The sequence below is a fragment of the Lissotriton helveticus genome, chromosome 7 (assembly GCF_964261635.1).
Source record: "Lissotriton helveticus chromosome 7, aLisHel1.1, whole genome shotgun sequence".
NCBI lineage: Eukaryota > Metazoa > Chordata > Amphibia > Caudata > Salamandridae > Lissotriton > Lissotriton helveticus.
In genome coordinates, this window is record NC_136068.1 from 1,090,515,879 (window position 1) to 1,090,660,057 (window position 144,179).

General features: G+C 44.9%; 2 protein-coding genes and 1 long non-coding RNA gene across 5 annotated transcripts; 2 read left to right on the top strand and 1 right to left on the bottom strand.

The window, feature by feature from the left end:
• Positions 1-6,553: 6,553 nt before the first annotated feature.
• Positions 6,554-42,382, bottom strand: LOC144769990 (uncharacterized). The gene is made up of 2 exons (XM_078654186.1): positions 42,236-42,382; positions 6,554-9,823 (listed from the first exon to the last, which is right to left on the bottom strand). Exon 2 carries the CDS (start codon positions 9,747-9,749, stop codon positions 7,848-7,850), a length of 1,902 nt encoding a protein of 633 aa, XP_078510312.1. The 5' UTR covers positions 9,750-9,823; positions 42,236-42,382; the 3' UTR covers positions 6,554-7,847.
• NDUFAF8 (NADH:ubiquinone oxidoreductase complex assembly factor 8) lies at positions 38,060-109,866 on the top strand. 3 transcript variants are annotated; one of them, XM_078654188.1, is made up of 4 exons: positions 38,060-38,932; positions 39,513-39,697; positions 98,156-98,266; positions 109,477-109,866. In XM_078654188.1, exons 1-4 carry the CDS (start codon positions 38,899-38,901, stop codon positions 109,495-109,497), a joined length of 351 nt encoding a protein of 116 aa, XP_078510314.1. In that variant the 5' UTR covers positions 38,060-38,898; the 3' UTR covers positions 109,498-109,866. The 3 variants fall into 3 exon arrangements, 2 of the variants coding, with proteins under 2 accessions (XP_078510314.1, XP_078510313.1); XM_078654187.1 differs by having other exon boundaries at positions 38,485-38,932; positions 39,510-39,697; XR_013598768.1 differs by lacking the exons at positions 38,060-38,932; positions 39,513-39,697; positions 98,156-98,266 and adding an exon at positions 42,723-43,078.
• Positions 42,998-93,939, top strand: LOC144769993 (uncharacterized). Its single transcript, XR_013598769.1, has 3 exons — positions 42,998-43,055; positions 93,648-93,797; positions 93,901-93,939. It is a non-coding gene; the product is annotated as an uncharacterized LOC144769993 (long non-coding RNA).
• Positions 109,867-144,179: the final 34,313 nt, after the last annotated feature.

The following is a 144,179-nucleotide window of genomic DNA, read 5'->3' on the forward strand; positions in this document are numbered from 1 at the left end:
GGCAGGTTCCATATTAAGAGTTAATGAACTCGAATAATATGCTTTACTGCAATGCAGGCTGCTCTCTTATGTTTTACTCTTTAGAACAATCTGACATTGAATGTGGCAATGGATAATGTGATATAACATACATGTAATTGTTCCGAGGGGCAGTTGCAAGAACAGAGACATAAAAGTGCAGAGAGCAAGTTCAGGGCATTTCAAATATGTGTAATGCTCTCACGCGCAGCACATGGCGCCTCAGAGCAGGGAAACAGAACTGTTCCAGAGGGTGAATGCAATTTCTAATTAGCAAACTTCATATAATAGCAATTGACCTTCAGAAAGGAAAAATGCTTTTCCAATATGGAATCAAAAACAAGGCCACTAAGCTAACTCGACTAATAGGGCACCTTTTGCTATTAAGTGAGCAAAGTATGGTCTCTGATGACCCAATATACAGAATGAGAGCCAACGAAACACATGAATGACTTCCTGGTGTGTCCCTATTGATTCATTCCTGCACTCTGCAAATTAGGGCAACAAACAGCCTGATCTGGAAGGTCAATCAATCCCCTCCACAGGGCTTGGTCGCCCCACTCACTGCTGCCGCTCCTGCCTGCCTTTGCCGCCTCCTGCCTGCAGATTCCTTCGCTCGCTGCCTGCTGCTCCTGGGAATTTCCCGCTGCTCCTGGGAATTTCCCGCTGCCCGCTGCTTCTTGGAATTTCCCGCCGCTGCCTCCCTGCGGCCCCGGACCCCCCTGTGATTCCATTCGCCGCCCCGCTTCGCCACCCAGCTGCTCCTCCCTCCCGGCTCCTTACTTATGACGCCCCCAGAGCGACCGCGCAGCGGACGCTCGCAGCGGGAGCGCCAAAGGTAAGCCCGTCCGCACCTGGCCCGTGCCCAGCGCCAGGACCCCTGGCCCTCCCCGCCGAGGCAAGACGACCCGACTGACCTACGACGCCGCCACTCTCAATGCACTCAATGCCGGCCGGACCCACGCCTGCTGTCGAGCCACCCCGAGACGCACCCACGGACCCTTCACCTGCAAGTTCACCTGCCTCCGAACCTGCCCCGCACCCGCCAAGACAAACACCAGCAGCAACTACCTCAAGTGCATCCTGATCAACACCCGCTCCGTCCACAGACACGCCGTGGAACTCTGGAACCTCCTCGACGCTACATCACCGGACGTCGCCTTCCTCACGGAAACCTGGATGAACGCCTCCTCTGCACCCGACATCGCCATCGCCATCCCGGACGGGTTCAAGATCATCAGGAGGGACCGCATCAACCAGACCGGAGGTGGCATCGCCATCGTCCACAGGAACACCATCCGCATCACGACCGACGCCAACGACGCCTTCGCCGCAGCCGAACATCTCCACTTCCAGATTCACACCGACCCTAAGACGACCCTCAGAGGCACCCTCGTCTACAGATCCCCGGGACCACGCACACAATTCAGCGAAGACATCACAGACTTCATCAGCCCGCACGCCCTCCCCTCCACTGACTACATCCTCCTCGGGGACCTCAACTTCCACCTGGAGAACAACAAGGACCCCAACACCACCGCCCTGCTGGAAAACCTCGCCAACCTCAGACTCAAGCAACTGGTCAACACCCCCACTCACTACGCCGGCCACACGCTTGATCCAGTCTTCTCTTCCAGCAAGTACATCACCTTCAGCCACGCCACCGGATTCCACTGGACCGACCACAGCTGCGTCCACTTCAGCTTCAAAAGATCCACGATCCACGACCCACCACCACCCGCAACAGGTACCTCACAGGAATTGGAGCAAGATCACCGCAGACCAGCTCACCACCTCCCTCAGCCAGAGCCCACCCGCCAACACAACGGACCCCAACGAAGCAGCCCGCAACTTCACACAGTGGCTGACCGCCTGCGCCGACGACCTCGCGCCACTAAAGAACCTTCCCAGCAGACCCAGAAGCAAGAAGGCATCCTGGTTCACCGACGACCTCAAGGACTCCAAGAAGACCTGCCGCACCCTCGAGAAAGCCTGGCTCCTCGACCGGACCACCGACAACATGACCGCCCTCAAACACGCTACCCGCAAGCACCACCAGCTCATCCGCACCACCAAGAAGAAATCCCTGAAGGAACGACTGGACAACAACGCCCACGACAGCAAAGAGCTCTTCACTATTGCAAGGAGTTCTCCAACCCCAGCACCGGCACCAACGACATCACTCCGTCACAAGACCTCTGCGACTCCCTCGCCTCGTTCTTCCACCGCAAGATCGCCGACATCCACAACAGCTTCGGCGCCCCACCCACGCACCCAACCGTCGAACCAACGCCCCCCACCCCCACCCTTCGCACCTGGACCACGGTGACCACCGTAGACACAGCCCGCACGATGAACACCATCCACTCCGGATCACCGACCGACCCCTGCCCACACCACGTCTTCAACAAGGCCGACTCCACCATCGCACCCCAACTCCGGAACATCATCAACGCCTCCTTCAACACCGCCACCTTCCCGGAGAGCTGGAAGCACGCCGAGATCAGCGCCCTCCTGAAGAAACCTACAGCGGACCCCACCGATCTCAAAAACTTCCGCCCCATCTCGCTCCTCCCTTTTCCTGCTAAAGTCATCGAGAAGATCGTCAACAGACAGCTGACCGCCTTCCTCGAGACGAACGGATCCCTCGACCCCTCGCAGTCCGGCTTCAGAGCCAACCACAGCACCGAGACCGCCCTCATCGCAGCCACCGACGACATCCGGACCCTGCTCGACAAGGGGGAAACAGTGGCCCTCATCCTCCTGGACCTCTCCGTTGCGTTCGACACGGTCTGCCACCGCGCCCTAGTCCAGCGCCTCAGCAACATCGGTATCCAAGAGAAGGCACTGGAGTGGATCATCTCGTTCCTCGCCGGAAGAACACAGAGTCCGCCTCCCCCCGTTTCGCTCCGAGGCCACCGAAGTCATCTGCGGCGCCCCGCAAGGATCTTCACTCAGCCCCACCCTCTTCAACATCTACATGAAACCTCTCGCAGCCATCGCACGCCAGCACAACCTCAACATCATCTCTTACGCCGACGACACCCAGCTGATCCTCTCCCTCACCAGAGACCCCGACACCGCCAGAACCTGCCTACACGAAGGGATGAAAGACGTCGCCGAGTGGATGAAGGACAGCCGCCTGAAACTGAACTCGGACAAGACGGAAGTCCTCATCCTGGGATCTTCGCCCTCCGCCTGGGACGACTCCTGGTGGCCCCCAGCCCTGGGCACCGCACCCAAGCCAACCGACCACGCACGCAACCTGGGCTTCATCCTGGACCCCTCCCTCTCGATGACCAGACAAGTCAACGCCGTCTCCTCATCGTGCTTCAACACCCTGCGTATGCTTTGCAAGATCTTCCGCTGGATCCCGACCGAGACCAGGAAGACTGTCACCCAGGCACTCGTCACCAGCCGACTGGACTACGGAAACGCCCTCTACGCCGGAACCACAGCCAAGCTACAGAAAAGACTCCAGCGCATCCAGAACGCCTCCGCCCGACTCATCCTGGATGTCCCCCGACGCAGCCACATCTCCAGCCACCTGAGGAACCTGCACGGGCTCCCCGTCGACAAGAGGATCACGTTCCGGCTCCTCACCCACGCACACAAGTCTCTCCACGACCTGGGCCCCAAGTACCTCAACGACCGCCTGACCTTCTACACGCCCACCCGCCAGCTACGGTCCACCAGCCTCGCCCTCGCAGCCGTACCACGCATCCGAAGAGCCACCGCCGGAGGAAGATCCTTCTCTTACCTGGCTGCCAAGACTTGGAACTCCCTCCCCATCCACCTTCGGCTGACCCAGGACCATCTCGCCTTCAGGAAACAACTACAGACCTGGCTGTTCGAGCAGTAGCATACCCCTCCCCCCAAGCGCCTTGAGACCCTCCCAGGTGAGTAGTGCGCTATACAAATGGCATGATTGATTGATTGATTGAATTAAAATCTACCAGCTGTACATGTCAGAACTCTGAATACAATTCACACACCTTTGCAAAACAAAGATTCACATACCTTATGTACCAGCAAAAATTCACACACAATGTCTGCTAAATTACGGTTAACGTAATACGTTTTGGATTATTAGACACATGAAATATGTGCCACGCTACGATTCACCTGTTTGCTTTATTACGATTCAAATACATGTACCAAATTTAGATTCACTCCTAATGTGTTCTAGAGTCACATACACCACCACATGCTGTGCTGCCATTGAAATGCAACCAGTGTCGAGCTCTAATTGCCACCCAATGTACTCTGGGCTACTATTTCAAAGCACTCAGAATTAACATAGCACCGATCACTCAATATTAGGGGTGACTGAGAACTGAATCTGTAGTAGAGGGACGCCAAGAAAACAACGAGCATTGGCCTAGCCAATAGGTCTTGCCTTTGGGACCTTATAAGTGCTTAACAGTTGATGTTGTTGCACCAAGGATATTGTGCTGCATAACTAAATACTTATAAGGTCCCAAAAGCGAGACCTATTGGCTATGCCAATGCTTGTTAGGTCGGTTTGTGGTAAGTAGAAATTGTACCGGCGCCTGGATACTCCAGTTTTTGCGCCCTACAAACCGAATTGGCATAGGTCCTGCCTCATTAAAGGAGGAAGTAATCATTGCCTTACTTAAAACAAGGCTGCATATGAAACTCTTATTTGGGTCAACTCTATTCCGACCAATTATAGACTTTTCTCACAACTTTACAAAGCAGAAGTAAATCAGCATTTGATACTGATTGGAGCTAATCAGTGTCGTATCCTCGGTTACTGATGAAGACTGAGCTAATACATTTACCAGACAATCAAAGAAAGCAGGCTGATCGTGGCAGTGTTGCTGCTTTGGTCCTATTGGAGAGAGTTCCACACTGTTAACCATCAGCTGCTGCTCAGAAGATTTAATGTAACTGCTTTGAATGATACGGCATTATCCAGTTTTACTCCTTTTCTGTCTAAATGAGATCAGCAAGCAGCACTCTTTCCCTTGAAAGCATCATTATTGCTGCTGTGTGGGTTTACTCAGGGTTGTGCTCTAACTCCCCTGTTTTGACAATATGCCACATCCTTGACACACTTGGTAACGTTTTTCCAAGGTAAAGTTTCTACATGTACACCGATGACACAGAATGTACTAAATGAGGGACGAGAACCACAAACAACGACATTCAGCATTCTTATGCGCAATTGACAAATACATGAATTATAACTGACCCAGTTTAAATATTAACTAAACAAAAAGCATGCTGTTCTATTTCATATAGGTACCCTATATCCTTCCCTACATTACATACATAACGGTTCATAGGGACTGACCTTTTACCTAGATACAACTCTGCATTCAGAACGCGGGGTTTTCCCTAGTTCGAAACTCATACATTATGCATGAGGCTTCTTAGAAGCACAGCAGGACTGACAGCAGGATAAACAAGTTCAAGCCCGACGTCATCCTTTAGGCCGACACAGTAACACAGCGAGGTAGGAGCCCTGGGGAGACCTGTGGGTATATATACACATCATAGCTTGCTTAGACAGAGGAGGCTGTGACTTCCCGGCTAACACTGACCAGAGACGCTGAGATTCCTGCCTGCAGACACTCCAGCTCGCAGTGGTCTATCATCCCTCACTGGGTGTCCAACTCGAGACCAGGACGGGGTCCCATATTCTCTCCTTTCTCAGGTAATGGGGTTGACTAGACCTTAGAGCGATTCCTGGCATAACACCTACACAGATGATAGGTACATCTAGTAAGGGAGGCATTGTAGGAGTAAGTACTTTTATCATGTGTTATATATATGTGTGTAAGTAATCATGATTATTGCAAAATGGTAGACCTGTACCATCCCTTTACTTTAGTAGTACTGCTAATCATATATCTCTGCATACTGTCTAATGGTGGTTACAGCACATCCATTTTACACTAGAATAGCAACTGTTCAATAAATACTTATTTAAACGCCCAGACTGTTAATTCTGTGTATCTCTGAGACAAACTAAGTGAGCACTAGTGACTGAGCGAAAGGTAGTATATGGTTTCCACGATCAGGGTTGTCATGTTCTGAGGTTGCCAGAAAACTATTCTCCCCCGATACGAGGAGATTCTAGAGGCACTGTGAGCTAGCTGATATAGACAGGCTCACATATCCGGTGGGGGTGCACGGAGCCAGTCTGCCACCAATCCCACAGTTTATGTTATCCAAACGCGCAGGTCCTGTATAGGGAATATAGGAACTACACAACAATGCCCCGTCATTTGGTCGACATTATGGCCATAATATTCACGTCAGCTGGTTTTCCCTAATCCTGCATCCACTCCCTGTGCCACTTGAGTTGGTAAAGAATCTGAGTCTCAAAATACACTCTGAACAGACCCATGGACCTTCAGACAGGCAGTTTCCCACCTTTGCCCTCAGAAAAATAATCTACTTATCCCCATTTAGGGATAACCAAATGGATTATTACAATTACTACCTAACCAGAAATTTCCAAGCAGCAGCCCATTCAAAATTGAAACTTGACTGTTGAGAAGTCCCATAAAAAACTAGCATTTTATTCAATATCTGGCACAACTACAATGGGTTCTGGTAAAAGTACAGTTGATCCCTAAATCTTTATGCAAAGCGCACCAACACACGAGTGCATGGAAGGTGTGAAATAAAAGTTACATTAGGAGGCTGTGCTCAAAGATACGACTAGTCCTACTACCCTTATCCTCTCAGAGTAATTCTTCCTGCAGCACTACTACTTGTCTTTTTCTCCTGTGCTGCTCCTGCTCCCCTATTACCCACAGCTCCCTCAAATGCTAGACCAGAAGATCTGCACCAGTCAAGCGGCCCATGGCTAGCCATGCTGCTCTCAGTACTAGCCCTAACCCCTCGAACTAACTCGATTCACCTTAGTTAGTATCCCGGTTTCTTTCCATTGCTTTCCCTGCATACCTACTACTAGCCCTCACACTGGAAGCACCGAAGCATCTATGCCTAGTCCTGCTGTTGCCAGTGGGCATAATAAAACTGGAGGCTCCCCACTGGAAAGTACATAGAGACCCCCTGCGGTGGCTATTGTTAGTCCTCTGGGTGTCCCACTAGAAGTCATGCGACAACCATCTTAGCCCTCCTGGTAGCCACCGTTAAGCCTGCCACCTTCACTACGTGCTATTTCCGTCTCGTTGCTAAGACTGCTCTCCTCTAATATTGTGCAATACTAACCCCATTGCTAGCCATGCTCTGCCACTATTAGAGTAGTGGAGCACTGCCCTCTTGCACCTATGGCACTATTGCGCCACAGCTATTCTTGCATTCCCATTACGGCCACACTCCCCTCAACTGCTACTATCACCTGAGCTTCACTTGTCAAACAGCTAATTTACATTCCTCTACATTCTTCTAGTAACCTTAATCCCCATTCCCTCTTTGCCTTGCAGCTCCAAGCTTCCTCCCCCCTCCCCCCGCACCCCTCCAAGCCCATTCTCTATTTGTGGAGCATAAAGGGATCATCAATTACCAACACTAGGGAGGTGCTCCTCTTTGACACTGAAGGTACAGACACACCGGTCTGTTAATCAAACCAAATGTAGGGAGGTGGCCAGTAGGCTAGATGCCACCACTTTATAAAAAAACACAAATACATTTAGGGCTATTGGAGAAAAACAATTTGATATTATAAATATAGGAAACTCATCAGACTCACTGGCAGAATGTCAACTGAAAGAAAATACATAAATTCATCCCATGTTTTATCATAACTGGTAGGGCAGTATTCTGAATATAGTCCAACATTACCAGCTGTATAAACCATCTCATTCACATTGGAAACGTCCCAGTAGTTAGCTGTTAGCCACATTGCTTTGAAGCCTTTCAATCAGTGCATCATCAGGTACAAAAGAGGACAAAGTAAGGCCATTTCTTTGGAGTCCAAATCTTATGTGCAGTAAATTCAACAGGCGCTTTAGTCCCATCCTGTTTAGACTGTCTTTTTTCAGGAACAGCAGGTGGGAGAACACATCCTCAAGATGTGGGTATGGGACTGGAAGAGTCAGCAACATCTTGAATGCACCTAAGGCTATTTCCTGAAAACTGTGGTTTCCATCAGAGTCTGTGTAGTCATAGACTTCAACCCAAAAGCTCTCCATGCTCTCCTCTTCTGTGAAATGGCACGAAGACAGATTTGTCCACTGCAATTCCAAAACTTCAGCAGGGCATGTGAAAAAAATACCCGGGAGCTCAATAACAGTTTTTTTATCTGCTAAAGCCTTCTTTGGGCTTAGAAATTCAAGTTTCTCTACAGCACTCACTAATTCCAAAAGACGCATTTGGTACTGCATGAGCAGCAGCCTTATGAAGTCAAAGCACCTTTGGGCAATTTCTCCTTTGGAATCAGCAGGGAGTTCACTAGTGTCCATCTTCTGCTGGAATTCAACTCCAAGATCCCTCCTCTCTTGAATGCGGTAGATCGTGAGATTCTGAAAGTCCAAGCTCTGAAGTTCTTGTCCATTTTCTAAAACGCTTGGCTCTACAATTCTTTCCAAAGTGGAAAAGAACAGCCTTTGCAAATGATGGAATTTTTCTACTACGTCACCAGATTTATTCAGAAAAACCTGGTTGGCTATTTTAATATCCTGCAAAAAAGGCTTCAAAAAAGTGAGGTACAGAAAGTTGGCCTCATCATTGTACATTACGTGCAGTAACCGTGCAATGTAGCGCTGATCCACACACACTTCTTGGCAAAAGTGCAATTTTAAAGTGGCATAATGCTCTAAAATCTTTTCCACAAGATCAACCATAAATAGCCAATGGGTTCCAGATTGTGAAACCAGAGTCAATGGAGAGTCTCCTATTAGTCTCTGATACAACTTATTGCCATCAGCTTTACACTTTGCCAAATATTGCAAGCAGTTGTAGGTTTCCATGATCATAAATTCGAGGTTGCTGGGAAGACTCTGAACTCCTTTCTTGGCAATGTTCTCAAGTGAGTGGCAGCCACAACTCACAAGTTGTAAAGAGGGCAGCTTTTCCTTTAAACTAACGAACACAGAGTGATTCTGACTGCATATCACACTTGCCCCATCTGCAGCCAGTCCAACAAGGTTTTTGGTTTGAAGGTGGTTTTCATCCAGTAAGTCTAAAATAACTTGTGCCACATTTTCAGCAGGTGGTAATTCAATGATACCAAGGAAACTAATCACAAACTTCCTATGTAGTTGACTAAAATACCTAACATGAATGTACATAAGTGGTTTCACAAAAACATCAGTTGATTGTTCGACAAGTAAAGAGTATGGGGACTGCCCAACATCGTTCAGTAGCTGCTCCTTGAAATAGGGCCCCAAAAGGGAATTGACGATTTCCGTACAATGTGTGTCATGCATTCTAATAGCTCCAAATTCATCACCAAGAATGTCTGCTAAGTCTTTTAAAGCATTAATTTGTACATTGCATGCTGCATATGCTGCAATCCGTATTTCTCTCCTTTTCTGGACGTCAGATATTGGCTCAGCAGCCACTACATTGGGTGTCACAGACTCATCAGCAAGCATACTACGGGAAATGTGTTTACTGGTTTCACCATGAACCTTCAGATTATTGTAATGTGCACGAATTTCTATATGGCAGAATTTACATAACACTTTTGTTTTATCTGTTTGCACGGGAGCGATCCATCTTTGTAATTTGGGGTCAGACTCCCATTCTTTTCTGTAACACTGTTTATACTGTGACAATTTGCCCATTTTAAAATCAACTGATCTATCGAATGTGTCCAATGCAGGTTCAATGAGTTGGGTCCAATTGATTCAGAGCACACCTGTCAAATATTAATAAAGAAACAAGAGTTATATTACGGTCCACAATAATCACAGCTACCAAATAACAAGCATTGCCATACATTGATACCATCAGCATAGGTTTAGGGTAAAATCTTAACTATAAAGTCAGACGGCAGTACACATATTCCAATGCCATAACCATGTATTGCCTATCGAGGACACAATCAGTGTGCACAAATACTACTCACCAGCGGCGAATAAAAATACCTGGTGACTTGTCAAAAATAAACAAGCATTTGCAATGCAACAGGTCACGCATTTACGCGAGTTTGAGCTATTGGCATTGTTAAAGAACAATGCCTTTTATTTATGTTTTTTAACATAAATAAAAAGCAGTGTCATTTACAATGACAACAGTTTAAACTCGCATAATTGAGAGACCTATTGCATTGCAAATGCTTGTTTTAAACTGCAACGTTATTTAAAACTGTGGTTCTTGTTTTTTTCTCTCATTTCACTGCACAGTATTTGAATGAAACTCCCAGTCACAATCCAAGAAAGCTGGCAGCAGACACCTGCGGGCTGGCTGTAGGATCGCGGTGTCCAGCTGTGGAAGGCCAGAGCCGCTCCCTTGCGCCCCCCCCCCACCCACACACACACACACACACACACACACCAAAGACTTGTTCATTTTAATGCTAATAGACTATCTCCCTCCTAGGCTCGCTGCACCCGCCTGGGGTCCGGGGCGGGAGGGAGCACGATGTGTATCCTCAGGCCCCCAATTGTCGTTCTGCAGATAATTAATGGGGCTAATACATGGCTTGCTCAGGCGGCCCCCTCTCACATGCAGCTGGCGCAGTCTATTGGGTAGAAGAACCAGCCCAGGTATGTGGGGGCTTGATACACAGAGGGGAAAAAGGGCCCATACCTCTCCTCTGCCACCGGCCCCTCGGGCACCGACCCCACCCTCAGGATTCACAGGTAATTAAACGTGGAGGTGCGTGGGGGCGACTGGGCTGAAATGGCGATGGGAACCCCCATTCCAGGAAGTCAACCATTCACAAGCACATCCTGGAATTGAGATGAGGAAATAAAACAGAGACACGTCCTTCACCGCCTTCCAGCGGTGCCAGCTGCTCACTTCCGGTGGAGGGGGTGGGTGAGCCATGGGTCACCATGTGCCGCTGGAGAACTTTGTTGTGGAAAATGAACATTAGTCTTGGAGGCCGCACCCACCGTGTGCGCTGAAGCGATGCTCTTTCCATGCCCCCAGCGACCCCACCAAACAACTCATGTTAAGGCATAACCTTGGAATTATGCGGGAGTCGAGGCTCAAGCTATGCAGTAGTGTTCAGTAAATTACGCGACAAGAAAAGTCAAACCATGCAGCATAATGAACCATGCAGCATAATGCTGCACAATTTGTAATAGTATTACTTCATTATTTCATCATTTTCAAACTTGGTAACTACGTGATTAAACAGTGTCTTGCCAAGTATAGCATAGGTCACCTATTGCAGTGCGAAGCAGCACGCCAACGGTGAGCTGACCTATGGGAGCGGTGTGGCGCAGCGGCCAGGGCGGCCGACCCTGGAGCGCAGGACTCACGGCGGCAGCCCTGTTCTGCTGATCTTTTCAAGCAGCTTTTTTCAAAACAATGCAACAGTGCCAGATAAGACGGGCCCAGCAATTAAGTATCCGGCATTTCAAGTTTGCTTCTGCAGTGAACCCCTTCCCTGCTCTTATCCTGCAAGTGTCTAAAATGCATCAGAATGCATGGATACATGGTAGTTTTTTTTTTAAACTATACTACTATTATAAAGAGAGAACTTGCACCTTTTGGCCAGGTAAACTCGGGAACCACAGCGCCAATCCACACACCCAATACATTGTTGGAATCCTCAGGGTGTGTAGATGGACATAGGCGACATTAAATTAAAAAAAAACGTAAATCAAAAAATTAAATTTTGTAAACAAAGTAGTCCCCTAAAAACAAGCGCCGGCCGCGACGTAGCGCTCACCGCGACCTAGACGTAATGACGATATGCGGGGAGGAGCGGTGACGTGCGGCGAGGAGTGGCAGTGGAGCCCGGAGTGGGCGGCGGCTCAGGTAAGCGGCGGCGAGGAGTGGCGGTGAAGTCCGTTGCGGGCGGCTCAGGTAAGGCAAAGGCAGGCTGGAGGCGAGCGGGAGGATCGAGGCGGGAGGCGGGCTGGGCAATGTCGGGGCTGGAGGCGGGAGGTGGGCTGGGCTATGTCGGGGCGGGCGGCGGCGAGGCGGGAGGGATGCGGTCTGGGCGATGTCGGTGCGGGCGTGCACAGAGCCTTAAAATGCTGCCCCCAGCCCCCTTTTCCCCCAGGCAACGCCGGGGCGGGCTGCTAGTAATTATACACAATGAAATTATTTTTAGGAATGAATAAAATTAGCAGTGTAGACATTTTAGTTGGTACGGGAACATTTGCAATAGAACACATAGGGGGCGGCGGTGGAAGTGCTCCAACACCTAGGTGAGAACCATGTGCCCCAGGCGGGTATTAATCTGTCACGTCCGTTGTGCTGTCTGGGGGCGAGAGGAGAAAGACGGGAGGGAGGTTTTCGGCAGTGGCTGGAGGGGGGCTTGAAGCGCTCCAACACTCGGGGGGGGGGGGGGGTGGAATCTGGCTTTTCATTGCATTGCCTGGGGCGAAAGCCGATAGGAGAGAGCCGGACGTATCCATGTGGGGGGCAGTCCCGCTAAATAGTGTTCCAAGATGTGGCATGCTCCTGGGAGTGGAGTCCTCTATTCGCCAGCCTGCGCAAGTTCGCCCCTTCGCACTTCGTCCACCCGAGAACCTCTGCTCGTCAGTGTGCGATGTTCGGACCCATGGGGGCCGTCCTGGAGAGACGTGGAGCCGCCTCAAGGAGCTTGACCTAGTCTCCATCTGTACGTAGGGTAGTGACGTGCCCCAACCCCCAGAGAGTTTGGTGGTTCTGTAAGTGTATCTTAGCTTGTTGTACCAGCACATTATTGAGGGGTTCGTTGTCTGAGGGGCTCCGGTCCGCATTTACAGCGCTGCTGCAAGCGCGGACGTAGACTTATCTTTTGCTGCCGTCAGCCTGCTTTCCTTCTGCTGAAAAGGTTTATTATCTTTATGCGGCCATGTGTTTGGCTCCATAACGATAAGAAACCTTTTGCAGCAGAAGGAGAGCAGGCCAGGCCGTCCAAGTGGGACGGCCAAAAATAGGGAAAAGTATGTCACACAAACCGGTTTTCCAATGGCTGGCCACCGTTTAGCATAAACGGTGACGCCGGCCAATGGAAAAGAGGGGCGGGCTTAAAGCCTGTAACAGAAGCTCCTCTAAAACATAAAATGTTGCCAGCGAGACTTCGCGTGCGCAGCCTATGCAGGCGAGACCTAAAAAAGGCATGAGGGCCAGATTAGAGCCCTGCGCTTTTTGTTCTCTCTCCCCAGTAAAGATGCCCATTGGATTGAGTTGAAAATAGGGTCAGGTTATTAGTTTCTTTCGAACCTACACTCAGCAGAAAGGTTTTTATAAGGCAAGAACAGGCAAACATAATTTTGTACCTCAAACATGTGACTACCTTTCATGAAAAGAGCATTTCCCGCGTTTTCATTCACTTCTCTGTCCATCTTCTCTCTACTCATATGCTCAGTCTCTTCAATCTTCTCATTCCTGTGGCAGACCCGTTTTGCTGTTTCCCCCTTTCTCTTTCCCATTCATTTCCTTTTTCTCCAATTCCTTGTGCATATTCCTGCCTCCCTTTTCATCTTCCTGCACTGTCCTCATCCCTTTAACCACCATCTTCCCCCTTCTATCCCTTATTGTTAAATACTTCCACACTTTCCACTCCAATTTTATTCCTTCCTCATCAAGAGATAACTCCAAGCTATCTCCTCATTTTCTGTCACACTCTATAGAGATAAATGTCCTTTCCTAATTCAGGAATCTGTATCACCAAGCCGCAGTTACACTTTTTGTGGCCTGCGACTGCCTACCAGTAAACTAAACAATATGCGAGTCCTTTGGAAGTGCCCAGTGTTTTCACAATGTTCATAAGCAAAAACACAAGACTCTTCTAGTAAGGGGGGTGCACTCAAAGTAGTCTCCCACTCCTAGTTGAGTGTGAATACTGTATACTCATGCCAGACCCCATGGGAGCCTGGCAGTGGCATATGATTCTAGTGCATAAGTACAGACATTTTTTACGTGTACTTTGGATTGGGTCATCGCCTACCGGAATTCTGCACAAATTCTGGGCAGTCACCCAAACTCTGAGGGTCTACAATTCCTCCACCAGTGTACTGTGTATAGCATGTTACACGTAAGATAAGTGACTAGAAGACTATGTGCATGGTGACTGGCGTCTTAAAGAGGACACAGCAAGTGCCTGCACCAAACTGCTTTGCTTCCAGATTATTTTTGTCCATTTTGCATACACGACAACCAGCCCATGGAACTTTTAACCAGGGATCCCAAAGATAACTGGTGAGATGGATGAATATACTCCCACATCATGCTAGCCAGAACAGAACATCTGCATTGCAACAGTACCCGAGTTAGTCTTCTTTGTTTTTGTTGTGCTGGACGTTAAGCAGCTTCTTTTCTTCCTTTGTGTTTTTGTGGCATCACCTAGCATTGAGGAGATCTCTGCTATTAAAGTTTGGTTTCAATCCAGCTTATAAGCATAGCTTTACCAGCTGATAACACCTCCTCCTCTGCCTGTTTGAAAAGAAGGGAGAAACTTTGAGAAAATGCTCACTACAGCGATTTGGGGAGGTTTTCTGAGTAATCTGCCCGTCTCCTTCAAAGCAGTCTAAATACTGGGCTCATCCAGCCAAAAACTATTCTGAGTCTGAACTTCAAGAAGCACCTCTTGGCTAACAGCCTGTAACGCAGTCCTATTCATGGTTTAGTACTTTGGACATAGTTATGCTGCTGTGAACTGGAAGAAGTGGAAGTTTTACGGCCTGGTGTTGAAAGGCACAGTCATGCTGAACAAGATCCAGAAGGAAGGCTTAGTTGACTGAAACCTGCATGGACATGGTCTTGGGGAATTGCACTACACAGACGTGCAGGCCACTTGGAGGACAGCTTTTGTGAGGACATGGTAAAGTATCTGCTGAGAACATTTAAGGACTGTGAGTCTTGTTTAAGTGCATCATCCCCAAACTACCTCATTTGAACAACGATTTTGGAAAGTCTAGGTTTGCGGGTTTTTATCTTGAGAGAGACACAGATTTTCCTCTTCATCAAAGGCTGTAAGAAGCGGCCTGCAAGCTGCAATAGTTGGCTCCTGTTCCAGTTATCTTGGTTTCGGTCGTATGACCATTTACAATCATGATTGGATTCTAACTGTAAATCCCAGTCTCACAGCCCCAAATGAAAAGCTAGCAAGACCAGACAATACATTGCCAGCAGAAAAAACTCAATCATGAATGTTTAAGCACTGCAAATGGTGTACTCCGAGTTCTAGGCCAAGACCAACAGATCTTCCTGCATTAGCTTTGAGTCTGGACCTATTTGACAGCTGCCATCTTGAAACTCTGTACTGTTCATGGATACAGCAGACCATTGTACCCTGCGAATTTCTGTTAACTGGACACCAATATTCTATGTCAATGGTTAGTAGCCACTGACACCGTTATTTCACCTTTAGCTTCAATGGGATCTTTGTCAAAGCGGGTGACTTTATTTTTTAATCGTTTTTGCAGACTATCGCCTGCCAAGGCACAAACTCACTGGATATTTTGGTCTTAGCCCAAGAGCTGCTGATAAACTAATGCAAAGATATATAGCGTCATAGCCAACATGATATATTACAACACTTGGCCTATCACCACTGCCTCATTGACTAAATGTTGTAAAAAGTGCGCTCTGTAAAAGATTTGTGATCAAAACGTTCACCCATGTAACTTGAATTGTAGCACTAACTGCATACGCTCTAGAACGGTGTACAGGGGTCTTTATCTCTTGCCCAAGATGGTGCTGAACTTTATGGCTGTTCGTGTTCTGAATTTTGAACGTACCCATTTCTCTTTAAATCAAAGCAGTCTAATTATTGTTTTCCTACATAGTGGTCTGGAGTGTAAATACTTTGAAATATAGTATCTGAATATCAATCCACTTCCAAATTAAGCCTGGGCTGGTTGGCCTTACTGCCCACGTACAAAGGGAGTTACCTGGTCATCCAACTGAAATGTAATACTACCAGAGACCCTAGGAAACTCAGGGTAAGTTTTAGTACCCACCACAGATACCTTTCAGAACACGCCAATGGCCCCAAACCCAAGCAAAACCCCTTTCACAATACTCTGACATCCCTTTACCCTTGTGCCTGCTCTATAATCCTGATAGAAAGGGTATGGTCCTATTGGGAATGATAGGGTCTAAAAGGGGTATGGACTTTGGATGCCAAGTGTATGGATAAAATAATGTCTCCAGGGATTTTGCGAAAAGGGGTCTTGATCGTACAATGTAGCAAAGTGGGGGTGGGAGATCGGTGAGGAGGAGAGATAGAGAGAAATAAAACAGACAAGTTACAAGTTAGACAGGTCTCCTAGAAGAAAATTTGTAAGGGATCACAACACCAGGCCCTTATACTTATCATGGCAATTAACGTGAGTAACCTAACTCGGCTATACACTAATGCAACAATAGTCAAATGTAAACAACAACTGATTTCAATGCAAAGGAAAGACAAGATTTGGAGGTGCATTTGCACTATAAAGGCCCTTCTTAGATAGGAAGCATTCTTCAGTGTTAAATGTTCTGGTAGACTGTCCAAAGTGTGGCCTACAGAGGGCACTCCGAAAAGTTATATATACTGAGACATAGTAGCAGGGTTGGTGATTGTTTAAGGTGAAATACTCACCACTGACTACTGAAGACTGCTCCCCCAAAACAGAAGTGCGCCACAAAGCGGGTCTGATACCAGACGGCAAGGTCAGCAGGGCCACTCTGATGCAGGAGTAAGCTGTGTCTCTAAGCAACCATTACACTCTGAGTGAAGGGGGTGGTGAAGCAGCCTGGCTGATGGCAACTAGAGCTTTAAAATATGGTAAAAGTAGGAAGCCATGCCTATGGCAGTTTTGTGTGTATGGAAAACAAGCAGAAATGGTCCAAATGGAAAAGAGAACAGTAACTGGAATCCCAAAGTGCAGGTGACCTGTCACATTGGTGAAGTGTTTTAGTATACGTCTTCTCCCTCCCCACTGGCCTCCTAAAATGGTGGGAAAAACAACTAGTCCTCTCTGTGGAGCATACTGTTGAGAAGTGGTGGAGTAAGGAAAGCAGATGCAGATTGGACAGAGAAGCAGATGCTCTCTGGCTTCCCAATTGAATGGGAAAGTGATGGAGTGCAGTGGTGCATACTCCTCAGGAAGCGAGGCAGGACCCCAAGAACCTCTAAGGTTACTAGAAGGGTATTTAACCCCTTCTACGCTCATGACGAGCTCAGCTCGTCATGAGGTACACCTCTCGTACTTATGACGAGCTAAGCTCGTCATGTAACGCGGGTTTAAAAAAAAACCTCAGCGCACCGCGGTAAATCCCACCGCGGCTAAGGTGTTAAAAGTGGACATAACCCTCTCCTGGGAGAAGAGAAGACCCTAGCCTGCCAACAGTGCCTGGTCGCCAAGAGGACCCTCATGGGCACAGAAAATGACCCCATACCCACTGGTTTGCTCAACATCAGAAATGTCGAGTTCTGGGTTGGCAGGCTTTGCCATGGAAGGTGGGAACACAAAAAAAAAAAGTCACCTCGGTGACAATGATGCTCTAAAAATAAAATATTTAATTCATTCTTACATTAAATGCCTGCCCAGCTTCAGATGGAGATCCGGAGAGGTTGCACATTGAGCCCCCACTCATGCAAAAGGTGACGAGGGTCATTTAGGGTGGCGTGGTGTGGCTGAGGGTAAAGGAATATAGGTGCTGGAGGGCAGATTATGACAAGACAACCACTCACTAACAGCCTCAGCCATGACCACCTCCAGCTTTCCCTTGCTTGGTGAAAACCAGTGCAAACTAAGCCATCCACAGTCTGGAGCTCAATACTCACAGGCATGCTGAAGAGGAGTGAGAGACCCATGTCAATAGTTACACATAAAATTAAGTAGCGCGATAGTGCGACTGCTTTTTGCCCTATTTACATGATTTTATTACAAATATATTAGAAACTGATGTGGACATACAAAGCGATGCCTTTTGCAACAATCCATGCGTTATGTACAATTTACTGAAAGATTATTTGCTGTTTGGAGTATTCATTTTGAGCGGATACATATTTTACCACATCTCTGTAAACAAGTAACTATGTTGCAATTGTCTCCTTCAGGACACTTTGTATTGCTCAAGTAGTGACACGTGAGGCACACTGGCAGGGTAATATGGTGCTCCTCTCTGCTTGTAAGAAATAGCACACTGTTGGTGAATATAAGGGAGCAGCCTCCTATGCCTTGTACTACGTAAAGCCTTTTTTACCTGAGAAAAATGTCAAACCATCAGTTAACCTGACCACTATCACACATATTTTAGGCAATGCATCCTAGAATTAACAGAATATTTGAGACACTATTTAAGACAGTGGGCCAGCTACTCTAATCTCGGGCATCATTTCCTGCTTGCCTTGATCAGACGAGAGGTGACTACCTCCATTTAAGCAAGAGATACATTAAGCACACATGTAAGAGCACAGTTCTGGAAGTGTGACTTACTTTTGCTAATATTGGCTCTGGTTCTTTGGCCTCTATGAATAGGGAAATAGAGGCTCCCATCAAAGGACAGAGCTCATGCACCTACAGAGCAATAACAAATACTTAGTGAATCAGATTGCGAGAGGCTTGCAGTCTCAGATCGATCAACTAATGCAATTTAACCAGTTTCCATAGTAAGTCAAAATAGAATTCCTGATTTAGGGTGCATATGTATCAGAAATAAATGTCAAATGTCATTAATTTAATTCCACTGGCCCTGCATATTATCAGTTTCTGGTATCTATCTACACTCTGTGTCTTGCCTCACAAAGCTGCATTCGGGCTTGCTACTGAGAGTCTGGGATGGGGAACTTGATAAGTCAAATTCACAGGATGAACCTTCTTTTGGTGTGGTGATTCGATAACACCAAGGAGCAGTCAATTTGTGAATACTATACACAAGAATGATTATGTAGCGCAGTGCTTCCCAAACTTTGTAGAACCCCGACCCAATTTTAAGAACAACAAACTTTCGCGACCAACCTTGCTTTAATGGACAGTGTGCACTGTGGACCAGCTTGGTGGGTTTTGCAGCAACACAGTTAAGTGTTTTGGTCCCTTCTGCAGTCACAAATCATTTCTTCTTTTCCCCAAAGACTAACATTCTTAACTCTTCTGTAATGAAGGTTAGGCCAGGACCAGAGAAAGGGATTTGCTGCTCTTTGACCATTACATTTATGGATGCTCTGGTGTCTACTCATGCATTACTCATTAATACATTGATTCTGCTTTACATCTCTAGACCTTTAAGTGACAAGTGTCAGGGGCTGGTGGTCAATAATCAGCACATTCGGCATGTCCGTTTTGTATGGTTTACAGAGCTGACAAAGTACTCTTTTAAAGGGAGGAGGCCTGACATTGCAACCTATAGATCAGTAACCGAGCACTGTATGTTACGGCTTCATGTCCAACATAAGGCTATATGTCACACTAACAGCCAGAAAAGGCATCATTGCGGCTACCAAACAGTTTTACACACAGCCTGCAACATTGCAAGTTATGCAACTGGAAATTGGTGCACAGAGGATTTGGGTCTGCAGGAGAGGCAAGGTAGCCGACAGTATGTATTAAAAAAAATTTGAATGCTGGTGTGTGTCTGTGTGTCTGTGTGTCTCTCTCTGTCTCTCTCTGTCTCTCTCTCTCTGTCTCTCTCTCTGTCTCTCTCTGTCTCTCTCTCTGTCTGTCTCTCTGTCTGTCTGTCTCTCTGTCTGTCTGTCTCTCTGTCTGTCTGTCTCTCTGTCTGTCTGTCTCTCTGTGTCTCTCTCTCTGTCTCTGTGTCTCTCTCTCTGTCTCTCTGTGTGTCTCTCTCTGTCTCTCTGTGTGTCTCTCTCTGTCTCTCTGTCTCTCTGTGTCTCTCTCTCTGTCTCTCTCTGTCTCTCTCTCTGTCTCTCTCTGTCTCTCTCTGTCTCTCTCTCTGTCTCTCTCTGTCTCTCTCTCTGTCTCTCTCTGTCTCTCTCTCTGTCTCTCTGTGTCTCTCTCTCTGTGTCTCTCTCTGTCTCTCTGTCTCTGTCTGGTGTAGCCAACCTTGGACTAATACTGGCTCCGATATAATGGTTGTAACCTGGGCCTATTGTCAGCATCAAGAGAATTATAGGGCAAAGCTACGATAAAAGGCTGGCCCTGGCATGATGGTGGTAATGTTTGGCAAATTCGGGACATGCATGGCATGATGGTGCACACACCAGCTAAAATACAGGTCCTGACATAATGGCCGCAATTCTTAGCATATTGGGGCCATCCAGAAGCTGATGATCTTACTGCTTATCCTTGTAAAAGTGCTGACCTTGGCAGAAACGTGACAATGTTCGACATGTTGAGAGTATCAGCAAAATGATGGCGCCCAACCTAAATTTCATTACAAGACCGGAGGCTACATTATGCATTATCCTTTAATGCAACTCACAAGCAGCCGCACTACATCACAAAGGCTAAAAGTTCTAGAATAGAGATAACACAGGATAAAGGGTATAACCAGGAAACAGTCTGACTCTTTTAAAAGCGGCTCACAAGCAGATAAGTCACTACTTTTAGCTCTCTCTAATTGTTTATTATTATACTTGTTTGGTATTTCTAAGCTTGTACAGTTTTATTAACTTAAGCTTATGTGACCGCTTATACAATCTTTTAATCTCCCTGTGCATTCCTTACGGTCTTCCGTGGTGTCGCTGGTTTCCCCCTCCCACCCCTTCTCTTCCACGACTTCCCCCTCCGCCGAATCCCCTTCGACGGCTTTAATGACTCTCGAGCTCTCATACCTCTCAAGCTCTCATACCCCTCTTGCGCGCGTCTCTCAGCGAGGTATATTCATGTAATTTCAGTTAACTCGCTCAACTCTTGTGCATTTTATTTCTATCGTTTAACTTACTTTTAGCCGCTCCGGACGCTCCTCACACCCCCGATGTACCTTATCTTTACACGCATCGTACGATGAGAGGAAGGGACCCTAGCAACGCCTTCGTTACGTGCCCCTTCCCTTGCATGCATTCCTCTAACTCCGGTGGCGGATGGCTCGAGCGTTTTTCTTGTCAGTTACAACGCTCTCTCTCACCCGCTGCCGGAGGCTCTTCTTAACGCGCACTTCTTATTATATATCCTTCTTGTTTGATTATAAAAGAAGATTAGAGGTTGCTACCCCGCTTTTAATTATTTCTAATTATATTTAAAAAAAGGGGTGGATTTACCTACCTAGCACTGTCATTACTTGCTTATACTTGCTTGCTCGACATTGCCTTTACTTAATACTTGTCTTTGTCACTTTGGCTTTGTCATTATTTATTTATACTCATTGACACTGCCTTTACTTTAATATTTGACACGGTCTTTACTCTAATACAAAAAACACCATGTCCGACATTGAGTCAGACGATGCTGCTGCTAGCTCTCCTGCACCTGTTAATCAATCCCTTAAAAAATTCTACAACAGGAGATCAAATCCTGTATGCTTGTAACCCTTAAAGAGGTTATGTCCTCCAAGAGACCGCTTGATACCCAGGAACCCCCCCTCTAACTGCATCAACGGTAAGAGGACAAAAAAAGTCAAGACACTGTGACGTATCTTATCAAAGCACTACAGGTGGCCCTAGCGCCTCTTCTGGATCGGGAGGTCCTACCACCTCACACTGGATGGGAAGCCCTCGCGCCTCACTTGACCCGGATGTCCCTCGCGACACTTTTTTGAGCGGTGCCCATGGCGGCACAGATTTGAACGGTGTCCCTAGCGGCACAATTTGGAGTAGTGCTACTAATGATCTTGACTCAACATCCTCGGAGGAGGGTGTCTCAAGGGATCCTGACGACGAGTTAGTCTTGGACCTAGATGAGGTCGACCCTGACTTTAATACCCAACCTGACCAAGAGCCAACCTCCAAAAATATGATTTTCAACCCGCTCGGGGAAGAGATGTTCTCCCCCCTTAACATCTCTCGACTTAATAGTTCTAAATGGTTTCCCCAAGAGCATGTCTCCTGCTTCGTTACTCGTTGGCTAAGAAACCTGCTTGATAGAGACACTCGCAACACTATGAGATCAAAGTCTCCAAGACCTACTATTGAAGAGAAGGTGTGTCAAACTCCTAACCTCGATCCCGACCTGATCAAATTCCTGTTCAAGCTAGGGAGAGATCCTAGAAAAGGTCTGGAGAGAGTCCTTAAGGGCTGCCAGGATCGTCTTCTAGATGTGCTTGGCCCACTCACTAGAATTCTGGACCTGGCCGAGGAATCTCACATCTCAATCAATCAATCAACCAACCAGGGGTTTGTTAAAGCGCGACTACTCACCCGTAAGGGTCTCAAGGCGCTAGGGGTGGGGGGGTGCAGGTTCCATTCCATCAAGGAGGGGGTCTGTCGAAGAGCCAGGTTTTGAGGTTTCTTGCGAAGATGGGGAGCGATGTCTGTCTGAGGTGGAGCGGAATGGCGTTCCATGCTTTGGCAGCGAGGAAGGAGAAGGAGCGGTCTCCCGATCTGGTCTTTCTGGTGCGGGGGACCACGGCGTAGGAGGGCTGGGCTGATCGTAGGGTCCTTTGGGGTGCGTGGAATTTGAGTCGGCTGTTCAGGTATGCTGGTCCAGTGCCGTGGAGGGCCTTGTGTGCGTGGGTGAGCATCTTAAAGGTGATTCTCGCCTCGACGGGGAGCCAGTGGAGTGTGCGCAGGTGCTGGGAGATGTGGCAGTGTTTTGGCAGGTTGAGGACCAGTCTTGCGGCGGCGTTCTGGATGTTCTGTAGCTTGCGGATGAGGTTTTTGTTTATTCCGGCGTAGAGTGCGTTGCCGTAGTCGAGTCTGCTGGTGACCAGGGCGTGAGTGACTGTCTTTCGGTGTTCGAGGGGGATCCATTTGAAGGTCTTACGAAGGAGGCGGAGGGTGTGGAAGCAGGAAGATGAGACAGAGTTGATCTGGCGGTTCATTTTGAGCTCGGAGTCCAGGATGATTCCCAGGTTGGTGCGTGGTCTGTGGGGGTTGGCGGGTTTCAGAGGGCGGTGGGCCACCAGGTGTCGCTCCAGGCGTCGGGGTTCGGGCCCATGATGAGTACTTATGTTTTGTTGGTGTTTAGTTGTAGGCAGCTGTTTTTCATCCATTTGGCGACGGCTTCCATGCCTTCTCGAAAGTTGCGTCTGGCGGTGTTGGGCTCGTTGGATAGGGAGAGGATGAGCTGGGTTGCGTATGAAACGATGTTGAGTCCGTAGGTTCCGACGATGGGGGCAAGTGGAGCCATGTAGACGTTGAAGAGCGTCGGGCTGAGGGAGGAGCCCTGGGGGACTCCGCAGGTGGTAGGTGTGGGGTCCGAGAGGAAAGGGGGGAGTCTGACCCGCTGGGTCCTGCCGGAGTGGAAGGAGCAGATCCAGTCGAGGGCCTTGTCCTGGATTCATGCGTCATAGAGTCTGCATATTAGGGTGTGGTGGGAGACTGTGTTGAACGCCGCTGATAGGTCGAGGAGGATGAGGGCTACTGTTTCTCCTTTGTCCAGTAGGGTGCGGATGTCGTCTGTTGCGGCAAGGAGGGCGATTTCCGTACTGTGGTTTTTTCTGAGGCCGGATTGGGAGGAGTCGAAGATGTTGTGTTCTTCAATGAATGTGGCGAGTTGGCTGTTGATGGCTTTCTCGATGACTTCTCGCTGGGAAAGGGAGCAGGGAGATGGGTCTGTAGTTTTTGAGGTCGGTGGGGTCCGCTGAGGGTTTCTTTAGGAGGGGGTTCACCTCGGCGTGTTTCCAGTCGTCGGGGAACGAGGCAGTCTCCAGGGGGCGGTTGATGGTGTGGCGGAGCATGGGTGCGATGGTGTCGGCTGGTCTGTTGAAGATGTGGTGAGGCCAGGGGTCCGTGGGGGCCCCTGAGTGGATTGACTTCATTGTCTTCAGTGTGTCTTCGGTGGTGAGGGCTGTCGAGTCATCAATCGCTGGTTTCCGGGTGTCGGGGGTGGTTGGTGAGGGTTCAGTGTGTTGGTTGTCTTCGTCGAAGTGGTCGTAGATGCTCTTGATTTTGTGATGGAAAAAGGTGCTGAGTTTGTCGCAGAGGTCTTGTGAGGGAGGGATGTCGGTAGACTCGCTGGTGGGTTGGGCGAACTCCTTGATGATGCTGAAGAGTTCCTTACTGTTGTGTGCGTGGGTGGAGATTCTGTCTTCAATCGCTTTTTTCCTCGTTTCTCTGATGAGTTGATGGTGGGCGTTGGTGCCGGCTCTGAAGTGGTTGTGGGCTTCTGTGGATTTTGTGTTTCTCCAGGCCTTTTCGAGGCGGCGGCATGTGCGCCTGGATTCTCGAAGTTCGGTGGTAAACCATCTGGCTTTCTTGGCATGGGTATTGTTGTTTTTCTTGAGGGGGGCTATGGTGTTGGTGCTGTCCGAGATCCATCTATGCAGGGTTCAGGCTGCAGTGTTGGGGTCGTCGTTTTCCACGATGGTTGGGGTGGAGTTGTTGAGTGAGGAGGTGAGCTGGTCGTCGGTGATTTTGGTCCAGTTTCTTTGTGGAAGCAGGTGCTGGTGTCTGTGGATGGTGGGGGTTCTGAAGGTGAAGTGGACGCAACGATGGTCGGTCCATGGGAGTTCGGTGGTGTGGCTGAAGGTGATGGAGTTTCCTGTAGTGAAGAGGGGTCGAGGGTGTGTCCTGCGGAGTGCGTGGGCTCGGTCACGATCTGGCGGAGTCCAATGTTGTGGAGGTTGTCCAGGAGGCATGTGGTTTTGGGGTCCAGTTGATTGTCGAGGTGGAAGTTGAGGTCTCCCAGCAGGGTGTAGTTGGTGGATGCGATGGCCTGCGGGGAGATAATGTCCGTGATGGAGTTGGCGAAGGGTCCGCGGGGTCCAGGGGGTCGGTAGATGAGGGTTCTGTGGTATTCGTGTACGTATTGTATGTGTGGCGCGTGTGTGTGTGTGGCGCGAGTATGGTATGCTAGTGTAGAGCGTGCATGGAGTGTGAGTGTGGAGTGCGTGGAAGAGCATTTGTAGAATGCAGGTGGGAGGCAGTTGCTGGAGGGAGAGGCGGAGGAGGTCCGGTGTTCATGTTGCTGTATTACCTGATACTATCTAATAAAGAAGAAGACTGACAAGCAACCCTGTCTGCGTGTATCTACTTACAATATATGGCGACGAGCGGGATTCAGCGACAGCAACATTGAGCACAAAATTTTTTTACTATTTTAACTTTATTGTTCATTCAACTGTTGCTCAACTACCTTCTAAACGATACGATTCAACTAAACCAAGCAGCGATCTCCTCGACGAATTGGTATGCTTTTCTTTTAAAAAAAAAAAAAAGGGAATTGTTTTTACCTTCAAATACACTATTTCTTATAGTGCATCTTTCAAGTTGTTCTCTGAACCGGCAGCAGCTCGCGCGGGTTGTTTCCAGGCAAGTAATGCTACAACGTCAGTACTACGTCGAGTGTCACCACGTAGTATCGTCAACACGCTCACGCTGATTGCTACGTACAGCGGCCATCTCTGTTGCTTTCGTTGCATAGCAACGCGTTTACGGAGCAACACACCAAGTACGAGATGCGCTAAGGAAATAACGCGCTTTGGGAAAGAAGCAAATTAACAGTATTGTGAGTGTAAATTTTAACGCCGGTTGTTTTTTTTCTCTGCAAATTACCAGTTTTAACACCGTGTAACCGGCGAACTGTTAAGCAACACAACCAGAGGTTAAGTACCATTCTAATTTTGAACTTTGGCGAACTATTTGCGCAAGCATTAGCAGTTGAGTGAGCAACATAATTAGAAGAAGTCAAATATTATTATTCCATTCTGAACTTTGGTGAACTTTTTGCGCAAGTACTTACAAAAGAAGTTTTTTTTGTATGGTTATAACGTATACTTCATTGAAATGTCTTCAATTCATCCACCACCATTTTTTCTAGCAGAATCTGGTGAACCTCCCATTGCATGGGACTTATGGTTAGACATGTTTGAAGCTTATGTAGAAGTTTTAGCTGAAGAGGAGTCTTCACAAGAAAGGAAAGTGTCATTACTTAAACATAGATTAGGTGCTGTAGGATTAAGAGAATTTAAAAATCTTCCTAAAATTGAGAACGCTGGTGATATGGGGGTTTACCAATGTGCTGTCAAACAAATGCAAGAGAGATTTGGGAGGAAAATTAACGTAGTGATGGAAAGGTTCAAGTTTTATTCAAGGGCTCAGAAAAGTGATGAATCCATTGACCAATATGTATCAGCTCTAAGAGGGTTGGCTGTCACATGTGAATTTGAGAGCATGACATATGACCAAGTGTTACGTGATCAGATTCTCATGAAGACAAAATCAAAGAAAATCCAAGAGAAACTATGGTCATCTGGAAGCACTTCTTTAAAGAATGCTATTGAGGTCGCTAGGGGTGTAGAAATTTCTGATCAGTGCATTCGTGAGGTCAGGAATGAAAAGAATGACTCTGAGTCTAATTCCATTAATGCTGTAAATAAGGGTGACATGTCTAAATTCAAGAGTGATAATAAAGTAACAAATGTTTCTTCCTATCCCAGTAAGAAAGGAAATGAAAAAAGTTTTGAAAGAAATAATGACCCGAAAAAATTTGCATGCTTTAGGTGTGGGTCTTCTACTCATTTAGCCAATTACAAATGGTGTCCTGCTCTTGACAAAATTTGTACCAACTGTAAAAAGAAAGGACATTTTACCAGAGTATGTCGGAATTTCAAGGCTAAAGTTAACTACTTACAAGATATTGAACAGGATAACATTAATTGCGTCCAAGATGAGAATCAAGATGATGTTTTCCATGTTGTGGGTGACATATGCAGCATTCACGATGAAATTGTTAAAGGGGCATGCAGAGTTAAAAAGTTACCATCTTGTTTTGTTAATATTGATGGGCTAGAAGTAAAGGTCATGGTGGATTCTTGTGCCTGGTATACTATTATGGGTATGGATTCATTTAAATCCTTATGGCCCAGCAGGCCATTATTAGGCCCTGATATACACCCTGGAGGTTACACTGGACACAGAATACCGTTAGAAGGGTTTATAGTAGCCAAAATAAGTTTTGGAGGTAATTCTTGTCAGGGAAAAATTTACGTGGCCAATAAGGGTGCAACAATTTTGGGATGGCCACACATTTACGATTTAGGTATGAAAATTGACCCTAGACGAGAATTCCCAGTTTATTCTATTCAAGATGAGTATATTGAAAAAGATGATTACTCAAGCCTTCCGGAAAAATTTTCTGATGTATTCTCAAGTGGAATTGGTAAAATGGTAGGATTTAAGCACAGAATAATTCTAAGGGATGGCGCATGTCCTGTTCGGCAAAAACTTAGAAACGTTCCGATCAGTTACAGAGAAAAATTGGGCGAGATACTTAAAAAACTGTGTAGTGATGGTATTATTGAACCGGTTGAAAGCTCTGATTGGGTTTCACCAGTAGTTATTTCGCTTAAATCCAATGGCGAATTGCGCCTGTGTGTAGACCTAAGATGTTTAAACGAGGCTATTTGGGTTGACACATTTCCTCTTCCAAACTTGCAAGAATTGACATCATCTGTGGGTGGTTCTTCTTGGTTTTCCAAGATAGACCTAACTAGTGCGTACCACCAAATCGTGTTAGAGGATGATTCCAAACATTGCACTGCCTTTATTACCACAGAAGGGATGTTTAGGTATAAGCGCATGCCTTTTGGGCTCGCTAGTGCATCTGCAGTATTTCAAAGGGAAATGTGTAGAGTTTTACAGGGGATCGATAATGCAAAAGTGTTTCAGGATGATATCTTAATATTTGGGAAAAACAAAGAATGTCATGACAAAGGCTTGTTTGCAGTTTTGGAAGCATTAAGAAGGAGTGGACTGACTATCAAGAATGAGAAATGTGTGTTTGGGAAACCTGAGGTGGAATACTTAGGTCATGTCATATCTAAGGATGGCATTCGACCCAAGATTAGCCATGTTGATGCCATTTTAGCCGTCCCAGAACCTACAAGCAAAGAACAATTAATGTCATTCCTGGGACTGACAGAATTTTATTCACGATTTATTGAGAACTATGCTTCAAAAGTTGAATCGCTAAGATCCTTACTAAAGAGAGGTGTTACATTTTCATGGGGTGATCAACAGAGAATGTGTTTTGAGGGAGTGAAGAAGGAAATAGTTTCCACACCTTGTTTGAAACCTTTTTTACCAATGGCAGAATGTGTTCTATCTGTGGATGCGTCTGGGTATGGCATTGGTGCTGTGTTTTCCCAACGGTATAAGTCTGAAAAATGGGTAGTAGCGTATGCTTCACGTACCCTAACCAAAGCAGAACGGAACTACTCCGTTATAGAAAAGGAATTGTTAGCTGCTTCATGGGCAGCTGAAAGGTTTCGAATGTATATATGGGGAAGGAAGTTCAAAATCTGTACTGACCACAAACCATTAGTGAACATTTTGAGGCCTGAGGGCGGGAAGAATTTAACACCAAGATTGGCTCGGTTGGCTTCAAAGCTGCAAATGTTTAGTTTCGACATTGAATATATTCCTGGCAAGGACAATGTTGTGGCTGATGGTTTGTCTAGACTACCCAATGCAGGTATGTCGGATTTGAAGACCAACACTGATTGCGAAGTGGCGTTTACCGCTAAGGACGTATTCCTTATTGACGCAGAGAATACTGTTAGTGGTGTTTCTGAAGCATCTTGGGTGAGTGAGATGGAGAAGGATGTGGTCCTGAAAGAAGTTAAACAGTTCATAGTTAAAGGATGGCCTAGAGAGTCACAATTACGCGGTGAATCTATTGCCTTTTCCAAGATTAAGGATGAGTTGTGTATCGTTAATGATCTCATCTTAAGGGGTGACAGGATTGTGCCTCCAGTTGGGTTAAGGAAGGACATTGCTGAGAGAAGCCATTTGGGACATGGGGGCATGTCTAGTTCAAAGAGAAGGGTTAAGGAGTGGTTTTGGTGGCCAGGTGTGGACTCTATGGTGGACAAACTAGTTAGGGATTGCAAAATTTGTAATAACAGTGATAAAGTAACTAAACCTCTGAGTGTACCATTGACCATGGTGGAGCTTCCTGAGTATCCATGGCAGAAGGTAGCGATCGACTTTATGGGACCATTTTCAGCCTTGTCCTCTGCAGACTGTTATGCCATCGTATTGGTGGATTACTATTCGAAATGGCCCGAGGTAAGAATGGTGAGCGGGATGACAACGGATGTTGTCATTGAGTTTTTAGAGGATGTATTTTCGAGAGAGGGTGTACCTGAAATGTTGGTCTCCGACAATGGGCCCCAATTTGTTTCACAGAAAATGGATGAGTTCTTATTGGCAATGGGCATTAAGCATATTAGGTCATCCCTGTACCACCCAGAGGGTAATGGCCAAGTTGAGCGCTTCAACAGGGTGGTCAAGGAAGTGATTGAATTGGCATTGAGTGCAGGGTTACCCTGGAGGAAAGCCTTGCAAGAGAGGTTGACTGCCTATCGTGTAACTCCTCACTCAGCTACAGGGAAGACCCCTTTTGAAATTCTAAGAGGCAGAAAGCCATTTGCGGGATTAGTTCCCTGGTGGCTGAGAAAGAGGAATAATAAGATGCAATGTGACTCTAAGAATGTTGATGAAGAAGTCAGATCTGAAGTTGAAAAGTATCAAAACCGCAATCAGCTGTATCATGGGAACAGATGTAACTGGCCTCTAGTTAAGGTAGGTCAGATGGTTAGGGTAAAGAACCCTAGGAAGGTATTGAAGGGTGAAAGTGTCTGGTCCAAACCTTTAAAGGTAGTTAAGGTTTTTAGTGGTGCTGTTGAGTTGGAGGATGGCAAAAGGTGGAACTTTCGTCAATTGAGTTTTTGTAATGAGAGGAGGGATGTGGTTGGTATACGTTCCGATGATGGGTCTTGTAGTGGTTATTTGTTAGGTGATGATTTTGGTTTGGCTAAGGACTTGAGGCTGACCGGTAATGCAGGTTTGTGTGAACCTAGGGATGTTGTTGACGCTCGTGATGTTGGTCCTTCTAGTGCTAGGAATGTTATAGATGCTGAGGGTGTTGTACCATTTCGCTCTGATGTCGACATTACTGGTGAATGTCTCCGCCGGGGCGATAGGGTAAGGAAGATGCCAGCTAGGTTTTTGGATTTCAAGTTAGGGTGAACTTAAAGGCGGTTCCTTAGCTTTTCAAGGAGGAGGGTGTGTGGTATTCGTGTACGTATTGTATGTGTGGCGCGTGTGTGTGTGTGGCGCGAGTATGGTATGCTAGTGTAGAGCGTGCATGGAGTGTGAGTGTGGAGTGCGTGGAAGAGCATTTGTAGAATGCAGGTGGGAGGCAGTTGCTGGAGGGAGAGGCGGAGGAGGTCCGGTGTTCATGTTGCTGTATTACCTGATACTATCTAATAAAGAAGAAGACTGACAAGCAACCCTGTCTGCGTGTATCTACTTACAATAGGTTCCTCGGAGGGCGGCGGTGGGGCTGGCCAGTATCTTGAAGTGAAGGTGTTCCATCAGTTCTGTGGACTCGTCAGGGAGTGTGCTCAGGCGGAGGCTGGATTTGTTGACGATGGCGATTCCTCCTCCTGGGTGGGTGGGGCGGTCCTTCCTGGAGATCTTGTATCCTTGGGGGATGGCGATGTCCGGTCCCGAGGTGGTGTTGGTCCAGATTTCGGTGAAGAATGCTACGTCCGGGGTGGTGCTGTCAAGTAGGTCCCAGATTTCTATGGCGTGTTTGTGGAGGGATTGGACGTTGAGGAGGATGCATTGCAGGGTCTTCGGTTCGGTTGTGTTCTTGTGGGTGGGTTGTGCTGGATCCGTGTTCTTGGCAGTGCTGCAGGTGTGCCGGCAGCGGTGACAGCTGAAATGTCCATGGGTGTCTGTTGGTGATGCTAGCTTGCAGTTGTTGTTGCAGCCTGGGTTGAGTGCGTGGAGTGCTACTGGGTCATAGCGTTGGCGGGGCGGAGGTCCAGGGTTCCTGGTGCTGGTTGCGGACAAGTCGCAGACGTGCTTGCCTTTGACGCGCCTTCGGTGCACCAGCGGCGCGCCCGCAGCCCGCGGCCGCGCAGTGGCCACCATTAAGTAGGGGTTGGGGAGGGCTGGACAGCTGGGAGGCGGGAGCGGGTAGGGGAGCTGGATTGGGCCGGTCGCGCTGGGGGGGGGGGGGGGGGGGGGGGGAGGGGCCGCAGGGGCAGCAGCGGCGGGGAAAGGTAAAGGGAGGAAAGAAGGGATAAAGAAAAGGGGAAAATAAGCAGAAATAAGGCACAAAAGAGCAGAGATGTAGAAAAGAGCAGAAAGGTGAAAGATAGAAAGGGTAGAAAAACGAGTGAAGGAGCAGAGGGAGAGAAAGGGAAAATGGGCAGAAATAAGGCACAAAAGAGCAGAGATGTAGAAAGGTGCAGAAAGGTGAAAAATAGAAAGAGTAGAAATCCGAATGAAGGAGCAGAGTGAGAGAAAGGAGACAGAGGTCCACTGGACCACCAGGAATGAGGTGCAGGGAAACCTGCGGGTGGAGGAGGGCCTCGATCACCAACACTCAAGAGTGCAGGGGCAGGGGCACCTCACTTAATGGTGGAGCTGCGAGGGTGGGAGAGCAATTTCACTGACAATGAGTCAGTGGTCTTGCTCCTCTACTCCCTTGGATGTCAACCTCATTCGTGGCTGGAGCCAAAGGGCATTAGTGCTCCTCGGCAACGCAAATTCCAGCCTCAATATTGAGAGGAGAAGGTCTATCCTAACCAAAATCAACCCTAAGTTGGGGGGACTTGGCAGAGAAGGAACCCTCCGAGAATCCTAAAGGCCTCCTTTTCGGGGAGGATAAGATTAAAACAATTGGTAAATACGTCTCAACCTTTACTGCCCTTCACAGGGCCCAAAATAACCTTAAATGTGTCTTCAATTCAAACCTTTTTGGTCAGGCCGGGAGAAGGGGTCGTTCTTCCGGCCGAGGCTACCAACGACCCTTCTCAATTTTCAGGGGAACAGGTAGAGGCTTCTACCCACCAAGACAACCTTTCTACCCTCAGAGAGGAAGAGGTCCCAGAAACAGAGGTTCAAGAGGACGTGGCACTCCCAACACCACCAACCCTTCAAGTAAGTCTCCCTCTTCCTTCTTCCCCTCCCAAGTTGGGGGGCAGGCTAAAATATTTTTTATCATGTTTGGGAATCCCTAACCCAGGACCCCTGGGTTTTGGAGACTGTTCTGGGTTTCAGAATAGATTTTGTAGAGATCCCCTTGCAGTCACAGTTACCCCAACCCTTTATCCTTTCAGAAGAACAACAGAAAATCGTGGAAGAAGAAATCCTTTCTATGCTCCAAAAGGGAGCCATTGTAGAAGTTCCCTGGTCTCTAGCGAGATTCATAAGCACACTCTTTCTGGTCCAAAAGAAAGACAAGGGGTGGAGACCCGTTATAAACCTTCGAGAAGTCAACAAATTTCTGGTTTATCGTCACTTCAAAATGGAGGGTATCCACTTCCTCAGGGACCTCCTTATAAAAGAAGACTGGCTGGTCAAACTGGACTTAAAGGATGCCTACTTTACAATCTCCATGGCCAAAGATCATCAAGGTTTCTTTCAATTCTCTTGGAAGGACCGACTATTCCAATTTCAAGCTCTGCCCTTCGGCCTCTCTTCTGCCCCCTGGTGTTTCACCAAGATTATGAAAACCATTGACTCTCTCCTGAGAGAAAGGGGCATTCGTCTTATCATCTACCTAGACGATATCCTTATGTCTCAAGTCCACTCAGACCTCGTCAGAGATCTGAATACTTCAATAAATCTGATAGAAAGTCTTGGTTTCATTGTAAACAGAGAAAAGTCCATTCTCTCTCCCTGCAAGTCCCTAGAGTTCCTTGGCTTCACGGTAGACACCTCGAGCGGTCTTCTCCTCCTTCCTGCAAAAAAAATTGCCAAGATCCGAAAGGAGATCAGGTCTGTGCTAAAACAAGAATCTCTGACCCTTCGAGAACTGTCCAGACTTCTTGGCCTTCTCTCTTCCTCCATCCAGGCCATCTTTCCGGGACCTCTGAACTACCGCGCTCTTCAGAGAATAGAGAGGAAAGTCCTCAATTCAGGTCTTTGGTATGGAGACCTTGTGACCCTGGACCCGGATGCCAGGGAGGAGCTGTTTTGGTGGCTGGAGAACTTAGATGCCTGGAATGGCAAAGCCATCTTCGAATCAGCCCCGGAATTCATCCTGGAATCGGATGCCAGCCTCCAAGGCTGGGGTGCTCGTTTGCTCAACCAAAACACCTGCGGGGTTTGGACCCTAGCGGAATCCTCACATCATATAAACTTTCTGGAGCTCACTGCCGGTTTATATGCACTTATGAGCTTCAAACACTCCCTTCAGGGGAGGTCCTTTGTTCTGAAGATGGACAACATTTCTGCTGTGGCTTATATCAATCGCCTTGGCGGCACGAGATCTACAGACCTCTCCAATCTAGCCATAAAACTTTGGATTTGAATTTGAATTTTGAATTTAAAAAACATTTGTACAGCGCTCGCATACCCAACGGTTTCATGGCGCTAGTGGTGATCAGTGGATGGCAGCAGCGACGGATTTAGGGGTAGGCTTGGGTGAACAGAAAAGTTTTAAGATTTTTACGGAAAAGGGGATACGAGAGGGAGGTGCGTAGAGCGATTGGGAGGGAGTTCCAAAACGTTGGGGCCAGGACAGCGAATCTCACTCCGCCCGCCCTCTGCTTTTTAAAGCGGGGGATGGTAAGAAGGGCCAAGTGGGCCGAGCGGAGTTCTCTGCCTGGGCAGTATGGTTTGATAAGAGAGCAGATGAATTTAGGAGCAGTGCCCGCTCTGGCTTGGTAAGTAAGACAGCCGAGCTTAAACAGGGCACGCTCTCTTATCGGGAGCCAATGCAGGGTCTTGAGTAAAGGGGTGACCCGATGATATCTGGGAAGGCCATGGATCAGACGGGCCGCCTGGTTCTGCACCAGTTGCAGACGGTGGATCATATATGCAGGGGCTCCATTATAGACTATGTTGCCATAGTCTATCCGAGATAACACCATGGCCATCATGATGATTTTTAGAGCAGGGGGGGAAAAGAAGCGGGAAACCTTCCTAATCACTCTGAGGGAAAAGAAAGATGAAGAGACCACAGAGTTAACTTGTGGGAGAACCGAAAGCTGGGGATTAAGAAAGATACCCAAAGTCTTCACTTTAGGAACCGGGAGTGGAGGGACACCAAGGGAGGGGGGCCAAAAGGAGGGAGACCAGGGACTGCAGCCACCTCCGGTCAAGACCAGTTCGGTCTTGTCCGGATTGAGTTTGAGGTGGCTGCAGTTCATCCAATCTTGAATAAGGGTCATGGTGGTTTGAACATTCAGAGCGGATGAAGGTGAATGGGATAAATTGAAGATTAACTGGAGATCATACGCATAATTAAATACGGTGACCTCCAGTTGCTGTAACATAAAAATGAGGGGGAAAATATAAAGGTTAAACAAAAGAGGGGAAAGTGATGAGCCTTGGGGGACCCCGCACTCTACCTTGCGGGTGGCTGCTGCAAAATCAGCCAGATGGACACTCTGTGTTCTCTCAGCCAGAAAGGACTGTAGCCAACGAAAGGCTAGGCCCTCAACCCCCGCCGCCCTGACACGGTTAAGAAGAATGGTGTGGTTCACCGTGTCAAAAGCGGCGGATAGGTCAAGGAGAATCAGAGCTTGCGGACGGTTGATGTCGATTCCGTCACGCAGCTTGTCCATAACTGAAATGACCACCTTTTCGGTAGAGTGCAGGGGGCGGAAGCCAGCTTGACAGGGGGAGAGGCAATGATTTGTCTCAATATGAGTACTCAGCGTGGAAGTGATGTGGGTTTCGAGTACCTTAGCAAGGTAGGGGAGGAGTGAAATAGGGCGGTAATTGGAAGCAGAGAGGGGATCAGCGTCCAACTTTTTCAAGATAGGGATGACAACCGCCGATTTATGTGAGATGGGAACGTGACCATAAATAAGGGAGTCATTGAGGAGGGTCAGGGGAGAGCCTAGAACACAAAATCTCCCTGAAAGCAGAATACCTCCCCGGAAAATCCAATTTGTCTGCAGATTGGAACTCAAGATTCCTCCTAGACTTCACCGACTGGAAGCTCAATGTGAACGTATTCAACACCCTCTTCCATTTTTGGGGTCCTCTAGACGTGTACTTATTTGCCAGCAGACTGACCTTCCAATTACCGAATTACTTCAGCTGGATGCCAGACCCCGGCGCTCTTGCTCTGAACGCCTTTCTCCAACCCTGGTCTCACCTCCTCGGTTATGCCTTCCCCCCCTTTGCCATGATTCAGAGGGTCCTTCAGAAGGTCAGGACAAAGGATTGAGTAAGTTCTGCCCTAAATGTCAACGAGAAACTAGAGATAAACAGATGAAATAATGGAGACAGAATATGTTAGTGGAAGGATTATATCCTGTACTAACTTTAGAAGAGCCCATTGGAAGTAAAAGGACTGAGAAAACAAAACATTTAATGACTAGTGGTGATTCGGACGATGAGTATATGGAGAATTTATTAATGAAAAATCCACCACCTTATAATGAGGGACCAAGTACAGTGAATCCAAATGCCCCGTTCTTAAAACCACCTTTGATTCCGCAAGTGGTACATGAAACCTCAATCGAAAGGGTATTACAAGAGAGAGAAAGAGAAGCATTAAATAAACAGAGAAGTGAATTAATTCAGAAAATTTCTCAATTAAACACAAATCCCGAAGCTCTGACAATTCCAGTAACTAAGGGGATCTGAAAGAACAATAAACAAGCATTTACAACGCAATGGTCTCGGCATTATTAAAGGTATATTGGCATTGCTCATGACATTTTTCTTCATTTTTAAAAAACCCCATAAATAAATGGTTTTGTCATCTACAATGGCAATAGGTGAGCATTAGAGAGTAGTAGAGAGTATTCACAGAGCCACCCACACACAGAGAGCCACCCACCCAAACACACACAGAGAGCCACCCACCCAAACACACACACACAGGGAGCCACCCACACACACACACACACACAGAGCCACCCCCCCCCCCACACACAGAGCCACCCACCCACACACACACACACAGAGCCACCCACCCACACACAGCCACCCACACACAGAGAGCCACCCACACACACACAGAGCCACCCACCCACACACAGAGCCACCCACCCACACACAGAGCCACCCACCCACACACAGAGCCACACACCCACACACAGAGCCACACACCCACACACAGAGCCACACACCCACACACAGAGCCACACACCCACACACAGAGCCACACACCCACACACAGAGCCACACACCCACCCACACACAGAGCCACCCACCCACACACAGAGCCACCCACCCACACACAGAGCCACCCACACACACACAGAGCCACCCACCAACACACAGAGCCACCCACCAACACACAGAGCCACCCACCAACACACAGAGTCACACACACACACACACACACACTTAAACACCTCTAGCTAACACAAAGCCTTTCCACTTAACATACATTAGCACGGACAGTGCACAGCCACAAACTGTCTCATCCTGCAGTAGATCAATGATACATACCGCATCTGGAGCACCTTTCCATTCAACATGCAGGCACGCAGAATGCAACTGGGGAATTTCAAGTGCAGCAAAGCATTGTACTGTACAGTACTAACGTATCTTGCATGTTGAGTACTAAAACATACCCATTCCAGACATCATCTGGCTACTGTATGCACCACCAGTGCCCCCTGCTGTAGAATTCAGGAACACTGTCACCAATGAATAACGTGCACTGCACTAGAGACGACCCCATAGTCACAAGTGTGCACTATTCCGCACAAGCTTTCTCATGTCAGGTGAGCCCTGCCCCCCCCTTCACCACATACACACATACCCGTCGTGCAGGCACCAACAGCAGCATGTCAGTGATGTGCGTGCAGAGCGCCAGAAGCAGTAAGAAAACCCAAGTGACAGGAGTGCACTGCATAAGAGACAACCTCCGTTACCAGTTCACAGCACCAGCACATCAGTGACAGGAGAGCACTGCAATATAAGCAGCACCCAGCTTACAGGCGTGCACGGGACACTGCACTAAAAATAATCCCCCCTCCCCCAGTGTCAGTCGTGATCTTCACTAGAGGCAAGCCTCGAGCACGGGCATACACTGCACGATAAAAGATCATTGACAGTCGAGCACTATATCCGAGATAATCCACCCCGCCCCCAATGGTTGTCCTGCACAGCACCAGAGACAGCACCTCACTGTACCACAGCCAAATCAACTCTTGTCCCCAAGTGACTGAAGTACACTGCACTATAGATACCCCCACAGTCATAGGATTGCACTCTACCATACAAGCCTACCCGTGTCAGGCGAGCCCTGCATCAGCGACAACAGAAGCAAAAGGGCAGTGACAGACGTTCAGAGCCCCCTGTGGTGGTCGTGCACTTACCAGACACCGAACCTCAGTGACTGCACTGCACAGCGCCAAGAAGCCCTTTTACATTACAATTGCCCTTTTTTTTATTATTAAAGACCCTTCACCCGTATCTCCACTAATTTTGGGGTATTCTGACCCCACCCTGGAAAGGAATGTATCCCTGAAATTACTTGACAAATAAAGTGTGAGTGGCGGTATGAAAGCTGGTGTTTGTGTTCCGTGGTTGTCTTGTCTTGCAGAGGGCCTGCGCGCTTCCGCTTGACATAGCAGGGGCGAGGGCAGTGTGGCTTTGTGGCTAGGAGGACACGGGGCAGTGCAGTCCATTTGAAACTCGTTTACTGTGCGACTGAGCGCCCCCTGCAGTTGTATGGAGCATAACGGCGAGGGGAGGGTAGAATATGGTGAGACACGGGACTGATGCAGGTGTGATATTCATACCGGTTACAAGCAATCGCAATGAGCTATAAATTCGAGTGGTCTGTGGTCTAGGGGGGACCTTCCTGGAGATGGGGCACAAGGCATGAAGTACCCTGAGTCTCTGTTTAAGACGTGGGGCGCTACATCCGTCAGGGAACAATCTGGCTGAAACCAGACATTTTCAAGCACACTGTTCTGCAAACAGTTCGCAACTCTGCTCTGTTCTTTTTTTGTACTCTTTTCACGTCTGTGTGGATTTGGTGTGTTTGAGGTGGGGTGCGGTACTCTGGGGAATAAAAAGGTACATTTTGCAATCCGGCAATAGCATTGCAACGGGCAAGTGAAAACATCGCAGGAAGCGAATCAAAATTGCGAGCCACAGCGCCCGAGACTCACCCGATCACAGGAAGGAGTAGGAGAGTACTTGGAGTGCCTAAAAAACATCCGGACAGCGCCGCTGACTGGGGGAAACACTGGGAACCCCTCCCACCACCACTTCTAGACAACACAGCACGGTTGGAGTCCGGTGTAAAATGTCGTCCAGGAACACAATGCAGGGCCACAACTTCCCCACCAGAACAAGGGACAGGAGTGGCCGCAACCAAACACGAGCCAGCTCATTTTAGCAGGAAGATAATCCAGAAGACAGATCAGGTGAGGAGGACCCCCTCCGGGACAATTGAACAGAGTCTCCACTACCTATGTTTTTGGAGTGCTGATTGTGTGTTGTATTCTTGGCATAGTTAATATTACATAGTGGGGCAGGTGTTGGTGCAGGGTAAGTAGAGGGGGACATAAACCTTTAGTTGAGGTTAAGGGAGAATGATATATTGGCTGGTGTGATAGATATCCTTGAATCTCACAAGGTGTACTCCGGGTCCGACCAGGGAACACTCCAGGTGTGGAATTAATTTACCATTGTAAATAGGATACCGGAGTAATCCCATCTAGTTATAGGAGCATGGTAGTTAAGATTTAGACATCTCAAAATTGTGTAGATCTGTTGTATCATCTCGGATTTGAACCATTTTTGATTTTTCACCTTGACAGATTAACCAGAAGAAGAATTCAACCACTGTGCCCAAGAAACCCCTAGAGAAAGGCAGCAAAGCTGGGTCCATGAAGAAGGAGAAAGCAGTGAAGAAAGAGGATGGTACGGCGTTTCTGCTCTCTGACACTTCTTACTACCTGAACCCTTTCTTCTTAGGCATCTGGCTCTGCTTGTTTTCCAGCAAATAGTCATTATAAGGATGCCTATATAGCAGTCAGGCCATGCATTATCAATGAGAAGTAAATTTGTACTGAAGTCTTGCAGGAGACCTGGAGGTAGTAGACATAGGATTGCTCTCAAAATGTTCTGCTCTTATTCTGGGATAGTCTACGATTGGGCTTTTTTTGTGGGCAGTGGGTGGAGGGCACCTGAGCCAGTCTCCATGGAAAGACACATGACACTATGTCCTGGAGCTAGCAAAGATGTCTGTTTGATTTTTAAATACCGCAATATCACATACATCTCTAAAAGTAGCCCCGTTATTAGTCCTTCAGATCAGATGTATCTTGCCCTTGAGTGCTGTTTGAGAAGTTGTATCGTTCGTAGACAAGGTTCTGCTGCTGAGGTTTGTAGTCTTTGGGTGGTATGATGGACTGTATCAAGAACAGAGATTGGTTTGAAACCAGCTTTAATTGGAAAGGATAAATATTTCTTCTTTTTTTTCTATTTGTTTTATCAGCAGGCCAGCTGATGCAGCTGGAGGAGAAAGGAAAAGGCTCCGTGCCATGGTCCGTCTATGATGTCTACATCCAGGCTGCTGGTGGCCCCTTTGCTTTCCTGGTCATTATGGCGCTCTTTATACTCAATGTGGGGAGTACGGCCTTCAGCAACTGGTGGCGGAGTTACTGGATCAACGAGGGCAGTGGGGTATGTCTTCTCTTCTGTGGTTTCAATATTAATAGAATAAACCCTGCTTGCAGGTGGGGTGCTAGAAAGTGCTGCAGCCATGAGCCCTTTAGAGAGGGAGACATTATTGGCAGGCCGTAAGTAGTAGCACCATTTACGGCGTCTTAGTGACAGACTACGAGAAGCATGCTTGCATATAAGAGCATATAGCTAAATACTTTGATAATGGATGCTCCTGCCTGGGTGCTGGCCTGAAAAACTGGTGTATTTGTGGTTTGAGTGATAACATTCTGGTGATCAGATGTTTGCCTCTCTTGAACTAAACAGTTCAGATTGATGCTCTATTATCGTGTTAGCGGTGGATTGTCATGTGTGCATTGAACGTGTCAACTGCACCTCAGGTGGCATTAAAGTCGTTTTTTTCTTATATTGAAGGTGCCCAAGAATTGCAAATTAGAACCTGATGAGGGGAAACCGTCTATAGTACATGGAATTAAGTGCCTCCTGTCTACCTTTATGGGATATTGCAAATCAGAAAGGGGTCCTGTGATCATATAGAGCCATATGGTCACAGACCAAGTGCCTTGTTAAATACAATAGGTGTCTTGCCATAATTTATAATGTATGACTGGTGGTTCTTCCTTCCTTGCATTTTATGGCACTCTACTTTCCTGTCTGCAATGTTTTCTCTAGTGTGTTGGTGTGCTCTCCTCTCTCTCCCTTCTTTAATACGTTATGTCCCTCTTTGTTATAAATGCTTTATCTTGCGATTTCCTAATTATTTTTATAATCCACCACTCTCAGTTCCTCACCCACTCTGTTCCCACTTTCCCAAATCAGTTTTTTCAAATAGTTGACAAGTGGCATTGTGTCCTAGTCCTAGCTTTTTGGCCAATGTCACTTTATGTATTCTTATTTTTGCGTCAATAAAAAAAAACTTTCTGTCCCAAAATGCAGCTGCAGTTAGCATAAAAAAGCCAGGCCAAAAAAGTAATCCATGGCATCAGGCCACTTGGCAGCCATGATCCTTGTTTCATAGTTAAATACACCACTCTATCTCACTCATCTTCCTTCCTGGATACCATATCTCCCTATCACACCTCTTGCCCCCAACTTTATACCTAGCTCTAGTTTATCTCTGCATTAGGCCAGCAAAGACACATTTCAGGAATTGCTTCATTTTTCCTTTGGTATTTGTGAGGGAAGATGCTTTTCAGGCAGCAGAATATATTCTTCTTGTTCTTGAAAAAGACGTCTGTGTTTTCTTTTCCACCCTCTATTGTTTTAGTTTTTCGTCACACCTTCTGAGTTGAGAATGCTGTTCATCCTCTCCCAGCGTGGAGGACAAGAGCATTCTAATGCCAGGAGTAGCTTGTAACAAATGATTGCAGGACAGTGGTGACATTTCTTTTGTGTATTCGTGGTGCATTTTGACATCACAATGCCCTTGTTAATAAGAACATTAAGACACTTCATAAGGAGATATTGATTTGCTGTGTACATATATTTGCTTATTTTTTTATGTAGTTTTGTAATTTTCTAAGAGCTCAAAAATTTCAATAGTACTACCAGCTATTTAATGGTACTCCGTTCATCTTTGGCTGCCTTGAAAACCGTGCCAAAATATAAATTCCAGACATGCAGGTTGCTTGACGTGTCAACAAGTGTTTAACTAGGCGAGTCATCTTGCCACCTGAATAACCAAAGTGTAGTGTTAATACTACCAGAACAAGCCTAGGAAACGCCTGGAATTGGGTGTATTTGTGAAGTTTGTTGATGCCTAAAGTATTATTGTAGAGGTTATTCAAAACAATAAAGGCTTTATCAGGGGCAATAGAGGAAACCATTGTCGTGGACAATCTAATGAGAGCTCTCCTTTTGCTAGCTAATCGAACAAGTAACGAAAGTAGAGGTAAGGACTTTGGTGCTGCAAGTCCTGTCTCAGGAAACCAGTGTGTTGTCTCTTGACCTGGAGATAATGAAAGAAGCTGTGAAAGATGCAACATTAAGTTGACCACCATTCTGGAAAGTGCAGAGGGCCCCAGTATGGAGTTGTACATGGAAAAATGGATTAAGAAAACATTGAAGGCTAGTGAGCTGTGTTTCTTTCATGATCACATGGGGTAGTAGCACATAGCATCCCCATCCCTACATTTTACCTAGGGATGGCCAGCAATATAGTTCTGTTATAGGGCTGCGAGGAAGAGGGAATCGCCACATCGCATTCTGTGTCCAAAACCGTGTTGTTCCTGGACAGTGCTCAACCCCTCGGGCCTTCGTCCTGCTGGCAATGGTGGATAGTCATTTCCTAAAGTTTAATTGTCTTGGACCGTTTTCATCTATTAGTTTAGCACACAGCTGGTTGTCGACCGTGTCGGAGAAAAAATAGACTCTAAAAGAACGAATCCGTGTTGCCAGCAATGCCCTGTAAATATGTTAAAAAGGTTAGGACCCATTGGTGAGCCCCGAGTTGAAAAGAGTCTCCACTGGGTGAGAGCCTGATATGGGAGAAACTGGTGGCAGCTCCAGGGTGCGACCGTGCGGGGGACAGCCACTTACCGGCTCCGTATGCTGCCGATCTGCTCCAGGCGCCTCTGGTCCCCGCACCGCGTTCAGTGCGGCTGGCTGGCTCCTGAGCTGCGGACTCCTCTTTCTCCTTCCGGGTCCCAGGCTGCGCAGCCTCACCTCGGGGAAGCTCCCCCTGGCTTGAGGTGCCGGCTGCCTGGGCGACCAGTCCCTGCGCGGCCCTTCAGACGAGCCTCCAGGCTCCGGTGCCTTAAAACCAATCACAGCACGCCCCGGGTGCGCGCTGGCCAATGGCGGCGCATCAGTGGTGATCGATCTCAAGCGAAGAACCGAATGACTTCCAACGCTGCTTTTAAATATTGTGCGACGCGACTACACTAAAGAGGAAAGCTTGATACCAACCATGCTTCCTCAACCGAGGCTTGATAAGCACGGAAGCAAAACGAAAATTGAGGCGCAAAGGCTGTTTCAAAGAGAGGCGTGACCAGCACAAAATGTGTATCAAACTGAGGCTAGAAACGCTGGCACTCAGCTTCCGGTCGGGGGAAAGCGATTCATTCTCTCATCTGTGACTTTGGTCTTTATAAATGCAATTTATGGTATAGAGATTTGGCTTTAATTAAGTTCCGTCTGAGACGTGCACTTGTTTACTCTAAGTGCCGCGCTTTTTTAGAAGAAGGTCCAGACGCAATAGCCTTGTCTCAGACTGCTGCTACACAGTGCCAGTTTGGCCCGTAGTTTGGTTCCAAGAGAGTGGCTGTTTGACTGAGCCATGTCTGCTGAGGTGGCGAATTCAGGAGCTCGTGGACAGCTTGCAAGGATCATGAGACTGATGGCCGAGTGTGGGCCGGAGGTGGGACTTCATGATATTTCACGGTAGGGGTGCGAAGTGGCTGGTACGAACGGAGGGGTTGCACTGGGAAAGCGCCCCCAGTGCCACCTGAGAAGTGTAAGGGAAAACACGCAGTCTTCTGATGTTGCGTAACGATGATGTGTAGTTGCTAGGGCTGCGTCTTCCTCCCATCTTGAGGCGCAAAAGGGTTGCAGTGCCTGTAAAAAAAAAAAAAATGCTCTCCGGCCCCCAGTTTATAAGGGATGGGGGAGAGACATCCAACGGTTTGACCGGAAGGTACAAACCAGTATATAACACGCACCGATTACTTCTGGCAAACATAACTACGGAGACAAAAGACCTGGTCAGTGAAAGACTACTGAATTGATAAAGTCCCCCGCCAGTGATTTCCTATCTTTCATTGATTTGGTAATGTTTTATTTCTTACGCGCTGTCAACACGTATGGTAAACTTTACTTGACTCTTAAAGTTATACTTTAGGCAGCACCTGCATGAAGCTGTAAAGTAATAACGCGTATCATAAGTATTACTTTCGTCAATATTTATTCCTCAACAGCACCATCCATAAGTCCTCTGTTGTGAATTCGAAATGAAGAAACTCCAGAAGAAAGGAATGAATTTATGAACTTTATTTGTAAGGTAAAAGAGCTTGTGCGAGGAGTGGTGACTACACAGAGTCAGGGTGAAATCCCACGGTAACGTCTCTGACGTCATTCTTATACCTGCTTAACATTCTAGATGTGCGCGTGCCTAGCAACCAATAGGACATTAGTGAAACTTTAAACAACTAGAACCACAACATCTACCTTTTTTATGGAAGAGCATTTTACATACATTCATATTATTTAAATGCACAGGATGGCTAGGATATATGATGAATTATGTAAGATCCTTCCAACCTTTAAAGCACAGCCGGGAAACATAGTGAAAACGGAGTAAATACATGTGATGACATTACGAAACCCACAACAAACTCTATTCCTATGGCTTAATAAACGTTGTCATTCCTACAAGTGAATAATAAAACGTTGTCATCCACAATAGCTGCATGGCAGATGCAGAGCGACCCAACATTTCTCTCCTTTTTTTATTTTTATTTTTTATTTTCCTAGAGGAACCCTCTATCAAAACCACCATCCCTCACATAAAAAATGAGGATTATTATTTCATGAACAATGTCTTTTAAACGGTAAATAGTAAATAGTTAAATAAGATGCGAACGCCAGTAGAATTCCGTCCATGAGAAAACTTTTACTTCTTCCAATGAGTCCGAGGATTTTGGAGAAAATAATGGAGAGTTCTCTAGAATTTCGGGGTACCCTCGGTGGGAAACATGAGCATAGGAAGTCCATAACTACAGCAGAGTCACTGTGCTGACAAACTTGCATAAAAATGAAAAGTGGTGCAGGCCCGTCTAAGGCACCTTTGAAAAGAGCTGAGTTGGGAAGGAAACAAATAGTATTTCTGTGCCTTGCGTACCATGCTTGTCACAAGTGGTACGCATAACAATTTTCAACACGTGTATTAATAAATGTGACTTCATAACAAATAGTACAAAGGAAATAATAAATGAGTGTAACTATATTGGGAGATAAGATACAAGCAATTCTTTCCTTCTTTTAACATTCCCATCATAGGCCACATGCAGAATGTTCTAACAACAGGAAGCAGATTACGATTCGGAGACATTATTTACATGGTTTACTTCCAATATTACCGTGTTTACATGCATAGAATCGTAAAAAAAATATATATATATACCATACATACGGTATCGCTTTATATTTGGTTTACTGAATGCTGTACTATTTCTCTGCACTGTATGCCCTATAGAAAAGGCCTTAAAACTTGGCTGTTTACTCAGTAGCCTGTTTATTGTGAGTTTTTGTCTGGCATCTTTGTTTTCTTTCTTTTTATCTGGTGTTATGTTATTATGTTGCAGCGTTTCCTTTCTCCAATAAAGCGCCGGGACACTCTTTTTGAGTAGCCGAGCGCTATATAAATAAATAAATAACATAACATAACATAACAATGAAGTGCACTATGTGGGTATTATTTCCTATTTTCTGTAAGAAAATTCATCTAATAATAATAATAATAATTCTTCTAAAAGCACTTCAAACTATATATATACTTACTTACACAGAGATAATTCACTACCGGCTCCTGATGGGAAAGAAACAAATGGAATGACACCAAAACTAACACATGGGATCGTGAGATCCATGAATAGGATTACTTAACTGTGACCTTATCTCTCCACCTTACTAAGTTTCTATCCCTTTCTGCCGCATAAACTTAGGTATTGATACTTCTACTTTTTATGCTAAGAATACGTTCGAAATAATCTAAGATTTCCTGAATGCTGTCGGATCAATAGGAAAGGCAAGAATCCACATTAGACCAATGCTAAAGAACAATACTGGAACAGAAGAGGAGGATGAGCAGGAGCATTGAAAATACTTTCACTGGACATGACTTGTATTTCTTCCTCTGTCTCCCTTTTAATTAAGAAATCAATAGTGATGCTGGATTATGTCTATTAATTCGAATTATATTGAATGCGAACACACTAAATACATATACTGTACCTGTTATTTGAATGAATCACTACACTTGAAATGTTCTCAATTTGAACATATGAATAAGAAAACACTTTGAATGAGAGGTTACGGAGACACAGAAGCGTATAATCTACTCACTAAATAAGCAGTTCTGTCCTTTTACTTCTCCTTTAATGCCAATTATATCCGTTTACCTTCCGTTATGATAAGCGATGGAAATGCGACACTTTGTTCACTTTGTTTTGGTATTTACTTAGCTGAGAAAATATACGCGATGATATGTGCTGCTGACAGAAAATAATTTGCTAAACAAAATGGCTTCACGTACTTACATCACCAGCGCGATGACGTACTTACGCAGCGTGGATTGCCGATGAAGCTGAATCCAGAGCTGTCAACCTGACGAATGCCGTCAGCTGAGAATTGACAGTTGACAGCTTTTACCGTTAACGAACTTAACGGTACTTGATTTCTCCAAAGCAATGTTTTTTTCTTTTCAGCCTACTGTAATCCTCACAGCGCTGAAAAACATACGTGAAAATATCACGGAAGAGACAACGTTTTCACTTCACAACGTGACTATTCTCACTTGCCTGAAAAATAACTTCATGAGACTTCACTGACGGAACGTCCCTCCTCGATGTATTCTCTGAAACTGGACTCCTGGTAACATCCGTTACTGTTCCACTCAATGAAATGGTACACTCACCTCATGCAATGAAAATAACGTTTTTACTCGTAATATGAAACGTACTAAATTCGTACTATCATACGTCAATACTTTGTCCACTTACTCGAGAGCCAACATGTGAATTTTTTTTTTTATAAATGTTATTTCCGCTTGTGCAATTGCTTTAATTTGCAAGACAAATTCACCAAAGTGTAACACCACAAGCTATGTGAGATTGCGGCAGCTTCAATGATTGAGAAACAAATCCAAGATGGCGTCGTGTACTTACGTCGGAGGTGTGATGACGTACTAACGCTTTCCTGCACTCTTCAACTGAAGCATTGAAATGAGATCGACTAACGTAACAGCGTCAGCTGAGCGTTGACAGTTGACAGTTGGGATTGTCAACGAATTTACAATGCCCACAAACTTCCTTCAGATACGCTGACAAACTACCTTGCAGTAACACTGCAATAAATATGTAAACTTCTTAAAAATGTTGAAAGCGTTTCAAAACAAAACGCAAATATTCACACTTGCCTGAAAAATATCTTTAATCAGCATCACAACTTCGACGATCTTCCTCATGTACCACCTCTAAGTAGACTTTCTTGACGAACCGTAACTTGTAAATACGCCCGGAACAAAGAAAAGAATCGAATTATAAAGAAGAAATGCTCCTTGAAATTGAATGAAAAGCAAACACTTGCCTCGAAATAAAGTGTTGCACTCCCGAAGAAATCTCCGCCACAAGCTCTGAATACCTTCGTCCCGTCCTCGTCGCCAATTTGTTGTGAATTCGAAATGAAGAAACTCCAGAAGAAAGGAATGAATTTATGAACTTTATTTGTAAGGTAAAAGAGCTTGTGCGAGGAGTGGTGACTACACAGAGTCAGGGTGAAATCCCACGGTAACGTCTTTGACGTCATTCTTATACCTGCTTGACATTCTAGATGTGCGGGTGCCTAGCAACCAATAGGACATTAGTGAAACTTTAAACAACTAGAACCACAACATCCTCCTTCTCCTGTCTCTTTGCAGCAACTGCCTGGTGACAACACTTTCATTCCAACCTGAATGTAGAATGCACAGCATGGCAGCACGGCTCGAACGCATATAAACATAACCCATCCGCCACATTTACACAAAAACAATAAAATATACACTAGTAATAAAGAATAACACACAGTACAACCATAATATAAAATGCGAAAGAAGTACATGTGTTGATTACAAAAGAAGAACAGGTGTTGAACAAGAGATCCCCTCCCCCGCCCCCCAATTTTATTTTGCTAAAGGTATGTCAACACAATCCAGAACTAAGCAGCATAATTAGACATCCACGCAGGTTTCTTTCTAACCCTCGTTCCTCCTGCAGTTACCTCTTCACTATTCCCCTGTGCAGAGCCTTCATCACCCCTAATGGGATTTTCCAACAACTCCTTTTGCTAATTTTGGACATCAAGTGCCTTCTCTCCACCATCCTAACATTGAGAACCCATGTCACTTTTGAAATCATTAGCAACATGGGAGGAACTTTGAAATAAACATGTTTTTCTCCTTCAAGAACAGCAATGCGTTTAATATTCCATACCTTTCCATCATTCAGCCTCACAGCAATTTTTAAAACATCCACAACTTCATATGGTCCTAAAAATTGACTCTCTCCTTTCTTTAATCTCCAACGCTTCTTAACTGACATTTTTACCCTGATGTTAGCACCACCAGAAGAACTGCTTCTACGGTCGTAAGTAGGCTGATATATGTTTTGAGTGCCCTCTGTTCTCTGCATCACAACATCAAAATCCAGCTTGACTGCAGGAGGCTCTATTAACCACAAGGATTCCATTTAGTACTGGTCTAGTCTATCCTCTCCCTCATAATTTCAGAAAGGGTGCACCTAGTCATCTCATTAATAGTAATATAACACAATCTTGTGAATTTGCAATTCCCATTCATCATTATCAATCATTGCAATTTAAATGGCGCCTTTGATAACCCTGTTGAAGTGCTCAATGATGCCATTCCCACTTGGGTTATACAGAGATGTGATGCAATCTTTTATGCCCATTCTATTAAAATAACCTTTAGCTTTTCCTAATAGAAACTGTACACCATTATCTGCAATAACAGCATCAGTGTACACTTTTTCTACAATCTCAATAGCAGGCCACTGAGAAAAGACATCCATGGCAGAAATTAAATAGTTGGACTTCACACCTGTGGGCTCATAATGTCCACTGCAATAGTCTCCCACAGATTCTTTGGAATACAAGGCTCTCTTATGTTGGACCTCAAAGTATTCAGAGATTTGTCATCATTAGCACAAGTCACACAATTCCTGACCAAACGTTCCACAAATAAGTCTAAGCCTCGCCACCAAAATCCTTTTTTGACCAACTGCTTGGTTTTCACAATTCCTCCATGTCCTTCATGGCAGTGCATGGTTATGAACTTTCTTAACTATACAGTAGGAACCGCCCCATTCTCCCTTTATATTATGTCATTCATTTCTGACCTCCCAGAAACATCCTAAATCCGATCTTAAAGATCCTTTGGTAGGCCACCTATTTTTAATATACCTCATAACCTCCTGTTCCACTTCATCCATAATGTACTCGTCCTCCCAGGTTTTCTTCTCAATGAAAGGTATGCCTGCATCATGCACCAGAGCAATGTGATAATCTTTCCATTCACCACACACATTTTCCCTCATCTGCAACAGCATTCTTGATTTAAAAAAAATAAAAATCAGCTGACACATTTTCTTTCACAGGTAAATAAAATATTTTGTATAAGAAATCCTGACGTCTCATATACATGCTTGAAGTACATGCAGACGCTTTAATCTTGCCATGCATTGTGAAAAATCTGACCAAAGGTTTATGATCACTCCTGCTTACCCCAAACAAAAGCTCTAAAATGCTCTAGAGCCCACATGCAAGCTAAAGCCTCTCTTTCGATGACCGAGTACTTTTCCTCAGCTGCAGTTATGCATCTAGAGCTCTATGCAATGATAGTTTCACCTCATTTCTCACATTTCTGTGGTAAAATGGCTCCCAATCCCTTAGAACTAGCTTCAGTAGTAATGACATTTGTTAGGTTTGTATCAAACCCTGATTAAAAAAAGAGGCTTTGGCAATAGCAGTCTTAACATTCTCAAATTCACTTTCACACTCTTTGCACCAGTTACATTTCTCTTGTTCTTGAGTACCTGCCGTATTTGAAAAATTCTACAAGAGAAGTTTTTTTATGTATTTGGAATAAAATTGAGACCTAAAAAGAACTTTACGTCATCTTTAATATTTGGCGCAGGTGCCATTTGTATCACTTACACCAACTCCGGTTTAGGTTTCACACCATCCACACTCAGTACTACACCTAAATATGTCACAGACTGTACTGCAAATTTACATTTGGCAAATATCACAGTCAAACCCCTCATGTCCAAAATTCTTAGCACACACTCCAACAGATGATCATTTTCTGTTTTGTCTTTCCCATTAATAAGGATGTCGTCCTGAAAACACTGGAAGTTAGGCAGTTTTCCAAATAATGAATGTATTCATATTTGGAAAACTGTGGCAGCCTATGTTAATCCAAAAGGCATTCTCTTATATTGGTAGCATCCCATAGGAGTGATAAATGTAGTATAATTTTTACAACCCTCTTGCAAAACCATTTGATGATATGTGCAGAGAGGTCTATTGTGAAAACAAATGTATCCCCATTATCCCCTTGCGTTCTTCAGACGGCCCCCGGCCGTCCGACGTCACGGTGGGCGTGTGGAGAGGACAGCCAGGGGCCGTCCAAACCCTTCCCACTCATTAAAACGCCGGCACAGCGCGAAAATTCGCGCAGCACGGAAGGGGTTAACTACAGCCAACATCTCAGAAATAGGAGGTAAAGAAATTGATTTATTAAGATATTATTATTATTTAAATAGTGCAGATCAGTGCAACATCGGATACTCCAGCTGACACGTCTGGCCACTAAAACCGGGGAAACCCTCTCAAAGAATTTCATTTTTTCAATTATGTCCTCTGCCATTAACTTGTCCATCTCATTCTCCATGTCTTTCCTAACAGTCATTGGAATATTTCTTGCCTTAAATATTTTGGGGCAGCATCTTTTTTTAACCCAATAGAATGCTTAAAATCAGTCAATCTACCTATCTTATTGCTTAAAACCCTGGGAAACATTTCAAGTATGTATTGCCAGTGCACTCACCATCACCAAGCACCATAACCGGTTCAGCGCTGTTAGGGTTTAGCATCATACCCAGTTTTCCTTGATCGTACCAACCAAGAACAGAGGGTCCCTTTCAAGCTACAGATACATTTTTTTTAATTTCGGAGTTTCATATAGCGCGAACTTGACTCTTAGGCATCGGGTATCAGAGTGCTTTACACGAGCACCAGTTGCGTTACATGAGGACACATTCATGTTTGTTAGCCACGGGGGAGATTAAATGATTTACTCAGAAACACAGCGTATTGAGTGTCCTTGCAGAGACTCGAACCCGGTTCCCCAGATTTGAGGTCGACCGTCCTAGCCGTTTGGCCACATCCTCTCCCCTAATATAGCTTACCAATGCTATCATGTTTTTTAAACCTAAACACTAAAGTGCAAAAACCCAACGTTTCAATTCTTTCACCTGATTGTCCCTCAGGAGTAATGTCAGATTCTTCTAGTGCACTTCCCAGTTTATCTGCAAATTTAGATTTTCAAACATATTCTTTAATAATGGAATAGGGAGACCCTGAATCACCATATGTTTGTATATCCGCCCCACCGATATTCATGGGCGGTTTGATTTGCTCATTATATGGTCCTGGATGATCTGAATATTCATTTGTATCAGGCAGACAGTAAGGTTGTGCGAGACCTGCTGGATGTGCTTTAACTGGCTCAGCTCAACCAGCAGGTTAGCCTTCCTACTCATCAAGCCGGACATGTACTTGACACTATTTGTACCAACTTCCCAATTCAACTAAGGGTCCCTTGTCCGGTCATCTGGTCTGACCATTTTTTTAACACACTTCTCTTGAGAAGTGCCCAATACTGAGCCTTTAGCACATTCAGGCTACAAACAGCCTTTGGCAAAATTGATCCTCTTGAGCTAAATATGGTCTTGGCAGCCTCCAAGCCTAGACTGGCAGTAGAGCTTGAGGAACGTGTTGCAGGGTTTTCTAGCTTGGTCTCTAATGCAGTTGCTACGGTGGCCCCTCTACATTCTACCAGGTTGGATAGAGAATCTCCGTCCAAACCTTGGTTTAATCCATCTCTTAAAGTTTTGAAGCACGCTTGTAAAACCCTTGAGCGGGCCTGGTGGAGGGGTGTTTATTGCCCAGCCGAAAAAGGGAAGCTTGGAGATAAGCAGAAGACCTATTATGCTCCCATCAAGCTGGCTAAAGGGCAATTCTACTCAGCCCATATTGAATCAGCCAACAATAACTCTAAGGACATTTTTACGATTGTCCAGAGTTTCATGTCTCCTGTGGCTCAAAACAGTGTGTCGTCATCTTCACCATCTTGTTGTAACATCCTCTCTTGCTATTTTAGGGATAAGATCCTGGCTATTTAAGCTGCATTTACCTCTGGCAGCATCAGTACGGAGGCATCTCTGGAGTGTCCACCTGTTGTTACAGGCCCCTCACTGTCAGTGTTTAGGCCAGTCGACCCTCTGGAATGTCTCAAAATTCTTAAAGGTCTAAAGTCTGGCTCGCCTTCGGACCGCTGTCCTGCTGGGATGCTGACAGCGGTTGCTGAGGCCGCTAACGTCGAAGTGAACTCTATTATCAATTTGTCTCACCAGAAAGCGGTGGTTCCTGTGGCTTGGAAGGAGGCCAAGATTTTATTTATTTTATTTATTTATTTAAAATTTTATATAGCGCGCAGTTACCCTTGGGCATCCCAGCGCTTTTCCAGACAACATCCGATGGTACCGAGGGACAGATTAGCACACTACGCGGGAAACAAAAAGGTTTTAAGACCTTTGCGAAAACGCAGTGTGCACGACTCGGCGCGTAATTTTAGAGGAAGCGAGTTCCACAGCTTTGCCGTGTTAAATGAGAATCTTCTCCCACCCGTACGGGCCTTTTTGACTCTAGGGACTAGCAAGAGATGTTTCCGATCAGATCGCAGCGTTCTACTTGCTTTGTATGGAATAACTAAGTTTTTTAAGATGAGGGGGCCTTTCCCTGAGAGGATTTTATGGGCAGTGCAGAGTGCCTTAAAAGTCACTCTCTCCCGCACTGGGAGCCAATGCAGCGCCTTCAATGCCGGTTTCGCTGATTGCGTCCTCGGGACATCCATAAGCAGCCTTGCCGCTGCATTTTGGACCTGCTGAAGGGTCTTGAAGGTGGATTCAGGGGCGCCCAAAAAAATGGCGTTGCTATAATCAAGTCTAGATGTTATAAGACCCTGAATCAACAGCTTCCTCGATGTTACCGGTAGGAGAGGGAAGATCCTGCCACTTCTGAAAAAGCAGACATTGGACCCCCTCTGTCTGGGGAATTACCGGCCTATCTCCCTCCTTCCTGCATTGGCAAAGGTGTGTGAGAAGGTGGTAAATAAGCAGCTCACAGATTTTGTGGAAAAGGAGGCGTTCCTACATCCAGCTCAATCTGGGTTCCGAGCGTCCCACAGCACAGAAACGGTGCTTGTTGAGGTGACGGCGGCCATTCAGGAGTGTCTGGAGGCCGGCGGGAGTGCTGCATTGATTTTGCTAGTGCTCTCGGCGGTGTTGGACACAGTCCCACGCTCACTTCTTTTGTCACGCCTGGCCAAGATTGGTCTGTCGGGCTCTGTGTGGGGCTGGTTTCGATCTTTCCTCGAAGGGCGGTCTGAGCAGATGTGGATTCCACCGTCCTCTTCTTCCCCTCAGCCAGTAACAACGGGTGTCCCGCAGGGATCCTCCCTTAGTCCCCTCCTTTTTAATATCTATGTTACTCCTATGATATACTTGGCAGAGAAGTTGGGGGCTAAGGTGTTGGCATATGCTGATGACACCCAGCTGTTTTTTACCTGGGACAAAGACACAGACTCGGTACTATTGGCCCAACATTGCCTTTCAACTAGCTTCAAATGGCTGGCGGAGGCACAGCTCAAGTGCAATGAAGAAAATTCAGAGATTCTGTTATTCAGTAAATTCCCCCTCAATGCCAGAGAGCAGCTATGGCCTCCAGAGTACCCACTACCGACCTCAACAGGAAATCCAGCATAAAACGTGGGGGGTCTGGTTTGATGAAGGTCTTTCCTTCTCAGTACATACCAAGAAGCTGGCTGGTGGCTGCCTCGGGTTGCTTAAATCTTTCAGAGGAGTTTTCCCCCTCCTGCCGCAAGCGGCGAGGGAAACAGTCAATTGTGCATTGATCTTGTTGTGCCTGGATTACGCCAATGCCCTTTTCTCTCGCATCCCGGGTTACCTGCTGCAGAAGTTACAGGTGGTTCAAAATACCGCAGCCAGACTCTTATTGGGTCTGTGGCCAGGGACAGTGTGCATCAACAGCTGCGCTCTCTCCACTGGCTGCCCATGGTGGCTACAGTGAAATTTAAACTTCTGACTTTGGCCCACCGTGCGCTTCACGGGTGTGGCCCTCTCTATTTGCAGAAGTGCTTATCCTTCTATGTCCCTGCACTCTCCCTGCGTTCTTTGTCCTTATGTTTTGCTCAGGTCCCACGTTTCAAGCGTCAGAGGATAGGGGGCAGCTCTTTTTCAGTGAAAGCGGTGGTTGCATGGAATGCTCTTCCTCTGTTCCTGCGCGCCATCCAGGATCCAGCGGTATTTAAGAAGAAATTGATAACTAATTTATTCACCTGAAGCCCATTGCTATACTCTGTCTGGTCTCGCGCCGGGACACTCACAAGTATCCGCGCACGTAATAAAAGTATATAACATAACAGAACATGTCACGTAAAGTTTTCTTCTTAATCATTACATTCCCCACATTCAAAACTTGTTTTCACCATTCATAATGTTTATAATAATAATAATAATAATAAAGGAATTTATAAAGCGCATGGTTACGCCAACGGCGTGTCCCCACGCTAGGGTGAGAGGAGGAGGCAACGCCGAGAACCCACGTCCAGAACGACCAACATGATCAGCATAAAAGCAGATTGGTTTTTAGAGCCTTCCTAAACTTCAGCTCGGAAGTTTCCATCCGGGGGCTCAGAGGAAGTTTATTCCAACTCTGAGCCGCCAGAAGCCGAAAGGACCTGCCTCCCATCCTGGCCTTCTTAACCTTAGGTACTAGCAGCAAGCCAGTCCCACTCGATCTAAGGGACCTTGCGGGCATGTAACAGGTAAGAAGAATCCTCAAAAGGGCCCGTGCCCTGGATGATGCGATGGCATATGCAAAGCGTCTTAAACATCACTCTTTTCCTTACTGGGAGCCAGTGCAAAGTAGCCAAAGCTCTTTTGGAGGCAGCCCTCCTTGGTTGCATAAGCACCAGCCTTGCGGCTGCATTCTGCAACACCTGGAGTCTGCTGAAGTATTTAGCTGTGGCGCCCAGATAAAGTATATTACCATTGTCTAGGCGAGATGTAATGAGGGTGTGCACCAGCGTCTTCCTAGCCTCTATAGGGAGGAGATCCATAGTTTTCCACAAGCTTTTAAGGACTCCAAAACACTTCCCCACTACACATCTAGTATGAATTTCATACGAGAGTTTGGAATCCAACCATACACCCAGGTTCTTCACCTGGGTGCATGGTGTAGGAGTGGGACCCAGGCTCTGAGGCCACCAAGCCGACGTCCAGACCGACAGAGCACCCTCTACCAGAAAGCACCTTGGTTTTGTTAAGTTTCAGGCAGTTCTTAGCCATCCAGGAGGCAAGCTCCTGCATGCATGCCCTGAAATTAGAAGCTGCCAAATCCGGTGCCTGTAATGTTTAAAACAAATCTTTCATACTCCTGTGTCAAAAGCAATTATCTCCTTGTCACGTATGTCACCTTCATTCACACCCTTGACTTTTTGCTTCTTTTTCCTCCTACATACTTTAGAGAAATGTCCAATCATTCCACAATTGGAACACTTTTACTTTAGAGCTGGACAGATTTTGCTATTCACTAAATGCAGTTTGCTGTCGCACCGAAAACACTTCAAAACCCCCTTAAACCCTTTTTTAGGATTTCCTCTATTCTTTTCTTGTTGCTAGATATCCGTTCTCAGAAACCATCCTTTTTTGTTGGGATTTGATATTTACCTTACTAATGCACTCCTCACGTTTGGTTCACGAATCAGACTGTACGACCTTAGCACTTCTACTAGACACATCTGCTTTCCTGACAACCAAAATATGCTGTAAATTAGTCTTTCTTGTATAGAGGAATCTTTAACATGCATCACCACTTGATCCCTAATTAAATCTTCTTGTAGAGACCCAAACTCTCAATTCAGGGATAACGTTCTAAGTGCTGCTACGTAGTTATCAATACTTTCAGCAGTTTCCTGTGGAAAAATGTGTACCTCACAATACCAATACAAACCTTAGGTGAGAAATAACTGTAAACATCTGCAATGGCACAACCAAAATCATTCCTCCCCACTAATCTACTTAGTCATTTGATCAAAAGCCTTCTATCCTTCTGGACCAACGCAATGCAAAAAGCGTTTTTTTGTTCTGCATACATTTTACTCTGTTTTTCCACTGTTTCTATGTAATTCATGTTAAAAAACTTTCCATTCAGCCCATTTTGTACATCACGCCTCCTGCAGGCCAGAAAGATTGTGGAGGAGCCAAGGAAAAATTCTGTGTACACATATTGGTAAGAGGGACTAGTTCACTGCAGGCACCAGTGTCCACTCTTCACCCTCAGGAACACAAGAGAAGAAAAATGCTGTTGCAGTGAATGCCCTATATATGCACAACGGACTAGTTCACTATGGGCACCAGTGTCCTCTCTTCACCCTCTGTAACACACAAGATGAAAATGATGCTCAAAATCTCAAGGACTGAAGCAAAAGTAAAATAAAATGAACGCACTACAAAATATAAAAACACCATAAGAGCAGACTACTCCTCACCCACAGGAACACCAGATTTGTGAAAGCTGCTCCCAATAGCCACAATATGGGTAGAATTATAAGAAGACTTATCGCGCTGCCCAATGCTATTAATATATCTTAATGTCAATCTGTGAAAGTTGCAAGAAAAAACGATGAGGAGAAACCAGTGCAGCGGTGCTGTCCTAGAAAACAGGGTAGGGAGGGACTATCTTGCTCAGATTCCCATGGTCATATGAAGTTTCTCTAACTGTAGGGACACTGTTGCTGCCACCATGGGACTCTAGTCCCAATTTCTTCCTAGCCCTCTGAACTTCTTGGGACTCTTTGTCAAGGGCCAACTGCTCTTGCCTAGCCCAAGCCTAGCTATCTCAAGTTCAAGAAGTTGGTATTCCCTATCCAAAGAGTTCTCTCTCTTACTAGATATGGAGGTCCCTACTGACTGTCCTGAGGCATTGGATTCTACAAAGGAGGATCTAGACCTCCTGGGTCTACTCGGCGCTCTCCTCGGAGGAACAAACATGGTCTCTTCAGGGCCACCTTAAGTAGCCTCTGGGGGATCTGTGTTTTCCTGGTGGGAGTCATTAGTCTACTCCTGGTCAGGGTCATAGAGGGGTCCCCCTCCTGTCCCGTCTTCTAGCCCCTGCCCACCCGCTCTGTCTTGTTCAGTTGACACACTAGCTTTTCGTAGGTTATCTAACAGTAACACCTCTAGGAGGTGTTAAGTGTTGGAATTTTTCCATGCCTTCAGCTTTCTAGAGGCACACAGGGTTTTCAGTTCTTGGAACGAAAGCTCACTGTATCTGGTAGGCAGAGAGCCACTGGCATCTCCTTCAGAAGACATACTAAGTGAGTTGTGGTGTTGCACCTACCTAACCTGGTGGGAACTAAACTCTCTGAGGTTGGAGAAAGGGTGTGCTAAACCCTTGGCTACCCAACCCAAAGTTCAGTAAAACGTACTATTCTAAGCTTGTATTATATTTGCCTAGTATTAGTGATTGTTTTTCAATTAATCAACACAAAGATGTATCTGGTGAATGAATGAATGAATGGAGTCTTATAATGCGCAACTTAGCCCAGGGGCATCAAGGCGCCAGAAAGATCGGACAGCTTGTAAATTTTCTAGAGCAGGATTACGGGTACGTCTCTACAAAGAGCCAGGTTTTAAGTGCTTTGCGAAAGAGCATAATAGAAGGTTGTCCGGCCGAATCAAGGGGTAAAACAACTCAGGCTTGAATCCCAACCGCTGCACACCAATGTGAGAAGCTGGCCTGGTATATGATGTACACTTATGTAAGTGTTGGTTTGTAGCAGTCATATGCCATATACAACTGTCCCCCTAGGCACTGGGTATGTTGCTGAGAAAAATCCAGCTTTCCTTGTAAATGATGCTTTACTCTCGATTAGTTTCTTGCATTTTATTTTATTTCATTAACCTTAAATCTTTGTGTTCAATTCACACCATATATTCATTTGTAAGCATATAAATTTCATCCAAAGAATAGATTTCGTCCAATGCATTTCGGTGGTAAAACCACCTTCATCAGGGAAACCATCTGAAAATAACAAACAATAAATTCTCTGAGCATACTGTATTATAACATCCTCAATCATCACAATCTTCGTTTTATACCTCCGATGATATCTGTTATAAATCTTACCGAATGTGGGTCTACATTCACTATACTGTTATTCCATTAATAAAGTTAACCTTGAATTGCTATTCTGACAGTCGCAAACTGGGGAAACAACTTACTCTGTGTTACATGGTATACTCTTAAGAGAAACGCTATTCGTACCTGTACAGTGTCTGTAATTTAGAATATGCTAACTCTCATTAAAAACACTGCGCGAGTCATTCTCACCTTTGTAGCTATAACCCATGGGTTTCCTTCCCTTCATATTCAATGGCGCTGTGCCTTCAATACGTTCATAAACGCTTATGTTCTCTTTATCCCCTGTTCTATGTGCACGCTAGTGCTCTCACCTTCGTGTACTCGTTTGGCGGCTCCGTAATGCGATTGAGCTTACGCGCTGTGATTGCTTCCGGGTTTCAAACGTTACGTGGTATCCTGCGCATGCGCATCAGAGCGTATAACGCTGATGTTGTACGCGTAAAGGTTTTTTTTATTTGCGTTAAAAGATAACTTTATTAACCATCCTACACGATGTTATGTGTGTCATTATAGGTGATGTGACCTCCGTTCGCTACACTACATTCCCATGTTCATTGAGGCGGTGAAGACATCTGCCTATAAGTTACCCACAGCCATGATTCACATGTTAAGTTGAAATATACAACTCCCTTATTTTTAATACGCATATGATTAATTATAAATAACAAGTACATTCAGTCCTATCATTTAACCCGTGAGGTTTCAGGCAGTTCAAATGAAAAATCCAATAATTTTCACGCTTCAACAAATTTTTCTTATTCGTTGGACCTTCTTTCCTGTCGATCTGCTCCAAGACGCATGCCCTTAATTGACTAATATGATGTTTCTTTTCCAAAAAAGGTGTCGCCACTTCTGATTTTAAGGAGCTTGTTCGAATGTTGCTTTTATGTTCAGTCAGTCTTGTTTTTAGTTTTCTTTCAGTGTGGCCTACATATACAGAGCCACAAGGGCACTTCAACATGTATATTATGTTGGACGTGTCGCACGTTGCATTAACTTTAAGGTAGATTTTATTTCCTTTCATGGGATGGGTAATGAAATTGCCCTTCATCACGTTATGGCAGTTGCTGCAATTCAGGCATAGTGTAGTGCCTCGAATTTTTTTTTCCTGACTGGGTTCATTAGATGTTTTTAAAAAATCTGACAAGTTTTTCGCTCTAGTGTAGACGAACATGGGTTCATTCGAGAATATTCCTTTGAAGTCTGGTTCAAATGTCAACATTGGCCAATGTCTTTTAATTATTGCCTTTAATTGGTGGCTTACGTTAGAGTATTTGCTGACACATGTAAGTCGTTGCTCATTCGATCGTGTTTTGCCTGATAGGAGTTCTTCTCGGAATTCTGAAAGGGTCCTTTGTTGCGCTTGTTGTATTGTTTGTTCCGGGTATCCTCTGTCTGGTGCCCTTGCAAACCACGAATATATCTTCTATAAACCGAACATACATGTTGGTATGTTCCTTCCAGATGTCATTGTTATACACATGCTCTTCTTCAAATGATGCCATGTAGAGATTAGCATATGCCGGGGCGGCACGATTTCCCATTGACGTACCACTTTTCTGAATAAACCATCTATTCTCATAGAGGAAGTAGCTATGCATTAGGGTAAATTCCATAAGCTCCATTAAGAACACCTGTAATTCTTGTGTGTAATCACTTAGTACTAAGGCTCTTTCTACTGCCTCCAGGCCTTGACGGTGAGGTATGGACGTGTAGGCTTTCACGTCAATGGTCGCCATAGTTAACTGTCCTTCACATTTCATCGCTTTTAATTTCACCAAAAAGTCCCCCAGCACTTATGAGGCATTTACCCTACGCTCATCCGCCAAATGTTCCATGACTGCTTCTTGGTAATATGTTTTGTTGAGAATTACCAATGCTCCCCCTTTATCCGCCTTTTGGCAGATGATGTTCTTGTTACTTGATATGGATTTTAATGTACCAAACTCCTTTTTAGTCATGTTCATCCTTTTGCTTTTCTTCTTGGTATTCAGTTGACCAATGTCCTTTTTACATAATTGTTCAAAGAGGTCAATCGTCTTGTGACTGATCGGAGCCATATATGTGCTATGTGTTTTTAAACATCTTAATTCATCTGGTTCTTGAGGTCTGGTGTCCCTGATAACATTCTCAAAAAAATGTCGTAATCTTATTTTCCTAGTTAACTTAAACAAGTTAACTTCCAATTCAAGCAAGTTAGTGTGTGCCGTGGGTACAAACGACAATCCCTTTTGTAATGTGTTTATTTGCTGTGGGTTCAGTCTATAATCAGAAATGTTTAATACCAAGTTGTTATCCTCCATCATTATTTCTTCGTTCTGTCCTTCTTTGTGACATTCCTGGTTTGGGGTTGGCCCTTTTCCTTTTCTTTTGCCATGTCCCCTCCAGGGTCTCCGTTGTCTCCGGTACCTCTCTCTAAAAAAGGCATGGTTGTTGATGTACTTGCTGTATCTTGTCGGCTTGCGTCCTTCTGTAAATTGATTCTTTCTGACGCTGTTCTTTCGCTGTCAGTAGAAGAAGTATCTGTATGGGACGTGTAAACTTTTGTTTGTCTTTTCCGGGCATACACTTCCGCCCATGTGTATACTTCTTGTAGTTTATAATCCAGCGTGTCTCGCTTGTATTTCCTGAGTTTGCGTTCATTGACCTCTTGTGTGTGTTTAGTCAACTGATTGTTAATAGCCTCTATTATTTTGGTCATTTCTTCCGATGAGTTCATCTTGCTCAGTTCTTCTGTTGTTTTTATCAATATCTGTTTTTAACTCCTCTAGGATTTTGGATGTATGTTCGGTTTATAGATGATATATTCGTGGTTTGGAAGTGCACCAACCAGAGCTTACAGGAACAAATAGAAGCCTTGGATACCAAGGATGAAAGAATAAAATTTACATAGAAAATTAGTGAGACCTGTATCCAATACCTGGATGTCGAAATAAGTAAAGTGAGGTGTAACTTCACCACAAACCTCTACCGGAAGGAGACGGACAGAAACAATTTACTCAAATTTGACAGTCATCATCCCCCAGCACTTATGAGGCATTTACCCTACTCTCAATTTCTCAGGGTTAAGAGAGTGGTCTCCGAAGATGATCAATTAAAACAACAACTCACTATCATGACTAAAAGATTTCAAGACAGAGGATACCCGGAACAAACAATACAACAAGCGCAACAAAGGACCCTTTCAAAAACCCGAGAAGAACTCCTATCAGGCAAAACACGATCGAATGAGCAACGACTTACATGTGTCAGAAAATACTCTAACGTAAGCCACCAATTTAAGGCAATAATTAAAAGACATTGGCCAATGTTAACATTTGAACCAGACTTCAAAGGAATATTCTCGAATGAACCCATGTTAGTCTACACTAGAGCGAAAAACTTGTCAGATTTTTTAAAAACATCTAATGAACCCAGTCAGGAAAAAAAAATTCGAGGCACTACACCGTGCCTGAATTGCAGCAACTGCCATAACGTGATGAAGGGCAATTTCATTACCCATCCCATGAAAGGAAATAAAATCTACCTTAAAGTTAATGCAACGTGCGACACGTCCAACATAATATACATGTTGAAGTGCCCTTGTGCCTCTGTATATGTAGGCCACACTGAAAGAAAACTAAAAACAAGACTGACTGAACATAAAAGCAACATTCGAACAAGCTCCTTAAAATCAGCAGTGGCGACACATTTTTTTGAAAAGAAACATCATATTAGTCAATTAAGGGCATGCGTCTTGGAGCAGATCGACAGGAAAGAAGGTCCAACGAGTAAGAAAAATTTGTTGAAGCGTGAAAATTATTGGATTTTTCATTTGAACTGCCTGAAACCTCACGGGTTAAATGATAGGACTGAATTTACTTGTTATTTATAATTAATCATATGCGCATTAAAAATAAGGGAGTTGTATATTTCAACTTAACATGTGAATCATGGATGTGGGTAACTTGTAGGCAGATGTCTTCACCGCCTCAATGACCATGGGAATGTAGTGTAGCGAACGGAGGTCACATCACCTATAATGACACACATAACATCGTGTAGGATGGTTAATAAAGTTATCTTTTAACGCAAATAAAAAAAAACCTTTACGCGTACAAACATCAGCGTTATACGCTCTGATGCGCATGCGCAGGATACCACGTAACGTTTGAAACCCGGAAGCAATCACAGCACGTAAGCTCAATCGCATTACGGAGCCGCCAAACGAGTACACGAAGGTGAGAGCACTAGGGTGCACATAGAACAGGGGATAAAGAGAACATAAGCATTTACGACCGTATTGAAGGCAGAGCGCCATTGAATATGAAGGGAAGGAAACCCATGGGTTATAGCTACAAAGGTGAGAACGACTCGCGCAGTGTTTTTAATGAGAGTTAGCATATTCTAAATTACAGACACAGTACAGGTACGAATAGCGTTTCTCTTAAGAGTATACCATGTAACACAGAGTAAGTTGTTTCCCCAGTTTGCGACTGTCAGAATAGCAATTCAAGGTTAACTTTATTAATAGAATAACAGTATAGTGAATGTAGACCCACATTCGGTAAGGTTTATAACAGATATCATCGGAGGTATAAAACGAAGATTGTGATGATTGAGAATTTAACATGTCAGTTGAGGTTAGAATTTTAAAGATTAAGGACCTTACCCAATGGACCCTGAAGAAACCCTGTGGAAACAGAAGATTGGAGAGCCACCCGCCCCGTGGAAACCCTAGTATCCACGTTACCTACACCTGGGAAGCCGGGTGCAAAGGTGTCGGAAACCGCTGTTGAACCCAATGGAGGACTTCAGGAAAATGCTGCTGCTGAAGAAGTAAAAAGTGTCCAGTGGAATCCGAAGGTGGAATCTAGTTGAGAGGTACCTGCAAGCAGAGGGGACTGAGTCTGTCACTCAGGAGTGACCTGGAGATCTGGAAGATGATAGCCCACCAATGTCGGGAGTTGCAGGGCAGTTGATGAGGACCATGACTCTTAGCTGTGAGGACCCCGAAGATCTTGGTGGAAGGAAGCCAACAATCTTTTCAACTGCAAGTCGACTCGGTGCACAGGGGTTCGGTTTCTGCAGCTCCCACGAGGGATACTGGCCTCAAACTTGGTGAGAGCGCATGGCAGGCCTGCATAGATGTGAAGAACCATCACCTGTGTTGCAGAACCTTTCCCGAGTCCGTAGGAGCTCGGGATCAGCAGACCGGTCAGCTTAGTTGCGGTGCCTGCGAATGCAGGGAAGTGACTCCTTCACTTCAAAGAAGATTCCTTCAGGTGTATTTGATGCCCACAGGCCTTGGAAGGTTCCTGTATGGTGCTCAGGCACAGACGATGTAGCAAACTGGAAGGGAAACAAAGTCTGGCCCAAACAAAGTCCAACCAAGTCCAGAGTGCCCAAACGGTAGAAGAAGAAGTGGTGTCTGAACTGAATCTTGTCCCATGACGAATCTAGGGACGCACCCACAGGTATGCCCTTAAGTACCCTAAGGAAAAGGTTGGGACTATTCAGGGGACCCTCCCTGGGGAGGTTCTGAATAGGGGGGAGGTTACTCACATGTCCTTTGTCCAGTTTTACGCCAGAGCGGGAGCCAACGCTCCCAGAGCTGATTTGAACTGGACTATGCACGGAGGCACCATTTGTGCCCTTCATGCAGACTTACTGGCGCTGGCAAGCTCAGTCACCTGGTCCCAATGCAATAAATCCTGTCTGGGAGGGGTTCACACCTCCCTGTGACAGGATGCCTATTGTTCTGCCTTGCCCTGCAGGACCTTGACTCAGCAGCGGAAGGGCAGAATCGTGTCACTGGTTGGCAGCAACCATTTTGTTCGGGTCTTGAAGGCTGGTGTGGGGTATGATTCCATCATGTTTGATACCAAACATGATCGGATTCATTGCAGCCAATTTTGAGATGGTCATCGCGTAATTAGGCAGCGTCCTTCTACATGTTATATGGCTGCTTCACTTACAACCCAGGAGAATGGACTCTGTAGGCTGTAGGGGTGTCCTGCTCATGCAGGGGCACCCTCACACTTAGAACCAAGCACCCTGCCTTCAGGGTTGCAAAGACCTGCTATAGGGGTGTCTTATAGGTTTTAAGTGCTGTGACCCTAGAAATAGGAAACCTATATCTTTCGTAAATGGTGCTAGCACCATCTTACACAGGCTGCAATGGCAGGCCGGTAGTTACATTTTGAATGGTCTTCCATGGGTGGCACAAAGGGGGACCTCTGGGGTACCTATGCCCTGTGTACTTTAGTACCATATACCAGGGACTGATAAGGGTACCCCAGTATCCAATCTGGGATGCATCTAAGTACCAAACATAACAATTTAAGGGAGAAAGCAGAGAGGGGGTCCTGATTAGCTGGATCCCAGTCAGACTAGTCAATAACAGCTTAGCACCAGGCAAAAAGTGGGAGTAACCATAAAAGCAGATCCTACTTTCCCACAGCAGAGATTTGTGGTCAGTGTACAAAATGATCTTTGCATCTCTACTATACCTACTGAAATATTCTATACCCCATTCTGCCGCCAACTCCTCTCCATCAATAACTAAATAAATAATCCCAGTTTTTGTTAGACAATGAGAGGCAAAAGCAAAAGTCATCTCTTTGCCACCATGTAGCTGGGAAAGTACCGACCTAGTACCCAGAACTCTAGGGTCGATGGTAGAAAACATTTTTGTTGACCTAGAAAGAGCCAAAATGCCCATCTCTGCTGTGGCGCTCTTATTGACGGGAAAAGCTTTCTGCTGTGCCTTTTACTAAGAGAAGACTCCCCTTCTTCAATACAATCCTGCAAATTTTCTGTCTTCTCTGCAAAGCCTTCCACAAATTTGACATAGTATTTTATCAGGACATGAGGGACCTGAGCTGATCCTTTACAAGAGGAGCAAAGGAATTGAAGGTGACACTGATCAAAACTGCCTACGGTCAGACCCTCATGCCAGAGATTGGATATCCTAATTACTCCATTTCCTCCTCAAGAAACTTGCACTCTTCTTTGCGTGATGTAATTCCTGCCCTGGATATCCTTTTAAATACCCCGTTCAATGCCATATTGTGTTCATCAGTGGGACTACCAAATACTAGACTATCGTCTTGGAAAAAAAACTATATTCCCAAGGTCCTTGACCACCTATGTCATCATCTGCTGAAAGACACCAGCAGATGAGGCTAAGCTACAGTAACGGTAGGTAAATTGAAACTCCCCTTCCGGGTTAATACAAGCTGTAAATGCTTTAGATTCAGAATGCTATTGAATCTGATGGTAAGCAGTTCACAAATCGAACTTTGAGAAGAGCTTCCCATCCTTCAGCAACACCATCTCATTGATATTGTGAAGGGAAAAGCAACCCAAGACAATATTCTGGTTGAAGCAACACAGGTCTATGCAAAGTCTCCGCCTCCAATTCACCTTTTTAGTTATCACAATATGAGAGAGCCAGGGGCGTGGCTAACCATCAAACAGGGCGGACCCAGGCTGAGTTAGCTCTCGGTTCAGACCTACTGAAATCCAACCTCCTCTGAAAAGGAAACCCCTATATTGGACCACAACCAGTGTGGAGTCGATGAATACACCCAGCTGACTTTCCCTGATCGCGGGACTGGGGAGCAGAGTCTTCCCCATTGAACTCCTTTGCTGCCCTATCCCTCCCCCTCAATTAGACCCCTGCCTGGTGTGAGATCTGTACCCTCTTTTCTGCATATTAGAGTGCAGGGCTGACATGGGGTGGCTGCACTGCCAGTGGCCACTGTGGCCTCTAGATAGAGACTATTGCGGGCCATGTGCAAAGGTGGACCGTGATCTTTCCTGCTGGGCCTGGCCGGCAGTACGCTGGTCCTTAAGAGAATAAGCAGACCGTAAACATCGTGGGTGGGGCCTTGCTCTGACAGTGCTTGCCATCTCCTAAGGATACCGCACTTGTAAGATTGGATGTCAAGTATAGGGCCAACCTTGCCATTATTTGATGCAAGCCCCATACTGCGCCAAATTACATGCCCAGAAAAGTGTGCTAGAAGTTGCAATCTGTGTTCATAGCGCTATCCCAGTGTGACTCCTCAGTCACAGAGAGACGTAATTTGAGCCAGGCAAGATAAATTGCTTTTGGAACACTAGAGACTGGGACCACAACCCCCTGCTGCTATGGTCTGCTGGTGTGCACCCCCTTCCCTCAATCCCCCACCACCGTTCATCTAGAATACATTGCAACCCTGGTAGGGTTGGGCACAGAGCATCTGAGACCCTGCCTGAGTGCGATAGCTGTTATTACTGACCTGAGTGGGGCCGACTCTGTCCCACAGGTGCCAGGCTTTCTCCACTGCGCTCTTTACTGGTCGGTGACTGTGCACCTACCTTGAAACATTTGTGAGTGCCTTTCCCCCTTCCTAATGGGCAGAGTTAGAGCTGCTAAATGTATACAGCAGACAATGAAGACGAACTCCAGCAGCACAATACCTGATTACTTTTGCCTTGCAGGCTTACCTGACTATACTCAGCTGCAGGCGAATGAAGGAGCACTGAACTTGCTAGATGAGATCCTGGTAGCCATGAGCGAGACACACAGTTCCCTTAAGGCAAAAATGGACACACTGTCAATTGATAGAAACCTACTGCAAGAGGACCAACACAAGTTTAGGAGAGTCAAGCAAAAGGAGGAGACACTCTCCCGCAAACCTGCGGAATGACCAATGCACTATCCTTAGAAAGAGGATCACACTGCTTGAGGGCTCCGCTGAGTATGCTGAGGGACGAGTGAGGAAAAACAACCTGCATACAGGGGGCCTTCCTGAAAAAAATGAGGGGACGAATGCCACACTATACATTGAAAATTGGCTTCAAGATGAAGTCTCCACTCATGGTGTGTCACAAATGACAAAAGAGGAGGTTTGTTATCTATGACTGTCCAATCCTTGTTCATTAAGGGCCATTTACCACATACGCCACGTTGGAGGGGAGGTAAGGGCTGCCACACACATACCTTGTATTGGTTCTCAATGCATTGCCCTGTACTATAACTGTCAAAGGTAAATATATGTTTACAACCTGGAATGTGCAGAGGTTGGACTCAGCTTGTAAACCATACAATATTCTAGCCCAGCTGCAATATCCGGGCGCACACGTGTTCTTACAAGAGGCAAGTGTCAGTGGCGAAGGAAGCCATATTAAAACAAAAATGGAGGAAACAATTATTTTACACTACTCATTTGGTAACTGCTAGGGGCGCAGGTTTTTGGTTAAAACCGGGGGTGCTCTTTCACATCTTGCTCAAGTGGCACTTACATGGCGCCCTAGGGTGCTGGGCAGAATTTATTCTTTTAATGTTGATCAACCTTTGTTTCTAGATGAATTATCACTGAAAATTGCTGATTGGTTGGATATATCATGAGTGCTGAGTGGAGATTTCAACAGTGCACTCGATGTAGAGCTAGACCAATTGCACTCACTGCTGCCGAGTTTGCCAGTGGTGCGAAATGCTAAGGCACTGGTGGTTTGGCTACTGGAAGGGTCTTTGACGGAGTCCTGGCAATGCATGGGTTGTACGTTAGGCTAGATTGCAATGTATGCTCCAACTCACTACAGTCATCAACATATCACACAGCCTACATAGAACATAGGGTAAACATTGTCTGATCACATCCCTCTGGAGGTCGGCTATAACGGGGGGAGTTGGGGACTACCCGCTCCTATTTCAACCGGGAAGCTCAAATCGTTGTGGATAGCAGACCCTAACATTTGGGAGAAACTAAGGGAAACAATAGTGACTTATTTACAAGTGAAAACACTGAGGGCCAGATGTAGGTTGCCCAATACTGGTCGGTAACGGCCGAAATTACCGAATTTCGGCCGTTACCGACCGGTATTTGGCATTTGGAATGTAGGTGGCATTTTTGTAGGATTCGATATTTTACCGATTTGGTAACTTAAGGAATCGGTAAATTACCGATTTCTTAACATACCGATTCGGTAAATTACCGAATCCGTAATGTAGAGGGCACTCAAGTGAGTGCATTCCTCAGTTAAGGATTCGTTATTTACCACCAACTACAAGTTGGTGGTAAATAAAGAAAACCTTTGAAAAAGCTATTTTTTGCTTTAACAGCACAGCGATGTGGCAGACATACATGCCCATAGGGCATGTATGTGTGGCACATGTGCACCCATGCACTATTCAGGGGTGCAACAGGGTGTCAATGTGACACCCTGCCACCCTTGTATGTGTTCCCTATTTACCGAATCGGTATTTATCGATTCGGTAATTCCCATTACCATTCGGTAAATACCGAATTTTACCTATTCGGTAAATTTTACCGAAAACTTACCTACATACTATTTACCTATTCTTAAATACCGAATCGGTAAAATTCGGTATTTAAGAATCGGTACATAGTATTTACCTACATCTGGCCCTGAGTCTTAACCCCTGTCAAAGTGTGAGGCTTTTAAGATACTGATATGGGGAACGTACATTCATGCTATGCTGGGCGTGCGTGGAATGCTCAACTCAAAGTAAAAACAAAATAGAGGATTCCCTCTTTCAGCTTAGGATAGGTGGCTATTTTATAGATCCGTAAATACAAAGAGGAGGCACATAGTCAAAAAGCAGTGTGTGTAGTTGTGAATACAAGTTAAGTGGAAGTGAAATTGAAATTACACCAGGCTGAAAAATTCCCATCAGCCCACCAAACGTGGCGGAAGCATCGTCATGTGGGAAATGGATGGTATATTCCAAATCTCGCCCAACCCATCAATCGATGGTGCAGAGACCGGAAAACCGTGATAACCTTCGAGCCACAGTGTATTTCCAAGTGGTGCTGATGAATGTGCAGTGCTCAGAATAAAGTGTGAAAGAAAATGTTAAAAACAACTATTGAGTTTTCTAATGATAGGAATAATTTTGAAATAGCTACTTTTTACATGGTGATTTTTTCACATGGTAAAAGTTATACACAATAGCTATGTTTCCTATCTCAACAGAGCGGGGCCTCATTTTTCCCGAGCGGGTGCCGGGTGAGGTGAGGTTACTTCCCACATTATGCTGGGTAAGTACAACTTTATTTAATTTAATCTTTAAAATTATTCTGTTTTGATACAGGAGGACTATGTGTCTCTTGTTATGGTAAGGAAAACGTCCTTACTTTTTGTGTGGTTGTTGTGTTTGCTGTGTTATTTGTGGATCACTAAGGATACTTGTTGTTTACATTATTGTTTTCCTTAGGAAAAGGACAATTCATTTAGAGTCTCTTCCGGCTAATATTGGGGCTCCAAATTGCTGGTAGGATTACTTTTTCCATTTTGAATTGCTGTTCCATATTTTTGCAGTTGCATCTTTATCATCACTGGTCCTGACGAAAGCTGGATAATGTCTTTAACAGCTGAAACATGTTGACCACACTGCTTAGCGCCACATTGTAGTTATAATTTCAGACTACAAAGCGCATGTTCTTAATCCCAACACTAGAGCAGTGCCTAATAAACATATTTTCTGCTCCAGTAGTTGTTTTTAACATTTTCTTTCACACTTTATTCTGAGCACTGCACATTCATCAGCACCACTTCGAAATACACTGTGGCTCGGAGGTTATCACGGTTTTCCGGTCTCTGCACCATCGATTGATGGGTTGGGCGAGATTTGGAATATACCATCCATTTCCCACATGACGATGCTTCCGCCACGTTTGGTGGGCTGATGGGAATTTTTCAGCCTGGTGTAATTTCAATTTCACTTCCACTTAACTTGTATTCACAACTACACACACTGCTTTTTGACTATGTGCCTCCTCTTTGTATTTACGGATTGCCTAGGGTTGTGAGGTTCTATGGTCATTAAACCAACCCAGATTGACCCCCCTATATATTTTTGTATTTTGGTATTTTATAGATCCTTCACGGGCGGGAGCCCTCAGTGAAGCCAGACAGAAACATGCCGCATTGTTAGAGCACCTTTGATGCTTGTATCACACAACATATACTTCATAGACACATTCAGACTGCAATAGGACAGATAGACTCTTTGCATGGCTTATCAGACCTCCAAACCCGCAAGCACCTATACTATCGGAACCCAAGAGGTAAATGAGGTGCATACACAGGCCATCAATCAGCTCTTTAGAAACTACTATGCCACACTCAATTCTAGCCCCATAAATTCCTTAAATGCGCCTTCCTAAATCCTGTATGACGTGGCTTTCCTCCAGGTATGCAGTTTAGCGCAAAGCAGCTCCTGTTTCTGAACAAGAAATACTGCAGGAGGTCCGTTCGCTCGTGAGGAGCAAAACACCCTGCACAGGATTCCTGCCTTCGAGCACTATGCTATGTTTGAATCTCTCCCTTAACATTAAAATATTTCTACCACATACTAGAGACAGCCCCTTAAATCTGGCCTAATTCAGCCTGCCTTGTTTAGATCTCGCAAAAAACACAGTTGATGGACAGAATGTAGAACAATGTCATACATTCACCCCAGTACAAGGATCTGGGCCTAAATCCATCGTTTTTTTGCACTCCACACCACCCTGGGTTAGACACTGGCTATATGCAAATCAGCTCTGACCCTGTGCCTCATGGGAACAGTAACTAAAAAATTCCTTTCTGTGTTATTCAACTTTAGGTTTGTAACCAATTGGTCTTGCTCACAAGTTTTTAAATTTCTTGTATACAGATAACTGATATAGGTATTTATTATCACACAACACTGGAATGACTTATTTCTCTCAACATTTTATTTTTATAAAGATAAAATCATTCATATAAAATTCATCACTAAACATTTAGTATTCAACATGTATTTTCGGGCATGCCCTAATCTAATACAGAGGTCAATCCTAATCTTTTTTAATGCCCGACAAACTAAAGTAAAACAATATCTTCATACATTGAAAATTTCTTTATATATTAAAATTGCAAATATATGCTGTTTCGGGTGGTCCCTTGTCGACGCGTTTCGGTGCGTTGAGTTCTTTTAAGCACCTTCTTCAGGACAAACTTTAAAATTGGCTACTATATATTCTTCTTTCTAAAAGTAAATAAAAACTATTATTACCTAACTAAGTTGAGAGTTCATCTTAGTCTGTGCAGTGTTAAGCACTCATTATACCGTATATCGTTTTGACGTAAAGGGACTATCTTACTTGGATTGGTTTTTTCGTCAATCGTTCCCACTTTTTTGTTGGGTTTTGTCAGTCCCCGACTTCACTATATGTCAGTTTCTTGTATTTCTAAAACATAGAGATTACAGAATAATGTTATCCAGATTTCTTTTCTCTATTTTGGTTTAGAAATCCCCTTGTTAAAATGCCACTTACTTAAAAAACAGGAGATTATTTTTCTGCGTGTCTTCGGTAATCGATTGCGTCTTTAGAATTTGCGCAAGGTGTCAGGTAGATGGACTTTTTTTCCCTTTTTTAAGATCCGCCTGTTGAGTAACGAGATGCTATAAATATATTGCCCAATTGAGTTACTTTCCGTATATTGTGGCAATGTATTAATGCCCTTATATGTTTACATACCGGACAATCTATGGCTTGTCTTCTGCGTTTAGTATAGGCGCAGGTCTTCACTTTTTCCTTGATGCTGGCGGCAGACTACCCGTATATGTGGAGAAGTCTCCTCTCTCGTTGCCTGACGGTATAAAGGAATACATGTATTTAGTGCTGATTAGTAGTATATGCAGCATGTTTTTAGCTAATTTTACCGTTCCAGTTTTTAGTTTATAGTTATAAGGCTGTATTATTCTCTTTCATTTACGATAGAACGTTTAAAGTTTTTGTAATGACTCTTGTATATTCTTATGGTTCAACTGAGTCCATAACCCCACAGTGTTAAGGCGGGTACTACGTTTCCATTAATCTCTCCGCCAACTATCCCGTGTTTGCTCCTTTTTGCTAACATTTACCTTTTTTTGGGGGCAAATATGCTTAATCAAATCAGCCTCCAATCGTTTTTTACCACGGTGGGAAGTGTATCCGCCCATTCTGTTTTTACAAATCCCCTCGTACTATTATATGGGTCATTTTAACAATCCCGTTTACGCTATCAATGGTACTACTTTTTAAGTTAAAGCGGTACTGTTAACATTTACGTTTAAGCTATTGTGGATACTACTTTTTAAGTTAAGGCAGTATCGTTAGCTACGCCCTCCCCTACCGGATCGCTTACCTGAATGCTTTAGCACCCCACCGTCGACACGTCCTCTCTTCTGTAGGTTGGTATGTGGAGAGATGGCTGTTCGCGGTATTTATACTGACACGGGCGCCAATTATTGATTAATTGGAAACACTTGCTTCTACTCAAGTAGTTTCCTTCTCCCATTTTAGTGGTTCGCTCCTATTTTGTAGTCCGTGTTTTTTATATACTGCGTGAACTAAGCGCCATTTTGGTAGTTTGTTTACCTTCTCAGAACTACACGGTGTATCCATTCCTCTCGTATCGGCGAATTTGATTATTGTGGTGCGCATACATTATTTCTTCGCGCCATTTAAGTCTCGTTTTAACCTTCACTCAGATATTCATATGGAGACAAATTAGTGTCTTGCCGGGATGGTATATTTTTACTAGTTAATTCCTTCTATTATGGTATCCCTGTCCTTTTCTGAATAGGCAATATTCTTGCACATTTACGATAAGTTGTTTATCATGCAGTAGCAAATAGTCAACCATTTCATTAATCCCCACAGTATTTCGAATTTGTCTATATTTCCTGAACGCTTGACATATTCTAGTACCTATTCCAATATTGTTAGGCATGTATATCCAGAACAATAAAGTATAATGATACATAAACACTTCATTTTATGTACATTTTATATCCTATATTTTTCTCATCAGTTATACTAAACATTTCAAAATGCCATAATTTTTGTTCCACCCTGAATAGTAAATTTCAGAGAATAACCTTCATACATATTGCGTTTCGATATATGCAAAAATATTGGTTACAAGTAACATAGGACTAGATGTAGGTAAAGCATATTTACCGACCCTTAAATACCGAATTTTACCGATTCGGTATTTAAGAGTCGGTAAATATGAAGGGGGGAGATGTAGGGAAATCCAGATGTTTATTTACCGAATCGGTAAAAGTCGGTATTTACCGATTCGGTAAATACCGACCGGTAATGCCCATTCATTCCTATGGGCTTTGAAGCCCATAGGAATGAATGGGCATTACCGATTCGGTATTTACCGAATCGGTAAATACCGAATTTCACAGGGGTGCAGGGAGTGTCACTTTGACACCCTCTAGCACCCCCAAAAGAGGCTCGGGTGCCATGTGGCAGGCATACCTGCCCTAAGGGCAGGTCTGCCTGTCATATGGCATAGGTGTGCATGCACACCGGAATCGGTATTTTACCATCAAATTGAATTTGATGGTAAAATACCGATTCTGTAAGGCTTGTGGGACTCAGTAGAGTCCCACCTACATCTCAAAATTACCGAATCGGTAAAAATACCGATTCGGTAATTTACAGAATCGGTAAATTTACCGATCGGTAAATTTACCGATTCTGTAATAATTTGCCCCCTACATCTCAAATTCCTTTTACCGGTCGGTAACGGCCGAATTCGGCCGTTACCGACCGGTAAAAGCCTACCTACATCTGGCCCATAGAGTGTACATTTAGCCCCTCTTGTTCAACAGTGTCTATATAATCAATGCTACACTTGATAGGCTGTTTTGTTTGCCAGTTTATTTACAAGATCTTATATCCATTATCATTTTCATCTCGGCTACAAGCATGGACCATTCCATTCTAATAGCTAACTATTTACATTTTTGTTATTTACAGCTCTTACCATCAAAAGGGCCCCAGCCAGTTGGTATGGTTCTTTTGAAAATCACCTCAGGCTCTATTTACCTAAAATTCAACCCTGGGGTTTTATTTGATCAACCTTTCCCATTCTTCACGGCAATTAAGGCCTAAATAATATGTCTTGAATTTTGACATGTAGAACTGTTCCCTGAGTTTGCGTTTTTTCAGCATATCGCCCCCTCTCAATGATACCTTGATTTTCTCGAGAATGAACCACTTGGGATCATCGGCTCCGTGCTGGGCAGAGATCCAGTGGTCCACAAGTGGTTCACCTTTTTTGAGATTCTTAATTGCAGATCTGTGTTCAGTCAATCTCTGGCGCATTTCTCGTCCAGTTTCCCCTACGTAACATTTATTGCAGGGGCAGATGAGCATGTAAACTACATTGGATGTATGGCAGTTCACATGATCATTCATCCAATGGCAGGTTCCATCCATCTCAATTTTATCTGATTTTATGATATTTTTGCAGTGGGAACATGTCCCACAAGGTAAATTTCCCCTTATTGGTGTGTTGTTTTGAATATTCCTTAAACCAAAGGTTTTTGGTTCGCGGAAAGTTTGTACTAACTGATTTCGAATTGTTCTGTTTTTCCTGAAAGCATAAATAGGTTTTGTTAATGGTGTCATGCCTTGTTTGTTTAGTAGAGACCAGTTCTTATTGATTAAATTCTTGACTTTATTGCTGTAGCTATTAAAATCAGACACCATTACTATTTCATTTCTTTTATCTTTTTGCTTGTCATTTGGTTCAAAAAGGCTATCTCGGTTGTAGTATTTTGCTCGCTTGTAGCTCTCTCTTATCAGACGTTTAGGATATCCTCTTTGAGTGAGTTTAGACTGCAGTATCTCAGAGTGTTTTTCAAATGATTGTTTGTTGGAGTATGGGCTGGGTATGCTCAGACGTGAGTCCCAGGCTCTCCACACCACTGGAGTCAAGCTATCTAGGCTGATGAAGGCTGATAGCCAGAAACCGGTCCTTGGATGCTTGATTCCGGTCTGGGAAAGACATGGCTTGGTAGTTCAGACTGGACTGTTCCCATGAGGCACAGGGTCAGAGCTGATTTGCATATAGCCAGTGTCTAACCCAGGGTGTTGTGGAGTGCAAGAAACGATGGATTTAGGCCCAGATCCTTGTACTGGGGTGAATGTATGGCATTGTTCTACATTCTGTCCATCAACTGTGTTTTTTGTAGTTTAGATCTCGAGCAGGTCTTTGATACTCTCGACTGAGCATACTTAATGTAGTTACTGGGAAGGTATGGCATCCGTAACTTCCTGATCGACTGGATTAAGATCCTTTATTCCAAGCCAAAGGCCAGGGTCAAGATCGACAATAATATCTCCAACCACCTATGACATAACCAGGGGCACTAGGCAGGGGTGCTCACTTTGACTACTACTATCACAATAGAGCCCCTGTGACTAACTCTGCATGTACAGGAAAAGTCCTGGGGCCTCCCACTGAATGGTAAGTTATAGTGCAAACAACAACAGCGAAAACACCTGTAAAGATGTTGTCCACTGTCAAGTGACGAAGGACTGGTGTTTTAGTCCTCTACACCCCCGCCCGCCAGCTCCGCTCCGCAAGCCTCGCCCTTGCCGCCGTCCCGCGCATCCACCGAACAACGTCCGGCAGCAGATCCTTCTCCTTCCTCGCCGCCAAGTAGCGTGCTTTACAAGTTGATTGATTGATTGATTGGTTAAGTTGTCTGCTGTCATGTGACCTCCCAACAGGCTCGGAGCCTTCTGATATTCAGATCAGCCCTGCCAATAGTGAACACTGCTGTGGAGCTGTTGGTAATGGCCCTTTTTGCACGGTTATTCCCAAACTTTTTGTCTTCTTCCTCCTCTGTTTTTGATTTCATTTTTGCTGGCTTTAGCACTCTAGGCACTTTATCACTGCTGACCAGTGCTAAAGTGCAAATGCTCTGTGGCTAAAACCTGATGGTAATTGGTTTCTACATGATTGGCGTATTTGATTTACTTGTAAGTCCCTAGTACTGTGCACCATGTGTGCCCAGGGCTGGTAACTCGAATGCTACTAGTGGTCCTGCAGCACTAATTGTGCCACCCATAAGAGCAGCCTCGTAAACCTGTCTCGAGCCTACCACTGCAGCGCCTGCGCAGCGCTTGTCGGGGCAGTTTTAAGCTGCCATGTCGACATGGCAAGTGCACCCACTTACCAATCCAAGCCTTCCCTTTTATTACATGTAAGGCACCTCCAAGGTTGGCCGTAGGTAGACCTGTGGGCAGGGTGCAGTATATTTAAAAGGTAGGACTTGTACTTGTGAGTTTTACATGTCCTGGTTGTGAGAAACTGCAAAATTCTTTTTTCACTACAGCATGGCCTATCTTTCCCTTATGTCAGCATAGGAGCTGCCTTGTTACACCTTACAAGTGCATCTTCCAATCGGGAGCAGATAGAAAATTGGAGTTTGGTGTTTCTGGACTCACAATTTAAAAACCCGTATTTTAGGGATGGTGGTTTTTAGATCGCAGGTCTGAAAATGCTACTTTTAAGAAGTTGGTATTTTCCTACTTAACCATTCTGTACCTCTTCCTGTCTCTAGAATACACATCTGGGTTTGATGACAGTTGGGCTTTGTGAATTCACTCTACACAGTCACACACAAAGGGAGCTGAGGTGTGCCCTGCATATCCTGATGGCCCATCACCAAGCTGATCAGCCTTTCTGAAGTAAAGTGGTGGCAGGAGCTGACACTTGCACCTGAATAGGGCTGATCCTGTCACCACACAAAGAACTCTCTCCTCCCTGTAGTGTGCCTGGAGCCAGGGCCAGGAAGGCAGGATCTTGAGCACTATAAAGACCTTTCTTTGAAGCATCCTTAGACCAAAGGCAAAAATGGGTATAAATACAGGACCTTTGCCACATATACTCGGAGCGCTTCTGGATTGAGAACATTTTGCCAGGAAGAAGAGCTATTGCGCTGCCAGGCAGAACTGCCACTATGTTTGCTTTGCTGTGTTGGCCTGCTGCTTCTGTCCTGGGAGTAAAAGGACAGGACTTTGCTGTCTACATCCTGTTTTCTCAAGTTTTTCCAAGGACTCTAGTTAAGCTTGCATCCTCTTGGAAGTTTCAGGGCCATCAAGACTTCACCTGTAGCACCTGCGCTTATCTACTTGCCAATTCCAGTTCCTGGGCCCTTGGAAGGGAGTTTCTGTGCTACAAGAAGAAGCTGACACTGAGCGACTTCGGAACCGGCACCTGTCTGCAACTCTGACACTGTACTGCTGCACGCACCGAAGCCGTGGTACTGCGATTTCCAACACAGGCTCTGACGAATAACCACCACTGGGAGTCCCAAGCACACCGTCACAGACGTCCGTGACGCACTGCTCCAACTCCAACACCGCAGTTGTGGCCCAGTGGTTCGATCTAGACGCCGCGAAACCGAGACCCCGCGGCTTGACCTTAAACTTCATCATTGATTCTGCATAGCAGTAAGGAATAGAGGTATTGCATCTGCAACCGACACATCACCTTTCTTGCGCCTCGCATCATTCCCAGGCGTTATCGGTTCACCGACCCTGCACCGCCTTCAGGAACCGGCATCCCACTTGCTACAGTGACCCCTGACCTCCTTTGCACAACGCACTGTCCCCGAGCGCCAACGTTCCTATGACCCTGCCCAGCAGTAAGGAACCGACGCATCACCCGCTTCCGCTACACCTCGCCTCCTGTGCACCTCATATCACCGTTGATTTTTGACTTATCCAAGTTACTGTGCTGGGTTCTTACTCCTTTATCTTGCCTGCTTTCCCTCGGGTCAGACTGAACTTGTGGATTTGTCCTGGTCAAGCGCAACCTGTTCTCCCCAGTCAAACCTTTTGTTTCCTAAGAACTAGAACTTACTATTGAAGACTCCATAAAGTGATTTGTGTATGTTGAATTTTGGGCATTTTGGTCTTGTATTACTCAGATAAATATTAGCTATTTTTCTTAACTGGTGTTGTGTACATTTGTGGTGTTTTTACTGTGTGTATGTGTACAAATACTTTACACATTGCCTCTAGGGATAAGCCTCACTGCTCTTGCCAAGCTTCCAAGGAGGTGAGCACAGGTTATTCTTAGTGTGTAACTTACCCTGAGTAGAGTGACGGTCCCTACTTGGACAGGGGGCAAACCACTGTCAACTAGAGACGCCAGTTCTAACAGGAGCTGCTGAGGCATCCACAGCGAGTCCATGACAAAGATGAGCATGTAACTAAACATGTATAAATGCGGAGCTGAGCAGGCCTTCAGGTGCAAGGTAGCGTTAGGCGATCCAAATCGATAGATAAGGGTGCATGGGAGTGAGTGCTCTTGGCAGCCATCAAAGTCTTGTCCTGCACTGATACTGGCCTCAAGTCAGTACCAAAATTTTGTAGTCACCACCAGGACACCCTCAGAATGAAGAATCAAAAGCCTTTATTACAACAAGAGTCCTCTGATGTCTCCGTAGAGACCAGCGGCTCACAAACTGTCAGAAATGTAACACCACCACAGGAAAGGTGCAAGGAATACAGAATCCTAAACATCCTGTCACATCTTAGAGAAACTTGCAAAAAACACACAGTTGATGGACAGAATGTAGAACAATGTCATACATTCACCCCAGTACAAGGATCTGGGCCTAAATCCATCGTTTTTTTGCACTCCACACCACCCTGGGTTAGACACTGGCTATATGCAAATCAGCTCTGACCCTGTGCCTCATGGGAACAGTCAAGTCCGAACTACCAAGCCATGTCTTTCCCAGACCGGAATCAAGCATCCAAGGACCGGTTTCTGGCTATCAGCCTTCATCAGCCTGGATTGCTTGACTCCAGTGGTGTGGAGAGCCTGGGACTCACGTCTGAGCATTGTTCTACATTCTGTCCATCAACTGTGTTTTTTGCAATTTTCACCCCGAGTGGGCTGGGTATGCTCAGACGTGAGTCCTAGGCTCTCCACACCACTGGAGTCAAGCTATCCAGACTGAATGAAGGCTGATAGCCAGAAACCGGTCCTTGGATGCTTGATTCCGGTCTGGGAAAGACATGGCTTGGTAGTTCGGACTGGACTGTTCCCATGAGGCACAGGGTCAGAGCTGATTTGCATATAGCCAGTGTCTAACCCAGGGTGGTGTGGAGTGCAAAAAAACGATGGATTTAGGCCCAGATCCTTGTACTGGGGTGAATGTATGACATTGTTCTACATTCTGTCCATCAACTGTGTTTTTTGCACATCTTAGAGAAACAACACATGATTTGCACCTTCATATTTGGTCTGCCCTGCTTTGGGCAGATAGACATGTTAAAGCAAACATTTTATTATTGGTTGGCATTGAGCTCATTTTCAGGAGAAGCCCAAAACAAGCTTCTTTGGAAGCATAAACTCATCAAGGAACTAGGCAAAAATGGCATTTGAAACAAAAATCTAATTTAGCCTATTATACCAACACATTGCAGTGCTGAGTAGGAGATATCACTCCCTACTCCAAATGTATGGGAAGTGTGATCTTTTGTGCACTCGCAAGTAGGAAAGTATGCCACAAGAATTGGGGAATGCCCTATATGTATTCTGTTGGGCTTCGTGCAATGAGGAACAGTTTTTTTTCATTCAGTGAGGTAGACTGTCCTGCCATCCTACAGGAGCATTCTCTCAGATTTACATTGTTGTCATTAGTAAAGTATAGGTACTTGCTGATGACAAGAGGTCACCGAAACTGCACTCCCATCTCACTTCTCTTTTTGAACAAGAGTGACTTCTGCCATCTCAGCCCAGGTGATTTGGTGACAGAGTGGTAGCAAAGTGATTCTAGTCAGGAACACAGGCCTTTTTACCTGTACCCCTTTTTGAAGACTGCCTGTCAACTTTTAGTTGTCATTTGCACCCCATAACTGGGTCTTCTACCTGCATCTAGATCTTGAATTGGTTCCCTTGACTGAGAGAAAGTCTCTGCTGAGAGTTGTGAAGGGGCCCCGCGCGCTAAGAGGCATTGCATCAGATATTTGTCCATTTTGCAGCTAGACTGCTAGATAGGGCCCAGAGTATCTGGCAAATTGTTGATTGTTGCAGTAGCTAAGCATGAAGTATATTGTGATCTGGATGTTCACTTTAATAATGAAAAAATCTTTAAGGATCAGACAAGAAGGATCAGAAATACTTGGAGACCTCTGCCCAAGTGAATTTGGCCATAATGGGTGAAAGGGATAACGGTAAAGGATTCTGAATCTTTGAACAGTTATTTTTGGGCATAATGACTTACGAGTGCTCATTTGAGATCAAGCAATATTTAGCAGGCCTGAGGGTTCCAAGAAGCTAGCAGTAACTGCTGATAAGCAGAATAGACAGACGTGGAGTAGTATCACGGTTCCAAACCCATGGCCGACCAAAGTTCACAACAACATAGCCAGAAGCTTTGAAGGAATGGCAGTGGCACTTCCCATGGCACCCAGTCAGAGGTAGAATCTTAGGGTAATTTATTTTTTTATTTTTTGCAGTTTTATATAGCACAAGCTTGTGTCGAGGGCTTTACTTGACAACCATAAAATAAACACATTTTTAGGCATTAGTCCTTAATTACAGGATGTTCAGTTGAGTCTGGAATTCGAACCTGGTTCTCCAGATGCAAGGTTGTCGGCTCTAGACGTTAGACCACATCTCCTTCCCAATGGAGGAATTGGAACTCCAGTAAGAATAACCACAACAGTGGAGTCACTTTCTCCCCTTACATTGATGGTGGTGGTTCCAAACTTGACAAACAATGTCTCAATAACAGGCATTACTATATTAAAAGTTGTTCTTTGATCTCCCTGGAAACCTATTTCAAGCTACATGCGGGGGACTATAATGGGGACCCAGTGGACATGAATCTGGTGTGTCTGGATGCGTGGGAGCCTATTGGCTAGCCAGTCAGGTCAATATTGATGCCCATAGTTTCCTGCTGCATGCCTATGTTGATAGACAGAGTAGCTGCAGGACCATGGTTGAAAATACGTACTCCAAAGAACCCCTGAACATTATCTCGGGTCCGTGGGACTGTAACTGGAGAAATATTTACTTATCCCCTGGTGCAACTCCGATGAAGGATGAATTGAATTCAGTCATGGTGAGGGTCGAGATCACCATAAAGATGAGCTGCTTGTTGGACAGCCTTCTAGCCAACAGGCATGTGGAAGGAATCTAAACTAATTCTCAGGCTGTTCACCTCGGATACCATTGAGATGACGACTACTGAAGAGCCACAACGCATCAAACCAAAAAGGATCCACTGCACTAATGTAGAGTCCATGACACTATGATCCAAAGGAAGTTTAGCATCCCTTGCATTTGGCAAAGTACTGGAGCCCTAGATACGGCAGCTGCAGGAAATGGACTGGAGCCCTGCTCAGTGTAGGAGTGTCTGGGCTCTTTAAGACAGCATAGGAAGATGGACTTATATATAGTGAGTCCTCCAATTTGGAACCTGAGCTAGCAAGAGTCCAGCACTCCCAGGTAGAGAGGAATTTCCTGATGCAGCTGGACTATGAAGTACGCTTAGCTAGGCACATGGATCTTAAAAGGAACAAAGGAAAGGCTGGTCTATCTGTTTTAGTGTCCTTGCTTGGGACACAGGTTTGAGAGTTTTGCCAGACCATGAACATAAACCAGGTGAGTGGGGAATCTGAAGGGTGGAAAAAGGGTAGTCAAGCTACTCTTGCCAGTGGTTGGATCCCATATGAGAGGGCGGAGATTGAAATTGTGTTCCTGTTTGGAAGGGACCTATGTTGGCAGCTTAGAGAGATGGGCGAGAGCGAGTCCACATGAGGTCGCACACTGCTCGTCCCATCAGCGTGTGACCCCGGAGCATGATGGTCGATGTAGTCAGGTATCGGCGGGTGCGCTTTTACCCGGGTCTTGAGTCTTCAAGGTATTCACTTGGTGTGCTTGCCATCCCTGGACACGTGTTTCGCGTTCATTAACGCTCATCAGCAGGGATTAGGCGTGTGCACAGGGTTGCTGCATGGGCTGCCGAAAGTGTTCATAGGTCCAGATACCTTTAAGGCGCGCAGATGCGTTATCTCGAGGTCGTCACCTCACACCGGCTCAAGGGAGCCTGTATAAATAGTAAGTCCACATGAGGTCGCACACTGCTCGTCCCATCAGCGTGTGACCCCGGAGCATGATGGTCGATGTAGTCACGTATCAGCGGGTGCGCTTTTACCCGGGTCTTGAGTCTTCAAGGTATTCACTTGGTGTGCTTGCCATCCCTGGACACGTGTTTCACGTTCATTAACGCTCATCAGCAGGGATTAGGCGTGTGCACGGGGTTGCTGCATGGGCTGCCGAAAGTGTTCATAGGTCCAGATACCTTTAAGGCGCGCAGATGCGTTATCTCGAGGTCGTCACCTCACACCGGCTCAAGGGAGCCTGTATAAATAGTACGTCCACATGAGGTCGCACACTGCTCGTCCCATCAGCGTGTGACCCCGGAGCATGATGGTCGATGTAGTCACGTATCAGCGGGTGCGCTTTTACCCGGGTCTTGAGTCTTCAAGGTATTCACTTGGTGTGCTTGCCATCCCTGGACACGTGTTTCGCGTTCATTAACGCTCATCAGCAGGGATTAGGCGTGTGCACGGGGTTGCTGCATGGGCTGCCGAAAGTGTTCATAGGTCCAGATACCTGGGCGAGAGTGGTTTGCACATTGCTGTTCTTTGTCTAGAGGGATATAGTAAACTAAGAGAACCTTCATCCAAGATAGAATCCTCGCCAATTCCAAGGAACTCTACGCCATCATACAAGAATTTGCACGAAACATCCAACGTCACTCTCTCCCAAGACCTCTGCAACAGACTCTGCTCCTTCTCCCCCCTCAAGTTCAAGACGCTCAACAACAACTTCAATGACTAAGACCACAGCACCGCCTCAGATCTCCCCTCCAACCCTCAGCGATGCCATACAATAGACCCTCCTCACCTGGACCCCTCTCACCACAGAAGGCACTGATAAGACCATGATGAGCATCCACTCCAGAGCACCTACCGACCCATGCCTGCCGCACATCTTCCACAGGGCTGCCACCACCATCGCACCGAACTACGCCAAACCATCAGCTTCTCCCTCAAGACCGCCACATTCCCCAAACCATCAACTTCTCCCTCAAGACCGCCACATTCCCCAATAACTGGAAATGCTCCGAAGTCAAACCCCTCCTTAAGAAGCCCTTCGCAGACCCTACGGATCTCAAGAACTTCAGGCCCATCTCACTATTTATTTTCACCGACAAAGTCATCGAGAAAGCAGTCAACACCCAGTTAGCACACTTATAAAAAAGCAACAACATCCTAGACACCGCTCAATCCGGTTTCCGCAGCAACCACAGCATCGAGACTGCCCTCCTAGCCGCCACAGACGACCTCCGCGCCCTGCTGGACCAAAGCCACACAGCTCATCCTCTTGGACTTTTCCGCAGCCTTTGACATAGACTCCCACCACACTCCACGACTTCGGCATCCAGTGTACAGCCCTAGACTGGATTCGATCTTTCCTATCAGGCAGAACACAAAGAATAAGGCTCCCGCTCTTCCTCTCCAAACCAACAGAGATCAGATGCGGAGTACCCCGGGATCATCCTTCAGCCCCACGCTCTACAACGTCTACATGGCCCCTCTCGCAACTATCATCAGAAAACACGTACTCAACATAGTCCCATACGCCGACGACACCCAGCTCATCCTCTCCCTCACAAAGGAACCCGACCTCACCAGGCGCAGTTTCCAGGAAGAGGAGAAACACGTTGTAACTTGGATGAGCAGCAGCTGCCTGAAGTTCAACTCGAAGAAAACAGAAATCCTCATCCTCTACTACACCCCCTCCGCATGGGACAACACATGGTGGCCCCCACCCTCGGAAACCCATCCACCCAAACGGACCACGCACGCAACCTCAGCATCAAACTCAACTCTTCACTCACCATGAACCACCAGATCTGCACCGTGTCCTCCACTTGCTTCAAAACCCTTCGCAAAACCTTCAAATGGAAGACCATCACCCACGCACTCATCGCCATCAGAGTGGACTTCTGAAACGTCCTCTACACCGGCATCAGCAAAAAACTCCTCTACAAACTCCAAACCGTCTAGAACGCCGCAGCCAGACTTATCCTTGACGTCCATCGTCATGACCACATCACCCAACACCTCCACGACCTCCACTGGCTCCCTGTCGAAAAAAGAATAACCTTCAATCTGCTCACCTACGCATACAAAGCCCTACATAAAACCTGACCCCACTACCTCCACAAACAAATCTCTTTCCACGCCCCCAAGAGATACCTCCGCTCTGCCTACCTCGCCCTAGCCACGGTCCCCCACAGCCACAGGGCCAGACAGGTGGCAGAATCTTCTCCTACTCCTCTTTTATTCAGGAGGAAGCCTCAAAAGGAGTATGGTTAAGTCTCTTTGAACTCCTGACCTCCACATCTGTGGCCCCCTCACATTGGTGAGTGATGTTTAGGGGAGAAACTAGAGCCCTCCTGTACACAATGTAGCTGACTGTATTATACATCTTATACACAAGGCGAGAGACTACCTTCATACCAGGAAAAAAAAGAATTACTTAACGGTTTGACCAGAAGGCTACCGGGTTACCATGAGGGTTGGAAGGTCCTGAACCTCGAGCAGATTTACCCTTGAGCTTTAGATTGAAAATGGGGTGCACTGTACAAGTCTTAAAGAAGATGAGTAATAGTAACTATTTAGTTGCAATAGGTGCAAAGAGGGAAACTCATAGGTTGCTTTACTACCATGTTCTTTAGGTCATTCTTACATTGAGTGCAACTACAGTCTTTCTATTCCAAGCATGGGTGTTGTGGCCGAAGCGGAGTCCAATGGGGCCTTCTGTTGACACATGGGAGCTGTTGTTGGGGGGCTTCTGGATCTAGCGTCTGGGAAGAATTCAGGGGATGAGGAATCTGCGGTTAGTGAGGGTACCCACTAGAAAGAGTGTTACTGAACTAACTGTTCTTTTTGTCCCTTGTCCAGTCTCAGGCCCCTGGAAACAAACAGGTGGATACAATTGAGGTGTATGGAGAGAAGCATGAAGTGATAATGCGACAAGTTGATATGGCACTTAAGGGAAGTGCACCAATTAATTTTAAGTACTGCTGTCATTGCGGAGTTGAACATGAGCCACAAGTACACCAAATGTAGATATAGAGCTCACAGCAAATTTTATTGATCCAGCCCCATGACACAAGTGATCGTATTTCTTCAACTTCAGTCTGTCTTCCTAGTCTGTTTTAATTTTTCTTGTCCCTGTAATTCTTACTCATCAATCAACCTATAACAAAAACTTTGTGGTATGCAAAGCAGGGCCTTCCTCTGGTTTGATGATGCATCGTTGTGGCCAAACGACAAAAGCGCTTCTAATATTGTATTAATTGCATCAGGTTCTTGGACCGCATGCTTCTTGTGGGTCAGCCTTCTAAGAGATTCTAAGTCTGCCTCCCACCGCCCCCCAAACTACTGGTTCTTAAATATGCATATTATCTTCCCCTGTCTCCAATTCCCCTCTGCAGATCTTTTTTCTTAGCATCCCTGCCCCTCATATGGTCTTGCATTTTTTATCGCGCCTGCACCAGTTCTACTTTGCTATTTTCAGGTTGAGCCTGGGCAGCACATGCGCCGCTCTGCGAGACATGTTGTATTCAGTCTACATCCTTCCTCACACGCCCATCGCTTCTGGTTGTTGGTTTGGCCTGCCTTTCGAAATTCCTTTACTGTGGTTGGTCGATAGTGTCCATCTATCCCGCCTTTGGGTGCTTGGTTCCTACCCAGGAGACATCACAAATTGATCTTTTTGGTTAGCCATCTGTTGCCTCCCTGCTTGCACCCCCCCTCCCATCCTGTCATTGCTGCCGTCTTTCCTGCGCTGCTGCTTTTATTTGAAAGGGAGTTTTCCTGCACTACTTTTTGTTGGCCATCTCTGGCAATCTGTTTCCTCCTCATTTACTTTCCCATTCGGTTTCTGTTTCAACCAAAGCTCCCACTGGGTGTACAACTTCATTTTGCGGACCGTTCTAGCGCGATCTCGCCCCAAAGACTATCAAGCACTTAATGCTTATTTTGGATCATTGTGCAGGTTCCCTTCCGTTGCTGATTGTATTAGTATGTCGTCAGAACGTTCGCGTTGAGGAGACTTCCCTGCACTGCTGCAAGCACAGCCTCTTTAGTCACTTCCCAGATGTTTTTTCCCCCCCACATAAGAATCTCATTCCACGCTGCCGCAATTAGAGTGTGTGCACTAACAGATACACACTCTTGGGAGAAATGTGCATTGCGGGCTAAGCGTGCAAGGTACAGAAAAGAACAACAAGCAATTCCGCCATGGTAATAATACAAAATGGGTATTGCTTCGCCTGCCCCCGATATTTTGTTATCCCCCCCCCCCGGGTTGCTTCACCTAACAGCCACCCTCCTTCGGTTGCTTCTGTCCCTGCCGTTGCTTGCTGTCCCCTGCCCTTGTTTCCAAACCAGCCCACTCCAATTAACTGTCAGTTACTTAAAAACAAATGTTTTAAAGTGCCAGCACTCCTGGGGTGAATGTCTGCTTCTCTCATCACATCAGGTCAGTACAGAGGTAGTTTGTACATAAAAAAAAAAACACACACTACGGAATTCTTTGTTATTAAGTTGGGAAGGGTAGATCTATTGCATAGGTAAACGAGCATTAAAAATGCGGTGGGTCTCGCCTTTAATTACGTTAAAGCCATTTGCTTTGCTATACAATACCATTAGCAAAGCAAATGGCTTTAACTTAATCAAAGGCGAGACCTATTGCATTTTCAATGCTTGTTTTTTCTTCAACTGGGAAACGGGGGGACTGTTTTCTATGCTTGCTGGAGGGTCCGTGGCACACTTGCCCCACTATTAGTCCTCAGTGTGACATATTCGAATACTATACTCTGGGCCACTGGAATTTAGTGGGAGGTGAGGACCAAATTATGTGACAGGGCTGACAATTATGCAACGAGAACAAAATCAAATTATGTGGCCTAATGCATGACATTTTGGTAGTATTTCCTCATTATTTTGAAATTGTTACATATGCTAACACTATCTGGGCAAAGGTTTTATCTCATTAGTACCACGTCAATGCCCACAAACTGAAATAAGGTGAACAGTCCACCTTTGTAAATGTCCTTTCTCTGCGTGTCAAGAAGTGTCTCCACTTTTTAGTAGCTTTTGATCTGTGTGAGCGCGAGACAAAAAATTTTATTCTGGAAATCTGCAGATTAGTGATTATGTGGCAAAATGCGCAAAACAATAATTATGCGAAATATGCAACAGCCGCAAAATCGTATAATTCCAGTGGCCCTGTTGCAGAGAAGCACCTTGAGCCGTGCATGCAGCTGCCTTCGAGATACTCGCAGGAAGCAACAAGAGATAAAGCGCCTTGAACCATATCTTCCTTGACCCCCCAAGAAAAACGTGTGAATGCATCGGTCAAACCTTGCTTATACTTTGAGAACTGAGACTGAATTGTAAGAGGAGCTACTGACTGAGGGAAGAGATAAATGAAAGGTTTATAATTGCATTTTTACCTCACCAGCGGGATTACTGCAGCCACAGACCACACCCATGGGAGATGATGAAATAATTGAACATATTAAGAACGATTTTAAGAGAACCCCGTTTCCACTTTTAATCACTCATATTTATTTATTAACACTTTCATACAGCACAAATCAGACGCTGAGAGTGCTGGGTGCTTTATATAGGGACACGCTGTATATATAATAGACAACAGAACAAATGGATGTATGAAACAGAGATTTTCCATAATTTCTGAGCACAGATGAAAAATTGACCACCCCTCTGCTTCTTTGATTTGACTCCGGTACTTGCATTAGGAGGCGCTTTAAAGATGGTAGGACATGTAGGGTGGGGTACCTAGTGTACAATGCCTGTCACTTAGTACGGAAGAGGCCAGATTATGTCTGTGCTTGAAAAAGCCAGGCATGCAAATAGGATACTATGTTGTCTGGCGCTTATATAGCTGATGTGGTCTCGTGGCCCTCTCACTGTCCGAAGTGATTGCAGCTAGACCTGCCTGTTTGGTTGTAGAAGAGTGTGCTAGCCGTATGTCCTGCTGGAGAAGAGTTGGGGGAAGAGCTGGCATGATGTGTTTGTGCTGCTGTGAATGTGGCACGGCTCGTGTGCTGTGATTCTGAGAGATATAAAAGAGAAATGGGTAACCCAATAGACCCTTGTAGGCTTGGGCAATAAGCAATTGAGGTACGGAATAGCTACAAGGGATTTCGTTTGTCACTTTATTTTGTCAATCTTGCGGGTTAGTTACCAGAAATCTAACCCCAGTGTATCCATAGGATAACAATTAAACTCTTCAGTAATTAAGACAATTAATGGTAAGCGAAAAAGAGAGGGAAAAGCACACGGAAAAATAATTTTATCTGGAAAAGTATTGTATTGAGTAAATCAACAAGGTAGTATACGGGGATATGGTAAGCAAATCAGTATCAGCAAAAAAATGTTATGGACAGAAGAATACAAAAATAAACAGTTCAGTTCATAACAACTCGTCAGCTCCTTCAATGAATCTAAAGTAACCAAGTCCAATAATGTGCGATGGTTAGCTCTTGTTGCAGATGAATTCCTTTGGAGTTGATGATAAGGTCGACGTTTCGGTCTTGGTTGCAGGTGTCTATAAGACCATCATCAGGACTGTAATATTTTTTGCAATGAGTGCCCCCTAGGTAAGAACAATGTATTGCAATTACTTGATATGCCAACTGAATTAAATGATGACATAGACAAAAAATACTTTAAAATTTAAACAGAAAAACGTGTGCTTCACATCCTAATGATGTGACTTAAAATATTGACATTCCCATTTTATTTATAACATATAATTCATTCAATTCATTGAAAGTTCATCCTTCTAAGGTCATTATTACTTTAAGGATATATATCCTTTCAAAAAGTTCATCATCTTCAAATCTTCCCATAAGATTATCACATTTGGTGGGATACGCAAATAATGAACAATGCTTGAGGTAGCGATTTATACAACAAACAAGTGTGGGTGTCACCAGTACTCATACCACCATGTATACATCGAAAATGCACTTACTATGCACTATAGCTAGAGTTGTTCAAGTGGACGAGTCACTAGAGGTAGGTCACCACAGCGCTCTTATCTGAAAACATATAGAACGACTCATTAACCTAGTGTGGTTGGTAGAACCTGGGGACTGGCATAAGTAATTATAAGCTAGTCATACTTGTCGTGATTTTATAATTACACGGATTTCAGGTCTTGGAGTGTGGTCCAGCAAAAATGAAGGCTCAAAAAGAGACGCAATTTCTATAAATATAAAGAGACGGAATACATTGTATAAATTCAAGATGCCCTAGAAATCAAGACTAATAGAGCTTAACGACAAAGTCTTATCAAACCTACAATCACTTGTGTAAAGGCAACGTCTAGAAGTGTAATCTAGCAGGAAGATTAACTGGTCATCGAGAAATTATTTCAATGTATATGACCAGATTAGCGCTGCTTGGTAATGGAAAGGTTGCCAAATGGCTTTACTTCCCGTGATAAAAAGGCAGCGTAAGGCCTCAATGCAGTCACTTATAGGCCAGCATAGTTGCCCAGCATTAGGACCCCTGTATACAAAGTGTAATAGAGAGCCATTCACTCATAGCACGCGCCGGTTAGACTATAACCAAAATCCTATTGGAAATAGAGAGTCTCGCATCTCTAAGCATAGCGCACTCTAAAATAAACAGAAGCAAAAATAAAAGCAAAGGTGGCAGAGCCTACACTTCAACAGAGAGCCTATGCTGTCGTTAGTTTAACAGGTCAATGAACCGCATAATGGAACTTACGTTATTTAATGGCTTCTGAGAACCAAAGTGTTCCGTGTCAGGCTAGGTAACATCGGTCCGCAACTGGATGAGGAGCTGACTCGCAGCTAAGGTTTTTAAAGCCCGTAACCCGGAACCAATCCTCATCGGGGTCAATGCAGGGAAAAGAGACCAGGGCCATGGTTTGTCAAAAGGACAAACCACGAAAACGTCGGCCATCTTGGAGTGTCTGAATCCTGTATTGTAATAAAGTGATGAATACTGGTGACAACCACATCCATCAGTTAACTCCAAGCGATTAGGCACCCACATGCGAAAAAATGAACATTAATCCCACAGATTTCATTCTATTCGTAAACAATTAAAATTGAATTCAGTGAGAAAACACATTTAAATGCGACGTGCCATCATAGTTGGAATGCTTAATTAAAAAAAAGATAATAATATATTCAAGAGAATGAATTCCAATTATATATATACAATGAACGGAATGTACAAAGGACCACACAGTGGTGTCCACGAGTTCATTAGATGTGGCTGCGATTGTTACTTTCTTGTAGACGAATCCACTCTTGTATCCGAGATCAAATAGATGATACATGTAAGCTACTTTTCATTTGGGTTGTATTCTGGAGACAACAATAGTGAATTCTCACATTTAACATTCTAATGCAACAGAAATACACAAGGAATCACAATTCAGAACGGCAGAAAAAAGCTCAACATCTTAGGATAAACAGTCTCTAGTAAGAACAAAGTACTGTTGCTGAACTGGCATGAAAAGCAATTGACAAATCTATAAACTTCTAGGCAGAAGAGTCATACAATAAAAAGTTGATGCCCTTTTGCTATGGTAGAACCTCGGCTGTATCCAACCAACCCCAACCATTACTTCCACCCGGATTTTTAGGACAGGGCCGCGGACGCGGCCAACCTCCACCATCAAACCGCGGCACAAGAAACCGACAATATCAACCACAGTTGCCCGGCGAGCGGCAAACACGCAACCAATATTATCAATGGGGACAACCACAATAAATGAAATTAATTAGGTTGCAGTCATTGATCAACAAATACCAATCTTCAATCTCTCTGATCACATCTTTAACCATGATGAGACTGCCCTTCTCTCCCGAGGCCTCACCTTTGTACCCACTGAACGAACCAATTTCCTTGACCTCCAGTCCAGCCTACTTAAATTCTTCAGGAGGATAAGACTGAGACATTTCTTTTCTGATAAACCAGACCACAATTCCACCATTGTGTCCCCCTTCCGCCCACCCTCTACCTTCAACCCCCCCTCACATGCCATGCCACCTGAAATTTTGGCGTTTGAACGGCTGGTATTAAAAGATGTAATGGACTTAAAAAGCCGCTCACAGTTCATTCCTTATAATTTACCCATGTCAGAAAGACAGGCCTTAAAAACTTTAGAGAACAATGATGACATCATTATCAAGCCGGCCGACAAGGGGGGCGGAATAGTAATCATGAGCACTACCAAATATGATTTAGAAATTCAAAGACAGCTTGCGAATCGACAACACTATCGCCCCCTTTCCAAGGATCCTCTGGAGGTCATCCGCGTCAAAATACTTACCATCACCAATGAAGCCAGAGATCAAGACATCATCACGAAGCAGGAGTTTGAATTCTTGAACAACCAGAGCCCTCGCACTCCTGTACTACATGTCTTGCCCAAGATACATAAAAACAGTCAAAATCCACCGGGCAGACCCATTGTCTCTGGATGTGGCTCGATATTGGAACCCCTTGGCAAATACATAGACTCTATTATAAAAGAATTCGTCCCCGAAACGGACACTTACATCCGTGACACAATGGATCTTATCAATACTATAGAGGATCTACCCTTCGATACCACTACTCAAGTTATGGCTGGACTCGACATAGAGTCCCTCTATACTAACATACCTCATGATGAAGGCCTACAAGTAATACAAACTCTTCTACTTTCCAGACCCCAACCCACCCGGATCCCTACAGACTTCATCATGAACCTTCTTCGAGTAGCACTACAAAATAATTACTTTCTGTACCGAGACACATTCTACCTTCAGATCAAAGGTGTCTCTATGGGTGCTTGTTTTGCCCCAAACTTTGCTATCCTATTTGTACATAATCTGGAGACAACCTTGATTTTGACACCTGTCAACCCCTTTTTCCAACAAATCAACCTTTGGCGTCGATATATCGACGACGTGCTACTACTATGGAACGGCACAGCTGAGACTCTGGACCCCTTCATCACTTGGCTTAATGGCTCCCAAGAACATCTAAAGTTCACTAGTGAATGCACTAATAACGACCTTCCATTTTTGGACGTTACTATTCATGCTGAAGAAGGACTGCTGGGCACTACTCTATACAGAAAGCCAACTGAAAAGAATACCTTACTCCTTTATTCCTGCTATCACCCACGCGGCTTACGAGATGGACTACCGTATGGCCAGTTCCTACGGATCCGCCGCAATTGCAAGTGGCGAAAAGACTTTTTCAAAGAAGCAGACATCCTGTCCAAAAAGCTATTACATCGTGGCTACCCCAAACGCCTGGTGACTAGATCCAAGAAAAGAGCCTGGCACTGCCACCGAGATCTCCTTTTAACAACTCAACCCAAGAAGTCCATGACCAGGATTCCATTTGTTTCCAAATTTAGTCCCCACAGCAACAAAGTGAGCTCGATCATCAAAAAGAACTGGTCCCTCCTTCGCCCACATGAACATTTCCAGGAAGCCCCACTATTCTCATACCAACGCGGGGACAATTTGGCCAGTCACTTAGTACATGCCATTACATGGCCTAAAACCGCCGAGAAAAGAAACACAATTACAGCAGCCTGGGGTCTTGACCCGATTGTGGGCCACTACAGATGTCAAAGTTGTAGTGTCTGCAGTTTAACCTCCAACACAAAGGAATTCAAATTTAATGGCCGCTCACATCAATTGAAAAACCACACGAACTGCAGCTCGCAGAATGTCATCTATGCGATCAAGTGTCCTTGTGAACTTATCTACATTGGCCAAACGACGCAGATGATTAAACAACGCATCATCCAACACAAAAGCAGGATAACTGTAAAACACTGACAGCTCCCTTAGTTGCCCATTACCTAGAATTGGGACACCGTGACTCAGATATCCTTTGGCAAGTGGTGGAGAAACCTACCCTACCGATTCGTGGAGGAGATATCAAAGCACTACTCAACAAAGCTGAGTGCAAATGGATGACCATTTGCGATTCTGTAAACAATGGCCTTAACACGATCGATGAGTGGAACAGCACGGTTACCACTTAAACCATTGACTCATCCTTCCCCTCCATTGGTTGGCTCCCTGTCTTTCTCGCCCACCTCTGGTCTCCTGATTGCGATAAGAATCTGATAAATGTTCCTTTCTCCTTTTTCCCTTTCCTTTTTATAAATACAGTTGCGTAATGTGCCACAATACAGCGCTATGAGATATATCATTACCCATGACATACTTGTTGATGTTGACAACTGTATATTAATGAGGGTCTCTTTAAATTGTTCGCTTATCTATCATGCCTCGTTTACAAACAAAAGTGATTCAATATGGATATGTACTGTCCTTCACGCTACTGTTCGTTTTAAAAAATTGCTGTTTTTGATTTCTATCTATCATCCCTTCCGAGCGCAGTCACGCCATTCGTCAGACACCCCCTACTCTTCCAAGACCCGTCACGACCTACCACACGCCTCTAAATCACGCCCCCTGCCCTCCCCGTCATCCGCTTGGCCCCGCCCAGTCTCCGCCCACACGCGGAAGTAAACTACCAGCATTCACGAGCGCCATTGCTCGCCAGACCCTAGGATTCAGTCCCCCTCCGGCATGAAGATCCCATAGGTAATTACTCTGAGATCCCGCAGTCCCGGTCCTGCGAGGTTAACCGTTACTCTCTTAAACCGGCACAACGGCCTTTCTGTAATTGATCGCCCCATCCCTGTCCCCCTTTTACAGGACTCGTGCTGATGCCGACGTACTTCACACAGCCGCCCGGTCATCCCCAAATTCAGCTCCCACACGCGGAAGCAAGTCTACCTGCCAGACACACGCCTGAATTCACCAGACTATAGGACGCTGTCTTATGCCAGCACGCTGATCTAAGAGGTAAATGATCCAGAACCGACCCTTCTTTCACTGCCCTTGTTACCACACACGGAACGACCGATTATACTAATTGATCGCTCCGTCCATGTCTCCTTTTCCACAGGACTCGTGCTGGCTATCGGCAGACATCACACGGCCACTCAGCATTCCCTGCCGGTGGGTACTTCTTGATCTTAGGTACCTTTGTAATTACCCAGTATTTGCAACTAGTCGAGTACCCTACTACTAATGGCCGCTTTGCTTTTTAATTATAGTGCCCCCGTGCAGAATTAAATCCCAATTGATGATCGCCTTAGATCGCACGTTATCAAGCGCCTCTCCAGGTAAATAATTCCCCCCCCCCCTCACACACCTCCCACGCCAGACCACCGCCTTCCCTCCTTGATATATCCTTTTTTCCTTTGCAGCACGCCCCAAGTTAGACAACCTAGTCCTGATGACGATCCTTACTTACGTGGATCGAAACGCCGTCGACTTCACAGCTCATTAACAGGCGTACCTCTCTAATGTGGTTCAAATAATGAAAAGCAATCCTTAATCTGTGATACCACTTTGTCACATGATTTGAGCCACCCACTGTAGATTGTTTGCACCTTGTTCACTGTGCGCCGTCCATGCTGTTCACCCTCTCACTTGCGTCGCCACCCTCACTACAGTCACTTTTGTAGAGCACCAAGTTTTATATGGTTGTCACAAATTGAGTTTATGCAGTGCTGCTTATAACTGTATACTACTGACCATGAATTCATACCATAAAATAAGATGAATGAATATCTTACTTTAAACCAAAGAGTGTTCTCCTTTTTCCTTGCCAGCAATGCGATGCGCATGCATGTTTAATTGACTGTTAGTTCAACCTATTAGGACATTGTATTTTGATTACACCCTTTTGCTATGGTGTCACACTAGAGTATGTCAAATGGAGGTAGTAATAATCAGCCTTCATATGGGCATAGATTTGAGAGATGATATCAGATTTCACCTTAGGTGAGACAGGGTAAAGTTTGCCATTCCGTGCATGAATTGAGACCTTTTTTGACAGGATCAGCAAAACAAATCCAACGCTGTTCTTTCATGGTCAGGATGCGGTCAACTTTCGGTTGTCTAATGGTAGGTTTTACAATCTCAACCACCCACCAGAGTATCTCTTTCTCAGTGTGTTTTTTCAGGAGAAAGTGCTCTACCAAGGGGGCATTTTTGGTGTGACAGCGTATTCTTGACTGATGTTGAAGGATACGTTTCTTCACTGTTTGTGTGATTTTGCCAAAATATTTGATGCCACAAGGGCTTTGAATGCAGTACACGACATTTGACATGTTGCAATTAGAAAACCCTTTAAGGGTAATTGACTTGCCATTTAGTGAGAAACATTTCAAATTGCTAGTAGTTAGACATGCCATACAGTGATTGCATTTATAATGCCCTACGACTGGACTAAGTTGACGCATATTGTCAATCAAATTGGTGTCTTTATTTCTGTAGGCGTGCACCAATCTGTCTCTGAGATTTGCGCCTCTTTTAAAGGCTACCATTGGCTTCTCTACGAGTTCTGGTAAACTAGATAGCAATGACCAGTGCTTGGAAATCAGTTTTTTAATGGAATTAGTTGCCGTACCAAACGTTGTGACACAAACCAATTTGGGCACAGATGTTTTCGTTTTCACCTGTAAAAGTGCTTCCCGGTCATTATACCATGCATGTTTAAGGGAACGTTTAAGGAGTTTATTAGGATAGCCCCGTGCATGCAATTTCACTTTGAGTTGTTCTGCTTCAGTGAAATAGTCTACCCTTCTTGAACAATTCCTCCGCAAACGGAGGAATTGTCCAAAGGGCAACCCATCCTTGAGGGCCTGTGGGTGATGGCTGTTAAATTTCAGGAGCGTATTCCGTGCAGTTGGTTTTGTAAATAATGTAGTGTATAGTGTGTTATCTACACTAACTTTAATGGAGATGTCCAGGAAGTCCATACTGTACTGATTCTGCACAAGTGTGAAATGTAAATTGGGATTTTTGGTGTTAATCCAATGATGAAATTCCATAAGGGTCTCACATGTACCCTGCCAGATGAAGAAAATATCATCAATATATCGCAGCCAGCATCGCAAGCTGGCTGCGAAAGGATTACTGTTATTGTAGATGAATCGTGAGACCCTTATGGAATTTCATCATTGGATTAACACCAAAAATCCCAATTTACATTTCACACTTTTCACGTTTATGACGAACGGAAAGCAGGCGAGACAGTCCAAGTGGGACGGCACAAAAAGCCAAAGGAAGTCAACACACATAGCTATTTTCCAATGGCTTGCCACCGTTTAGCATAATCTGTGACGCCAGCCAATGGAAATGAAGGGCGGGGCTGATCTGCAATAAATCTCGCAGAGCGAGCTGCGCTTATGCGCAGTCACACTAGCCGAGACCTAAAACATTGGCATTTACAATGCTATTAGCTCCAACTCCAACAAACGCGAGACCTATTGTATTTCCAATGCTCGTTCATTTAGATGTTAAAACGGTAAAAGACACATTTTGTCCTAATGCATCTGTTTAATCTGCTCCACGTGGCATGCTGTAGAATTGGAAAAACGGGTAATGAGAAAAAACTTCTATTGGGCAGCTTTCTGTACAAATGAGAGATCACCTTTGATAATCAACCCATACTTCCTCTATCTCTTTTCTAAGAATTCATGCACAACTTACAATTACACAGGACATGTTAAGGCATGTGTGTGAGGTCAAATTATATACAGTAAAGAAAAAATGGCACAATTATGAAAAAAGCTATTTAAAGGATTTCTGGATACCTTTTCCATCAACATGCACACAGACACGGCCACCCAGCAGGTTCTGCGAAGTGTTTTTCCCTGTCGGGTGTGTGGGTCTGCATGCAAGTATGGCCTATGGAAAATACGGTGTGTGCTAGATATATGTATTCGTCCCTTAACAATGACTAGCATCTATACTACATAAACGTGGCCATCTTGCCATCGATTACCGGTGTGAAAGGCACTTTACCATCCAACAATGGCCTGGGGCACTCTGCCCGTAGACTGCCCTTAACCTTCTTATCCATGGGTTTGTGAATCCTGCTACCAAATTATTGGCCTACTTTGGCTGTCGGAACCCAGTCTGCTGATCAAGGGTGATAGTATTTGCTGGATCAAGCATTCCTTCGGGTTCTACTAGCTCCGGATCTCCTGAGGTAGGAGAAGAGTCCAGACTGAGACTTTTGAGGCCACCCTCCTGCTTCCATGTTCTATAGGAATGGAGGCATTTTTAAACTTTCCTCACTCTCAACCTCACCATTCCTGATCACTACAGTGAATAACCAGTTGGCCTGCCTCCTGGTGGAGGAAAGCCCAACCAAGACCCAATGATGATTCTGTTCCCGTAAAAGATTGAAGTGGACAATCAAGATCTACTGCTGTTACGACTACCACGTGAATGAGGGTCTTTATTAGGCCTGGGTGGTGAACTTTGCTCCGTTTGCGGAGTTTTCTGCACCCCACACTTTGCGGAGTGCAGAAAACTCTTCTTCGCAATGTGCAGCAGAGTATTTTTCCCGTTCGCGATCGGTAAGTTTGTGAGCGCGAGCTGCCGCTCTGGTAGAATTTCTACCCGAGCAGCAGGAATACCGGCACAAACTGCAGTTCGCACTGCACTCCGCCACTCATGCAATTTTGCAGATTTATTTCGTAGCTTCGTGGAATTCCACGTAGCAAAACTCAGCGAACTACACCCAGGCCTAGTTTTTATAGACGCCCAGACCCCTATACCCTGGTATAAACAGGACAAATGATCCATTCCTCTTTGATTATTTATCTGTTGAATGGAAGCCGAATGGATCTCCGCTTCTCTCTCCCCTAACTGATCAAAAGACACCTTAGACTACGTCAGCTGGCTTTCAAAGAACCAAGCCCCTTTAATACTAGTGAGAGAAGACGTCGGTGGAGGCTGTACCCTTGTAATCCTATCATGAGAATTGTGGATGAATAAAATATGCTGTTTTACACTTGAGCTTTATATGCGCTTCACATCTTGATCTTCTCTGAGACATCTATTTTCACTTTGCAAGTATGCACTGGTGCCTGCCCGCTCGCCTTACCAGACTAATTTCAATGAAGCAACTTCAATTAGTAAAGCATCGATTATGACTAAAAAGGTCAGACTCTCACTTTATTAGACACCTTTAGAGATGGCTTCGAGCAAGCAGGTAAACCAGGAATTAATAATTCCAAGTACTTTAATCTGGAATTTGCTACAAGCCAGTTTTCCATGCTCTGAATGTTATTGTAAAAAGGATTTTTGTTCACACTTTAGCTTCAACTGAATGTTTAAACTGTGTGCTTGTCTTGTAGGCCATATCCTATGGAAAGTGTGTGGCTGCCACAACAACAGGGAAATCGGAGTTGCAAAAAGATGCGTGTGCAAAGCAATTTGAAGCGCTGAAGAACTGTTTTAAAAAAGCAGTATGTGATTTTAGTTTTACTTATTTGTAGTCCATAAAATCATTTCATTTAAACGCATCCTTAACTATTTCTTGTGTGTGAAAGATTGCCAATATGTTTCTAGAAAAGTGGTGTTGTTTTTACAAATAATTTTGTTACTCCAGTTGTGTCATCAGAAGTTCATTTAGTGTCTGGGAATAAGGAAAGTATTGGCCTACACCATAGTATCCAAATGTGATTTTCAGGACTGTCATCACACAAGATTTTATGACATCATCATGACGTACATTTTGGTACAATGAATGAAGAGAAGTAATTTATGTAGCTGGGAGTAATCCTGAAATCCTGGTCTGATTATGACTTCTGGTGACTGTGATTTTAGACCTTTTGCCTTATTAAGCTACATTTTCTGTGATCTGGTGATGTTTGTGTGCATCAACAAACCTAAACAGTTCTAGAATCTTCTTATGTCAGTTTGTCACGGTATATTCTGACCAAATCATGGCAATCAAAACAAGCATTTACAATACAACGGTCTCGCCTTTGCACAAGTTAGAGCTATTGGCATTGTAAATGACAAAATTGTTATTTATGTGTTGGTTTTGAAAGCAGATAAATAAATGGCATTGTCATTTACAATGCCACTAGCGTAATCTCTAGCAAATGCGAGACCTATTGCATTTGCAAGCAAAAATCAAAATAGGGAGTGAAGAGGTAGTGCTTAAAAAGCACTGGGGTGGATGCACCCTCCTCCAGTCAATGGTATATTCAAACAACAAGATCCACCTCTAACAGGTTTTCCTGTGAGCCAAGATATGACAGGCATACACAGTATTTGTTAACATACCCCTCACACACCAAAAGGTCCCTTGGTGTCATGCTTCATCATCGGGGTCTTCCCGCCCCGCTGCGGGACGGGGCGTGCTACGACTAGCGACTACGCTGGAGCACTCAGATATTGTAAGTGCTATGTGAGGTGTATTGTTGTGAGTGTAAGTAGGGTCAAAAAGTGATAGGAAAAGTGAGGTTAAAAGAATACCTGGCCTTTTGAAAACAAAAAAATACATTATTACTCATAGGCTGGTATTGTTAAAAATTGGTGTGGCAGAGAAAAACACAGCTTGTCAATGAGCTAGTTTTCCTGATGGTGTCAACATGTTTCGAGGCTACCTGCCTCTTCGTCAGGACAGGGTCAGATCCCTCTATCACTCACTAATGTTGCCATCAATGTGTGTTATGTGTGTATATACAGGTGAAACGGATATTCTAATACCTATGTGGTATGCAATTAATTTACAGTTTATAGAGCCCTAACAGTATTACTGATTCGTGGGCCTGCAAGATAAAATTAGAGCACGTAAATATTTCCTGTGCGCTTCCCAGGAAAAAGTGTTTATAATCTTTTTGTGATCCTTTTTATTGTATCCAGTGTTCTCAAAAGAGACTCTTTCTTCTTTAGAGTTATTCAATAACGTAGTACGAACAGAGATGTAACCTTTGTTTGCCCAGAGATCACCATTTATCAAAACAAGTGATGGGTGGAGTGAGAAGCTGTAAATGAAGCTTACTCGCCTTCCCAAAGTCTGACTTTCAAAAACAACAAGGAACCCTCATTCAATCTGCTTATCCCTCCTCTATAACTGCTTGGGCGAATCTTCTAGGGTGTTTAAAAGGACTCTCACCCACTAGAGCTTCCAGTGGCATGCTTCATCATGGAGTCCTCATCTAGATGCCTAGTGTTTCTAGGTGGGCTCAACCATGCAAACCAAGGGAGGTCTTTGGTTGTTAAAGGGATCCTTACGTTAAAATTGTGCAAGGTGTCCCCAAGAAATGTTATTGTTCGGGGCATCTTAATATTAATAAACCTGTAGGTGGGGACATCTTATGAATAAACTAGTATCCTCTGTCCCTTGGTCAACATTTTGCAGCCATCTCATCAACGCCTCACTGGGTTACTTGGCTTTCTTCAGGACTTCACACAGATCCCACTTCAATGTTCAATATTATCTCTGCACTGTAAAGTGTGAAACCCCATTCCCCAAAATCATGCCCTCTATACATGCTAACCTATTTGGTCACACTCTTTTTATTGTGTTTCTATTAAAAACGTTCCTATTGTAGCTCTTTCGGGTTAGAGACCCGGACCGGACCATGCAGTCACACAATCCAAGGATACTCATCCCAACACTTAACCTATTTGGTTTCTCCCTCACCACAGATAATAGTAAACATTGCAGTGGGATATGTGTGAGGTCCTAAAGAAACTCAAGTAGCCTGGTGTTGCGTTGGTGCGATGGCTGAAACATGTTTACTAAGGGACATAGGGGATACTAGTTTCCTCATATCAGGTCCCCACCTACAGCTTTTAAACTTGTCAAGGTGCCCTAAACAATAACATTTCTTGAGTCCCCCAGTGTTAAAACTGTCTCCTGTCCTCTTCAACCTTTACATAGATCTATTAAGTGCTTTACTCTCAGAGAACAACATCAAGATTCTCCAATACGCGGATGATACACAACTCTACGTGAAACTCTCTGCTTTAGACATTCAATTCCTCAAATACCTCTTACATATTATCCAGATGTGAATGTCCAGCCCCTGCTTGCACCTGAACCCAACCAAGACTGAACTCCTGTTATTTTTCAAGAACAACTAACAAGATACAGTACAAAGTTTCCTCAGCAACATGGAACCCCTACTTTCACTGAATGCCTAGTCACTTGGATACACCCTGAACAACAACCTCACTCTTAAGGAACATATTGACGGAAAAAAACAAAGATGGCCTGTACCAACGTTCTCCTCTAATGAAAGTCAAACCGTTTCTTTTGAAAAGGTACTGTAAAACTGATGAGCAAGCCTGTATACTATTGCATCAAAACTGAAGTTCAAGCTAAATGCCACAGTATTACTCATCCAAGCTCTGCAGTAATATGATCACGTCACTCCCATCCTGATGGAACTGCATTGATTCCACTTGCCAGCCTGCAGTAACTTCAAAACCAGTTGCATCATTTACATTGACTACGCCCAGCACCCACTCTTATCCTGCAGACAGCCTCACCATCTTTGGTTGTTCTTGGCACACCCTCAGCCAGGACACCTTCAGACTGTAGATTAAGGACCCAATTCTGATCTTGCTAGGAAATCCCTCTGTATGACTCGGATCCGGAGGGCTTTCCGAGGGAGACGTGCTCCGGGAGTCCGAACGAGCGAGTCCGATGTTGCTGTATGCTTATGGACTTGCTTCACTCGGCTCCCATTGAATTCTATGGGAGCCCGTGTACAGACGCATACACAGGCTCCAGTAGCAGAAAAGGCGTTGGCTTTGGAAAAGCGTACACCCTGTGGCGGGCAACCAATGGTGCCCCCCACACTATGCATGCCTGAATTGGGGGACACATGGGCACACCCCCGTGACAGATTTGCAGAGCCCAGGGTGAAGGGGGGGCCTGCTACTGCCCCTCGAAGTACACTTCCAACAGCCGTTTTGTCTCACTGAGACCTAGGCGAAGCAGCTGTCCAAATCAGCATCGTACTCACTCGATCTGAAGTCGGCTCCATAGCGCTGCACGATTCAGCTACGCGATCTTCGCATCGTACTTGGTCGTTCAGACCTGTGTATGACTTGGTCGTGAACAAGTGCTATGAATCATATCCTAAGAAGTGGAAAAAAAGCAAGCTAGTTCCATATATGCTTCCAGGATCTGGAAGACCAACCCTGTATCCATCTCAACTGCCCCAACAGTACTCCAATTTAGGAAAATAATTGCAGCCTCCCCTATTTAAAGAGCACTACATCACAGTGCATTAACAGTCCACAACCCATCTTCCTCTCCTAATAATTGTTGACTTTATGCTTGTCTTTCACCAGGTGCACACTTTTTGCTTTTTGGCTAGGTTTGCGCTATAAAAAATACCCCATACATACACTATGAACACTCTTTCCACCTCTTGTTGGGCTCTGAATGTTACAAGTTGTTTTGCTTCAAATAGGAGGTTTTGTTTTTGAGGTGACACGCAGTATCTCCCTTGAAATCCACAATGTACCAGGGCACAGACCCTAATTCATGATTTTTTACACCCCATGGTTAAGTATATTTGTGAGGATATAAAGTGTTAAAAGGTCTGTGACCTGGAGAAAGAATATGCAATTACTAGTTTATGGCAGTGCCGGTTTTCTTATTTTGTACTCTACAAGTTACAAATCGATTGGTACAGGTAAATAACATTTTCTGTTTGCAGCATGAACCGCAGTACCCAGAAACCTAATACAATGGCTGGTGAGCAGAATACTGCTTGAACAGTTCTTCAAGTACGTCTGTCTGACTTGTCTTTTTTGACAGATATGAATATCCACACATTAATGCTTAGTGAATGTGTTGATGAAAGTCTAAATAGAAGCCTTACAAATGTCTGCTTGTGGGATATTACCCAAGAATTCCACTGTGAATTATTTTTGCTAGTTGAATGCAACATAATTATATCATGTTTTGCTACAACATTTTGGAGCTGAATACATCTAAGGATCCACCTTGCCAGTCCTACCTTTGAGACGGAGTTGCTGAAGTATGTACGGTGTGCATGTGCAAAAGCAACAAACCATTGCTTGGTTTTCTTACTGAATTGAATAATATTAACCTAATACATGATGGCCCTCCCTCATTCACTGTGTTTAGTGCTTTTTCTGCCAGCTATTGTGGCTGAGAGAAAAAAGGAAAGTAAGATGATAGACTGGTTTACACAAAAAGGCAATTCCACTTCTGGGAAAAATAGAGTGTGTTCATAGCACAATTCTGTACAGGAACTGCAAAAAGGGTTCTTCCACAAATACGCTTGAAGTTTACTAACTTTCTTGAGGGAGGTAATGGCCACAAGGAATATTACATTCCATGACATACATTGTGGTGGACACACATGGAGCGGAGTGAGTGAGGATAATATAGTGGCCACTAGAAGGGTATGGAAGCAGCCTCAGAGGGATTACCCTTTTAAGACTTCCATGAAGGCCTTAATGACAGGGATTTAAAAAAAAGCAACATTATGCATCTATGCGGCTATTTCTGCTAGGTGCACTTGCATGAAACTGTAGGCTAGCTGCGGAACCTCTCACACTGTGTGTTTTGCTTACTGTAACAGTGCATTTAATGTCTTTGTACGATATCTAGAATATTACCACGAGTTCTAGAATAACCATGCAATCTGTTGTCAGATGCTGGTTATTCTTGAACTAACTGATATCCTTCTGTTGTGATTCACATTACTCTAGATTAAAACTGCTATTGTTCTTTCATTTCAATTTGCTTATTATGGTTCTTCAATCAGCACCCACCTTGCCTGTTCACACAAGCCCTATTTACTGCATGTGGAGCAGATAGCAGACAAGGTTCGGAATGTTGTGATTAGTGCAAACAAATGACAAACAGTTTCCATTAAGCTGCAAAGCCTGCCCCTTTAGTAGATTTTCTAGATCCTTTTAGAATGTCCACACATTGTTACAGGTCTGTAAATAACCACATTGTAAAATCTCAGGCTCCATTGACAAGATTGAATAACTTTATGTTAGGATGAACTAACTGAACTTAATGCTGACTGAGCAAGTCCGGCCAGAGTTGTTGCTTTTCCAGGTGTTGAATGAACATCTCTAACAGTAGAGAGAACCACTTTGCTAGTACACGTCATGGCAGTGAGAATTTCTGTCTGCCAATGATTTTGCACTACATAAGGCATATGTGGCCTTAGGGGATAGTGTGAAGAAATATCCGTGTCTCAAAGATAGGAGCTTCAGAGTCTCCTGTCTTTGAGGCCTTTCGACGTCTTATGTGGGTGGCTCTGACTGGCGGGCATTCTTTGAAGGAGGTCCCTTTGTAAAAATATGATCCTCTCACGACCGGGGCAAACACAAGGAGTTGATGGACGGAGCGCTGAAACATCCGGGCACTCACCCCCATTCACAGATCTGGGTTCAATCCATCATCCTTCTTTAGCTCACTTCGCCGCCCCAGTTCAGACACAGCCATGTGCAAATCAGTCTTGACCCTGTTCCTCATAGGAACAGTCCAGCCTGACCTGCCAAGCCAGGTCTTCGCTGGACCAGAAACAAGCTTCCTGGGACCATTTTCGGGGTAACACCCCTCATCAGCCTGGCTAGCTCGAGTCTAGTGGCAAAGTGAGCAAGGGGCCCACGTCTAGAAAAACCCTGCCAACTTGGTGCATTTCTTGCTGTGGAGCTAAGACTGCTTTTGAGGTCTCTCTGGAGAGGGGGCAGGGCCATGTCTTTTCATGGGTGTGGTGTGGTCCTCGTTGTTGGGTCTCAAGACCTATGGTATGGTCCTAGCACAGGGTGTCCTGTGCAAACTTCATTGGGGTTGCTGGAGCCTCTTAATCTCTAGTGTCAGAGACTTCAGTGGACAAAGGATTTGGACTGTGCTCCTGATGTGCTTCCATGCTTAGACATTTTCAGTGACCGCACCAGACGTTGTCTCAAAAAAGTCCAGGATCTACATTACTGCATAGTGCAAGAACACAACTCGCTGGCAGTGAGGGTTTAGAACATCGGTGCACTGGTGTTTAATCTGGGAAATTTCATAGTTTCACCTTGACACTAAACTTATGGTGTTCCCAATGCCACTTGGCCACGTCAGAAAAAATTCAATCCTTGGCCACAAAGGAGCGTGTAAATATCAATCCATCATTTATACAATATTTCAAAGAATCCTAATCTCGATCCGCTCGCTCATTACGTTCCAATCACAAATGGTCTTTTGGTTGATTTTTGAATTCCAAATCTCATTCAATCCATGATATACATCAATAGAAGCAGTCAAATCAATCCAGCCAACATGTTTCGTCCTCTATGGACATCATCAGGGCTGTAAATTTAAAACAAGCATATCATTTATAATGATAATTCCAAATCACTTCTATTCAAACTTGATGTGTCCTTTTACTAATTCAAACAAACATTATGTCTTAAATGATACATCCTTGACTATGAGATGGGTGGAGCAAATACGGAACGTTGTTTCTGGACGTACCGTGGTCAAGGGGAATGGTATGATTGGTGGAAAATGGAGCCAGATGGAGTTCTTAAGCCAACTCCTTAAGTCAGGCTTGATAAGTATGGGGTGGTGCTACTTTGCGGGCTCAAGAACTGGATGATGCCTACATGGTTTCCATTCTGGTCAGGTATAACGTGATTGGCCAGAATGAAGGGGCCTGTGGCCAGACCAGAGGATAGGTGTGATAAACACAAAATGTGTGTCCCCTGACATAGCAAGGTCACAGGAAGAGGGGGGATGGGTGGGAATAGGAGCCAGATGGAGTTAACTTGGCCTCCGATCAGATTAGGAAGAATAAGAAAACGTTTGATAGGTTTAGGCGCGAAAGGACCAGTGAGGGAACATATGCTTTGAAATCATCTTCCAATTGTTGATTGACTGACAATTCAACATAAATAGGGGCGTATGAAATAAGTTAGTAAGCGTCGGCAGTATCAATTAATCAAAAATAGCTTTGTTCGATTGTTGAATAGCAATCATAAAAGCGTATAGTTATAAAATACATAAAAAATGTCATGTAAAAATTCATAATAAAAAACATTACATATAGTCACATTAAAAATTATAGTATTACAATCTTAAAAATATATAACCATCATTACTGTGTAAGAGAAAGCATTCAAGTAAACATAAGTTTCCTAAGATAAAACACTTTTTTCAAAAAGGCTATAATTCTTAGAAAAACATTTTCATTATCTAATAATTGTAATGACAGTAGAGCAGGGCGACATTGGAGTAATCCAGATTGTTTTAAAATAGGGACCAAAAACAACCGCCTGTCAGTAGAGAAAAATTTACAAAATAAAGTAACATGAATCGTAGTTTGGGGGGAGATATTATCACAAGGACAGGGCCGGAGATCATGTGTCCAATCATTCATAACGGAGAAAGTGACTAATCTATGAAAGATCCCCAGCCTAAATGGGTTAATAAGAACCTGTCATAGGCACCGGGCACAAAGGATAAGTAGGGTTGAATATGAAAAGTAGTTTAAATCAGTTGATTGTGCAGGACAGTGGGCTTTAAAGTCTCAGATGTCATTCATGAGTATCCAGCAGTATTAGACACTCTTTCCTCAGATCCTTTCTGGTAACTGCCTTAATAGAAGAGGGATTTAAAAAGTACTGTAAATGGCCCAGATCCTAAAACAAATCATGAACATATCTCAGCCAGGGAACTTAAGGGCATGTATGCAGTCTCCTTGTTCCATGCCCTCAGTTGCCATTTCTATGAACACATCTCAGGTGGAGGGGGATGCTCGTATGGAAAAATTATTGATATCGGATTGATGGGCTTCAGACTATTTTCACTTACACACTCACAAACATCTCGGAATTCACAGTACCAGCCTCCAAACACCCGACAATTAAAGTAGTATGGATACTCAAAGACAGCACTACCATTGTGTACTACTCACAGCTTAGCATAAAAGATTTGCCATTGACAAAACACATGGATCTGTTTTCAGAACATGTACGAAGTGGTGAACAATCTGCATGCTGATTGAGCTGCAGTCATCAAGCAATAAACAGGTGATAATTTAATACCACAGTCCTACAGAAGTATTTCCTGCAGTGGGGCACATCAGATTTGCATGTGTTTCAAATGATGACAAATGTGAATTCTAAAGCCACTTTTTCAGGTACCCACAACTCCAGTCACTGGAGGGAACGGTTTGTACATTGGTCAGGGATAATTGCTTCTTCTTTTCCTCTACCTACACTTCTACCATATGTAGTAAGGATGATGTGACACGCTCCAATGACCATGTAGTATATACATGCTGTGCTATTTTTTACTAGCCTTGTGCCTAGGATCCAATGAAAACCAAGCTCTTTTCTTTCTTTTGCCTCCCGTACAAGTCACCACATATACAGGAATATGATAGCCAGTTGTAGAAGTGGAGAATAGTGTAAGAGAACAAAGACACACGACTCCAACATTGCTTGCTCATTAATTGGCTGGTCAATGAAGTCTGTGGGATGTAGTGAAAGGTTACCTGACAAGGCTATATCTGAGCATTGTGTTTGTTTAACCAACTCTCTTTACTTCAATATTGGATGGTTAATTAATGAAAGCTAAACATAAAAAATAAGTATTTCACATATACATGTATATTTATACTTCTCTCTGTGTTTAAGATGAAAACCTCAAGCTTTTTCACTAGATGCTCTTAGGTGAAGGATAAATTATAGTTTTTTTTTTACTTTTTTAGAACTGCAACATGATCAATACTGTTTCCAACCTGTTGTTTTATAATCTTGGCACTCGTATAAGTGTTCTGATACTGTACTTTATACTTGACATATGTAAATACATATGCAATAATCTACATCGAGTCATCTCGATTTCACAATGCATCATAGTAAATAGCCTCATTCTAACTTGTTCAAACAAATGCTCAAGATAATAGTTAAAAGTTTTTCATCAATAACACAACTTCCCGATACTACTTTGTACTTCAGTTGTCCATTCAAACCAATAATTTGAAAAGCAACTAGTGCTTTCGACGAAATTCAGTATCCATGAAGCGAGGTCCAGGCTGTGTGAACATTGTAGCACGATTGCTTAGCAAAGGGTACCTTGAACTCCGAGGAGAATAATACCCAGTAATCGGAGAAGGCTGATGTCTTTTTGGAACATGCAGAGAGTTTTTGGCCTCCTGGGAAACGTAGTTCATTGCCGGACGCTGCTGCACAGCTTTAGTGTATAACAGTGTCAGCAGTCGTGATGACTGCCAGCTTTTCCTTTCCTGAAAGGCACCTAGCACAAGTGCATTTAAATGACAGCCTCCACATGCATGCACACACAAATAAGCAGAATTTCTAGCCCCGTATCTGAACCTGCTGTCCATGGTTGTCCCATTGAAGGTAAATGTTGATAGAGCGCTTGAAAACAGTACCACTTATGGCGGAACAAACTGCTTGGTTTTGCCAGCAGGACAAACATGGAGTTCTGGCACTCCCAGTCCAGCTGTCCTATGTTCAGGCTGCTCAGTTCTGCTGTCTAATTGAGTATGGGAAGGAGATAGCAAAGCAACGGATCATTCACTGAAGCTGCTGAAAGTCATTAGAGTCATCCTAGCAAAGGTCGTATGCATGGGCTCTATGCCATCTGATTCTCTTTCTTGCCCACATTCTACGTGTAAGAAATGGATACCATGGCTTTCTTAATAACATACCCTCAGCGGACGTCTATATGATGGCTGCAGGGTATTAATACTATGTGGATTTCATGCCAAGAGAGAAGCTCTACTAACAGACAGTAAGGAACAGTTTTTCACTCTTCATCTGTACCACAGCTACATTAATGGGGTTGAGTCATGGCTTAACAGTCATGTGATTGGGGGGTTTATTTATTTATCTTGGAGTTTTCTGTAGCGCCAACTAGACCTGCGGGTGTCCAAGTGCTTTTCAGTTAGAAAAAGCAAGCTTCATACTTCACAGTTATAAAGTAGTAACCGATATGTAGCAGACAGACAAGCCCACAAGCTAAAACGGAGTACTGATGTAAAACGTAACACATGTACTAGCTTACAAAACCTAGGGTAATTGGTTATATAAACCATTCAAAAATCATAGAGGGGCGGAGAGGAGGAGTCCTAATCGTGCCAGATTCCGTAACAGACAATTAAAAGAAAAAGAACTTGAAATATTCTGATCAGAACACTAAATGGCATTAGTATGCATACAAATATACTTCTGAACAAATAATGCAGGTAAGTAACCTTTACCGTACTACCCTACCTGCATACAAATTCAGTTATGCTGGGTTTCTAGGTGTTTTTCCAAATAAACGGGGATGTCGAGGGTCACTTAGATTAAGCAGCCCTTTCTTTTTTAAGACTATTGTCTGTTTAGTAGGCTGAACTGAATCTTGGGACTCGGTCCTTTAGATGGTAGTGACATCATATCCCTTTTACTCTTAAATTGTTGAATCGCGCGCAAAAAAGAAAATCTCCGTTTTGAAACGATGTAAACATTATATGGCTATGCTTTTAACGACAATGTCAAATATTCTAATATTAAAAAATAAAAAAAGAACTCGATGTGTAATGTGAGAATGTGTATATGGTGCAGGTTCATGGCTTGCCAGTTGCACGAGAGGATAACAGAGACTCCTTCGTGCGTGTTATCTTTTTAACAGTCTTGCTGTCCCTTGTCTTACCAGGGAAAGAACCTTTCGAAGTAACGCCGCTGCGCCCACGGAGACGTGTGCTTGATGGAGGTACCGGTCGGACCGAAGAAAAGTTCAGCTTCGCAGAGATTCCTTTCAGCCTCTCTTGGGGTGTGATTTATAAATGATGTGGTATTGAAAAAAAACACACACAAGCACAAGTAGCTCACCCTAGTCTGAGGCTGTAATTAGGCACACCAGAGTTTAATGCTGTGCATGCCTCGTGGGTATGCATCAGGGAGAGTTGTGCTGGGCATTGTCCGAACGATTTGTCATCTGTGGCCAACAAACTTTAAACGGAAAGAGAAAGTGCATGTTTCGGGATCTGCAGAAACCATTGTAGTGGATGCTTTTCATGCAATAAAAGTACCATATGAAAGTGTACTGGTAGCCTGTTTCTGAATCTCACCCAGGCCCATCCTAATGAAGATCGGCCGTGATATTTTGAAAATATGCTAATGTTTTTATCTTCCTTACTTAAGAGGCACGCCTCCCTCTTGAACAGAATGATTAATTGAACTATTCAGCCAAGACAAAGGCAAGAACGCTTGAAGATAGGAATCTGTTTCAAGGGCATTCAGAGTATGTAACTGAACAAAGGTCAGGAACCAACAAAATAAGCATACAAGTCAAACACCGTTATTTCTGAAAAGGTAACTGGTGTCAGATCAAAGACCGAGGAAGCCCTCAAGCTGGTAATCCTGTTCACTAATTCTAGATCTGAGCTATGTCTTTAGCTATCATTTGTATTAGGAGGATTAAGACGGTTGCAGCCTCGTAGTAAAGTTATTTTCTATTAACACCAGCTCACTCAAATGCTGTGATTCGGGTTTAATCTCTCCCTCAGTTGCCTTCTGGGTTCAAAATTATTCGCAATTAGAAACATCAGCCTGTCCTGTGGTGTTAAGCTTGTGTAAAACATCCCCATTATTTTTTTTTTTATCACAGTGAACAGTTTGATTACGTAAGGTTAATTCTGTAAAATAGACTTGTCTTCTGTGTTCTTTTCATGGTTTTATCCTCCAGTTAGGAAAGAACTACCCAAGATCACTTTTTGTGGACTGTGCATAGTAACATGTGACATCACCTTAGAACTCTTTCCATGAGGTTCTAAGCTCTCAGGACCTATCTGCCTAGACCAGATGAACTGCGCCTTAACTGTATAGATCGCTTTTGCAAGGGTGATAATACTGATTTACTACCTGGAAGCAGTTGGATCAAGCTGCTTCAAAGCACTAACTACTTTGGGATTTTGAAAAATGTAAATGCCTAAGGATCTCACCTGTACGCCTACTTTGATAAACAAGCATTTTGTAATGAAGAATTAAGGGGAATGATAGCTTTCCTGTCCGAAAGTAGCTGTAATAGCAATATTATGTAATGCATGTGAGAAAAACTGGAGATGTATTAATTGTAGCCAATCCTCTGAGAAGGTTTGTGATTGGTTTAAAGGGGTTGTTTTGGAACACCCATGCATTTGGTGGGTGACCAGTATGGAGCTATACCTCCATGAGGCCGTACAACTTCATATTACAGGAAATGTACAAGGTTTACAGTGCAGATACTGGTAGTGCTTCGCTTTAACAGTAAGTGTTGAACGTGTGAGGATGATGTGGCTATTTGCTTGGGTCAAGTATCAAGGAATGGTGAGACAAAACACTTTATGCAGTACCATGATGACACGATTTGCCGAAAAAGAAGTGTTACTTGCCTGGAACAATGGGGAATGTTACCAAGGGCCTTATCGCCGTTTTAGCTGGAATTTTTCCCGCTAAAGCGGCGATAATTTGATCGCCCTATTACCTAGCTGTCGCTAACACCAGTTAGCGACAGCTATTAGGAGATAGCGATCATCTTGGGGCCCACTTTGCATGTCAGCGATAATTATCGCTAATGACATGCAAAGTGGGCGTGCCAAGATGTTAGCGACTGGAAACAGTCACTAACATCGCTATCTCCTATTACCTACTTTTATCTCCAAAAGCTAACACCTGCCCAGAGCAGTTCTTAGCCATGTTATCCAATGGAAGGTGGATAACATGGCTAAGAGCATTGTCACGATAATGCATGAATATCGCTCATTTTTCAGCGCTATTCATGCATTTCCCGCGATTTTTACCGCTTTTGAGATAAACCTTGATAATATCGAGGTACCTCAGCGGTAAAAATCGTCGGAGCGCGGCGATATTATTATACCCGCTAACCAAGCTTAGCGATAATTATCGCTATTGCTTGGTAATATGCCCCAATGTGCTGTAATAATTTGTTACAGTTTCCCATTATTTGACTACTACCATTTAGTGTTTGTATCGAGACTAGGTCTACCATTGAGCAAACAACACTGCATGGAGAACAAGTCTGTAATTGGACCCCTGTGAAGTGGATGAACTGGGGTTTGGCTTTATTTTACGATTGTTCAGCCAAAAGATGGCAACAATGTAAAATAGATACAGAAAGATGCATGTGCATTGGCATCTGGTTCGTGATGCAAAATTGATATTACAGCATTTCTGCTTAGAATGCAGCTAGCAAGATCTCTGACTATATTTAAATGGCACGAAAGAGCAATTTGGAACCTGTGCTCGAAATTAAAAGAAAGTTTACTTACTGTGGGATCCCACAACTTGGGAGTGGCCAAAAGTAGAAAAAGCCCTAAGCAGTGAAGCCAGTGACAGCTAGCCTATACATTATTTATTTATTTACTTGTACATGTAGCCTAGAATCACATTTCCCCCTGCCTCCTGGTCCTTTTGTTAACCTGCTCCTGACATACAACCACCCCTCACCCCCAAACCGGTCTGGACCTCTTCTGTATTATTCTGCCCCAGGACCCCCTCCTACAAATCCTGGTCTCCTTCTTGGTCCTTCTGGCCCTGATCCCAATCTTCCTGGCCCTGATCCCAATCTTCCTGGCCCCACCTAGCCCTGATCATCCTGGAATCCATAGTTCTGGACCTGTTTCTTGTCCCCGTGATTGTGTTCTCCAGCAGGTGTTGTGTAGTTCCTATATTACCCATGCAGGACCTGCGCTTTTGGATAACATAAACTGTAGGATTGGTGGCAGACTAACCCTGAACACCCCCACGACATATGTTAGCCTGTTTGCATTAGCTAGCTCATGGGGCCACTAAAATCTCCTCTTATCGGGGAAATAATAGTTTCTGGCAACCTTATAACATGACAACCCTGATCCCCCAGGATCGTGGAAATAATGTACTACTTTTCGCTCAGTCACTCGTGCTCACGTATTCGGTCTCAGAGTTACACAGAAGAAACAGTTGGGCGTGTTACAATAAGTATTTATTGCACAGTTGTTCTTCTAGTGTATAATATATGTGCTGCGACCACCGTTAGACAGTAGCAGAGATATATGATCAGCAGTGCAGTGAATATAAAAGGATCAGTACAGTTCTACCATTTTGCAATAGTCATGAACACATACATGGATATAAAATACATGATAAAAGAAAGCGTGCGTACTGCTACGATGCCTATTTAGTTGTACCTAAGTGTACCTAGCATGTGTGTTCGTTTGAAGCCAAGAATCCCTCTAGGTTTAGTCTAACCCCATTACCTGAAGCAAGAGAGTGTGGGACCCCATCCTCGTCTCGAGTTGGACACCCCTCAAGGTATGTTTAGACTACTGTCAGCTGGACCGTCTGCATGCAGGACCCTCAGCGTCTCTGGTAAGTGTGTCGGCCTGGAAGTCTTGGTTCCCTCTAAGTAATACTAGCAAGAGGTGCTGTATTTATACAGAAAAGTATCTAGGGTTCATTCGTCCCTTGTTTCTTGTTTTAGCCATTGTTGGGTTTGAGGATGATGTATGGGATGAACCTTGTTCGGAGATATTATGCAGGTGGGTGTAGCCCCTGCTTGGTTTCCAAGAACCCTTATGCATATTCATTCATACTGTGTCAGTTTACAGATGAAGTCATAGAACGTTATTGTTCAGGGAAACCCTCCTTCTGCGCCCACGACTAAAGGTCCAATCCTAAAAGGGTCATGACTGTCTAGTGTAGGGGAGGTGATGCAGGTGAAAGGGTATGATGTTACCCAGGCCTATATTAGGGTATCTATATGAAACATAACACAGGTTCTTGTGTTATTTTCCTTGTGGCATATGTCCATTTCTGGGCAATCCTCAGCCTGGCCCTTTTTCTGCGTTCCTGGTTTTTCTTAATTCTGTTGTTCCTCCTGATGTCAGTCTTCTTGGTCTGCTTGACCTTCTTGCAGCGGTAGCTCTTCCTCTAAGGCCGAGGAGTGTCACCCCCTCAGTAAAAATAAAATAACACAACATTATTATAATTTAATTTTTTACAGGACTTGTTTAACACCTTGGCTGCTAGAGTTATTTTCCTCCTGCGCTGGGCCATAATGGAAATGGGTGTGTTCATGACGAGCTCAGCTCGTCATGAGCACACAAGAGGTGTACCTCATGACGAGCTCGTCATGAGCACGGAAGGGTTTAAGAGGTGGGCTGCGCTCTTAACCAGCAGTGGGAGGAGTGGTATGTGCACTTAAGTGCACATGACTGTTTGGCCGGCCATCTTGGGCCGGCCAAACAGTCATGCGCACTTTGCATGTTCTCCACCCAGGCTGTAGTATAGCGTGGGCGGAGAACCTGCACAGGCTTATAGACACCATCTCCGTGCCGAACCACAGCGCTCGGACCAATCACGTCGCTGCTATTAGCAGCATCGTGATTGACTAGGGGAGTCTGGAAACCTGTACTTCCTGTTCCTGCGGCGTCCACGGAAGAAGAACGAGGAGAGGTGCCGGCGGCCAGGTAAGTGGAATATTCTTTTGCAGCTGCCACTGCCTTCTTGGCTTTAGTCTTCCTAGTCTTGGTCGTACTTGTCCTCCTCATTTTCTCCCTCAGGTCAACTAGGTATCACCTCCAAACCTGTCTCTCAAGTTTTTGTTTTCTTAGTGCCATACAGAGTTTTATTTTGATTGGCAAGAATACAGAAAAAAATTCCAAGAGGGATCTGTCTAAACAGCCACCTTTGTAGGACAAGGTCTACCAGACAAGCTTCCTTGGAAATTCATTCCACTTGTTGCTTACCCTTGGTATTTTCTGGCTTTCTATTTGCTGGCTTTATTTGTTTTAGCATGTCCAGGATAAGTGTGCCCTTTCCAATGAGAAAAGACTTTGCACAGCAACCCCCCTTGCATTCTTCTATGAGTGCTCCTTTCTGTAAACAGCCTGTAAATCTTGCATTTATTTTGTCACATTTGCTGTGCATTCAAAGACCATCTCCTGAAGGAAGCATGGTGTTTACTTTTCTTTCTCTGACATCAAAGTGAGAGGAATTATGTGACAATCTTGCTGGATACTGGGGGTAGAAAAGAGGTGTTTTCTAGCATACCCAGCATTTAAATGAACTGCAAGTATTTCAGAATATATCAGAATTAGGAACACAAATGAAACACATTTTCTGTTTATTCTGAGGTGTGTTGGACACAAATGGGGTGAGGAGCTGGCCTAATGGCTAAGGCGCTCGACCTCCGACCTGGGGATCTGGATTCGAGTCTCGGTAACAACGCCAAAACCTCCTGTGATTCTGGGCAAATCACAATCTCCCTGTGCCTAAAAAAAAAAAAAATTATAATTAAAGTGTGTCCTCATGTAAAAAACGTAACTTGTGCTATATAAAGCGCTCTGATACCTGATTCGGTTCAGGTCTAGTTTGCGCTATATAAAACTCCACAAAAAAAAAACGTTAATATGATCAAATCAGTCAAAAACTTTATTTTGGTTGACAGAACCATAAAAGTACACTATAACATACATTAATAAACACACAGCTCATAAAATTCAAAATTCAATACAGAACATGCCAAATCAGTGCAACTTGTAACTCTTCAATAAGAATGGCACATGAAAAGAAAAAGTGCTGAACATCAGTGCTAAGGAGATTACCAGAGCAACAAGAACCCCAAGAGAAATCCTAAACAAGCATTTACAATGCAATGGTTTTGCCTTTGTTAAAGTTTGAGCTATTGGCAATGCTCTTGACATTATTTTTATTTATGTTTTTTGTTTTAACATAAATAAATGGCATTGTCATTTGCAATGCCACTAGCTTTATCTTTCGCAAATGACACCCACAAACACCTACAGAGAGGTCCCCCAACACACACCCACACAGAGCCCCCCCACACACTGCGAGCCCCCCACACTGCGAGGCCCCCCACACACTGCGAGCCCCCCACACACACTGCGAGCTCCCTCCACACACTGCGAGCCTTCTCCACACACTGAGAGCCCCCCCCACACACTGAGAGCCCCCTTATCGTAACGGTCCTTCATGCTCTCACTAAATCTAGAGTTTACACGAACACATGCTTGTGCTCAGCTGACTCTCAGCCCCACGATTTCAGCACGATAAATAAAATCTGGCATCGCACAGAAACAGGGCATCCTAAATGTACATATTGACAAATTACAATAAATAACAAAGGCCTTAACAAAGCTTACATGCGCAAACATTTACATCTTAAATGCACAGTTTGCCGATGTATAACTTTGCACTGAAAGTCGTCGGATCTGACCTTATCCTAACGGTCCTTCATGCTCTCACTAAATCTAGAGTTCACACGAACACATGCTTGTGCTCAGCTGACTCTCAGTCCCACGATTTCAGCACGATAAATAAAATCTGGCATTGCACAGAAACAGGGCATCCAAAATGTACATATTGACGAATTACAATAAATAACAGAAAGGCCTTAAAATGTAAGCATTTGTTAGAATTTGCAAAGTCCAGGAATAAAGTTGACATGCGCAAACATTTATATCGTAAATATACCTATTGACGATGTACAAAAAAGAACTCAAAGGTATTTAAAAAAAACCATGGTTAAATTGGCCAAATGTATATGCAACACAATTTAAATGTAAAGTGATACGTATTCTTACTGCTTTGTATGTGCGTATAAAACAGAAAAATGTGCTCGTAAATTACCTGAATAAGTCACGGCAGGATCAAAATTCCGCCAATAGCAGCGCATCCAGAGCAGGAAGGCAGATGCCAGCAATGCCGGACCAGATTCAGGGGCGTTCCCGAGAATTGGGAGAGACTGAACAACCAACAAAGCGCCTAGAAGATTGACTAGCACCAAAAACAATAGCCTGTGACTTAACCCTGGATCGAAAACCCAAGCACTAATGCAAACAATGGCACATCCCTGGATGAATCATCACTTACACTGACAACAACCACACATACGACCCACGATAACACCAAAACTGGTTGGTGGATCGTTTTCCTTAGGAGAGAAAAAACACCGGCTAACCCGCTGCTGAAAAAACTCAGGACAGCGCAAACACGCCAGCTCGCGAAAAACACTTGCGCAAGGGGGGCAACTCTGAGATAGTAAGGAGAAAAGCAAGACAGAGAAGGATCCCACCTAGCAGAGAAAAGACTTACCACACACCATGCACCAGCAGCACATCACTGGCTCAAAATCTGTCAACACTATTATAGCCATGTGCACACAAGACACACTGTTTCTAGACCGTGGACAAGCCTAAACTCCACTCCTAACCATGAACATATTTTAGCCTCTTAGGTGCTGCGCCTATTCCAACGGCCGACGGCACCACTACCTCAGGAGTGCTGCCGTCGGCAGTTGGACGTTCGAACCTCACCTGCGCAATGGAACGTTCAGCACTGGAGCTGGACGTTCCATAGCTGCTAAAAGGCTAGTCTGGGACAACCCAGTGTTTGGCAATACTGAGCAGAGGACTCCAGTTCTATGAGAAAACATAGCTCCAGGACAGCACAACTCCGGGCCATAAACATGCAAAGCAAAAAACAGCTGTTAAAGCATGGAAATCAGCGAATTGCATATTCTACAGCAACACATTCTGTGGCAGGTCATGTGATCACTCATTAATCCACATGTCCCATGTCCTTTGCGTGTATCTTGCCACTTATATTTTGCAAAGGAGGGACGGATTCAAAGTGGACAGGAGCAACAGATATTCCCGAGAGGAAAAGAAAGCGATCCCTGTAGGGAAGCTCGAAGGGTCATTGATTGTGGTGGGTCAGTAATCCAGGGGAGGAAAGGAGAGCATCGGGATGAGGCAACGTCTCCTAAAAATGCGGGAGGTGGCAAGGTAGGGGGCATCGGCGCGTAAATGGTGCCAGGGGGACAGCTTCTAAAACGGAGAGAGATACACAGTGTGAAGGAGTGCACCAATTCTTTATTCCCATTGAGAGGGGCCTCGTGATTGCCAAGGGGGGCGGGTATGGGAGCAGGAATAGCTGAGGTCGATTGATACATGTAGCGCAGTAGTCGACACCTCTTCTTGGAAAGTTTAAATCCTCACTTTAATCAAATAAAAAAAACATCCTTTACAAAATGATGAGAGCTGCTTTCTTAGATCATGGCATTAAATGCTGACCATGATCGGTGAATAGCGAATCTGGTCCTGCTTTGACGGACAAACGTGTCTTCCAATGGCTAGCCTCCATTTATGGAGCTAGCCAATGGAAGACTGGGGCGGATTCCAAGCCCCATACTATACTCATTAGGTTTTCGCCTGCGCGAAAAAGCTGCGCAGAGCGCAGCTTTCGCCAGGCAAGACCTAAAAACAGCGTTGTAGAATATCAGTCCTGCAGAATTCCCGTACGCCATAAAAAAAACACAAAACCATGTCATGCACCAGGTACAACTGAGCTCCCATGAGAGTAGAAGATTATAAAAAAAATCCTCAACCAAAGTATCGGGCCACATGCTATCATAACAGTCCACATATTACACCCCTGGAAGGTTAGGAGCACAACTGAAGACAGTGGATTTTCCGAGGGCTAATAATGGCTGCTACAGACCTTCTGCTCAAATATTCCAGTATTTGTTTAATTATTTTGTCAATATAATTTAGAACAATTTACACTTAGAGGGAGACATTTTCTGGTAGCTTGATAGCATTTCTGCTTTCAGCATTAACAGTCATTAAAGGCCCTCCCTCATTTGGTCCCACATCTGCAGCTTAGGTGCATAACTTGGTAGACAGCCAATGAAGAACTCACCAGGGGGGTTGATGATATAGTGAAATGGTCTATGATAAAAATAAGATGCCCTTTAGAATAAGGAGGTCCAATATAAACGAGCCTCACATGGGATGTTGCATAATACAGATACACCATTTTACTGAAGACATCAATGGTCAGATGTTTAAAGAATACTGGTAAAAAAAAAAGTTGTCAGAATTTACCACCACACTTTCTGAGACCAATCCTTAATTTTGCAAACCGACCACGGAGATAAAAAATCCGTTCACAGAAAAAGAATTACCTAAGAACAACCTTCCTCATAAATATATGTTAGGCAGGTCACAATTTGCTCCCGACTGTTATTGGCTGCAGTCACACAGATGTTGGCCTGCAAGGGACAGCAGACTACCATCCCAGGCAATGTTTCAAAATTGACTACAGAAGAAAGCATATGGGCCTCATCGTCAGCCCTACAACGCACTTATTTCTGGCATACCCGATGGAGTGTGAGAAAGAGGGCTTTGGAAGTGCCTGAAGTGTGCAATGCAAAGGCCACACAGCATCGTGACAGCACTACAAAACGTGTGGCTATATATAGCGCTCCCTGCTCGGCAGACTTCACTAGGAGGCGATAACATACTCATCTAATCGATGGGTTGTTGTTACTAGGGCGACTGACAGAACCCAACGCAAGTGTCAAAAGCTGGCAAAGTGGGATGGAATGGGGGTCGGGCACAAGGATGTCAAGCTGCGAGATTCTCCTCCTCTGCTGCGTGAGGCTGACACTTATAATGCACAGTGCTCTTCTGGTGTATGCAATAAAAGCCATCCTAGCGTTAGTACAAGCAGTGCGGAATGCAGCCTCCCGGCCACCTACAGCCACAATCACATCACCTCACTTCTGATATCACAATATTGCCTGTCATTTTCTAACCTACGTCGCCATCTATATAGGCCATTGTGAAGGTGCACACACACAGTACAGTAAGAACACTTTGAGGCAAATTCAGAATGAAACAGATAGTATAAGACCTGGAACATTGGTGCAGACTGATCAAAGGGTATTTGGGTTATTAGCAAAAACTAACAAACATTGGCAAAGCCGATTAATTTGATCTTGCTAACCTATTGGCTTTGCCACTGCTTTTAACCAATAATTAAAAAAAATAGAGAGAAAGGCCCCAAGGTAGCCACTCCTGTCTGTTATGTCATTCAACAGACGTGCGCAAGCATGATGATGTATACTCCATCATACATGTGTGCTTATGCAGAAAAGTGGTTTAAATACTGCTGACCTGCCAGCACAAACGGATGCTGCCAAGCCCTCCCAAAAGAAATACAAATACTACACAGCTAGGGGAGCAAATGAGAAGCAGGTTGGGGGGTATTTGATGAGGGTGAAGCAGCACAAAATGAGACAAATTAATGACCTAAGTACTATATTTCTTAAAAACTGAGATCTATATTGTCCAGCTGTCATTTTAGAATTGGCGACAGTGACTGTAGGTACAGTTAAAACGAAAGACCCACATGAAATGTTTTCTACTGATTACTAGTAACTTTTACATCATTTGACAACATTTTCCATCCTTAAAAAAAAAGGAAAATATATGCCTCAGAGATGGTTCCCAAACAGCTTTGCGCACGCTTGTCAAATGATGGCGTGTTTGATATTACACTACATTTTCCATAAAAGACGGCATTTAATCCAATTTAGTCGGTTTCATTTGAAAAAAAAAACAAATAAAACCTAATTGAATAAGAGGGTTCATGAGTCAGAATCTGGCTGGCTCTGTCAGTCAGCTCACACAGCAATTCCCTGTTTGTGAACCACTTTATGGAAAGAGAAGACAGTGGGTGACGTTTCAGGAGAATGGGCATGCTGCCTCCTAGGAAGACTGGAACAAATCCTATGTCAAGTGTGAAGAGTGCCCTTTGTCTAAAAAATAAATAGTTATGTTTGACCAGAAGGCCGGCAAACTCAAATTAGTTTCTTTGAGTCAACATGCACGTTTTCTTTCCCATGAAATGCCGCCCATTCAATCAGCACTAGTACTGAAGCAGAGAAACACGGTTTGGGGAGCGCTTCACAGCCTTTGTGTATGCGTTTTGTGTCTGAGTGAGGGAACCACAAAGCTCAAACGTGTTTTGTGGTTATGCAAACATGAATGATTGTCAATTGCACGTGGATTGTGTTGTAGGGGGTATCCGGTTGCCAATCCACAAAATGGCTCCATATGCTGTATGGTTGTGGACTGACTGTAATGATTAATTATACATCTGTGTGGGTAGTCTGCTATCGCCTCGTCGCAGTATACGCATATAGCATGCAAACGAGGGCCCAGCTCTGTTTACACTACACAGAGAGAGCGAACGCCGAGGCAGCCTTCGTGGACCCGGCAAGCTTGAACCCCTCCGCAACAGCATTTTATCAAACGTCGTGGGGCAGGCCAAGGGCAACAGTTTTCACTTGGGCAGGGCACGTGCAAGCATAACGGCCGATGTGAGCTTTCCTATGTGCAAGAACAGATGCGAGTGCAGGGAGGACACTGCCAGTGCTGACTGCAGACTAGGGTTAACATCTTCAAGCGGCTCGTGCCTTCACCAGAGGTCCCTCCCTGGTACTTACCTCAGTAAATTAAACCCTCCTTTGGGCATAGTCTTTACCCCCTTACTAAGCCTGCTAGCTGTTTGGCTGATTAACAGGTCACCAAGGGCACTCATTAGTTATTCCATTTTCTTGCTCAATCTACGTGGGCTCAATGCATTTCTGCGGGGACTCGAGTTATGTGCGATGCTGGACATCAATAGCAAAGACCGCAGTAGAGCGCCTACTGGCATTTGAGATTATGTAGCGCTATACAAGGTCTTTCATGTGTTCATAAAAGTGAGCAGGGTCGACAGCCCTAGATGCCAGGTTATGACGCGACAGAAGGTAAAATACACTCATTTCACACTAACAGACTGCTCCGATTATTCATTAACAAGAATTACACCAGGGGCAGACCTTCGGGTCCGTGACGTGCACTCTTGAGCCCAACAGAACAGTACCTTTGATACGGGGTTTATTTATAAAGTTTTATATAGCGCAAACTTGATCCCGAAGGATATCGGAGCGCTTTACAATTTGAGGCAAAGGTAACAAATCAGAACAGAGTGTTTGGATTGTTTCCCCAGTCTTTCACTATCCTAGAAAAAGGGTCCATTTGGATATAAATCAAGTATGATTATTATAGAGAACCCCAACCATGGTATTATGTTTACAATTCTGAGTTTGTGCTTCTCCAGACCAAGCACTCTTAAACTATACTGTCTACCAGTTTGGATGACACCTGGCAACCACACCTTGCAGTCCTCTGTCCTACGCAACATCTCCTATACACCGATCCACACACCCACGATCGACTGTCTCTGCGCAGTGTGCGTGATGTGAAGTGCTCCTACACCCCACACTGGCATGAGTGGCACTATGAAAAAAATTAAATGCATCTGTGTGGTGCACGGTGGCATTCCCTCCCCATGCCTCGCCCCCTTTCCGCTTCCCTCTAAATCAGCTTGAAAAAAAGCGTAGCCACACTATTTGTCTGGGTCTAAAATGAAGCAATCAACAAAAGCTGCACTGCTTGCACGACCCAACAACCCACCCACCCGCAAAGCTTAAATACAAAAAAAACACTGAATGGATTCTCTGCAAGTAGTTCAAATTACTTGGTTTGAAACACAGGCAAACTTGGCACAGTTATCTTCGAAAACTAGGAGAAAGAAGAAAGAAACATTGCCCGTCTTCATTTGAAGTGAAGTAAAGCTGGCTAGCATCTTGGCAGCGTGCTTTCCGCTCTGTAGCCATGGGCATCGAACGGGTGCTGGGCCCTACTGCAAGCTGGCATGGGGTAAAATGCCATCAGGCCCCCTTTGCAGGTGCGGGCCGGCTGGGCATTGTTCTGGGATGCAGTCACCGTGCAGTAAAGGGGCGCACACAACAGTGTAGCGAGGCCTGCCCCATTCATTCCCGGTCACTGCGGCCCTCGAGGAGAGAGCCGGAAGGAAGCCGCGGACCCGGCTGTGCACATGGCGATAGTGCGGGGTGGAAACGTGGAACCGTGGCAACCACGAAACTTAGGAAGTCTTCAGGGTGGAGTCGTGGTGTCATGGTTCAGAAACAGCTGACCTGCCTCGTCCTGCTCAGTAGCGATCAAAACTTGTGGAAACTGATGTCATGCATAATGGTAGCTCAGTGGGTGCAGGACCCGCTCCTGAGATATGCGCGGGTTCCTACCACTTACTGATACTGCCTCGCGCCTTCTGTCGAGCTTTACGTGTATTTCGTGGCACACGGGTTCGAGTGCTGCAATACGTCCAATCATACAAGCACAAAGAGACAGCCCAGTTTGCGGTATGCGCTATAAAAACAGCTCAAACCCAAATCAACAAAATACACCTCTTCAGAGTATTGAGTGATCCTGTCCCACACAAGAATTGGGCACCATTCATTATTTTAAACATTCGCATGCACCATTAGCTAAGGTAGCTCAGTGCACGAGCGCCTGCTGCAGAGACCCGCTTTTGGCCTGGAAGGCCCCAGCTCCTGCTTCCTTTTATCTGCAGACAACACAGCAAGAACCATTGTGAGGTAATATTAGCACCTTCCGCTAGCGCCTAGAAATGATAGTTAGTTTGTACTATATGTGTGTGCTTGGTGTGAACACAATATCATCCTTATGTAATTACTACTGTAAACCATTGCAGAACGCATCCGCACCACCCACAGTAGTTCTAATACAAAAAAAACACAAACATGTCTATGCATATTCCTTGTTAGAATGGCTCCATACTCTGGAGGCACCGGCGATGGTGAACTGAGATTTTGTTTGGCTCTCCTGCAGGTGCGGATTCGCTCTTTTCGGATATTGCCGTGGACAATGCGGGGAACAGCTGTGGACCGGGTCGAGTCTCGGCAGGGCGCCTGAGGTGGGTCCGGCTCGTGGCGGCGTGCGGCGCTGGAGCGGGGCCTAGGGGGGGAGGGGGAGGGAGGGGGGGGCTCTGCGAGCTGTCAGGGGCGATGCGGGAAGTGCACTTTAGAGCGGCCCGTACTCCTTTGAACAGGGTAGCTCCTCTGTGTGGCGCAGCCTCGGGGATTCCCTCTGGTGCGGGGTGGGTAAATACACTTTGCCGGCGTTGTGACACGGGCCGGATACCGGGGAGCAGGCAAGAAGGGGAGGCGGCGCTCAAGGGCACGCACCTTTTAATCTGCTCACTCGGGTCCCGGGAGCTCGTGGGGGGCTGCAAGGCGGGCGGTGCACTTCTCCTCGGAGATGGGTGGAGGCAGGGTGCGGGGCGGCCCCTGAGGACACGGTGTGGCGGCGGCTGCGATCAGCGGCGGCACACGGGTCAGGGCGGCCACGGCACGGCTCCAAGCACAAGGAGGCCGAGTTGGAAAGCCGGGACTTGGGGGCGGGGGAGGGGGGGGACTCGCGCGGGGGTTAAAAAGTAATTTTTTTTTAAAATAAGAAAACTTACCTGACTGCCTGTGTCCGCGTCAGAGCAGAGCTCTAGTGATGACGCGGCGGAGGCTCGGCCGGCTGGGCCAATCCCAGCGCGGCCCTGGCTGGAGGCGGACGGCTGCTTCCTTCGGCTGGGGAACTCGGCTTCGGGGGCCGGGGGGAAACAAAGGGACAATGCCGGGTGGGCACCGGCTTTAGAGGTCAGCAAAAGCCTCCACGCCATGTACGTGAGGCTCCTTCTCCTTCAGGCGGGTGCTGGCAATGCCGGACCAGATTCGGGGGCGTTCCCGGCTTTCGGCTGACGTCGCGTGACGTCGGCAAAAGCCAAAGAATCTCGGGAACGCCCCCGAATCTGGTCCGGCATTGACGGACAGGCCCCTCGTCCAATGGCTAGGCTCCATTTATGGAGCCAGCCAATGAATGACGAGGGCCGACCCAAACCCACACTACAGTTCTCATCAGGTTTTCGCCTGCGCGAAAAAGATGCGCAGAGCGCATCTTTTCGCCAGGCAAAACCTAAAAAGGACCGTGAAAGGGGTCCACTATGCTATCCAGAGAAATGTTACTGAGGCTCAGAGAGATTGACTAACCGCTGCAACACAATTTTAGTTCCATGTTGGCTAAAGTGCACAGTGCATTAAAACATACCCTGGGGTATTATTTAACAGCTTTCCTGGATCTAATGTGCCATACTGACTGCAGATAATTAGAGAGCTAATAGATATTGCAACTGATATTGTCTGTCTTGTATATTCTCTAAGCATTGTGCCGATCTGTGAGCCCAAGAAGACGTCAGAGGGAAGGAATCCACCAGGCACATTGTTTCACTTAGGTGCTGCAAACAAAATAGTTCTCCAGAGCATGGCAACCCGTGGAGCATACATTAGTGAAATTATCACTTTTGTTCCATGAACAAATAAAGGAATCTAAGATCTGGAATCCCTAGCTTAAATTTGTTAAATAGGGTTCTTGTAAACAGAGGATTAACATAATCCTAAAATTCTTCAAAGTGTGGCATACACTTGAAGGACAAGTAACAATCAGAAAGGCTGCTTGAGGAAACAGTAGCTAATCTTTTACTTGAAACAGTCTTCCAGTACATGATTTCACAGTTTCTCAGTCACTTGTTGGTATTAACGTGGGAAGAAGCCTATCCTAATCAGCCATGGTTTAATATGGCTTAGCCAATGAATTGGGTGCGACTGCTAGTTACTAATATGTCCTAAGTCTCTAAAGGTTGCCAGCCCCCATGTTGTCCATAATATAATCCATTATAAAATTGGTTTTTAAATTGGCTACTCCCGAGATTGATTTTATATTTAGGTCAAACCTTAATGGGAGTAAAGGTGCACTGGTGGGAAGTCTCAGCAATGATTTAATTAAAAAGGTTCCAGTTTTTCTAAAGCAAGTCAAGCTTTCATTAACCACATCGTTCCGCCTCACTCAGAGCTGCTCCACATGCTCGTGCCTTATTAATCTCCAAGGCAGGGGAAATAGTGTATGAAAAAGCCAGATGGGCAAACCTAACAATAGCCTTAACTCTGTGCCTTAAAGTCAGTGAGCTTTTCTCAATCTGAGCATTTCATCTGTGAAAACCAATGAGTCTCACCCCTGGGTAATCAATCGCAGATTGAGCTCCATGTATTTGGTATTTGGTTTTATGTCCAAGCCATGGTTTTTACAAAAGAGACTGAACTATTCCAAAAAAATATATAGTCCCCTAGGAGTTTTTGACAGAAGGAGTGTGTCAGTTGTGAATATTAACCCAGGGACCTTTAAACCAGCCATTTTGGGAAAGTCACTCTCACAATTAGTGGCGGCTGGTGACATTTAAAAGTGATGGTGCATAAACGTTGGGTATTACTTTTATATAGCGAGTGATGTGAACAAGGTCAGTGAACAAACCTGGGGTCCCGGGCGAGTCCCTCTCCCTAGAAAGAAATGAAAAAAAGATTGGCAAATGGTGCATTTTAAAGCAAATTAATGTAGCGACAAAGCAAGGCTTATTAAGAAGTGGGAATGTATAATCTTGAAATATTTGAAACACATTAAAAACTGCCCATATCTTCCTGCATTAATTTGTTTAACAGTTACTGTAATGTGTAAATTGTATAGCATGATAAATGTAGCCCTTTAAAATGTATGCTTGCCCACCATCTTGCACTATATGCAGCATTAGCTTTGGAAAAATATGCTCCAACCAGACTTCAAGAAGCACCCACAGATGCTGGCTGTAACCAGTCATATAGAATCACGTGCAGACAGGTCTTTAAGTGAGATGAAAAAGTGGTTGCTCTCTATAAAGGAACATGCCAAATATATTTCTGTGATTCCCGTAGTGTGCCCATAGTGTGCCACCTGACCGGTATTTTGGTTTCTCTCTGAGATGCAATTTTATCCCAATACTCTCACAACAACCGACATAAACCTAACGCCTGTCAGTGTGATTGGCTTTCTGACTGGGTGTTAGATGTTTAAGATAAATTAGTAACAACAATGATTTCTTATAAATAATTAACATTGGAAATGTTTAAATTCTGAAATAGTGTGTCTGTGATTTAAATCGCATTGAGGCCTGTGGAAGGAGTTTGGCTTTCAATTATGTGATCTTTATATTAGAAATGTATCCTCTTTTTCTCTGCTTATCTTGTCCATCTGCACATCTTCAACCCCCTCTCTTTCCTCTTCAGCATTCTTTTTTCACTCTTCCTCGAATGCACTTCCTCGCATCTTTCACTTCACCACCCCCAAAACGCACTGCACTCCCTCAAATTTAAGCACTTTAATTTCTCGTACTTGCCTTGCAAATATTTTGACGTCAATGTACCCCTTCACACACATATCCATAGAATTTCAGTTGCAAATGGAATACACAAACATTGTTCTGCGTGCTCTGCAGGAAAACCAACAACACTGACAGGCACTTTGTTTGACCTTAGCTCCTGAGTGCTCAACCAAAGCCCCTCATAAACACCTGACATGGCTCAAGGCTCAAAGTATGTACAGAACAAAATACAGATAAACAAAAACATTTTAAAACCAGTAACTCTTGGGGAATGCAAGATTAAGTCAAGCATGTAAAATAAGAGAGGAACTAAATCGCTGAAATGCATTCCCTTGACATTTTTAACATTCATTATTTGCAAGTCAATCCATGTTTTTGACATCAGAGTTAACTTAGGGGCATGAAGACAGAGCCAGTTTTAATGTCGTACATTAGAGAACTGGCCACTGTAAGCATATGTTCCACAGTAAGCCCATATCTTTTGCTTTGGGCTTGACTCGGATATTTGGATCAACTTCACAAGGGAACAAGAATGAACACTGCTCTTTATTTGGATTCATTTAGCGGAGGACAAATGCCGCAGCTCCACTTCTAAAGGAGCAAGCAATGTGCAGAGAGGGCGTGGGATGCCACAGTGGGGGAGGTTAGCATGATGAGGGGTCTCAGCACAATATACAGAAGACAGCATTAGCTTGCAAACACTTACCATTACAGAGAACAAGGCACTGGATAAGACATGCTTGCATTCACTCTCAAGTATGACGAAATGGTGGCATCTACACCTTTGAATGACGGACTCTGAAATCATGCAGGATGAAGTCTCCACTCAAAACTGTGATGCTTATTGTACCACTGGCCTACAGACTGCATACAGCCAGAGATCACAGTGGCAAAGAAAGGCTTTAAATCAGAAATCACAATCTTACTAGAGAAGAGAAAACTGCCCTTCAGACACTAGAAAACAATACCAACCTGACAATCAAGCCAGCCGACAAAGGCAGGGGTATTGTTGTCATGGATACTGTTGACTACAATAATAGAATGCTTTCTTTAGTAGTCAACAAACAACACTATAAATCATCTAATCTCAGCGAATGGACCAATTTAAAGACATCTATACAAACCCTCTTGAGCCAAGCCAAAGAAGATGATGTTATCTGTGAAGACGAATATCACTTTTTGAACAATACCAATCCCACTATTCCAGCACTGTATGGACTGCCTAAAGTTCACAAGAGTACCATAGATCCCCCAATGAGACCAATTGTTTCCAGTATAGGCTCCCTCACCGAACCACTAAGTAAATATGCGGATGTATTTTTACAACCTCTTGTAACTTCCCAAAAGGCATATATAAAAGACACAACATCTATAATACAGAAGCTGGAAGGCATTGAATTTAATCCTGAAACGCAAGTCCTCGTAACACTCGATATCGAGGCGCTCTATACCAATATCCCTCAAGACGCCACGATTGACATGATTAAATCAATGTTTAGCAGTGATGATAGAGACCCCAATGTACATGAAACCTTCATTACAGATTTTGTATCCATGGTGCTCAAAAATAACATCTTTATATTCAATAAGGACCTGTATAAACAGACCAAGGGCACCAGCATGGGAGCCACCTGTGCTCCTAGTCTGGCATGCCTCTATGTCTCTAGATTCGAGGAACATCACATCTACAATGACCTTGCACCCTTTGCCGAAAACATCTCTGAATGGTCCCGTTACATCGACGATGTTTTCTTCATATGGGCGGGGTCATCAGAGTTGTTAGACAAATTTATCAATTGGCTCAACTTAGGTGACGCTAACCTCAATTTCACCTCTCACACTAATAAACAACAGTGTGAATTCCTGGACCTTATAATCAAACATGTCGATGGACATATTAATGTAGAACTCTTCACAAAACCCACCGACAAAAATACTATGCTCCATTTTAATAGTAATCACCCCCCAAGTCAAATCAATAACATTCCTTTTGGTCAGTTCTTAAGGTTAAAGCGCAATTGCACAACAATTCAAGATTTCAACAAACATGCAAATCTTTTGCAACAAAAATTTATTGAAAGAGGATACCCTAAACGTATGATAAGACACGCATACAAAAGGGCTAAATATTATAATCGCGACAGTCTACTTAATGGAAAACAAAATTCAGTTACTGGCCCTCAACCACTTGTTTTTGTTACCAACTATAACTCAGTGAGCAAAAAGCTAAAGAATATTATCAATAGAAACTGGCACCTTATCAACAACAAACAACAGATAAACTATCCAAAACCAATGTTTTCCTACCGCAGAAACCGCACAATTCGGAACAGTATAGTGCATACCTATAGAGATAGCAACATCTGCACCCAACCTATTATAAATAAAGCACCATTACCTACTGGCACATTTGCCTGTTCAGGCTGCACCAACTGTAAAGACATCATTAAGGGCAACACAATTAAAATTAAGAACAACTCAGTAGAAATTAAAAGTTTTATGAACTGCCGTTCTAAAAATATTGTCTACATGATTCGTTGTCCATGTGACCTCATATACATCGGGGAAACATCACGTGAGGTTCGCATCCGAATGAACGAGCATAAATCAGCAATAAGGAATAAAAAGAAGGGTGCCCTACTTACTGACCATTGGCACACATTGGGCCATAACATCAATGATTTCCAATGGTGTTGCCTAGAAGCTGTCACTATCAACAACAGAGGAGGCGACATAAATCAGAAACGTAGAAAACGTGAGCAGTATTTTATGTCGAGGTTTAACAGCGTCAGATCAGGCTTAAATAGTCGCAAAGATTGGGAACGCATCATTAACTGAATCAAATAAGCGTTCCATTCTATCTAACATTACTGTGATATTTGTGATTTGATAAACATGCATATATCAATCTTAGTAACCACCAACCATTTCCTATATGGCAGTATTTGTTAGTAACCTGTGTGCCTTCCCTTTATATAACTAAAAGTGACCATGATTAATAAAGCTTTACAAATCTGCAAAATAAACACTTATTTGATTTCTGAGCAATAATTTACGGTCCTACATGTTAGTACACATTGGTATGGCAATCTGAGATAATAGCGCCTATGTTCAATCTAGTCCCCGAAACTGCAAAATAAAGACCAATCTGGTTCTTGACGAATCAACACACCGCCAAATGAGTGATGAATCACCGGCATAGCAATATGAGACCATGTGATCAAGTTTCAGCCAATAGAATAGTCCCTAATATCGACCAATAGAGAGACTGCATGAGTCAGCCATACAGTAGTATAATTGTTTTGGCATTATATCTTTTCGCACAAAATACCTTAAATAAAAGTTGATTCTTTAAGCGGTATTTAAACGCCTCATATCTAGTGAAGAGCCTCAATAAGGGATCACTAAATAAAATTTATTAACACAACGACCTTGGCGAAAAATAAACATAAGGGTATTTGTCAACGTCTAATAAACAAACTACGTCGCCGATCTTTCCACAACATTAAACTAAGCGATAGATAATATTGTCATAAACATTTTTGTGTAAAAACAATAAAGTTCACTACAGCGACCATGTGATCAAATTTTAGCCAATAGAATAGTCCCTAATATTGACCAATAGAGAGACTGCTGTTATTTAAGGCTCCACAAACATGGCAGCAGCGTCTTTTACTGGAAACACAGAACCCCCAGACGCTGTATACGGAGGAGCAGGGAGGCCAGCCGTTTTTATCCAAGTAAGTAAAACATCAGCAGTATAAGGTTAAATCTAGGCAAAGATTAGATAACTGTTAAGCAAATTAAGAGATGAATACTGAGCGAAATTTCCGCTCCGTTAGAATCCTTAGATATTACACTGTATTAATGAGCACCGTTGGGTACTACTTATATGAGGAGTTAGTGTAAGTTCTATGCCATATCATGTTACCATAAAAAGGGATATGTATTTTTTGGATCCACATATTCAGTCTTGTTATTCTAACAATCAGGGCTGACGATAATGCTTAAACTCCGATCTCGGCCCAATAAATACATATGAGCTCTTACTACCATAGGACATGTAACCAGCAAATGTCCGGCCAACAACAGACAGAGAGGCAGCCTCTGGCCTGTAGACACCGTATCAAAAAACATAGTAAAAAACATAGGCTACTATCGATCATGACAATTAACGATATCGATAATTGTTACGGTACTAGTAGGCACTCATTTATGAGGCTTGTGAATTAAATCCAGACAGCGTACCATATTAAGTAATACGCCACAAGTCAACATTTCGTAAACCCCCTCGTGGATTCTTAATAGCATAACCAAACCTGGATATGGTTTCTATTGACTTTCAGATGTTTTAGAAATTGAGATGACCAAAGCTAGCATATGAAGCACATTTAGCACGCGGCTACAGAGATTACACAAGCAGTATTATTGGTAAGTTTTATCTACTATAGGGTAAATCTCTGGCAGCTATAATAAATCCCTGCAATATTTACTGGAACATTTCGTTCATTTTAATTTCAGTGCACGCAAATTTACTGGTGCACTTATCCTTACTGGTGGCCCCTCCGATACAGTGAAAATTTACCGGACCTTATATTTAAGGTAGGAATTCTACTAATGCTTCTTTGTTCACTCATATAATGAACATAAGTGGGACTGAAATAATATACTACTCTCCACCTTGCTTTTATAGATTAAGGCATACAATATCATATCCTGAATAACTGGGACCACAGCACTTGTGGATGTGGACCAAAAACAGGACACATACACTATTGTCTATCAGACACTAGACCTCAGAATTAACAGCTGAGAACTATACCGCAACGAATATCCTGAGGTAAGATATTCCCACACCATAGGTTGGGTAATATAGAAACTTACCTTGAATAAGTGACCTGGTCTCCTTATATTAGGGACCTTTAGTGACATGACCATAGAATTAACCTCACGAGTTCAATGGCACAACCACTAGTATAATTCTATAGTATGTTAATTAAATGGCAAATCCTTGCAACCGTTAATGCTAGAACACTGTCCTAACCTGTAAAAATAAATTTGTTTCACTAATTGTGTGACAGCTAGACAAAGTTTACCGATGTACACATTTTTCATTATGTTGTAGTAATATTATGTTTCTTTGTAGACACTGTCCTGAGGAAGGTTTTTTAAACCGAAACGCCGCGTCGACCTGTGTTCTCAAGAACATTTTTAATATTTTATGAAACTGTTGTGTATTATGATGTATTTTAAACTTGTATGAATTTTGTGCTTCCATCATTTGGAAATGTGTAATAAACTTGTGTTTACTTTTTTAAAAACTTTTGTATTGCTTTTTCCTGTCACACAAAAATTTACATTATCTTTGATACAGATACTAGCGTAATTGAGATTACTACATGGTGTTGTTTAAATTTGCTTAGTTACCGCATTTGTTGTGATACTTAGTGGTTGCGTCCAGTAATCGAACTCGTGTAGTGGGAACCCAAACCCAAAGGGACTTTTTCTCCACTGTCATCTTCTTCTTTTGGGACACTGTCATAATTTTTTCCTTTAAATCAGAAAACCCTTGTCGTGCATCACCGTTAAGAAAGTTGATTTGCTGCCTGGCTTCTGTCTCCTGCATCAGAGTGTGGAAATGTAAAATCTAATTCTTTCATTTTTTAATTAAGCTGTGCATCCTCCATTTTCACCCCAGCTTATTTTCAACCTGGCTCTATCCTTGACACTACACCTGCATAAACATTAAGTAACAAATCTAAATTGAGACATTGTAGGCTGCGTAAACATGCAAAGTCAGCACAAAGGAACAGCTGATGTCTGCACTGGGTTCTTTAAACAATGGTAAAGCCTAAGATAACGTTTATTCATATGGCCTATCTTGTTGTGCAGCTTCAGGACGCGACAGTTACACAAGACACCAAGGTTGTTGATTCTTACCGATTGTCTCATTTGTGTGTTCTTCCCAGAGCTCTATTTACTTCTGGGCGTTCCTTGTCTGTGATCTTTGCTATAAAAACCCTTGTAACCATTGTTCAGTGTGCTCTCTCCTTGAGTATCTCCACGGTGCTCCTTGGATGGAGACCCATTCATGAATGATTAATAAATAACCTATGGTTTGACCTCGCTCCAGTGTCAATTCCTCCTTACTTGATAAGGACCCGTGGTAAGAGTGGTGACCCTGCACCAGCAGATTAACATTAATCTGCTCCAAAAGAGCAAGGCAGGGCAGGGAGCCTGAAACAGACAACCCTGATTTAGATACATCAATTTATTTATCTATTCAATATATTTTTATGTAAATGTATAGGAATTGAGAGGGGCACAGCCCCAGAGCCATAATGGAGAAACTGCCCCTGCTCACAATCCATCAGGGAAGTGATGAAATTATTGATAAATTATAAAAAGGTGGTATTAAAACACACCCTCTGGTGGACACCTCTCTTGATAAGAATATTCTCAGTGATTTCCCTACACCTGGCCCCACTTGACGTTAGGAAAAATGATCTGTATATAGTTGTTAGGTCAATGAAAATAGCCCAGGAGGAACTCCCATCTTGGCCAGGACCTCCCAGAGTTTTGCCATAGTAACTAGAGATCGAAGGTAGCTCACTAATGCGATATACAGGGACCCCTGGTCTAGGTCTACAGATTTCCATTTTATAGTCAGGAACTGTAGAACATGATCAATTGTGCTTATCGTAGCTTTGAACCCCACCTGGATGTGCGAAAGCACCTTGTTGGTCGATATCTACTCCTAAAGTTTTGCGAGAAGTTGCTTGCTAAAGATCTCCTGGATGTTATCTGAGACTTATTAGCCGATAGTTAACAGGAACATTCCTAACTCCTTTCTTAAAGATCAGTATAATTCATCTCCTTTCCAGGAGTTGGGGATTGGAGCTCCTGCAGCTGTGGCATTGAACAAGTTATTTATATATGGTCCCCATATTAGGGGATCAGAGCGATACTGGTCAGAAGGGATCTTATCACGGTCAGGCGCTTTTTAAGCACAGATTACTTTTAGGGTTTCTTCCAATGTGAATGCCCCTGACTCTCCTCAGTCGTCTTCTTATAGATTTAACATGCTCAGTTTTATCCTCTCTGCAGTTGTGGTTGAACCATTTGTGCATTTTAGGGGGAATATTATGTTTTTTAATATCTTTCTAGAAGAAATCTTGCAATCTGGAAAATAACTCTTCATGGACAGCCATGGACTGGGAGGTTGTACAATCCTGACCCTCATATGCGATTAGGGCTACGCTTAGAATGCTATTGATCTCTTGTATGACCCCTTTGATTCAAGTGTAAATGGATGATGGTCACTTTCAAAATGCTCAATGACCTCCATATCAGGCATTTCATGCCATATTCTGACATCAAACAATATTGCTTCGATAATCACCCCTCTTAAGGTCGATTTGGCACCAAGGTGCGAAATGGAATTGCAGTTGCACGCTCTTAAACTATAGGATACAGCTATGTCTGCTATTTGTAGAGTGGTCATGCTAATCTTCCTATTTCTCCTCAAATAAGATAAGGATGGGATTCCCCAACACTCATACTCCACTTTAGTCCATTCTAACGGGCGTAAGGCTCAAAACAGATGTTAAAGTTTCTTGAGATCACCACATCATGCCTTGCCAGATAATCTTTAAAAAATGTGTTCAGAGTTCATAGATTCTGGGATTCCTTGTTATTAGGTGGATACCTCATATATTTTTACCAAGAGATAAGGGTCCCTTGTTTCGGAGTCAACCCGAGAACAAGTAGGTCTGATGAAGCACTATCAATTTTCTTGACTGTGCAGTTAAGAGCCATCTTAATCCATATAATTAGCTCTGCAGCAGGCCTACCAGCCTTAGATGCTAGTGCCTCAATACTATACGTTGTATAACATTGCCTAAAGTCTTTTTTGACCGCCCAGATTTCTTGAAAGAGGCACATGTGAAATTTATCAATAAATCTTCCCCAATCCTCATCAGCAGCTTGGTTGTAATCCCGGCTACATTCCAGTCAGTAACTAGCTTTAGTTTGATTACCAAATGCTTTGTCTTAGTGTTTATGCTCGTGCAATCAGCCAATGTGCTCAGGCCAGTTCCCGTGGCCAGGTTATCATAACAAATCATTACACTAGGTGATGACATTAACACACATTGTTTGTGCACTATATAGTTTTATTAGTCAAACTATGTGCAAATGTAATGGTCATTTCAATTTGGAAATGTGTTGTCCGTGATGGCAATGTGCTACCACACCATGCAAACGCCACTCTACGCCACTCCACTCTTCTATTCACAACTCCGCACCACTGCACTCAACTCTGCCTTACTCCACTTTTCACCACTCCACTGCACTCTGCTCTACTCCACTCCTCTCTGTACCACTCTTCTCTTTGCCAATGTACTCTGTCACTCTACTCTTTGCCACTGCACTCTACACCACTGCAGCCTAGGCCACGCCATTCTATTCTGCACAACTCCCCTCTATGCCACTGTACTCTACTCCACTTTTCTACACTTCATTCTATGCCCATGCACTATAAGCCAATCCAATGTATGGCATTCTAGTCTACTCTGCACTCTATGCCACTGCACACTACTCCATTTTACTCCATTACACTCTAGACCACACTACTCCGTGCCACTGCACTCTTTCCTTCTGCACTCTACGCCGCTCCACTCTATACCACTACACTCTATGCCACTGCACTCTACCCCACTCTACGCTGAGGCACTGTGCTCTGCTGTACACCACTGTCCTCTGCGGCGCACACCACTGAACTCTACGACACTCTACTCTGCACTCTCCGCCACTGAACTCCGTGCCACTCTACTCTGCACTACTGCACTCTTTACCAATGCACTCTACTCCACTCTACCCTGCATCACTGCACTCTATGCCACTGCCCTCTGCCCCACTGTACTCTGCACCACTTTAATCTACGCAACTGCATTCAACGACACTGCAATGCATGCTGCTTAATTCTATGCTGCTGCACTCTACGTCACTATACTCTGCAACACTCTATGCCAATGCACTCTACACCAGTCGACTCTACTTTATGCCACTCTATGCTACTGCACTCCACTCTACACCCCTCTGCACTGTTGTACTCAATGTACTCAGATGACACGACTCTGCGCCAGTGCACTGTACACCACTGCACTCTGACACTACTCTGCAATACTGCACTCTATGCCACCCTACTCTTCACAACTGCATTCTATGCCAATGCACTCTACACCACTCTGCTCGGCATCACTCCATTATACGCCTACGCACCCTGCAGCACTCCACTCTACAACACTATATTCTACTATGCACCACTGTACCCCACTGCACTCGGTGCCACTCTACTCTGCACCACAGCACTCTACTATGCAACACTCTAATCTACGCCACTGCATTTTACAAGGCTGCATTGCACACAGCTGAATTCTATTCTGCTGCACTCTACATCACTATACTATGCAATATATACACCAATGCACTCTACCCAAGTTCACTCTATGCCACTACACTGTACACCACTCCACGCGACTCCACTCTTTGCCATTCCCATACACAACAGTCTCCTCCACTCTACTCCACCCTTCGCCATTACACTCTAACACACTCCGCACCACTCTCCTGTACGCACTAACTTTCAGTCATGCCGAGCAGCAGCTGCGCTGATGTACACCTTGGCTAAAACACATTGGCAGAGCCAATAGCTCTTTCATTGGCGAGACCTATTGTTTTTTGCCAATGTTTGTTTTTGTTTTGCAGGTGCTGAGCATGGGCAGGGCCTAAAAAGAGAAAACTCAGATGTTGCAGAATGTGCTGCAGAGTTTCGCTGTAGAGTAGTGGCAAGTTCACTTCATATAACAGCATAGAGGGTTAATGTGTTGGTTACAGATTTTGTGATGTGTGTACGTTAGCTTGCTCAGTGGGCTAAGGATCTTGTTGCAGAGATCTCTGTGTTACTTGGAGACAGAGCTACTTGAATTATGCAATTCTGTGGCTTTGGCGTTTTCTGCATAATTGTGGACTTAATGCATTTGCCAAATAATCCATCATCGCTGTATAATTTGAAGATTTTACCCAAAAAATTGTTTTGAGCTCAAACGGATCAAAAGTTACCAAAAATGGTGCAACACATGTTGTACAGTGGAAAGCACTTTGCAAAGGTTGACTGATCACTGTTAAGTTTCTTATTGCAGTATTTGGTGTTAAACTGGTACTTACTCAGATAAACAAGTTTACAAATGACAAAATAATATGAAGTAATACTATCCTAAAACATGCAACATAAGGCTGCATAATTCACCTTTTTTTCCTACTTAATTTAGTCAGCCCTGCTGCCCAATTTGGTGTTCCCCTGCCGCATAATTCCAGTGGCCTTGCCTGCAGGCCACAAACTATAATTCTGGTAAAATAGTTGCATGAGTAAAACATCAGCTTCAAACAGGTCAATGTGTAACCTGCAAGGTGTACATTTGAAATCTGGCCTATTGTAATGTAGTCTCCTGTTATTCTGAGGTTCTATTGAGACTTCATTTTCCGGCTGCATTATCCAAGGACCAGAGCCCACGCCTTGCGGAACCCGCTTCGCGGGTCCCGCTTCGTCAGGAGAGGGAGAGAGAAGGTTTGACAACTGCTGGGTGCTGGGTGCGAGACAGGGCTGCGAGCGTCAACCGGGACTCGCTATCCCAGGAGCCCCGGTTTGATTGAGGCCGAGTCAGCTGGCCCGCTCTCCCTGACCGCCCCGCCCAGCCCAACCCGCCTCAAAAAACGCTGTTGTCCGCTTCAACCCGGGATTCTATTGAGACTTCATTTTCCAGCTGCATTATCCAAGGACCAGAGCCCACGCCTTGCGGAACCCGCTTCGCGGGTCCCACTTTGTCAGGAGAGGGAGAGAGAAGGTTTGACAACTGCTGGGTGCTGGGTGCGAGACAGGGCTGCGAGCGTCAACCGGGACTCGCTATCCCAGGAGCCCCGGTTTGATTGAGGCCGAGTCAGCTGGCCCGCTCTCCCTGACCGCCCCGCCCAGCCCAACCCGCCTCAAAAGACGCTGTTGTCCGCTTCAACCCGGGATTCTATTGAGACTTTATTTTCCGGCTGCATTATCCAAGGACCAGAGCCCACGCCTTGCGGAACCCGCTTCGCGGGTCCCGCTTCGTCAGGAGAGGGAGAGAAAAGGTTTGACAACTGCTGGGTGCTGGGTGCGAGACAGGGCTGCGAGCGTCAACCGGGACTCGCTATCCCAGGAGCCCCGGTTTGATTGAGGCCGAGTCAGCTGGCCCGCTCTCCCTGACCGCCCCGCCCAGCCCAACCCACCTCAAAAGACGTCTATAAGAATTAGTATAACACGCCACGCGGGAGCGCCAGGGGCTAAGCCCGGGCAAAGGGCGGGCCCTCTGTGGCCCTCAGAGGCCTGAGGAGCCTGGGCTGGGCCCACCCTCCTGTGCTTCTCGCTGGCATACCATCTTGCTGTCATCTCTACCAAAGGATAGTAGATATTGGACATGCCTTCACCAGTGCTGGATGGGTGTACTGTAAAGGCGGGGGGAACTAAAAACAGGACACTGGATGTTTACTTTGCACGAACACCGGGTGGCGGGGATAAAGACTCCTCTCTGGCCGAGCGCAGGGCTGAACGCCGTCGCTCGATCGAAAATCTGAAAAATAGACCATTAATTGAAATCTCTACTTCCCAAGAGAGTGAGTCCCTCTTTGTCAGCGAGGGCCCACTATCTGAGGAAGGTGTCCCGCTCTTGCTGAGAAATTGCACTACTCCCCTTTGTTCACCGACTGAGCAGGCCCCTATGGCTATTGATTCAATTAGCCCTAGTAGAGTGCTCACTGATTTAATCTCCCAATCCACCCTACCGAGCAAATCAGCCACAATTGGGAAAGGTAAGCAAAAAACACTTCCCGATGCGAAGCTCCACGCCCCCCCCCCAATAAGCGAAGAAGAAAAACGAGGGGAGGTCATGCTAAAACGAAAATTTCCCACTCTGACTTCGGAAAAGGCCCAAAGCTACTTCCAAAACATGATCGAATAGTGGACGAAGTGCGCAGTTCTCCCCTCGTTGGAGCTGCCCATATTCCCAACTCTGTGGAAACTCCCATGACTAACTTAACTAATGAACTACCGCTTCCAGTTTCCACTGGCAATCTTGAATTTTTGCTTAGATCCTTGCTCCTGCCTATTAGTGAGTCCATAAAAAAGGTGGAGATCAGGCTCACTATTTTAGAAGCCACACTGACCAGTCTGAAAGCAGCGGTTACCACTCGAGATAGATCTTTTGAGCCCAAACCCTCCTCTACCTTACACCCTACCCCACAAACTGTTCAACGTAATCTAGACCCTCCCTTGGTGCCCACAGATAATTCTCACTTACATCCTCCCACGGCTAATCCGCCCCTGGCGCCACATAGCAAAACCACTAAACCTACTAATCTATTACTTCAGTCTTCACAGTCCTCAGGTTTAACCCTCCCTGCGACAAATAATTTAACACAATTAAATCTTCCATCACCAACAGTAAAACCCAATCCGCCCACAAATAACTTATTAAGCAGAGACTCGGGGGAGCAGTCAACACAATATTCAAAAAGACCAAGACGCAGGACAGTTGATTTACCCCCGGACTCAGCTCCATATACGATCGTTTTGACAGGAGTCCCGGAGTTAGTAGAAGGGGCTAGAGAGAATTATCACGCACTAAAAAATAAAACCATTTATTGGTTGAGGCAGAAAAGACCCCTTCCCGCACACATAAATGGAGAAATCCTGTCAGTAAGGCGAGCGGTGTGTGTGGGTTCGAGGCCAAAAGATAAAAAGGGAGACGTTATAATTATCAACTTCAAGGACCATAGGGTGGTAAGAACACTAGGAGATTGGTATGAGCCCACAGGCGGAGACATTATCTCCACACATTATGTTAGCTACTTCTATCCACGAGAATTGTTAAATAACTCCAGACAATTCCAAACGAGAAGACATCGTCCGGAGTGGAGAGAAGTATGCTACCAACCTACCCAGAATCACTTTTTGAATCTACCGCTACAACAACTTCACCCTCAGACATACTGGGGTAATTTGAATAACAATCATCAATCACCATTCCCAGAGTTTAATATCCCAACTTTTAACCATTTCTCAACATTTAGTGGTTTAGACGGATTGGATTGACTTAATAGCAACCTACCCTTGTCCAAAGACTGCTCTATGTTAAAAGAAGGCACTCTACTTGGTGATATTACCCCAGATAATATGGATCGAATCCATAGCATAGATGACCAAAGCCAGTTGGCTAAAATCAACCAACTTCGGAGAGGGACAGGGATAATTCAACCAGAGGAAACAATATCACTGTCCCACCGATTCTACTTAGTGAGGAGTACAACGGGGAGGCGCAGGGATGTGTGCAAAACACTATAAATAGGACTGCAAACAGGACAAATAGAGCCATGAGAGGAGAAAAAAGCCAAATTATGTTCTGGAACTGTGCCGGCCTTCGCGAAAAAATCTTGACTGGAAGCCTCTTAGAGTTTGCTAATGATCCTCAAATTTTAGCCCTACAGGAAACTTGGCTCACAAAAGAAATGCACCTGATAGGGTACAAAACATATTTTTCACCAGGGATCGCAGGAACTCATGGGAGAGCTAAAGGCGGGTTGACAACTTACATATCGAATACTATAGCTGGTTTGGTTGTTACCCCAATTAGTTTAGAGACCCACTATCAGATCCTGAGACTGGCATTTAAGACAAACAGGATCATTCTTTTTGTCAACCTCTATGATAATTTGGCGGAAAACGATAGATTAAAAACACTGGGGGTCCTCCCGCTCTAAGTGTACTGGGGATGCTCAGACGTGAGTCCCAGGCACTCCACACCACTGGAATCAAGCTAGCCGGGCTGATGAGAGGTGTTACCTCGAAACCGGGCCGGTCCTCGGATGCTTGTTTCCGTTCTGGGAAGGACATGGCTTTTGTAGTTCGGACTGGACTGTTCCCATGGGGCACAGGGTCAGCGCTGATTTGCATATCGCCATTGTCTAACCCAGGGTGGTGTGGAGTGGAAAAACGATGGATTTGGGCCCAGATCTTTGGACTGGGGTGAATGTGTGACATTGATCCACATTCTGTCCATCATTGTTGTGTTTGCAGTTACCGCTCTAAGTGTACTGGGGATGCTCAGACGTGAGTCCCAGGCACTCCACACCACTGGAATCAAGCTAGCCGGGCTGATGAGAGGTGTTACCTCGAAACCGGTCCGGTCCTCGGATGCTTGTTTCCGTTCTGGGAAGGACATGGCTTTTGTAGTTCGGACTGGACTGTTCCCATGGGGCACAGGGTCAGCGCTGATTTGCATATCGCCATTGTCTAACCCAGGGTGGTGTGGAGTGGAAAAACGATGGATTTGGGCCCAGATCTTTGGACTGGGGTGAATGTGTGACATTGATCCACATTCTGTCCATCATTGTTGTGTTTGCAGTTACCGCTCTAAGTGTACTGGGGATGCTCAGACGTGAGTCCCAGGCACTCCACACCACTGGAATCAAGCTAGCCGGGCTGATGAGAGGTGTTACCTCGAAACCGGGCCGGTCCTCGGATGCTTGTTTCCGTTCTGGGAAGGACATGGCTTTTGTAGTTCGGACTGGACTGTTCCCATGGGGCACAGGGTCAGCGCTGATTTGCATATCGCCATTGTCTAACCCAGGGTGGTGTGGAGTGGAAAAACGATGGATTTGGGCCCAGATCTTTGGACTGGGGTGAATGTGTGACATTGATCCACATTCTGTCCATCATTGTTGTGTTTGCAGTTACCGCTCTAAGTGTACTGGGGATGCTCAGACGTGAGTCCCAGGCACTCCACACCACTGGAATCAAGCTAGCCGGGCTGATGAGAGGTGTTACCTCGAAACCGGGCCGGTCCTCGGATGCTTGTTTCCGTTCTGGGAAGGACATGGCTTTTGTAGTTCGGACTGGACTGTTCCCATGGGGCACAGGGTCAGCGCTGATTTGCATATCGCCATTGTCTAACCCAGGGTGGTGTGGAGTGGAAAAACGATGGATTTGGGCCCAGATCTTTGGACTGGGGTGAATGTGTGACATTGATCCACATTCTGTCCATCATTGTTGTGTTTGCAGTTACCGCTCTAAGTGTACTGGGGATGCTCAGATGTGAGTCCCAGGCACTCCACACCACTGGAATCAAGCTAGCCGGGCTGATGAGAGGTGTTACCTCGAAACCGGGCCGGTCCTCGGATGCTTGTTTCTGTTCTGGGAAGGACATGGCTTTTGTAGTTTGGACTGGACTGTTCCCATGGGGCACAGGGTCAGCGCTGATTTGCATATCGCCATTGTCTAACCCAGGGTGGTGTGGAGTGGAAAAACGATGGATTTGGGCCCAGATCTTTGGACTGGGGTGAATGTGTGACATTGATCCACATTCTGTCCATCATTGTTGTGTTTGCAGTTACCGCTCTAAGTGTACTGGGGATGCTCAGACGTGAGTCCCAGGCACTCCACACCACTGGAATCAAGCTAGCCGGGCTGATGAGAGGTGTTACCTCAAAACCGGGCCGTTCCTCGGATGCTTGTTTCCGTTCTGGGAAGGACATGGCTTTTGTAGTTCGGACTGGACTGTTCCCATGGGGCACAGGGTCAGCGCTGATTTGCATATCGCCATTGTCTAACCCAGGGTGGTGTGGAGTGGAAAAACGATGGATTTGGGCCCAGATCTTTGGACTGGGGTGAATGTGTGACATTGATCCACATTCTGTCCATCATTGTTGTGTTTGCAGTTACCGCTCTAAGTGTACTGGGGATGCTCAGACATGAGTCCCAGGCACTCCACACCACTGGAATCAAGCTAGCCGGGCTGATGAGAGGTGTTACCTCGAAACCGGGCCAGTCCTCGGATGCTTGTTTTCGTTCTGGGAAGGACATGGCTTTTGTAGTTCGGACTGGACTGTTCCCATGGGGCACAGGGTCAGCGCTGATTTGCATATCGCCATTGTCTAACCCAGGGTGGTGTGGAGTGGAAAAACGATGGATTTGGGCCCAGATCTTTGGACTGGGGTGAATGTGTGACATTGATCCACATTCTGTCCATCGTTGTTGTGTTTGCAGTTACCGCTCTAAGTGTACTGGGGATGCTCAAGACGTGAGTCCCAGGCACTCCACACCACTGGAATCAAGCTAGCCGGGCTGATGAGAGGTGTTACCTCGAAACCGGGCCGGTCCTCGGATGCTTGTTTCCGTTCTGGGAAGGACATGGCTTTTGTAGTTCGGACTGGACTGTTCCCATGGGGCACAGGGTCAGCGCTGATTTGCATATCGCCATTGTCTAACCCAGGGTGGTGTGGAGTGGAAAAACGATGGATTTGGGCCCAGATCTTTGGACTGGGGTGAATGTGTGACATTGATCCACATTCTGTCCATCATTGTTGTGTTTGCAGTTACCGCTCTAAGTGTACTGGGGATGCTCAGACGTGAGTCCCAGGCACTCCACACCACTGGAATCAAGCTAGCCGGGCTGATGAGAGGTGTTACCTCGAAACCGGGCCGGTCCTCGGATGCTTGTTTCCGTTCTGGGAAGGACATGGCTTTTGTAGTTCGGACTGGACTGTTCCCATGGGGCACAGGGTCAGCGCTGATCTGCATATCGCCATTGTCTAACCCAGGGTGGTGTGGAGTGGAAAAACGATGGATTTGGGCCCAGATCTTTGGACTGGGGTGAATGTGTGACATTGATCCACATTCTGTCCATCATTGTTGTGTTTGCAGTTACCGCTCTAAGTGTACTGGGGATGCTCAGACGTGAGTCCCAGGCACTCCACACCACTGGAATCAAGCTAGCCGGGCTGATGAGGTGTTACCTCGAAACCGGGCCGGTCCTCGGATGCTTGTTTCCGTTCTGGGAAGGACATGGCTTTTGTAGTTCGGACTGGACTGTTCCCATGGGGCACAGGGTAAGCGCTGATTTGCATATCGCCATTGTCTAACCCAGGGTGGTGTGGTGTGGAAAAACGATGGATTTGGGCCCAGATCTTTGGACTGGGGTGAATGTGTGACATTGATCCACATTCTGTCCATCATTGTTGTGTTTGCAGTTACCGCTCTAAGTGTACTGGGGATGCTCAGACGTGAGTCCCAGGCACTCCACACCACTGGAATCAAGCTAGCCGGGCTGATGAGAGGTGTTACCTCGAAACCGGGCCGGTCCTCGGATGCTTGTTTCCGTTCTGGGAAGGACATGGCTTTTGTAGTTCGGACTGGACTGTTCCCATGGGGCACAGGGTCAGCGCTGATTTGCATATCGCCATTGTCTAACCCAGGGTGGTGTGGAGTGGAAAAACGATGGATTTGGGCCCAGATCTTTGGACTGGGGTGAATGTGTGACATTG

Bases quoted from the DNA above. Each gene is read 5' to 3' on its own strand.
- NDUFAF8 (XM_078654187.1), top strand. From the start codon at position 38,899: ATGAAGAAGGAGAAAGCAGTGAAGAAAGAGGATG. The intron at 39,698-98,155 runs GTATGTCTTCTC...CTTGTCTTGTAG, and splicing joins GGATCAACGAGGGCAGTGGG to GCCATATCCTATGGAAAGTG. The intron at 98,267-109,476 runs GTATGTGATTTT...TTGTCTTACCAG, and splicing joins AGAACTGTTTTAAAAAAGCA to GGAAAGAACCTTTCGAAGTA.
- LOC144769990 (XM_078654186.1), bottom strand. From the start codon at position 9,749: ATGGGCAAATTGTCACAGTATAAACAGTGTTACAGAAAAGAATGGGAG.